General features: G+C 47.8%; 2 protein-coding genes across 4 annotated transcripts; one reads left to right on the plus strand and one right to left on the minus strand.

Annotated features, from left to right (window-relative positions):
* The first annotated feature begins 29,260 nt into the window (after window positions 1-29,260).
* On the plus strand, window positions 29,261-72,384 carry BMAL1 (basic helix-loop-helix ARNT like 1). The gene is made up of 19 exons (XM_069965083.1): window positions 29,261-29,349; window positions 49,648-49,766; window positions 49,991-50,138; window positions 53,213-53,233; window positions 54,747-54,791; window positions 56,224-56,259; window positions 58,062-58,219; window positions 58,335-58,414; window positions 59,686-59,778; window positions 65,241-65,358; window positions 66,823-66,972; window positions 67,164-67,410; window positions 67,837-67,943; window positions 68,433-68,583; window positions 68,887-68,975; window positions 69,883-69,991; window positions 71,098-71,191; window positions 71,328-71,430; window positions 72,176-72,384. The coding sequence occupies exons 3-19, from the start codon at window positions 49,999-50,001 to the stop codon at window positions 72,334-72,336; spliced, it is 1,902 nt and encodes a 633-aa protein (XP_069821184.1). The 5' UTR covers window positions 29,261-29,349; window positions 49,648-49,766; window positions 49,991-49,998; the 3' UTR covers window positions 72,337-72,384.
* Window positions 72,385-77,313: 4,929 nt separating this feature from the next.
* Window positions 77,314-113,324, minus strand: BTBD10 (BTB domain containing 10). Of its 3 annotated transcripts, XM_069965085.1 has the most exons (9): window positions 113,195-113,324; window positions 102,954-103,100; window positions 91,432-91,628; window positions 86,371-86,656; window positions 85,015-85,117; window positions 81,097-81,217; window positions 80,692-80,889; window positions 79,509-79,619; window positions 77,314-78,399 (listed from the first exon to the last, which is right to left on the minus strand). In XM_069965085.1, exons 2-9 carry the CDS (start codon window positions 103,052-103,054, stop codon window positions 78,089-78,091), a joined length of 1,428 nt encoding a protein of 475 aa, XP_069821186.1. In that variant the 5' UTR covers window positions 103,055-103,100; window positions 113,195-113,324; the 3' UTR covers window positions 77,314-78,088. The 3 variants fall into 3 exon arrangements, with proteins under 3 accessions (XP_069821186.1, XP_069821188.1, XP_069821185.1); XM_069965087.1 differs by lacking the exons at window positions 102,954-103,100; window positions 113,195-113,324 and adding an exon at window positions 97,495-97,594; XM_069965084.1 differs by lacking the exons at window positions 102,954-103,100; window positions 113,195-113,324 and adding an exon at window positions 93,149-93,418.
* Window positions 113,325-121,896: the final 8,572 nt, after the last annotated feature.

The following is a 121,896-nucleotide window of genomic DNA, read 5'->3' on the forward strand; positions in this document are numbered from 1 at the left end:
GTTCTCTGAGGATCACCTTGTCCATGTCAGGGATATCTTCTACACGACACAGGGCAGTATACCTGAGTTAGTTACTGACCCCAGTAGGACAAAGCTGCAGATTACGCCTATGTATCCTACTGTAACGCACGGCTATTGTGAGAAATCCTGGGAAGTCTGCTCAACCCACCTGGGACCTCGTACTACCCTAGCAGGATGGGTACCCTGACACTATAGGGCAGAAGGCTGTCAGATCCAAGATATATGTGAGTATGAGTATCTTCTTCTCTTCACTATGCTATCCTGGCAGAGTACGTGGGTACATTGGACAGGGCCCTCAGGCCGCTCCCCTTCTCCACTTTCCTCTTGTCTACAAACTACTACTACTACTTCTCCTACCTCTTGCTTGCACCAAAGTATTATTGTTCTGCACTGAAGATTTTAAGTAAATGGACATTATTCTGGGTAAGTTATTGGACTCTGGTCTGTTCTTCCTGCACCTATACACCAGGTTTACACTTGGGTTATCCAAAATCGCGGGAGCAATGCCAGTTTGTCCGGGGGGAGGGGTACTGTGACAAGTACCCAAGTGACCATACACCCACAGAGCTGCCACAGCACAGCACAAGCTACTCCGGCATACAGCTTTCCAGTCTGACACAGTGCTCTCTGCTGCCACCTCTGTCCATGTCAGGAAATGTCCAGAGCAGGAGAGGTTTTCTATGGGGATTTGCTGCTGCTCTGGACAGTTCCTGACATGGACAGAGGGGGCAGCAGACTGGAGAGAATACACCACTTCCTGCAGGACATACAGCAGCTGATAAGTACTTGAAGACTTTAGATTTTTATAACTTTGATTTGTATAACTTTCTGAAACCAGTTGATTTGAAATAAAAAGGTTTTTCCAAGTCCCATACTTAGACTTAGAGATAAAGGATATAATTCTTTCTGCCTGCAGCTGCCACTAGAGGGCGCTCACTGCATACAGATCTTAGCTTCCCATTGAACTGTATAATAAATAGGTCTGCAGTGAGCTATGCTGCCCCCTAGTGGGATGCAGGAGGTTTAGCATTGGAGGATTAGAGCTGTAGATGCACATTGAATTGTTTTATTAATAAAAGCCACAAATATGTCGTCTTTGAAGTGTAAAGCAGATATGTGTCTCTCCTTGGGGGAGGAATAACACTGCACGCAGCGCTGACTTCTCCTCAGTCCCCTTCATTGCCCAAGATCTGAGCGGTTGTGACACCCCATTCAGGTACTCACATGCAGGGGCCGCGCTCAAATAGCTGCGTCCTGGCCAAGTCAATCCGGAAACCTAAGACGCTTCTCCAGACAAAGGCTGAACAGCAGGAAGGTGCAGAGAGTTCAGTCAATGGGGCCATTGTCACCGACGCCTTGGGAAACGCAGGCGGAGAGCTGCCTTATATCCAGGCTCCTCTCCATACAAGGTCTCCACTTATGGGGGATATAATGGCAGCTGCCAGCACATAGTCCGCATTATGCCCGGATTACATGGCGTGGGTTACCGTCACTCTGCAGGGAGACTTGTGACTGTGTTACAATATAGCTCAGAGCTGCAATCACAATTCTGCCGGATTCTACAGCTTTACTGACAGACAGATCCCCTGCAGGCGTCCGTACACTTCACTTAGCTGACGGCCAAATACTTGTTCCCTTTCTATTCCCCCATACAGGAGCCAAGTGTGTGTATGTTCTGAAAGGGGAAAAGGGGCGAGCCATGGGCAGACTCCTCTGTCCCAATCTATTATTTCTCTGCCCCCTCCAGACTCCTCTGTCCCAATCTATTATTTCTCTGCCCCCTCCAGACTCCTCTGTCCCAATCTATTATTTCTCTGCCCCCTCCAGACTCCTCTGTCCCAATCTATTATTTCTCTACCCCATCCAGACTCCTCTGTCCCAATCTATTATTTCTCTGCCCCCTCCAGACTCCTCTGTCCCAATCTATTATTTCTCTGCCCCCCCAGACTCCTCTGTCCCAATCTATTATTTCTCTGCCCCCTCCAGACTCCTCTGTCCCAATCTATTATTTCTCTGCCCCCCCAGACTCCTCTGTCCCAATCTATTATTTCTCTGCCCCTCCAGACTCCTCTGTCCCAATCTATTATTTCTCTGCCCCTCCAGACTCCTCTGTCCCAATCTATTATTTCTCTGCCCCTCCAGACTCCTCTGTCCCAATCTATTATTTCTCTGCCCCCTCCAGACTCCTCTGTCCCAATCTATTATTTCTCTGCCCCTCCAGACTCCTCTGTCCCAATCTATTATTTCTCTGCCCCTCCAGACTCCTCTGTCCCAATCTATTATTTCTCTGCCCCCTCCAGACTCCTCTGTCCCAATCTATTATTTCTCTGCCCCCTCCAGACTCCTCTGTCCTCTTCCAAACCCCTCCAGACTCCTCTGTCCCAATCTATTATTTCTCTGCCCCCTCCAGACTCCTCTGTCCCAATCTATTATTTCTCTGCCCCCTCCAGACTCCTCTGTCCCAATCTATTATTTCTCTGCCCCTCCAGACTCCTCTGTCCTCTTCCAGACCCCTCCAGACTCCTCTGTCCTCCTCCAAACCCCTGTAGACTCCTTTTTCCAATAAAAACTCCTCTAACCACCTTCAATCCTCTCTGTACCCCTCCAGATCCTCATATCCCCTTCAGACACAATTGCCTCCTCCAGGCTCTTCTGTCCCTCCTTCTGACTCTTCTGTCCCCTCCTCCAGACTCTTCTCTCCCTCCTTCTGACTCCTCTGTCCCCTCCTCCAGACTCTTCTATCGCTCCTCTAGAATCCTCTGTCCCCTCCTCTGGACTCTTCTATTGCTCCTCCAGACTCCTCTATACCTCTAAAAGACGCTGGTTGACCTCAGGGAGATACTGCAGAGACACCATCACTTGTCGTGATGTCAGTGAACCAGCCAGAGCTCCCTGCGGGAAGGAACAACCAAGCCGAGGAAACCAATCAAAGAAACCACCCAAGTAAGGTATCTATTAGTGATGAGCGAATACTGTTCGATGGCATAGTGAGGTATTTGATCTATCGAATATCATTGAATAATTTGCTGAATATTCGAAAAATATTCGATAAGCGTTCAAATCCCCCAGCTTCCGGTTTTTACCTCCAAGTGGTCGAATAGATGTTTTTCAATAATCGAATACTTGTTCCCATAGACTTTAATGGGATCGAATATTCGATCGAACATTTGAATATTCGGGAGATATTCGTACGAATATTCGAATATTTCACTATTCTCTCATCACTAGTATCCATCCACAGACAGCTGTTTCGGGGAATTTGCCCCTCATCAGTGTTGAGTGTGCATGCTCTTACTAGTCATTGCTCCCACTAGCCAGAATCCTACTCCACACTGATGAGGGGCAAATACCCCGAAACAGCTGTGTGTGGATGGATACCTTGCTTGGGTGGTTTCCTTGATTGGAGACATTCCTTGGCTTGGTTGTTCCTTCCCGGAGGAAGGTCTGGCTAGTTCACTGACGTCGAGACAAGTGATGGTGTCTCTGCAGTGTTCTTTTGCATATCCTCTATACCTCTAGACTCCTCTGTCCTGAAAGACGCTTGGTGGTGGTAATGCACTGCAGTGCCCACATTTTCACCTGCCCCACAATAGCCGGATTAGGCTGCGATCACACTGCGGTTTTGCTCTCCGTTTTATGCAACAGCAAAAAATAGATGAAAAAACATTGTTTTTCTATTGATTTTTAATATATATATATTTAAAAAAAATTGGATTAAAATGATTTAAAAAAATAAATAATCTCGGTTTTACTTGGGAGGTACTCAAGTTATACAGTTTTTCCTTGCCTGGGTACAATACACTTGATTGATAAAGCACTTGATGATACAACGACCAGATCTGTGATAGGGATACAGTGAAGAGTACAGTCGTGCTGACTGAGTAGCGTGTTAAGAGATACAAGGGATAAGAGTAGCAGAGAGGAGGATGTCGTGAGAGTCTCAACCCAAGATAGTACTGTGCTCTGCCGGGATGTTGGAGGATGAGGTAGAAGAATACTTAGAAGAAGAAGAGAATACTTGTGCCCTTGTATTGATCTTTAAGTCTTTGCACCACCTTAAACCCACCAGTGTCGGGTGACCCGTCCTATGAGGGTGACACAAGCCCCAGACCTTGTTACCTGGGATAAGCGGAATGCTGAGGGTTCCCCGCTTCGAGATAGAGTTCTTAGGCTTATCGCAACTTTGCTCTACCTGGATCAGTTCCTAGCTTACTGCTGTCTGTGGATACTGTGACTCTTCGAGTCAACGGCAGGGGTTGAGGTTTTCTCTTACTTGTCCTCTATTGTGAAGGGTTTAACACTGCATAGTGTTGGGTAGCGTTACTGAGAAGAAACTATTAGCTGTGTCTTGCCTTGCTTGCTACCCATGAGGGGTTCTGACTAAGACTGAACTACTTGAGAGTAGGGGGACCTGTCAGAGGGCCAGGGCCCAGAGAGGACCACTGTATGGACCTTTCTAGCTTGCGTCCTTCCTCTACAATGTCCAACACAAAAAACTCATGCACTTCCTCTACCCATGTGACTTCCTTCTTCAGCATATCTAAAGTGCGCTGTGAGTGGGTGAAGAGTGCAATAGAAAAAGTAAGGAGAGAGGTGATTGGAGAGAAGAAGAACAGATTCCCATAGGTCCACAGATTCATGTGACACACAAACAAATAATAACTTTACACCATTCAGCTGTGCAGCATTAAAGTACATACATCTAATATAGCAACATCTAGTGGCGAAACTTTATCACTACCTTCATCACCACTTAAGTACAGACTTTTACGAAGGGTGTAACCAATTGCAACACCTATGGTGGGACACCACAACCCCTTTAAAGGGAAGGCTCAGGTTCAGAAAAACATGGCTAATTTCTTCCAGAAGCGGCACCCCACCCACCCACAGGTTGTGTCTGGTATTGCAGCTCAGGTCTATTGATATAAATGGTCCTGAGCTGTAATATTACATACAATCTGGGACGAGGTGGAAGAAAGAAGACGTGTTTTTCTAATGCATGGGACCCTGTACAAATGATTTCTATTATATTAGTGTTCCCAAACCTGTGGCCCTCCTCCAGCTGGAGCAAAACTACAACTGCCATCATGCCCGGGCAGTCGTTAGCCACCATGGTATGATGGGAGTTGTAGTTCTGTAACAGCTGGGGGCAGATATAATTTCCAATCATCGATGCACCTGGCCGTTTGGACGCCGCTATCCCGCCATATCAGATGTTTCATACTTCTCTCCGCGTTCCACCGGATTCTGCTGGGAGCGACGGATAAGATTTCAGTATTCGTGTAAATTCTTCAATCTCCGTGGCGACCTGCTCTCAGATTCATAGACGCATTTTTATTCGCCGAGAGAAATTAATCACTTTATGATTGGCGTCCGGGGAGGTTTTCAGGGTATCGGTTTCCTTAGTCGGCCTGTAAGAGGAAGGCGTTTCGCCGGATTCTGAAGAGCGTGGTAACGCTCAGCACCGGACGTCTTTATGAAACTCGGGATTTTTTTTTGTGTTTCTGAAACGACTGAAAAGGTTTCCAGGTTATGCATTTACTAAGTACTACAGATCCCAGAATGCATTGCTTTCCCTTTATCTGTTCATCACAGCCCTCCCACCCTGTATACTCTCCTCCCACAGCACTCCTACCAGCTCCAGAGCTGCTGCAGAACATTGCTTTACACATCACAAAGCTGCTGTATTCGTTTCCCAGCAGATCCTCTGCTTGTGGCATTGTTCAGCATACTGCTAACACACCTCACTCCTCCCGAAATGCCCCGAAGGGGTTCACACTGCGTTTTTGCAATCCGTTCAACGGATCCGTTTTTTTTTTTTTTAACGGCCAAAAAAAGTAGTGTCAGCGACGTTTTTGTGTCCGTCAAAAAAAACGGATCCGTTTTGATCCTTTTTTTTTTTTTATAATGGAAGTCAATGGAAAAACGGATCAAAACAGATGCACACAGCTGCATCCGTTTTTGCCATCCGTGTTTCATCCGTTTTTTTCAAAAAAACGGATTCCAAAAACGCAGTGTGAACCCAGCAAAACTTATACAAGGAGAATCAATGGTCATAGAAACATAGTCACATGACACCTTTTATGTCAGAAACAAAAGAAAAAGTTACATATATTAATAGTGATGTCACGAAACCGGAATTTTAGCGGAATGTTGAGCTTAATACCAATACCAACTTTTTTTATTTAAATACTCAATACCAATTCAATACTTAACAAATTATTCAAAAGAAAAAAAAAACACTTATCAGCTGCTGCACGTCCTGCAGGAAGTGATGTATTCTCTCCAGTCTTCCAGTACTTATCAGCTGCTGTATGTCCTGCAGGAAGTGGTATATTCTCTCCAGTCTGACACAGTGCTCTCTGCTGCCACCTCTGTCCATGTCAGGAACTGTCCAGAGCAGCAGCAAATCCCCCTAGAAAACCTCTCCTGCTCTGGACAGTTCCTGACATGGACAGAGGTGGCAGCAGAGAGCACTGTGTCAGACTGGAGAGACTACACCACTTCCTGCAGGACATACAGCAGCTGATAAGTACTTGAGATTTTTTGAATAGAAATAAATAACAACTTCTCACGGTGATGTTCTGTGAAGCTTGCAGAGCTCTATGTTAGTTCATGGTATGGTACGGTGGGTATGCTTCACTGGATTTCCGCGTGTTTGCTCGGTCGGGTAGGTACTTGTCACTTTGCGCTCGTTTCCTTTGTAGTCTGTTTGGATGATAAATCTTCTGTCATTGAGCCGATATAAAGAAGGTGTGACTCCTAAAGATAACACAGGACCTCCAGCGATACCGCGTGTATAGACTTATTACATATACATGCCAAGGGCAGGGCTACATGTTTATATTGGATCGCTATAATGGCACAGACCTTCTCGGTTACATTGTACATTTCAGATAGGAAATATTGTTCATATATCTGAGGATAAGATGACAATCACCATTATACTATCATAACCTTAGAAGACATCCTTCATCACTTTGGTTCTTGAAAAATGTATAGTATGGTACCGTGTTAGCCAGAAAAATCCATATCGTGGTAAATACTTCAAATCAAAGTATTTTAGGAGTGATACCTTTATTGGCCAACAAAAAAACTGTTAGAGCTGTGAGCTTTCGGGATTCACAAGATCCCTTCGTCAGACAAGTTCACAAATGACTTACAGAAACAGCACAACATTTTAGGGATGTTACAAGCCAGAAGGGAGAGACATCTGTGAATTGGGGAGGGGGGGTGAGGGGGTATATACCTCACATAGATAAGCCAGGGCAATAAAAAGGACTTGTTGTAAATTAAAGGTTATTTGGAAGTCCAAGATTGTTGGTCAGTTCAGTCTTATCTGTGGAGTGTGTCCATGTAGTGGGTCATAAATCCTGGTGTATTAGTCCATGTAGTGGGCCATAAATCCAGGTGCCAGGTTTAATCCATGTGTTAATGATTGGAATGTTTTTATCAATTTGAATTCCCGCACTTTCCTCTCTCTGTCACTCTGGAAGTGACCTTTGAGGACCATAACCCTTAAATCTGTTATTCTATGGTCCAGTCCTGAGAAATGTTGGCCTACAGGGGTGTTGAGACTTCTTTTTATTGTATGTCTATGTAAGTTCATTCTAGTTTGTAGTTTCTGTTTTGTTTCCCCAATGTAAATCCCTGTGGGGCATCGTGTACACTTTATCATGTAGACCACATTGGAGGATGTACATGCAGGGGCGTTGCTAGGGTCCTAAAACATCCGGGGCCCGGGCCCTCTGAGTGCCGTCATAAGCGCTTAGCGAAGGAGCCCGATGCAGAAGCTAGTAACCCCAATGACTGCTCAATTAGTCCTGCTCTATTGCCTCCACTCTTAATAACTGTGGCTAAGCAGGCACAGACAGCTCCTTCACAGCTCCCCCTGTACACACAGCCTCTGGGAGGTCTGCCCTAGCTCCTATCCTCTAGGCCAGTGTTTCCCAACCTTTTCTACCTCGGGGAACTCCTACCAGATAACGTTCTACAAAATGCAAAAACCTCATTCAGTGACTCACAGGTGATGTCTTCTTTGATCTGAGTTGTTCTCTTTCCCTTTTCCTCTCCATCCGGCCCAAACCACCATGATGATTTCTTTCAGTTGCAATTCATCTCTTCAGAACCTGCCAGACAAACATCTCAGGCTCTGCACTTTTCCTTCAATTTCCTTCCCTTTTCCCCTCCTATAGGCTCCCATACAGTAGTTATTCCACTACCTGGTGTCAGTGAGTAGGTAGGTAAGTATGTTGCCCCCTGTAGGTAGGATACTCTGCTGTGCCCCCAAATAGTAATAATGTCCAGTGTTGTGCCCTATAGTAACAATGCCTCCTGCTGTATTACCGCACATTGTAAAATGTCCCCCTGCTGTGTACCCTTATATAGTAATAATGCCCTCTGCTGTGCCCTATATAGTTATTATGCCCCCTGCTGTACCCTCCATATAGTAATAATGCACCCTCTGCTGTGCCTCCTATGTAGTAATAATGCCTCCTGCTGTACCCTCCATATAGTAATACCCCCTCTGCTGTGCCTCCTATATAGTAATAATGCGCCTGCTGTACATACCATAGTAATAAAGTTCCCATCCTGCCTGCAATTAACCCGACTGCCATCCCCAAACACACTACCCCACCTGACCCCTTCCACCCACACACACTACCCCACCTCACCTTCTCCACCCACACACACTACCCCACCCGGCCCCCTCTTTTCCCCATGCTTCTCCCCCCCCCCCCCCCCGCTTCTCTCCCCTATGCTTCTCTCCCCAATACTTCTCCCCCCTGCTTTTCTCCCCCATACTTCTTCCCCTTGCTTCTCTCCCCATACTTCTCACCCCTGCTTCTCTCCCCCATACATCTCTTCCCCGTGCTTCTCTTCCCTGCTTCTATCCCCCATACTTCTCCCCTGTGCTTCTCTCCCCTGCTTTTCCCCCCATAATTCTCCCCCCTGCTTCTCTCCTCTGCTTCTCTCCCCCATACTTCTCCCCCCACTTCTCTCTCCCATGCTTCTCCCCCCATATTTCTCCCCCATACTTCTTCCCTGCTTCTCTCCCCCCTGCTTTTCCTCCCATGCTTCTCTACCCTGCTTCTCTCCCCCCATGCTTCTCTCCCCCATGCTTTTCTCCCCCATATGCTTCTCTCCCCCATGCTTCTCTCCCCCCATGCTTCTCTCCCCCATATGCTTCTCTCCACCATGCTTTTCTTCCCCCATGCTTTTCTCCCCCATATGCTTCTCTCCACCATGCTTTTCTTCCCCCATATGCTTCTTTCCCCCCATGCTTCTCTCCCCCATGCTTTTCTCCCCCCATGCTTCTCTCCCCCATATTTTTCTCCCCCCTTGCTTCTCTTCCCCCATATGCTTCTCTCCCCCATGCTTTTCTCCCCCCATGCTTTTCTCCCCCATGCTTTTCTCCCACATATGCTTCTCTCCCCCATATGCTTCTCTCCTCCATGCTTTTCTCCCACATATGCTTCTCTCCACCATGCTTTTCTTCCCCCTTGCTTCTCTCCCCCATATGCTTTTCTCCCCCATATGCTTCTCTACACCATGCTTTTCTTCCCCCTTGCTTCTCTTCCCCCATGCTTTTCTCCCCCATATGCTTCTCTCCCCCATGCTTTTCTCCCACATATGCTTCTCTCCCCCATGCTTTTCTCCCCCATATGCTTCTCTCCCCCATGCTTTTCTCCCACATATGCTTCTCTCCACCATGCTTCTCTCCCCCATATGCTTTTCTCCCCCATATGCTTCTCTACACCATGCTTTTCTTCCCCCTTGCTTCTCTTCCCCCATGCTTTTCTCCCCCCATGCTTCTCTCCCCCATGCTTTTCTCCCCCCATGCTTCTCCCCCCATGCTTTTCTTCCCCCTTGCTTCTCTCCCCCATATGCTTCTCTACACCACGCTTTTCTCCCCCCTTGCTCCTCTCCCCCAGATACTTCTCTCCCCCGTGGTCCTCTCCCCCATACCTCTCTTCCCCCATGCTTCTCTCCCCCATGCCTCCTCACCTCCACAGTCACCTCCACCTCACCTCACCTCCACCGAGTTTCACCTACTGGCCGCTCGTAGCGGCCGCCGGATGTGCTGCGCTGCGGCGGGCCGTGGTGTACGCATCCAATCAGCGCGTGCGCCACGGCCCGCCGCAGCGGCCCCGCACTTCCGGTCTCCGCTGGATTGGAGCAGCATGCACGGCGGGCGCTACGGGTGGGCAGTAGATAAGATGAGCAGCTGGCGAGGCGGGCAGCAGCCGCGATCTGTGAGCCAGATGCGGCCATCAAAAGAGCCGCATCTGGCTCGCAAGAGCGGGGCTGAAGAAATCCGGGGCAGCAGGCATTTTATTCGGGGCATGAGCCCCGAATAAAACTGCCTAGCGACGCCACTGTGTACATGAGAAAGCATTGGTGATTGTGTAGTCTCGCTGTGTGTTGGGGATGCGGATTGTGTTTGTTTGTAATATGTGGGGACATGTGCTGCATTTTCTGTTGTTGCAGGGGAAGGTGCCAGTCTCTGGTGTTGATGTCAGAGCGCTTTTTACAAGGAGGTTTCTTAAATTCGGGGGTTGTTTGAATGAAAGAAGAGGTAATTCTGGGAAAATCTCTTTCAGTCTGTTGTCCCTCTGGAATATTGGATGTAGTTCAGCAGCAATCTTTTTTAGGATCTTCATATTAGGGTTATAGTTGACCACCAATGGCACCCGGCTGTTCTCCTCCTTCTGCTTATATTCCAGGAGGCTTTGTCTTGGAATTCTTTTGGCTCTGTGGATCTGTTCATCAATGGTTATTGGATGGTAGCCTTGTTTTAGGAATGTCTCTCTTAAAGATGATAGGTGGTGTTCTCTATCTTTATCATCCCTAAAATGTTGTGCTGTTTCTGTAAGTCATTCATTTGTGAACTTGTCTGACGAAGGGATCTTGTGAATCCCGAAAGCTCACAGCTCTAACAGTTTTTTTGTTGGCCAATAAAGGTATCACTCCTAAAATACTTTGATTTGAAGTATTTACCACGATATTCATCACTTTGGGATATTCACAGCTCTCTGACGCCACCTTGTGGTGGTAGCTGTCTCTACAATTCAGCGTCCACCTCCTTCAATAAGCTTTAGAACAGGGATGGGGAACCTTCGGCCCTCCAGCTGTTGCAAAACTACAATTCCCATCATGCCTGGGCAGCCGAAGCTTTAGCTTCGGCTGCCCAGGCATGATGGGAATTGTAGTTTTGCAACAGCTGGAGGGCCGAAGGTTCCCCATCCCTGCCTTAGAACATGACTTAGATTTAAAGAGCGGTGAAAATCTTTTCCTTCATATCAACTGGTAGCAGAAAGTTACACAGATTTACTTCCATTTTAAAAAATCCCTTACTTATCAGCTGCTGTATGCCCTGCCGGAAGTGGGGTATTCTTTCCAATATGACACAGTGCTCTCTGCTGCCACCTCTGTCCATGTCAGTAGTAAATCCCCATAAAAAACCTCTCCTGCTCTGGACAGTTCCTGACATGGACAGAGGTGGCAGCGGTGAGCACTGAGACTAGAAAGAGTGCACCACTTCCTGCAGGGCATACAGCAGCTGATAAGTACTGGAAGACTGGAGATTTTTTTTATTAGAAGTAACTTACAAGTCTGATTTGAAAGGGGGAAACAAATGGTATACAATCCCTTTAAGCAGAGGCTGATGATGGTGACCCTGGCTCCCCAGACAGGTTTCATTAGATCATTATTTGTTCTCCACTTTCGCCTGTAATTTTGTCTCGTCTCCTTTTGACACGGAGCCCATGGCCGGAATCAGTGCGCTCGCTGGCAGCGGTTAACGCGGTTACAGAACGGCCACCCAGGATCCCAATGTCTGAGGTCACTCGAGCGTCTCATCTGCACCGAGCCGGGATGTCATTGTGCTGTGATGAGGACAATGCCGGGTGAAGCTTCCCCAGGATCCTCCGCCGCCGCACGAGGCCCAATCCTTCTATCCCAAAAAAATAAATAAATAACTTTTGTCTTAACCCTTTCATCTCAAGGACATGTGTGCATTGTCTGGTTCCCAGGTTGGACAGTTGCCCCTGTAATTGTGGAGTCTCTATTCCTGCGCTGATGGGTGTACATACCAGGGGGTATTCTGGTATACTGACCCCCTGAACCAGCAGAATGACCAGGCTGCAGCACCTATACGTCAGATACTGGTACCTGCTGGATAAATATAGATGGGACCCCTTTGCTCTGGATGGGTCTTGGATACCAGACTGCCCCACCTATAATGCATAAAAGGGGTACTTTAGTGGAGAAAAAAATTGCTGTACAAGTGTGCTGTGGTGAGCTCCCCCTGGTGGCTGGAAGCCGCCATACCGTATTCTGTCCCTGCAGTGCTATAAGAGTTTGCTGTGGTGAGCTCCCCCTGGTGGCCAGAAGCTGCTACACCATACGCTGTCCCTGCTGTGCTGTACAAGTGTGCTGTGGTGAGCTCCCCCTGGTGGCCGGAAGCCAACATACTGTATTCTGTCCCTGCTGTGCTGTACGAGTGTGCTGTGGTGAGCTCCCCCTGGTGGCCAGAAGCTGCTATACCATAAGCTGGCCCTGCAGTGCTGTACAAGTGTTCTGTGATGAGCTCCCCCTGGTGGCTGGAAACCGCCATACCGTACGCTGTCCCTGCTGTGCTGTACAAGTGTTCTGTGATGAGCTCACCTCGTGGCTGTAAACCGCCATACCGTACGCTCTATCCCTGCTGTGCTGTACGAGTGTGCTGTGATGAGCTCCCACTGGTGGCTGGAAGCCGCCATACCGTACGCTGTCTCTGCTGTGCTGTACAAGTGTTATGTGATGAGCTCCCCCTGGTGGCAAGAAACCGCCATACCGTACGCTGTCCCTGCTGGGCTGTACAAGTGTGCTGTGATGAGCTCCCCCTGGTGGCTGTAAGCGCCATATTGTACGCTGTCCCTGCTGTGCTGTATGAGTGTGCTGTGGTGAGCTCCCCCTGGTGGCTGGAAGGCACCATACTGTACGCTGTCCCTGCTGTGCTGTACAAGTGTTCTGTGATGAGCTCCCCCTGGTGGCTCTCCCTGCGGTGCATGTGACATGTGAATTCTTCTTCATGGAAAAAAATTGCTGTACAAGTGTGCTGTGGTGAGCTCCCCCTGGTGGCTGGAAACCGCCATACCGTACGCTGTCCCTGCTGTGCTGTACAAGTGTTCTGTGATGAGCTCACCTCGTGGCTGTAAACCGCCATACCGTACGCTCTATCCCTGCTGTGCTGTACGAGTGTGCTGTGATGAGCTCCCACTGGTGGCTGGAAGCCGCCATACCGTACGCTGTCTCTGCTGTGCTGTACAAGTGTTATGTGATGAGCTCCCCCTGGTGGCAAGAAACCGCCATACCGTACGCTGTCCCTGCTGGGCTGTACAAGTGTGCTGTGATGAGCTCCCCCTGGTGGCTGTAAGCGCCATATTGTACGCTGTCCCTGCTGTGCTGTATGAGTGTGCTGTGGTGAGCTTCCCCTGGTGGCTGGAAGGCACCATACTGTACGCTGTCCCTGCTGTGCTGTACAAGTGTTCTGTGATGAGCTCCCCCTGGTGGCTCTCCCTGCGGTGCATGTGACATGTGAATTCTTCTTCATGGAAAAAAATTGCTGTACAAGTGTGCTGTGGTGAGCTCCCCCTGGTGGCTGGAAGCCGCAATACCGTATTCTGTCCCTGCAGTGCTATAAGAGTTTGCTGTGGTGAGCTCCCCCTGGTGGCTGGAAGCCGCCATACCGTATTCTGTCCCTGCAGTGCTATAAGAGTTTGCTGTGGTGAGCTCCCCCTGGTGGCCAGAAGCTGCTACACCATACGCTGTCCCTGCTGTGCTGTACAAGTGTGCTGTGGTGAGCTCCCCCTGGTGGCCGGAAGCCAACATACTGTATTCTGTCCCTGCTGTGCTGTACGAGTGTGCTGTGGTGAGCTCCCCCTGGTGGCCAGAAGCTGCTATACCATAAGCTGGCCCTGCAGTGCTGTACAAGTGTTCTGTGATGAGCTCCCCCTGGTGGCTGGAAACCGCCATACCGTACGCTGTCCCTGCTGTGCTGTACAAGTGTTCTGTGATGAGCTCACCTGGTGGCTGGAAACCGCCATACCGTACGCTCTCTTCCTGCTGTGCTATACGAGTGTGCTGTGATGAGCTCCCCCTGGTGGCTGGAAGGCACCATACCGTACGCTGTCCCTGCTGTGCTGTACAAGTGTTATGTGATGAGCTCCCCCTGGTGGCAAGAAACCGCCATACCGTACGCTGTCCCTGCTGGGCTGTACAAGTGTGCTGTGATGAGCTCCCCCTGGTGGCTGTAAGCGCCATATTGTACGCTGTCCCTGCTGTGCTGTATGAGTGTGCTGTGGTGAGCTCCCCCTGGTGGCTGGAAGGCACCATACCGTACGCTGTCCCTGCTGTGCTGTACAAGTGTTCTGTGATGAGCTCCCCCTGGTGGCTCTCCCTGCGGTGCATGTGACATGTGAATTCTTCTTCATGGAAAAGTAAGACGTCCCCTGAAGATAAGACCCAGCGCATCTGTGGGAACAAAATATAAAACACTGCCTTATGTTCAGGAGCACATACAGGCGGCATCACAGGGAAGACATCACATCATAGAGACATAGTTACAATCCGGTAGATAGTTGGCTGCTGTATTGTTTATAGATGAGAAGACTGTTACATGTCGGTTACATTGTGCTCCTCTGCCCCCTGCTGGACGCTTTCAGAAATCTCGTCGTAGAATTTAATGTTTCAGTATTTTACACTTTTATTACTTTAAGAAAAGAAAAAAAATGTCGTCTGCATGTTGTAAGGCGGGCTGCTCGTAGCGTTAGAGCTCATATACTTCTCCCGGCCATGAATCCTCTCTCCAGAATCTGCAAGGCAAATATTTTAGGTTCCTTGCTGGAGTCCGTCTGTGCCTCTATACAGTTTTAAGCCCCCCGGGCCCTCACATAATAGGTCTCAGCCCTTATATAGTAGTAAGGTCCCCATATAGTATAGGCCCCTCTGTGTTGTTCCCATATAGTGTCAAGCCCCACTGTGCAGCTCTATGAAGTCCCTATTTAGTATTAGGTCCCTCTGTGTGGCCCCCATATAGCATATGCCCAATCTGACTCTAATCAGTAAAAGAAAATTTAGGTGACACTTTCCCTTTAAGCCGCAGCTGTATGGGTAGTAAAGACAGACAGCCGGAGTTAACCCCCGGTGCTATTACCTTGTTCTTGTGCAGCCACAGACTAAGCAGGTGACACATTTGGAGAACGATCTGATGAAGGTGTCAGTCATGGCTAAACCTATAACAAGCTGTGGTGTTCAGTCCAGACAGGACCCTTCAAGGTGCGCCGGATTATCTCCTGCCGCCGCCATTACCCTTTAAGCGCTTATTTGTAATTTGTCGACTTCAAGGGGTTTTGTCGGGGAAATCCTGCAACTCTTGGCGACGTTACTGACAAACTACAAAGGGGGAGGAGGGGGGGGGGATCCTTCAGTCACAAGGAGCTCGGGGAAGGATTGCGGCAGGTGAAGAGGATTACACAGTCTCATCTGATGGAAGCTCAGAGGACACTGACCTAAGCCGCAGTTTACATGGTGCAGTTGTGGTGTTTGGGGGTTTTCCCTTCTTCCTCTTATCCCGGTAAATCAGAGCAGGACATGGGCCTGGTTTGTGGATTGTGGCTTGTCACTAGTGTTTTGTTTTGTTTTTTCTCCCCAGAATTCTCCAGTCAGAAAAACACAAAAAGAGCAGTATCAGGTATCAGGTCCTCAGTATATTACCCCCCCCCCCCTATGAGGTCCCAGTATAATACCCACTCCAGTATCAGGTCCCCCAGCATGTTATACACCCCACTATCGGGTCCCCAGCATATTATACACCCCACTATCAGGTCCCCGGTATATTATACCCCCCACTATCAGGTCCCCGGTATATTATACCCCCCACTATCAGGTCCCCGGTATATTATACCCCCCACTATCAGGTCCCCAGTATATTATAGACCCCACTATCAGGTCCTCAGTATATTATACACTCCACTATCAGGTCCCCAGTATATTATACACCCCACTATCAGGTCCCCGGTATATTATACACCCCACTATCAGGTCCCGGGTATATTATACACCCCACTATCAGGTCCCCAGTATATTATACACTCCACTTTCAGGTCCCCGGTATATTATACACCCCACTATCTGGTCCTCAGTATATTATATAACTCCAGTATCTGGTCTCCAGGATACTACAGACCCCTTCCTAAGGAGGAATCTCCTCTGTGAGCCCCCTCCGGGTCACTCTCCAGGCCGGGGGCCACATCACTATATCACACAGGGAGAGGGGGAGGAGAGGATTATTGTCTTATATTCCATGTGATTCCTATGTCCGAGGCTTCAGTCTCAGGATGCTGTAAGAATATTTACTATACACAGGCCTGATGTACAGCTATCAGCAGGGGAGATAATAATCAGGATCAGTAATGTATGTACACAGTGACCCCACCAGCAGAATAGTGAGTGCAGCTCTGGGGTATAATACAGGATGTAAATCCGGATCAGTAATGTAATGTATGTACACAGTGACCCCACCAGCAGAATAGTGAGGGCAGCTCTGGAGTATAATACAGGATGTAACTCAGGATCAGTAATGTAATGTATGTACACAGTGACCCCACCAGCAGAATAGTGAGTGCAGCTCTGGAGTATAATACAGGATGTAACTCCGGATCAGTAATGTAATGTATGTACACAGTGACCCCACCAGCAGAATAGTGAGGGCAGCTCTGGAGTATAATACAGGATGTAACTCAGGATCAGTAATGTAATGTATGTACACAGTGACCTCACCAGCAGAATAGTGAGGGCAGCTCTGGAGTATAATACAGGATGTAACTCAGGATCAGTAATGTAATGTATGTACACAGTGACCTCACCAGCAGAATAGTGAGTGCAGCTCTGGGGTATAATACAGGATGTAACTCAGGATCAGTAATGTATGTACACAGTGACCCCACCAGCAGAATAGTGAGTGCAGCTCTGGAGTATAATACAGGATCAGTAATGTAATGTATGTACACAGTGACCCTACCAGCAGAATAGTGAGTGCAGCTCTGGGGTATATTACAGGATGTAACTCAGGATCAGTAATGTATGTACACAGTGACCCCACCAGCAGAATAGTGAGTGCAGCTCTGGAGTATAATACAGGATCAGTAATGTAATGTATGTACATAGTGACCTCACCAGCAGAATAGTGAGTGCAGCTCTGGAGTATAATACAGGATGTAACTCAGGATCAGTAATGTAATGTATGTACACAGTGACGTCACCAGCAGAATAGTGAGTGCAGCTCTGGAGTATAATACAGGTGTCATGATCGTGCCTGAAAAGACATCAGTGCCACCCTCTGCGGTGAAGATCCGACCTCTGCGCCAAAGACTGCGCTTTTGGCATTAATCCGTTCCTGGTTTTACCATGTTCTTTGCTTATGTCATCTGTGATCCGGTCCATGTTTTCTTAGTTCTCCCTGCACTTTCCTTGCTGTGGTCTGTTCTCTGATTGTTGTCTGCTGTGTTGTGATGGACAGGTCTCCTCACCTCTGGCCTTCTGTGATTTCCTGTGTGTTTCTCCTGCTCCACCTATCAGCTTGGAGTCCGGGACTTCTGATCCCTTATACCTGTGCCTCTCCCTTTACTCAGGGCTCTTGATAGCGTTGTTCAGCTTGTCTGTCTGCTAGATCCTGCCTGTCCTCAGATTTTCTGTATTCCTGGTGTCCTGATCCCCTTGCTTGTTTATTACCTTCTTTGTCTTTTGGTTCAGTGTTCTCCTTTAGTCCTCAGTGTTCCTTGCCTTGTCCTCAGTGTTCCTTGCCTTGTCCTCAGTGTTCCTTGCCTTGTCCTCAGTGTTCCTTGCCTTGTCCTCAGTGTTCCTTGCCTTGTCCTCAGTGTTCCTTGCCTTGTCCTCTAGTTACCTGGTTATTGTCTCTGGTTTCTGTTTCACCATGTACCTCGTTTACTGTCTGTTATTGCGTATCTCCGTTCTGTGTTTATTAGTGTTTCTGACCTGGATTTCGTGACCTCGACTTTGCTTGTGGATTCTGACTCTGTACTTCTGCTGCCCGTTTGTTGCCAACCTTGCCCACCGACTATTCTTTATTATGTTAGTTTGTTTTGTCTTGTTTTGTGTTTGCACTTACTGCAGCGTAGGGAACGCCGCCCAGTTGCGGATGGTCATTTAGGACCTGCACTGCAAGTAGGTAGGGACAGTGTGGGGGGCTGTTAGCCATAGGGCCCACTTGTTCTGTGTCTTTATTCCCTGGGGCCCTGACAATAGGATGTAACTCAGGATCAGTAATGTATGTACACAGTGACCCCACCAGCAGAACAGTGAGTGCAGCTCTGGGGTATAATACAGGATGTAACTCAGGATCAGTAATGTATGTACACAGTGACCTCACCAGCAGAATAGTGAGTACAGCTCTGGGGTATAATACAGGATGTAACTCAGGATCAGTAATGTAATGTATGTACACAGTGACCCCACCAGCAGAATAGTGAGTGCAGCTCTGGAGTATAATACAGGATGTAACTCCGGATCAGTAATGTAATGTATGTACACAGTGACCTCACCAGCAGAATAGTGAGTGCAGCTGTGAGGTATAATACAGGATGTAACTCAGGATCAGTAATGTATGTACACAGTGACCCCACCAGCAGAATAGCGAGCGCAGCTCTGGAGTATAATACAGGATGTAACTCAGGATCAGTAATGTATGTACACAGTGACCCCACCAGCAGAATAGTGAGTGCAGCTCTGAGGTATAATACAGGATGTAACTCAGGATCAGTAATGTAATGTATGTACACAGTGACCCCACCAGCAGAATAGTGAGTGCAGCTCTGGAGTATAATACAGGATGTAACTCAGGATCAGTAATGTAATGTATGTACACAGTGACCCCACCAGCAGAATAGTGAGTGCAGCTCCTGTAACTGACTTTCTTGCCAATTCACCATAAATTGTTGGACAGAATGAAACCATCTTGTGTAGTCACCTTGCAGACCTGACATGACGGTGAGCACCATGTTAGTTCCCACAGAGGAGTCTCCTGCAGTCTCTATAAATGACCCCATTGTATTTCTGTGTAATATTCAGGGTTTACATCTCGGCTTTGGCTAATTTGCTGCTCAGTCTGGAGACGTCTGTGACCCGGAGGATGGAGTTATCCCTGTGATCTCAGGAGACACCAATAATACAATAACCTGTCAGGATGTAAAGACCTCGAATGCCGTATAATTGTAATATTACTATGGATAATCCGTGTGCTGTCCCGGGGCTGCCAGCCTGCCGTCCTCTAAGCCACAAGACACAGAGAGCTAGGTATTAATATGGAGATGGGGACCTTTACTGGCCCAGCCCAGATTATGGGGGGAACTCCCTAAAGCTACATCCATGACTTTGTTTCATCTTCGATTTAAAAAATCTCCAGTCTTCCAGTACTTATCAGCTGCTGTATGCCCTGCAGGAAGTGGTGTATTCTCTCCAGTTTGACACAGTGCTCCCTGCTGCCACCTCTGTCCATGTCAGGAAATGTCCAGAGCAGGAGGGGTTTTCTATGGGGATTTGCTGCTGCTCTGGACAGTTCCTGGCATGGACAGAGGTGGCAGCAGAGAGCACTGTGTCAGACTGGAGAGAATACACCACTTCCTGCAGGATATACAGCAGCTGATAAGTACTAGAAGACTGCAGAAAAAAAAAATACACAGTGCTTAAAGAGCGCCCCTTTAAGATAAACTTTAACCCTGCTCTTTAAGAGCAAATTCCATACAGGCCCTTTAAGAGTGAATTCAGTACTGGTCCTTTATGAGTGAACGTGGTACTTTCCCTTTAAGAGCGAATTCGGTACCAGCCCATTAGGGTTGTACCTGGTACCAGCCTTTTAGGAGCGACTTTGGTGCCAGCCCATTTAACAGCGAATTTGGTTCTGGTCCTTTAAGAGCAAATTCAGTAATTGCCCTTTTAATAACTAATGCAGTACCGGCCCTTTAAGAGCAAATTCAGTAACAGCTCTTCAGGAAGGATTGCATTAATGACGTGCGGCTGTACTCCAGCTGTGATGTGTCCGAGAGTTTATTACAAATCGGCCATATTCAGGAACTCTGCACCTAACAGGAGATTATACCAGGATAACGTCCAGGTAACGGACCATAACAATACTGGCACACAGATAGTGGAGCACCAGCGCCATCTACAGGCTAAGCTTGGTATAGCCTATAAACCTTGTGCTGTAAATAGTAAACGTGCCTGGCTGCATTCTAGATGTTGTATACACTATATTCACACTACAGTATGGTTGTCATCCTGAGTGCCATATATATATATAACCTTAGCCTGACTGATGGATATTGCTGGTTGTTAGCTGCCCCTAATGGTCGCTAACTTCCGGCGGAGTTTAACGTTGCTTGGGCCCTTGTCACGGTAGCCCGGAGTGGTAGTAGAACCACCCGGGATGTTGGTACCGCCACTCACAGAACGGGAGGATAACCTAAGTGTAAGTGTGTAGGTGCAGGTACTAACAGAGCAAACTAGCGCACCATGTGTTTTAGTAAAAAAATATAGTACTTTACTGTAGAGTAGGGTGGACAGTACATGTGATGATAATAGTGCAAATCCTGACATAGAATGTAGGTGCTGATAGTGAGGTACGAACAGTACTTGAAGTAGAAGGTTATAAGGTAGAAGGTCACTGACTCAGCTCTGCTGTATCATGCGGGTATCAGCTCTGCTACGTCACTGACTCAGCTCTGCTTTATCATGCGAGTATCAGCTCTGCTACATTACTGACTCAGCTCTGCTGTATCATGCGAGTATCAGCTCTGCTACGTCACTGACTCAGCTCTGCTGTATCATGCGGGTATCAGCTCTGCTATGTCACTGACTCAGCTCTGCTGTATCATGTGGATATCTGCTCTGCTACATTAGTGACTGACCTCTGCTACTTCACTGACCTACCGCTTTATAACGGTAAAGAACATTGCTCGGTTACCATGACAATCTTACTCATGTCAGTGAGACAAAATTATTAAAGAAGATATACCATCAGGTACATCCTCTTTAATCTGACCCACGGATAGAACGGTGCCATCACAAGGAAGCCGGTGCCGTGGTCCGTTTTTTGACCCGTGGCTCGGTTCCAGTGTACGCGCCATTCTATGCACTGGTACTGGGCCGGGACTGAAGCACAGAAGGCGGGTTAGCAGAATCCCCCGCCCCTCTATGACAATTCTCCATTGATTCTAATGGAGCCGTGTCATAGAGGGGAAGGAATTGCCTCCCACTGGGGCGGCCGGCCCACCTCCTGTGCATAGAACGGCGCGTACACGGGAACCGAGCCACGGATCAAAAAACGGTCCACGGCGCCGTTCTATCCGTGGGTGAGATGAAAGAGGATGTACCTGATGGTATATCCTCTTTAAGTACCTTCCATCTTCTATATCTTCTATTGGCAAATAGTGGACATGTGACTGCATGGATGTTGTCAGGCAGTGACTGACAAGACCTTAGAATTTCTATAGGCTGCTACATTTCAGCTATTTGCATATGTGCTGTGATCGGCTGTTAAAGGAGAAGTCCGGCCAAAATACATTTTTGATATGTTATTACTTATGGAAAGTTATACAATTTTCTAATGTACATTAATTATGGGAAATGCTCCTATACTGCTATTTCCCTTAATTTAGTGTATCAGGAAGTGTTAGAATTCTCTCAGAAGCAGTGACGTCACGAGGAATGGTGTAATTCCTATGGAGTGTCCAGCAGGGGGCGCTCTATATATAGAAGTCAATGAGTACCATTGACTTCTATATATAGTGCGCCCCTGCTGGACACTTCATAGGAATTACAATGGATGTGTGTATGTAATGTAATGTTATGTACTGTACTTTGCAAATGAATAAATTTATGGAATACTTTGGGGAGCAAGTGTCCTTTCTCCCCAAAGTATCCCGTAAATGTATTCAATGAATACATTTGCAGGACACCGAGCAGGGAGGGAGAGAAGTGCCATCTACCTCCCTACCTACCTTCAAACACTATAGAACAGTATTCCCCGCTGCCGGCTGACTCCCACTATCCAGCCGACCACCGCTGACTCCCTGCTGCCCGCCCTCGCCGCTGACTCCCACTATCCGGCCAGCCACCGCTGACTCCCACTATCCGGCCAGCCACCGCTGACTCCCTGCTGCCTGCCCTCGCCGCTGACTCCCACTATCCGGCCGGCCACCGCTGACTCCCACTATCCGGCCGGCCACCGCTGACTCCCTGCTGCCTGCCGGGGTGGGTGAGGGCTGACGCGGCTGGCCGGATAGTGGGAGTCAGCGGGCAGCGGGGAATACTGTTCTATAGTGTTTGAAGCCGGGAGGAGGAGGTCGGAGCGGCGGAGGGGGCATGAAGAGCGGCACTTGTGTGATCGGCGGTGGCGCGGGCGGTGATAGATAGCACAAGTACTACTCCCCCATTATCTGCAGATCATGGGGGAGTAGTACTTTGTATATGTGCCCAGCACCGAGCAGGGAGGGAGGGGGGAGGTAGATGGCACTTCTCTCCCTCCCTGCTTGGTGTCCTGCATTGAATACATTTACGGGATACTTTGGGGAGAAAGGACACTTGCTCCCCAAAGTATTCCATAAATTTATTCATTTGCAAAGTACTGTACATAACATTGCATTACATACACACATCCATTGTAATTCCTATGAAGTGTCCAGCAGGGGCGCACTATATATAGAAGTCAATGGTACTCATTGACTTCTATATATAGAGCGCCCCCTGCTGGACACTCCATAGGAATTACACCATTCGTCGTGACGTCACTGCTTCTGAGAGAATTCTAACACTTCCTGGTACACTAAATTGAGGGAAATAGCAGTATATGAGCATTTCCCATAATTAATGTACATTAGAAAATTGTATAACTTTCCATAAGTAATAACATATCAAAAATGTATTTTGGCCGGACTTCTCCTTTAATGCTTTACAGTGTGGCCATTATTTCCTATGGGCCATTATTTCCTATGGGCCATTAGGGGTCTTTAAACTTCATTTTTTTAAAAACCACAAATCCAATCGAAAGCAAAAATACTCAGCACACCTCTCACCACAGAGGGTTTTGAAATGCAGTTTGAATGGAGTCTGTGCGTAAAGCGGTTTGGGCTGTTTTAATCACAGAAGAATGGCTGGAAGAAGAAGAAGAAGAATTCGGATTAAAAATAATGCTTTTACTTTCAGAAAAATGCAGAAGGCAATGGTTAGATCGTCCATAGCGCAATAAACAACCGGATGCATCAGTCTATATACACCCTTGGTGGTGCTATGATGCGTCAGTCTATATACACCCTTGGTGGTGCTATGATGCGTCAGTCTATATACACCCTTGGTGGTGCTATGATGCGTCAGTCTATATACACCCTTGGTGGTGCTATGATGCGTCAGTCTATATACACCCTTGGTGATGCTATGATGCGTCAGTCTATATACACCCTTGGTGGTGCTATGATGCGTCAGTCTATATACACCCTTGGTGGTGCTATAATGCAGAGGTGGCTTGTTCCGCACAAAAAAGGGGAACAAGGGGAAAGGGAAAAGTTCATGGCTAGGGCGGGCGCCTGGGCGGAGAAACTTGTAGACTCCTGATGGAAGTGAGAGGCAGCAGGCAACAAAGCGGTAACCACAGGGCGAGGAGAATGGGCAGCCCCGGCCGCCAACCGATACACCCCTGGACTCTCACCTGCAACTGGGACTAACTCCTGGAGGCCGCCTAACACGTCAGGCTCGTCTCAGAAAAGCCACTGCGGCAAGGACTGCGCTCCTGGAGGACGGACGGTTCCAAACAGGCGCGACGTCATCACCGGAAGCTGCTGTACAGAAGCCGGGACAGGATCATCATCTTCCTCCGAGCTGGTCTCTGCCTCCAGCCAGGACTGGGTTCTTGGGCCGCGGGGGTGGAGGAGGGGCGTCCACTCGCACTCTTCTTCTTCCCTCCGGAAGAGATAGTGGGACGGCCAGGTCCTCTTCAGGGGTCCCGGGTGTCTCCAGGGCCCATTGGGAAAGAATCTAGGCATCTCCTGTAGAATTTGAGCCGCAGCCGTAACCACGCACTGCTCGTCATTCGCCATCTAACCAGCATCTCCTGTATATAATTATATATGTACAGCTGGTATAACCTGGGTATCTCCTGTATATAATTATATATGTACAGCTGGTATAACCTGGGTATCTCCTGTATATAATTATATATGTACAGCTGGTATAACCTGGGTATCTCCTGTATATAATTATATATGTACAGCTGGTATAACCTGGGTATCTCCTGTATATAATTATATATGTACAGCTGGTATAACCTGGGTATCTCCTGTATATAATTATATATGTACAGCTGGTATAACCTGGGTATCTCCTGTATATAATTATATATGTACAGCTGGTATAACCTGGGTATCTCCTGTATATAATTATATATGTACAGCTGGTATAACCTGGGTATCTCCTGTATATAATTATATATGTACAGCTGGTATAACCTGGGTATATACTGTATATAATTATATAGGTACAGCTGGTGTAACCTTGGGATCTCCTGTATATAATTATATATGTACAGCTGGTATAACCTGGGTATCTCCGGTATATAATTATATATGTACAGCTGGTATAACCTGGGGATCTCCTGTATATAATTATATATGTACAGCTGGTATAACCTGGGTATATACTGTATATAATTATATATGTACAGCTGGTATAACCTGGGTATATACTGTATATAATTATATATGTACAGCTGGTATAACCTGGGTATCTCCTGTATATAATTATATATGTACAGCTGGTATAACCTGGGTATATACTGTATATAATTATATATGTACAGCTGGTATAACCTGGGTATATACTGTATATAATTATGTATGTACGGCTGGTATAACCTGGGGATCTCCTGTATATAATTATATATGTACAGCTGGTATAACCTGGGTATATACTGTATATAATTATATAGGTACAGCTGGTATAACCTGCGTATCCCCTGTATATAATTATATATGTACAGCTGGTATAACCTGGTGATCTCCTGTATATAATTATATATGTACAGCTGGTATAACCTGGGGATCTCCTGTATATAATTATATATGTACAGCTGGTATAACCTGGGTATATACTGTATATAATTATATATGTACAGCTGGTGTAACCTTGGGATCTCCTGTATATAATTATATATGTACAGCTGGTATAACCTGGGTATATACTGTATATAATTATATATGTACAGCTGGTGTAACCTGGGTATATACTGTATATAATTATATATGTACAGCTGGTATAACCTGGGTATATACTGTATATAATTATGTATGTACAGCTGGTATAACCTGGGTATCTCCTGTATATAATTATGTATGTACAGCCGGTATAACCTGGGTATCTCCTGTATATAATTATATATGTACAACCGGTATAACCTGGGTATCTCCTGTATATAATATATCTATAGCTATTATAAGTTATACATATGAGTGTATATAGTGCTATGGAGCATGCTGGTATAACCTGGGCATCTGTCTGGTATATCTAGCTGCAGACATCCATCTCTTGCCATCCCAGTGCATTTCTGGAATAATGAACATTTACATAGGGATGATTGGTATAATATGAGCTTGTACATTGTGTAGCCAGACGGGTTATTATCCCTATAATCAGCCATGATGTCTCCGTCTCCCGCTGTAACTTTATGTGCCAGGACGGAGGTGACATCAGGAGATTTCCCCAGGTGGCAGCACATGAGAACATAGGGAGGTGGCTGCACTGCAGATGGGGACATGGAAACCTGAAGCTCTGGGTGGGGGGTCGCAGCAGGTCTGGGGGCACTGGAGGTGACAGATGATCCTAGCCTCACACTCTCTGGGGGGGACAGACCCCATTGACAAGGGAAATACCAATTTATTACTACATTTCCAGGAGTAATGACAGAGGAACAATGAAAAAAACTGGATCCTTTATCCTATGGAGGATTACTATAGTATCTCAGAAGAGGCGACTGGCGCAATATCTCCTGGAGGTCTGCGTCTTCCATGACATAGGTGGGGTATGAGACAGGATGAATATATCCAGAATATCTGGAAATATTATTATATAAGAATCTGCAAGGAAGGCAATGACCTAACGCTAATGACCTCTGACCCCTAGGATATTCTACACTGCCAATACAAGTAAAGTGGGAGCTCAGTGTTTGGGTTGAATGTAGTTGTCTAAATCCACCACACGGTGGCGCGTGTGAGTCATATTCAAAATGAATGAGTGATCATCCTAAGGAAAGCCATGTATAGGGGAAGAGATGGTGGATGTGACAGCAGCGAGTGATCAGTCAGATCCTGAAGGGGATCTAGGAAGCAGGAAAAGAGTAAGGATCTGATGACTGTGACAAGAGTCCAATAGTGATGTGTAGACAACGGGGTCAGATCATCTCCAGAACGGCCGGTTATTGTAGGGGTGTGCCCCAAGGAAGGACAGCCAGGGAGGGGGTCACTAATGTGTTAGGCTAAGCCTGTCCGGTCTGATCCCGCAGAAGAGCAGCTGTAGATCTTCCTGCTATCACAGAAAGGATGAAGAAAAAGAGATGTTATCATGTAACTCTGTGCAGGTGATTTAACAACAATGACTCTTTACCAGACAAATATAGCTTTGGCCACCAGGTGTCTCCCTTCCCTGAAAACTGCTGTCCACTGCCTGTTGACAGGTGAAACCTGTCTCTAGCAACAATGATCCCAAGACAGAATACAGGAAGTAGGGACATGGCCTAGATAGTCTTATACACAGGAGAGGCTTCACCCTGCAGTCTGCTTCCTGCTAAGGGTTACCACTGAGCCGGAAAGGTAAGAGAAGCTATCCATCTTATCTCTTACCACCCATAAAGTTCACAGCAGCTGTCCCTCATGTAAGCACTTACTGCTTCTATCCACACAGAGCTGCCTCCTGAATGTAATCCCCATGCCTTTAGGTATTACCATCAGCACCAACAATTCACTGCTTATACCAGGGCTGCTTTTGTGATGTAACCCCTTCCTTGCTTTATGTAATCCTCTCTCCCTTTAGCTTTCATCTTCATCAGTAGTTCACTGCTTATACCAGGGCTGCTTTTGTGATGTAACCCTTTCCTTGCTTTATGTAATCCGCTCTCTTTAGCTTGTCGTCATCATCTTCATCAGTAGTTCACTGCTTATACCAGGGCTGCTTTTGTGATGTAACCCTTTCCTTGCTTTATGTAATCCGCTCTCTTTAGCTTGTCGTCATCATCTTCATCAGTAGTTCACTGCTTATACCAGGGCTGCTTTTGTGATGTAACCCTTTCCTTGCTTTATGTAATCCGCTCTCTTTAGCTTGTCGTCATCATCTTCATCAGTAGTTCACTGCTTTTACCAGGGTTGCTTTTGTGATGTAACTCTTTCTTTGCTTTATGTAATCCTCTCTCTCTTTAGCTTGTCGTCATCATCATCAGTAGTTCACTGCTTATACCAGGGGCTGCTTTCGTGATGTAACCCTTTCTTTGCTTTATGTAATCTGCTCTCTTTAGCTTTCATCATCATCAGTAGTTCACTGCTTATACCAGGGCTGCTTTTGTGATGTAACCCTTTCCTTGCTTTATGTAATCATCTCTCCCTTTAGCTTGTCGTCATCATCAGTAGTTCACTGCTTATACCAGGGCTGCTTTGTGATGTAACCCTTTCCTTGCTTTATGTAATCATCTCTCCCTTTAGCTTGTCGTCATCATCAGTAGTTCACTGCTTATACCAGGGCTGCTTTGTGATGTAACCCTTTCCTTGCTTTATGTAATCCGCTCTCTTTTTAGCTTGTCGTCATCATCTTCATTAGTAGTTCACTGCTTATACCAGGGCTGCTTTTGTGATGTAACCCTTTCCTTGCTTTATGTAATCCGCTCTCTTTTTAGCTTGTCGTCATCATCTTCATCAGTAGTTCACTGCTTATATCAGGGCTGCTTTTGTGATGTAACCCTTTCTTTGCTTTATGTAATCCGCTCTCTCTTTCTCTAGCTTGCATCATCATCAGTAGCAGCAGCAGTTCGCTGCTTATACCAGGGCTGCTTTTTTTATGTAACCCTTTCCTTGCTGACATCTTGCTGTTATTGTGTGTCTGCTCACATGGCACCTTGAAAATGCAGTGCATCAGTAACCCTCTTCTCTCCCCATGGCATCTATAGCAGTGTGCTGTAAATCATTCCCCTAGCATGGTGCAGCCTGTTCAGCCCATTCTCCAGCACTAGACCATGGCATAGTAGAGAGGTGTAATGTAATGTAATGTGGATGTGTTTCTGCAATACAGAGTGTGCTGTGCGCTCTGAATGCATCCTAATGTACCACACCCTTTACCTTGTGTCCGTGCCACAGGCTGGGGGGGCGCCAAGGAGCCACTCAGCCTTAGGGCCTTATTACACAGGACGATTATCGTGCGAAAAATCGTTATATCGTTTGAATTTACACAATAATCGTGTAATTGCAGGCAACGATCGAAAAATCGTTCGTATGTCGTTGATCTAGATCTGAACCTAAAATTATCGTTAATCGTTTGCTGTAATTCCACGTTTGTTCGCTCAAGTTCCGCGTTTGTTCACTAATCGTTCAGTGTAATTGTACATTGTTCATTGGTTTGCTGGGATCAGAAGGAATAAACGATCATAGTAACGATCGTAACTAACGACTATCGTTCTGTGTAATATGGTGAACGATTTCAGGTTAACGATAAACAATCTTGTTTACGATCGTTTATCGTTGAAAATCGATCCGTGTAATAGGACCCCTGGTCAAGCGGGATACAGGCCTGGATGACAGAAAATAGACAGCTATCACATATGTCTAGAGTGAACACAGATCTGTCTCCCTGCAGACATTCCACCACCCAGTCCATATAACATAGACCCACCCCACCCCAAAAAAAAAAAAATCATAAAACGGTGCCACGACCAACATGGCGAGATCATCCGCCACAACCAACATGGCCGCCTTGGCCCTGCTTATCTTCCCCCCACCTCTTCTGAAAGACGGCTTCCAATTGGAGGATGCCGCCAGTGGCGCAGGAGGGAGGGACGTCTCTCAAGCGAGGGCGGCTATTGGTTGGCTGGTGACAGGGAGCGGCCTGATTGGTTGGCATGGACACCCGTGGAGCCGGCGAACGTCATTGGCTGAAAAGTAGGTTAGTGGTGCGACATTTAGTGAGGGCAGAAAGTAGGTCACGGCAGCGGCTGTTTGTGTGAGGAGCTCGGTGCGCGGCGGACGGGTGAGTGACGGCCCCGGACCGGAGACTGCTGGCCCTACTGACCACGGGTGGGGGGAGGCAGCGGCCGATAGAGTGCGAGCTCTTGGGGACAGGGGGGGCTGCTGCGGTTTACTGCTGCGTTTTTCTTCCGCTTATTGCTGCGTTTTCCTGTCACTGACCTGTATTGTGCTGATTGGTGGTGTGTGGGTTATTATTAGCCTGTGCTCAGTGTCTCTGGGCCCCTGGGGCCCCTGCTGCCTGACAGCTGCTTCTCTATGGCTTCATGTCACTGTCCTGGCTGGGTACATGGAGTGTCAGCTCTGTGGGCGAGGAGTTACATGACATCTATCCTGAATGCATCCACCTAGATCTCCGGCTGTTACAGGACTACAACCCCCAGCATGCCCTGCCAGTCAGTGCACAACAACCCCCAGCATGCCCTGCCAGTCAGTGCAGAACAACAACAACTCCCAGCATGCCCTGCCAGTCAGTGCAGAACAACAACAACTCCCAGCATGCCCTGCCAGTCAGTGCAGAACAACAACAACTCCCAGCATGCCCTGCACGTCACTGCACAACAACCCCCAGCATGCCCTGTCAGTCAGTGCAGAACAACAACAACCCCCAGCATGCCCTGCCAGTCAGTGCAGAACAACAACAACCCCCAGCATGCCCTGCCAGTCAGTGCAGAACAACAACAACCCCCAGCATGCCCTGCCAGTCAGTGCAGAACAACAACAACTCCCAGCATGCCCTGCCAGTCAGTGCAGAACAACAACAACTCCCAGCATGCCCTGCCAGTCAGTGCAGAACAACAACAACTCCCAGCATGCCCTGCCAGTCAGTGCAGAACAACAACAACTCCCAGCATGCCCTGCCAGTCAGTGCAGAACAACAACAACTCCCAGCATGCCCTGCCAGTCAGTGCAGAACAACAACAACTCCCAGCATGCCCTGCCAGTCAGTGCAGAACAACAACAACTCCCAGCATGCCCTGCCAGTCAGTGCAGAACAACAACAACTCCCAGCATGCCCTGCCAGTCAGTGCAGAACAACAACAACTCCCAGCATGCCCTGCCAGTCAGTGCAGAACAACAACAACTCCCAGCATGCCCTGCCAGTCAGTGCAGAACAACAACAACCCCCAGCATGCCCTGCCAGTCAGTGCAGAACAACAACAACCCCCAGCATGCCCTGCCAGTCAGTGCAGAACAACAACAACCCCCAGCATGCCCTGCCAGTCAGTGCAGAACAACAACTCCCATCATGCTGTTATAGCAGTGAGTCCCCCATTGTGTACTGACAGCTGAAGCCGCTGCCATTACAGAACAACAACTCCCATCATGCTGTTACAGCCACATGCTGTGTCCTCTATAGCAGTGAGCCCATATTATATCATGACATCTGAAGCCTCAGTTATTGCAAGACTACAACTCCCAGCATGGCTAAAAGCTCTCCAGATGTTGCCGGGCAACAACTCCCATCATTCTGTTACAACCGCACGCAGCATCCTGTATAGTAGCGCTCCCCTCATCATACCACCCTATGAATGCTCTCTAGCTGTGACTACAACTCCCATTATGTTACAGTCCAATCCTGTATACTACTGCTCCCCAACCTGTAGCTCTCTAGCTATTAAACTACAACTCCCATCATGTTACAGCCACACAGTCTTCACCAGCTGTTACCCATCATGGCTTAAAGCTCTCCAGCCATTGAAAACAACAACTCCCATCATGTTGCTACGCTGCATCCTCTATAGCAGTGCCCCCCCCCCCCCCACACACACACACACCATTATGTCCTGGCAGCTGAAGCCTTAACCATTGCTAGACTACAACTCCCAGCATGCACTAACAAGGTAGAACTATACCTCACATCGTACCCCCTATAGCCACATGCTCCCCAGCTATTACCAAACTATAACTCCCATCATGTTACAGCCGCATCCTGCCTTGTAGTGTTCCCAAACCTGTTGCTCATCGGCTGTTAAACTACAACTCCCATCATGCCCTGACAGCTGAAGCCTCAGACATTGTGAGACTACAACTCCCCATCATACCCTTAGAACCTCCAGCCTTGGTAAGACTACATCTCCCATCAGGGCCCGGTTGTTCAGTTGTACTAAACTCCCAACCATAGGCTCTCTGGCCGTTGCAGAACTACTACTCCCATCTTGCCCCGTCAGCCAGAGACTATAGCTGTTGCAAAACTATATCCTGTGGATGTATGCTGGGAGTTGTAGTTGTGCCACTTTGGGGAACACTGCTCACGTGTCACATGATGTCCATCTAGGATCCGTAAACAGCATGCGATACGACGTGAGTGCGGTGATGCCACTGATTCTCTGTTGTTCTATAGAAAGCTGTATGGTGACTCTATGGCGGCCGTTGTCTCCATGATGCTCCGCCCTTGGAGGGTAAATAATATAGGGGAGTCGCCATTTCTCCGTTTTTGTTTTTCTTTCCGCCTATGGGGAATCCTCAGCAGTGATTTGGTTAAACCTTTGGCCTTTGGCTCTGATTGTTGTGGCTTATCTTGGCGCTGGGCAGTGCCCCTGTGCCAGTCTGGGGCTGTAAAGCGTCAGGGTTATTATCGGCTGCAGATATACTTGTATTTATTGCCGTGTTTGTCGCAGCGTTGCTGGCGGGTTTCGCTCCTTATCTTTCCTGGTTTCGTGCAATCGCTTTTTGGCAAAGTGATATCATTATAACCGTATACAGAGCGCCCGCTTTACTGTCGCCGATATCACGTGAAATGCAGATTCTGTAACGTGATCTGATTATTGGGGAGCCGGAAACAAAACAAAGGAGTTATAATTAAAGGAGAACTCCGGGCTGGGGTGATCGCTAGTCGGACCCAGAAGCGTCTGGGAGCTGCGGTATACTGGCACCAGTGCTGGAGCGGGGGAGGTGAGCGCATGGTACTACTTCCATCATCTCTGCCAAAAATCACCCCAGCCCGGAGTTCTCCTTTAAGGTTCAATGTGTAATGATAAATCCTGCAACTCTCTCTTTTACAATAATCCATATCACTGACAGCTAGCAGAGATTGTGACTCAGCATCGTGACCCCCAAATGTCAGCAAAGTGAGATCGTGAGCAGCTGAATCGGTATGACAAAGTTACAGAATGTTTCCGTTCACTGACAGCAAGTAGAGGATTGCTCTGAGACTTCATGAGCGACTGATACAGTATAGTACAGAGATGCCATAGGTTTCCTCTGGCTGCAAGCTACGGAAACACAATGTAACAATGCTGCAGAATGTTTCCGTTCATTGACAGCAAGTAGAGGATTGCTCTGAGACCGGGTGAGCGACTGATACAGTATAGTACAGAGATGCCATTGGTTTCCTCTGGCTGCAAGCTACGGAAACACACTGTAACAATGCTGCAGAATGTTTCCATTCACTGACAGCAAGAAGAGGATTGTTCTGAGACTTCATGAGCGACTGATACAGTATAGTACAGAGATGCCATAGGTTTCCTCTGGCTTCAAGCAGTGTGAGCTATGGAAACGCAATGTATCAATGTTGCAGAATGTTTCCGTTCACTGACAGCAAGTAGAGATTGTGAACACTGAGCAACTCGCGCACATAGTATATTAGTCGCAGGATCTTTCCACAGCAAAGTGAGGCACGGTATAACAATGTTACAGAGTGTTTCCAGTCACTGACAGTTAGCAGAGCTTGCTTCTATTGCTTAGATTTGAGTCATACTTCTTATTCAATGCAAACAATTTGTGAACGAGCAACGATAAAAATAGGTCCAGGTCTTATAAAGCGAGCAACGATTTCTCGTTCGGTCGCTAATCGTTAACTGCATTTCAACCGAACGATTATCGTTTAGATTTGAACGATTTAACGATAATCGTCAGGTGGAATAGGCCCCTAAGTGTGGGCTAAGTGTGGCTGATCACATGACCTATAGCCAGGAGTGAAGCTCACTTCGCTCTTCTCCTAATCGGTGCGGGTGTGAACACTGAGACCCAGATCAGTCAACACTTCTGACCAGTCTTTTACATGCTGCCCGTTTTTTGCATCTTATGTCTCTGACACGTCCAAAGTTTTTACAAACAGCGATCCAGATCTGCAATTATGGACGTCGATTTCTATTGGGCTATTCTTACGGGATGTAATTGCGGCACAGATTCACCCATAGAAGTCTATGGGAGAGTCTGTAATTTTTACGGACAAAACATCTGTCCAGAGCAGGAGAGGTTTTCTATGGGGATTTGCTGCTGCTCTGGACAGTTCCTGACATGGACAGAGGTGGCAGCAGAGAGCACTGTGTCACACTGGAGAGAATACACCACATCCTGCAGGACATACAGCAGCTGATAAGTACTGGGATTTTTAAATAGCAGTAAATTACAAATCTATGCAACTCTGATGCCGGTTGATTTTAAAAGAATTTTTAAAGGTTATAGGTCTTAGTAAATGATCCCTCAGCTGTGGCAAAACTACAACTCCCATGAGAGTGCCCAGGAAGCTGAGCTTTGGGGAGCTGTATGTGGAGTCTGTGCTTCTCCAGCTGTTACAAAACTACAACTCCTAGAAGGCTGAGATTCGGGAAGCTATATGTAAGGCGCTCACACTGTATATAACTGTGGCTCTCCAGCTGTTGCAAAACTACAACTCCCAGCATGCTTTGCAACCAAGGTTGTGTATCTTCACTATAGAGCAGTGTTCTCCAACCTGTAGCTCTCCAACTGTTGCAAAACTACAACTCCCAGCATGCTTTGCAACCAAGGTTGTGTATCTTCACTATAGAGCAGTGTTCTCCAACCTGTAGCTCTCCAACTGTTGCAAAACTACAACTCCCAGCATGCCCTGACCGCCTTCGGCGGTCAGGGCATGCTGGGAGTTGTAGTTTTGCGACAGCTAAAGAACAGCACTGTAGAGCTTGATGGTTGTGTAGTCCACAGAGCTGACACTCTATCCCCAGGTCAGATGATCCATCCTGGAGTCTTCCTCTCCCTTGGATCGCGGCTGCCTCTCCTCCTCCTCCTCTCTCTCTCCCTGTGAAACATTTAGGTCAGTAGGTTAATGTCAGACCGTGGGCGAGGCCGTCATCCCTCTTACATAAAGTCTCCGTCTTCTTCTTTACGTTCCGCGCTCACAGGCCGTCCGTAGAGAGGAACGATATTTCTCACCACACAAACCCAATGGCTCTTTAATGCCGTCCGTGAGCCCGCAGCATTATTAGCGGCGCGGTGACTCACCGCAGCCCCCCCAGGCTTATAAAGGCAGCGCGGTGAGTAGGAGACGTTTGTGCTGCTGATGTCACATAAAACAATCTCACAATGAAGGGGAAGCCGATGATCTGCTGCATGATCAGCCCACCTCGTGTTTGTGTCGCTGAAAACAATGCCTCTCCATTGTTCGTGGCTCGTGGGTTTATTCTTAAATCTTTCGCAGATCGGCGCTGAATGGCGAAGGCGTATCTACGTCTCATACGCAAGAAGCATAGGTACGATATACAACCGCGATAAACCTGGTGTCGGAGATTTGTCACTTACTTCTATTACTAAATCTCCAATCTTCCACTACTTACCAGCTGCTGTATGTTCTGCAGGAAGTGATGTATTCTCTCCAGTCTGACACAGTGCTCTCTGCTGCCACCTCTGTCCATGTCAGGAACTGTCCAGAGCAAGAGAGGTTTTCTATGGGGATTGGCTACTGTTATGCACAGAGGTGGCAGCAGAGAGCACTGTCACACTGGAGAGAATACACCACTTCCTGCAGGACATACGGCAGATGATAAGTATCCAGTCTGGACTCCATAGTGATACATTATCCCTTTGCTGATATAGTGTAGTGTGTAACAGCTGAGGGTCTGGTACAGTTGCGTTTAGCTCTAGGTTGGATCGGTCAGACCAGATCTCTCCCTTTATCCTGAGGTTTTGCTACAATGTATCAGCGTGGAGTCACAGAGCGTTGCCTGGACTGGATACAATGTATCTGTGGAGTCACAGAGCGTTGCCTGGACTGGATACAATGTAACTATGGAAGGAGAAATTCCCAGCAGATTCCTTGGTGGAATCCTCATAAACTCCAGATATAGGAGGCAAAGGTCATACGGGAGGTGACAAAGCGAAAGGAAAAGTATATTCGTCTCTGTTCCCATATAGACTGAAGGCATCCATAGTGCCTCCTTCTATCCATCCATAGAGGACCTAGTAAAGGGGGTCTCTAACCTCAGTTGCTTTTGGCTTTATAATCTGTAATTATTAATCAGCATCTTTATATGGTAACTTTATTATTAACCTATTGTAGGATATTCATGTATTGTCTGTGCTGCTCTGTCTTTGGCTAAGATCCGTCAACAGCAGCTAACCTGCCAGGCAGCAGCCGCTTCCTAGTTGCTTTGGCTTCCAGCCCTTCCTGGTTACATTTTCCTTATCCTGCTCCTGTATAATCTATAGGAAGCCGAGGTTGTACTGAGCAGATACCAGGTTGCCTTCTGTGTTTTACTGGAATCGGCGCATAAAGCAGAAGCCGTAGTCCTTAAAGGGGCACTCCAGTGAAAATGTTTCTCTTTCAAATCAACTGGTGTCAGAAAGTTATATAGAATTGGGGATTAACTTCTATTTAAAAAGTACTTACCAGCTGCTGCATGTCCTGTATTCTCTCCAGTCTGACACAGTGCTCTCTGCTGCCACCTCTGTCCAGAGCAGGAGAGGTTTTCTATGGGCTTGGGCAGTGGAAATCCAACATGCCTATCCTTTTTCTTCTCAGAGGTATCTGCAAGGTGACCTCAGCCATGCCAGTGGTTGCTGTGTCGCTCCCCCTGACTCCTGCTACATGGCAGATAATGTCAGTAAATGGAGTTGTGTTGCATCCCACACTTGCCCAAGACCACAACTCAACAATGACCAGAAGTGAAACCAGCTTGGGTTCCTGGTCATGGCCACTTGTGGGTCGCCACATGACCTCCTGTTCACTCACATGAATTCAGAAGTCTTCGGTCAGCAGTCCTGTGTCACAGCCAGAACTGCTCTGTGGCCCTTGTCTTATTCACTGAAAAAAGGAAACCCCCTTTTAAAATTGACTATAAAGTGCAAATTTGTAATATATATCCAATAGAATAGAAAAAGGGGGGGCCCTAAAAGATCAGTGTACAAAGGGTCTCGGTTACACACGCTCTCAATATTCTTCACATGTGGTCCCTTTAAAAAGTTATAGCTAACAAGCGTGTCGGTGCTGACTTCATGTAGCACCTCTGGTCTGTGTGTAATATATATATGTATATATCTGACATGGCCTGAAGGGGTTGTATACTGGTGCCCAGTATTGGCCGGGGCGGCTGGTGATCACGTATCTTGTGAACCCCCAGTGGCCGGGGAGGCTGGTGATCAGGTATCTTGTGGACCCCCGGCAGCAGGGGAGGCTGGTGATCAGGTATCTTGTGGACCCACGGCGGCTGGTGATCAGGTATGTTGTGGACCCCCGGTGGTTGGTGATCAGGTGTCTTGTGGACCCACGGCGGCCGGGGAGGCTGGTGATCAGGTATCTTGTGGACCCCTGGTGGCTGGAGAGGCTGGTGATCAGGTATCTTGTGGACCCCCGGCAGCTAGTGATCAGGTATCTTGTGGACCCCCGGCAGCTAGTGATCAGGTATCTTGTGGACCCCCGGCGGCTGGGGAGGCTGGTGATCAGGTATCTTGTGGACCCCCGGCGGCTGGGGAGGCTGGTGATCAGGTATCTTGTGGACCCCCGGCGGCTGGTGATCAGGTATCTTGTGGACCCCCGGCGGCAGGGGAGGCTGGTGATCAGGTATCTTGTGGACCCCTGTCGGCTGGTGATCAGGTATCTTGTGGACCCCCGGAGGCAGGGGAGGCTGGTGATCAGGTATCTTGTGGACCCCTGTCGGCTAGTGATCAGGTATCTTGTGGACCCGGGGAGGCTGGTGATCAGGTATCTTGTGGCCACCGCTGGCTGATGTAATATACATGAGCCTCACCCTCCTCGCTGTCAGTGAAGCAGAGCCGGGGTTTGCTTCTCTAGGATCCCAGAGGCATCGGCAAGTGATGGGAATTTATTCTCAATGTTGGGCTATGTTCACACACAGTATTGTTGCTCAGTATTTTGGTCAGTAGTTTTTTTACCAAAACTATAAATGGATTGAAAACACGGAAAGGCTATGTTCACACACTGTTGAACTTTAATGGATGGCCGTCATTTAAAGTAGACGTCCGGCCACTTTTTAAATCTGGCGAGGGGGGGGGGGGGGGGGGGGGGGGGGGGGAGGGAGTTGATAACAAGAACAAACTTACTCTCCCCAATAAGCGGCAGGACCGCCCTCTGGACCCCCGCTGCACTCCGGGATCTCTGGCTCTTACAACCCGGCTGATGGACCGGCCGCTCAGCTCGTCAGTGACTGGGACTGGGTCACCGCAGGCACGAGGACAGGTAAGTTCCTACTTGTAATCAATTTTCCTCCTGCCGGCAGCCGAATTTTAAAAATGTCCGTCCATCCACTAAATTTCAACAGTGCGTGAACATAGCCTTTCTGTGTCTTCAATCCACCCCTGGTTTTGGTTGAAAAGGACTGTGTGGAAACATAGCCTTAAAGGGGATCTCCAGAGTGCGAGAGTAGATGGCTCCTCTAGAATAGGTCAGTATTATCAGGTGGAGGAGGAGTGGCATCTCGCTGGACTTCCTGTGCACAGCAGTGGGTGCCTGTCTCTGGAGTAGGTGTGCATGGCGTTGGTGTGTGCCTGTCTCTGGGGTAGGTGTGTGGCTGTCTCTGGAGTAGGTGTGCATGGCGTTGGTGTGTGCCTGTCTCTGGGGTAGGTGTGCATGGCGTTGGTGTGTGCCTGTCTCTGGAGTAGGTGTGCATGGCGTTGGTGTGTGCCTGTCTCTGGGGTAGGTGTGCATGGCGTTGGTGGGTGCCTGTCTCTGGAGAAGGTGTGCATGGCGTTGGTGTGTGCCTGTCTCTGGGGTAGGTGTGCATGGCGTTGGTGGGTGCCTGTCTCTGGAGTAGGTGTGCATGGCGTTGGTGTGTGCCTGTCTCTGGGGTAGGTGTGCATGGCGTTGGTGGGTGCCTGTCTCTGGGGTAGGTGTGCATGGCGTTGGTGGGTGCCTGTCTCTGGAGAAGGTGTGCATGGCGTTGGTGGGTTCCTGTCTCTGGGGTAGGTGTGCATGGCGTTGGTGGGTGCCTGTCTCTGGAGAAAGTGTGCATGGCGTTGGTGGGTGCCTGTCTCTGGGGTAGGTGTGCATGGCGTTGGTGTGTGCCTGTCTCTGGGGTAGGTGTGCATGGCGTTGGTGGGTGCCTGTCTCTGGAGAAGGTGTGCATGGCGTTGGTGTGTGCCTGTCTCTGGGGTAGGTGTGCATGGCGTTGGTGTGTGCCTGTCTCTGGAGTAGGTGTGCATGGCGTTGGTGTGTGCCTGTCTCTGGGGTAGGTGTGCATGGCGTTGGTGGGTGCCTGTCTCTGGAGAAGGTGTGCATGGCGTTGGTGTGTGCCTGTCTCTGGGGTAGGTGTGCATGGCGTTGGTGTGTGCCTGTCTCTGGGGTAGGTGTGCATGGCGTTGGTGGGTGCCTGTCTCTGGAGAAAGTGTGCATGGCGTTGGTGTGTGCCTGTCTCTGGGGTAGGTGTGCATGGCGTTGGTGTGTGCCTGTCTCTGGGGTAGGTGTGCATGGCGTTGGTGGGTGCCTGTCTCTGGAGAAGGTGTGCATGGCGTTGGTGTGTGCCTGTCTCTGGGGTAGGTGTGCATGGCGTTGGTGGGTGCCTGTCTCTGGGGTAGGTGTGCATGGCGTTGGTGGGTGCCTGTCTCTGGAGAAGGTGTGCATGGCGTTGGTGTGTGCCTGTCTCTGGGGTAGGTGTGCATGGCGTTGGTGTTTGCCTGTTTCTGGGGTAGGTGTGCATGGCGGGTGCCCGTTGCCGGGCTGGGTGTGCAGAGCGGTGGGTGCCCATCACAGGACACACATGATTTTACTAAGTTGCAATACCAGGCACGGCCACTGCTAAGTGCGGGGAGCTGTGTCTGCTCAACTGTGAAGGGGGTGCAGCAGGCTGCCCCTTTGATCAGGATGGGGGCTGAATATTGACACGTTATATGGGGCCCAGTGAATTGCATAGGCTTCTCCTTTTATTCTCACTACGTTGGCTGTGGTCTTGGTGGAAGGTTTGCTCTGGGGTCCCATATCACTCAATATTGAAAGTGCACCATTTTACTACAGCAGTATACATCAACTAATACCAAGCTGTAACAAAACTACAACTCCCAGCATGCCCAGACAGCCTTCATCTTCCGGGCATGCTGGGAGTTGTAGTTTTGCAGCAGTAGTAGAACACTGCCATAAATGAATTCAATGAAAAAGACAAATCCTTTATCTATTTCCATTGTTTCCCCTCCAGCAGAGAAGCGATACAGATCCATTACAATGAGTTACAGTCCTTTGTTCTCTGAGTCTTATCTACATCTCTGTCTCCTCCTGGATAAGCCCGGGGCTTAGGCTTCCTCCCGTGGCCCCCGGTGATTCTCTGGAAAAACACTTGTGTAGCAAAATTAATATTACTGTATTAGTAGTTACCTGGCAACCGGCGGCAATTGCGTATCATGAATAGTGATTAAATGTTCCATCTCCTGACAGTCTGGAATTGATTACCCAGACGTAGACCTGGAGCTGAGGGCGGAGGAGACGGCCGACCGGGAACAATGGGTCTGGGTAGGGAGTGCGTGTGGTGAGACCGGTCCCTGTGCCAGCCGCATTATAGTCCTAGCAGGTGTATAGAGGGTGCTTGTGAGACCGGTCCCTGTGCCAGCCCCATTGTAGTAATAGTGTATGGGGAGCACTACTGGTGAGACCGGTCCCTGTGCCAGCCCCATTATAGTCCTAGCAGGTGTATAGAGGGTGCTTGTGAGACCGGTCCCTGTGCCAGCCCCATTGTAGTAATAGTGTATGGGGAGCACTACTGGTGAGACCAGTCCCTGTGCCAGCCCCATTGTAGTAATAGTGTATGGGGAGCGCTACTGGTGAGACCGGTCCCTGTGCCAGCCCCATTGTAGTAATACTGTATGAGGAGCACTACTGGTGAGACTGGTCTCTGTGCCAGCCCCATTGTAGTAATAGTGTATGAGGAGCACTACTGGTGAGACCAGTCCCTGTGCCAGCCCCATTGTAGTAATAGTGTATGGGGAGCACTACTGGGGAGACCGGTCCCTGTGCCAGCCCCATTATAGTCCTAGCAGGTGTATAGAAAGTGCTTGTGAGACCGGTCCCTGTGCCAGCCCCCTTGTAGTAATACTGTATGGGGAGCACTACTGGTGAGACCGGTCCCTGTGCCAGCCCCCTTGTAGTAATACTATATGGGGAGCACTACTGGGGAGACCGGTCCCTGTGCCAGCCCCCTTGTAGTAATACTATATGGGGAGCACTACTGGGGAGACCGGTCCCTGTGCCAGCCCCATTATAGTCCTAGCAGGTGTATAGAAAGTGCTTGTGAGACCGGTCCCTGTGCCAGCCCCCTTGTAGTAATACTGTATGGGGAGCACTACTGGTGAGACCGGTCCCTGTCCCAGCCCCCTTGTAGTAATACTATATGGGGAGCACTACTGGTGAGACTGGTCCCTGTGCCAGCCCCATTGTAGTAGTGTATGGGGAGCACTACTGGTGAAGCTGGTCCCTGTGCCAGCCCCATTGTAATAGTGTATGGGGAGCACTACTGGGGAGACCGGTCCCTGTGCCAGCCCCATTGTAGTAATACTGTATGGGGAGCACTACTGGTGAAGCTGGTCCCTGTGCCAGCCCCATTGTAGTAATACTATATGGGGAGCACTACTGGTGAGACTGGTCCCTGTGCAGCCCCATTGTAGTAATACTATATGGGGAGCACTACTGGTGAGAATGGTCCCTGTGCCAGCCCCATTGTAGTAATACTATATGGGGAGCACTACTGGTGAGACTGGTCCCTGTGCCAGCCCCATTGTAATAGATGGTCAGATGTATCCAGATTTCTATGGAGAAACCATATGATGAATCCAGATCTTTGTGGAGGAAACACGGACAGTCAGATGAATGGGGCCTTGGTCAGGTGTAATGGTTCGGGGGAATGTTTTCTTGGTGCACCCTGGCTGCTCTGATAGATGTGGATGGACGTTTGCACAGTAGGGATTATCCAAGCATGGTGGCCACCAAGTTCCTCTCGGTTTCTCCTATGGCAGGAGGAGACAGTCAGCAGGACAATGCACCATCACAAGGGTGGGATAGTCATGGATTGGTTCCAGGGACCTGACTGAGCTTTTGTTGCCTTCTCAGCCTTCACAGTCCACAGATCTTAATCCTATTGAGTTCTCTGGGATGAGGCAGAACAGTCTGTTCAGGGCACATCGGGATCTCCATCTAATGTGCAGTAAGAAGGGATCCTGTCCACGTGGGCCAATGTCGTCATCTACTGACATGGATGCCAGTATGAATTTCTGCTGATCTGAAAACCAATGGAGATCCAGTGCCACTCGATGGGGGTCTAATAACTGTGATATTCAGTGTATACTTACCATTCTGTCTCTATAGAAAGCTGAATGATGCCCCATGTGGACTCTATAGACTTTATATCAGCTATATTGGTGTTGCTAGGTGCCAGCCTCTTCAGCCGTACAGTGCTGCATACTCCCGCCACTGTCCTGGAGTTGCCCTTTAAATCTGCTGTTGTGCTCTCATGTTGCATCTTGCAGACCCGGGCCCTGCTGTCTTGGTCTTGCAGCTCAGCGTTCAGACTGCAGATGATGACTCACAAGGAAGATGTGCAATGAACGCCAGGCTGATTATTATAATCGGTGTTTGGCTCTGCTACACTCCAGCTCCGGCTCTCCCTATTAGATACTGCGATTGTTAGCCGGCAAAAACTAGATGGGCTAAACACGGCACGGAGACTGACCGGCAAGCCCAACCTCACTGACCTACATACTCTGTAACACAAGTCAAGGAAAATCCTGTCTAATCGCTAAGAAGTCTGAGATATGGTGGGAGCAGTGACCAAAATATAGTACCTGTAACTGGTGCAGAACTGCAGGCTACTGCTGTAAGGAGTTTTGGAGTATTTAGCTCCTATGCAGAATTATGGGTTTCCATGGTTACAGACTACAAGCAATCAATGTGTTGTCAGCTGCATTAGAGGAATTTAAATAAAACTTACACAAGTTCACATGCCCTAAACATAGGTGATGATGGCCCCTATAGGACTCACTAGGCTTTGTACAAGCTTAGAATGAAATCTTTTGTCCGTGATTATCACATATCTGATGGTTGTGCAACATCTGAGGTCTGAGCCAAACATCCACACAAAGAACTTTTAATTGTTTAGGTCGGTGTAATCTGGAATATCACTATCACCCCAGGGTTGATCTCTGTTTGTGTTGCCATTTAGGTGAATTGACTTTCACTATTTCTAATAAGAAATGAATAAACCCTAAAATGTGAATACCCTCCCCATCCATAGCTCCCAGTCACCAGCACTGGGAATCCTCTGTTCTGGACACATGAGTGAGGGCCCTGATCACAAGAGCTTACACTCTTAAGAGAAGGAATTGAAGACAAGAGGCAGGTGCTGCTCCTATATACAATAATGTAACTACAATAATACTGCTCCTATATACAGGAATAGAACTACAATAATACTGCTCCTATATACAGGAATATAACTACTATAATACTGCCCCCTATATACAGGAACATAACTCCTATAATACTGCTCCTATATACAGGAATATAACTATTATAATACTGCCCCTATATACAGGAATATACTACTATAATACTGCTCCTATATACAATAATGTAACTACAATAATACTGCTCCTATATACAGGAATAGAACTACAATAATACTGCTCCTATATACAGGAATAGAACTACTATAATACTGCTCCTATATACAGGAATAGAACTACTATAATACTGCTCCTATATACAGGAATATACTACTATAATACTGCTCCTATATACAGGAATATACTACTATAATACTGCTCCCTATATACAGGAGTATAACTACTATAATACTGCTCCTATATACAGGAATAGAACTACAATAATACTGCTCCTATATACAGGAATAGAACTACTATAATACTGCTCCTATATACAGGAATAGAACTACTATAATACTGCTCCCTATATACAAGAATATAACTACTATAATACTGCCCCCTATATACAGGAACATAACTACTATAATACTGCTCCTATATACAGGAATATAACTACTATAATACTGCCTCCTATATGCAGGAATATAACTACTATAATACTGCTCCTATATACAAGAATATAACTACTATACCTTACTGCTTATACGGAGCACCCTGAGTTCAGTGGCCATAGTGGGGACACCTCGCAGGTCTCTTTCCTGGGAATCCGGCTGCCGGAGATTGCGAGGGCGGTGCGATCCACCCCTCCTTCCTTGTCATAACTACTATAATACTGCTCCTATATACATAAATATACAAAATAAATGACCGGTATAGATATGTGAGATTGTTCTGGAGCCGTGTGTATGACCTAGATAGAATGTGCAGAACAATCAATAGACGGAGGGATTGTCATCTTGTACTGTAGTTAATATTAATCTTGTAACTCTATAAAAAGTGGCAGTGACGCAGGTGACAAACTCTGACCCTCCAGCTGCTGCAGAACTACAATTCCCATCATGCCTAGACAGCCACAACATGATGGGTATTGTAGGTTTGCACCATCTGGAGGGCGGCATGTATGACATCACTGCCTTACGGGAATCTTCCATATCACAGTATCCTCCAACCTGTAGCCCTTCAGCTGTTGCAAAACTACAACTCCCAGCATGCCCAGCCAGATGCTGAGGGCTATCCAGGCAGGCTGGGTCACATTGAGGACACTCACAATGGTGCCTTTGGCTTCAGCCTAGTCTCCTGGAGCATGGTGCAGCAGGTCTGTCCGGTTCCCGACCATTTTTAGCAGCTCATAACTTTGTTGATTGTTGGATGGCGCTTATGTGACCGTATTACAGCGACCTAAAAAAAACGGAGCACCATGAAATACCGTATGTCAAATTACTTCGTTTCTGATCAATTTTCTCGGTTAAAGGGGTAGTTCACAAAAAAAAACCTTTTAAATCAGAAAGTGCCAGACATTTGTAATTTACGTAAAAAAAAAAATCTCCAGTTGTACTTATCAGCTGCTGAATGTCCTGCCTGAAGCTGTAGGGGATTTGCTCCTGCTTTGGACAGAGGTGGCAGCAGGGAGCACTGTGTCAGACTGTTAAGAATACAGCACTTTCTGTAGGACATACAGAAGCTGATAAGTACTGGAAGACTGGAAATTGTCTTTAAAGAAGTAAATCACAAATCTCTAGAACTTGCTGAGACCAGTTGATTTGAAAGAGAATTTTTTTGGGTGAACTACCCCTTTAAAAAAAAAATATATATATAGCATCCGTCTGAATGTATGGCTGTGGCCTGCAGCCGTCCCTCCGTAGTTATCAGTGTGTGGCAGCGCATCCTCAGCCATAATAGAAAGTGTGAGTTGTGGTGAGCATAGTGTGAGAGAGAGAGCAGCGTCTTCCGCCTCCGCCACTTCTTCTCCATATTAGTCACCATTCAGTTTATAAAGGTTAATGTTCCCGATCCCCGGAGCTGCATTGATTGTGGATTTTCGGCTGGAGGGGGCTGTGTTGTATAACGTGAGGATGGCAGCTGCTTCCTGTGTATATCTAGGTCCTGCTTGTGCCGGGTGTCTTAGCTGAGTCAGTGACCTACTTTTTCGCTGTGACCTTGATTCGCTCGGAGAGGTGTTAGTCTGCACATGATTGCCTTAATCACGCAGTCAGGACAGTCATGTGACCGGCGGCGGCAGCAAAAGGCAGAAGAGCTTGTCTGTCCGTCCAGCCCGCAGCCTTCTGCCCTTTACCCTCCTGAGATTTTACATCTGACGTCTGTTCCTACACTCTGAATACAGTTCATTGCCCTCTGTTATCAGCCGCCATCACTGCTGTGTTATAGTTCTCCATATCTGTATATATGTAGGCTCCTCCGTCTCCATGTGAAGTATCATTCATACCATATACCTAGTTGTGGGCGTGCTGCTGGAAGTTGTCACTTTCAAACTGTTGCAAAATTAAAAAGTTGTATGTAAAAGATGGCTCCTTACACCTGTGAATGGATCCCGGACGAGCCCCCAATATCCCTGCCTCCCCATTTATAGGGGGCTGGTGTGAACCGCTTTGTTTATCGTGTGTCACCCCTAAATATACTGCTGCCATATAAAGCGGAATAAACAATCCGCTACGTACTAGCAAAGAATTTCATTTTAGTACTTTTGCTTTTTCTCCTGCCATTTTTGGTTTGGCAGCACATCCACTTGTCCCTCGGATGACATTGAAGATTTCTGTAACAATAACTACATTCCTTTCCATTGTATATTTGGAGCTTTCAGCTTATGAACCAAACTAAATAAAATAACACGTGAAAGAATATATAATTTTCCTGTATTGAAAAAAAAAAATTCTTCTTTTTCACTAAATAGTGATGCTCTGAGCTGTGCCAATGGGCCCTGTTACATGTAGCAATTACCTGACAGATCAGGCCGATTCGGCAGATTGACGATTAGTTGGTAAAACGATTATCGGCTGATAGTCGTTGTTTGAACCTGCTGAAAAATCATCAGCCGCTTATTTTCCAAAGTCGTCCTGCAGCCTTTGCCCGTGTTCCTCGCTCACTGCTGACGCTTCTGGCCCGGTCTCTTTAAGGACAGGCCGCTCAGCCAATTACTGGCCATGGAGCTGTCCCATCTTTGTCAGTGATTGGCTGAGCAGTCGTTCATCGAAGATACGGGGCCAGAAGCGTAAGCAATGAGCGGGGAAAGGCTGCCGGACAACAGGCTGCATTGTTTTTCATGTACAAAGCAAGGACTCAGGGATGTGGCCAACAATATATATACAGCAAGATAATTGAGCCGTGTGTAGAATCTGTTGCGGCACGACCCCCTCATACGCTGGACCCTATAGTCCTGTGGTATCAGCAGCAGATCCGGTAAGGTGATGGGTGCAGCCTTTGTTGATGGGACCTGTTCCTCCAGCACATCCCACAGATGATGGATCGGGTTGGGATCTGGAGTCACCACCTTGATGTCACTTTCCTCACTCCTGTACAATGTATGCAGTGTGGTCCCCAGGGGCATTATCCGCTGTCATGGAGGGGGGGACTTAATGTGGATAGTAGAACATTGCCCATCACACTGCCCCGCCATCTTGTCATCTTCCTATAGTGCATCCTGGGGACGCAAACACCTGGCTTCCAGTATGATGGAGGACGTGACCCATCACACCAGGTGCTTTCTACCTTTGCTTCAGTTCTGATCCCCGTTGTAGACGCTATTGGTAGTGGACAGGGGTCACATGGGCTCTGACCGGTCCACGACAAGCTGCCAGACGGGCTAGCCTTCACCCGCACACATCAATGGCCCTGGCCCCCAATCATCATTCCCTGGACACTTTTGGTTGGTACTGACCACTACATACTAGAGACCCGGGCCCGGGCAGCCTCTCTGACCCCGGCCCGGGCAGCCTCTCTGACCCGGGCCCGGGCAGCCTCTCTGACCCGGGCCCGGGCAGCCTCTCTGACCCGGGCCCGGGCAGCCTCTCTGACCCGGGCCCGGGCAGCCTCTCTGACCCGGGCCCGGGCAGCCTCTCTGACCCGGGCCCGGGCAGCCTCTCTGACCCGGGCCCGGGCAGCCTCTCTGACCCGGGCCCGGGCAGCCTCTCTGACCCGGGCCCGGGCAGCCTCTCTGACCCGGGCCCGGGCAGCCTCTCTGACCCGGGCCCGGGCAGCCTCTCTGACCCGGGCCCGGGCAGCCTCTCTGACCCCGGCCTCTACACATCACTATTTGGCCCTTCTTGCTCAGATCCTTACACTTTTGCCTTAAAAACACCAATCTGAAGAACTGCCTGGTCACCTGGTGCACCGCGCCATTGTCTCCGTGCCATCCATGTTATCGCTCCACCTGTCACAGCTGATCTGTGTATTGTGCAGCTGAGTAGATCCTCTACCCACAATCTCCTGACGTGATGGCGCTATGACTAAGGAGGCATCACCGCTCACATCTCCAGATTTTTTTTATTTTTTTTTTAGCATTTTACAGAAACTCTTTCTTTGTGCAGTTTTTCCGAGGAATGAGAAGACTAATGTAAAACAGACATCATCCACATTCCTGTGCCAACGCTGTAACCGGGCCAACACAAGGGGGGACCAGCGGCCTAGTGTTTACAGAGCGACGGAGGATAAAAGCCGGGCCTGCCAGATCTACCTGCCGGGCAGCTCAGGGCTGTGGATAGTGCAGCAGGTGGATCTCCGCACCATAGACCTCAAGTTAGAGCAGACTCCTGGTGGCTGCAGAAGTTGGATGCCGCCCCAGGGGAGTCTAGGAAAATCTGGGTATAGCCATAGGCTGCATCCATGTTTTCCTGGCGGCCCTAGGGCTGCATTCAACTTCTCCAGCAGTGAGGAGTCAAATGCCGAGCGTTCAGATTTACATGAACGCTGCTGAACTCGCACATTTGGCAAGTTTACTTAAAGTGTCACTGTCATTTAAATTTTTTTTTTTTTTTTTGCAGAAATCGGTAGTCCAGGCAATTTTTAAGAAACTTTGTAATTGGGTTTATTAGCCGAAAAATGCATTTTTTTATCATGAAAAGGCAGTTTGAAACTGTCGCCCCTGTCTTGTTTTCCATGAAGAGTGGAGGGGTGGAGGGAGATGAGGCACCAAAACAGGACAACAAAGAGTTAATTTACAGCTACATCCTTTGTTCTCTGCTGGTGACTACACATTAATTTAAAAAGGTACTCCAGTGGGTTTTTTTTTTCCATATAATCAACTGGTTTCAGAAAGTTTTATAGATTTGTACATTACACTGGTGCCTTGGATTAGGAGCATAATTCGTTCCGGGGCCACGCTTGTAATCCAAATCCACTCTTAAACCAAAGCAAATTTTACCATAAAAAATCACTGCTCTGCAGACAATTTGTTCCACGCCCCAAAAATAATGATTTATTATTCTGAATAAGATGTAAAACAGATGAAACAAACATTCAGAAACAGCAGAATCTGTGATATATGTTACTGTACAGTAATGGAGAGGATGGGAAACACAAGGGCGGACAGAGACTGCAGGGGGCATGAAGGAATGAGCAGGGCAGATGTGGGCACATACATGTAGCGTCCGGGGAGAGAGGGGTTACAGCTATGGAGAGATTACCTCCACAGTCCTGTCCCCTGATGTAAGCCCCAGCCTGAAGTGGATCTGCTATGATTTGGAAGGTGAGGGACACTTCCTGGGTCAGAGTACAGGACTGTAGACCCCGATATGCAGACCATGCCCCTCCTCCACTCCCCCTCCCACCCAGTACAGGGAGCTCTTACACCAAAGCAATGCTCTTACACCAAGTTACTCTTAAACCAAGATACCACTGTACTTCTATTTAAAAACCTCTCCTGCTCTGGACAGTTCCTGACATGGCCAGAGGTGGCAGCACTGAGCACTGTGTCAGACTGGAAAATTACACCACTTCTTGCAGGACATACAGCAGCTAATAAGTACTAGAAGACTGGAGGTTTCTTATTAGAAGTAAATCACAAGTCCTATAAAACTTTGTTTTCAGTTGAGTTGAAAGAAATAAGATTTTTGCCGGAGTTTCCCTTTAACACTACTCTTTGCCACATAAGACAGCAGTCCTATGGGGCCCCTGGTATGACTTACAATGGGTTAGGGTCCCCGTGTCCTGTATCCTTGTGCACGTAGCGCCTTATGTGTATAGGAAATGGCCAAAGCGGCTGCTCGGTGACTTTGAGTAATAATAAGTTTGGCTCAGTGTGTTTTCAAATATCTTTATTAGTAAGCTTCATCCTGGTTAGGAGTCAACACACTGGGGCACGATCGTGGGTGCTAGTTATCATGATGGTGGGAACCTTTCCAGCATTCCTGCTTGTTCAGTGTCTGCATGGCGCTTGCTCTAGTGATTGGCAGCTGCTGCAGGACAGGCTAAGCTTTCAGTTGTTGCACATGCGCCCGAGTTAAATTGTGAATGCACTTTTTATTGCGTGCATGCAGTAGCGGTTAGGGTTATAGTTTGCATATGATGTTGTGCACTAAGACCCATTGCAAAACTACAATTCCCATCATGCCTGGACAGCCTTTGGCTGTCCAGGCATGATGGGAGTTGTAGTTTTGCCACTATGGGGAGGGGCATTAATTTAATATCTGATGACGCTAAGACCATCTAGGGATATTATCAGGCAACTTTGTAGAAACCAAATCTAACTTTCTTCTTCTTTTTTCCTTCCTTTCAGTGTTTGACAGACGACAGGACCATGATCAGCAGGTGACCAGCTTTACAAGCCTGCAAAAACCCCACATAACAAAGGGTTCTCATCCGTCGCTTCTCGCCCACCAAGACGCAATCTTATAGGTGAGTGTTCCCAATAGCCGCCCTGCGCGTTACGTCCCCTCATTATATAACCCGCCGTTGTGTATCGAGTAACATGGAAGATGCTCTGAGATGAGGAGGATAAGATGTAAAGCCATACCCCGGCTTATGGCTGTTGTATAAGGGGAGCTCCGTTCTCGCCCACCTCTCAGCCCTTCTTCTTTTTCTTCTTTCTTCACATTTTCCCTCCGGTGTTTCTCTTACAGATGTTCCAATGGCTGACCAAAGAATGGATATCACTTCTACTATTAATGACTTCATCTCCTCGGGTCCCACCGACCTCATATCCAGCTCGCTCAGCACAAGCAGCATGGAGTGCAACCGCAAGAGGAAGGGGAGTCTGACCGACTATCAGTAAGTGGAGTCTTGGGCGGAGGGGGAGAAGTTCTGGTTGGCCGCTGTATAGACTTATATTGTAGGGAGGGGGTGTCCAGCATGGTGGGCTGTCCAGGCTTAGGCATGACATGATGGAACTGTTCTGCCAGGCACAATTTGGGATAGTTGAGTGACAACTTGTATGGGTTGTTATTCACCTTCTCCAGATAAAGCTTTGCTATACATATAGATTTATCTATCTATCTATCTATCTATCTAATTTTTCATTTGCATGTTCTTAAAGGGAAATTTATTTTCTTTCAAATCAACCACAGCCAAAAAGTTATACAAATTTGAAATGTATTTCTATTTAAAAAAAAATCTTTAGTCTTCTGGTATTTATCAGCTGCTGTATGTCCTGCAGGAAGTGGTGTATTCTCTCTAGTCTGACATGGTGCTCTCTGCTTCCACCTCTGTCCATGTCAGGAACTGTGCAGAGCAGCAGCAAAACCCCATAGAAAACTTCTCCTGCTCTGGACAGTTCCTGACATGGACAGAGGTGGCAGCAGAGAGCACTGTGTCAGACTGGAAAGAATACACCACTTCCTGCAGGACATCCAGCAGCTGATAAGTACTAGAAGAATAGAAGTAAAATACAAATCTATATAACTTTGATACCAGTTGATTTGAAAGAAAATCTTTTTGTCGGAGTTCCCCTAATATTAATCAAGTATTCAATAGAGAATACAAGTTTTATCTCCATTTTAAGTATACAGACGTAGCCATAGATCAGTGCTCTCCAGCTCCTATCATAAGTGCGTGCTGGGAGTTGTAGTTATGCAACAGCTGTAGGTTGCAGACTGGTATAGGGGGGTGCGGAGGTCGCTGGACGAGCTGGGAGTAGTAGTTTTACAGCAGCTAGAGAGTCTGTAGGCTGGGTAGTACAGGGTTAAGAATTACAGGGCATGCTGGGAGTTGTAGTCTTGCAATAGCTAGAGAGTTACAGGCTATGGAACACTGTTCTAGGGGTCTCGGGGGAAGTGGGGCTTACCTTATACAGGCTGACCTTGCTGCAACAACTAGAGAGTCACAGGTTGGTAAACACTAGATGGATATTATACTACTACCTTATAAAATGGTGGAGGGCCCCTTTAGTCTATAGGGCCCCCCTGCACCTTTATGTGATGTTGTTGCCCATATATAATATATATATCTATCAGTTCTTTATCTCCCGTTGGTGGTCAGGAGGTTCCATAAGAGCCCTGTTTATATAACTGCAGCACATGTAGAGATTAAAGGCGGCCTGTCAGTGAAGGTCACTATGGAGTTATATAATCCTTCTCCGGCTTCTCCAGGAAGAACCAATCACTAGACTCTCTGATCTCCAGGGTCAGGGGTGGTGTATACTGTATAATACATGTTATATACAACCTACATACATTGTAGATGTGTATGAAACCAGTTGTAACTATGGGATGTTCTTGTGGTGGCTTTCAGGTCCTGGGGGATGGGTCACGCAGCTTGGTGCAGTGGTTCTTTAGTGGGGGGTTGTGCAGTGGGCCAATAGGAGAGTAAGTAATGGCTCTTGTTGTGGATCTACACCAGGGAGGGGGAACCTTTCGGCCCTCCAGCTGTTGCAAAACTACTATTTCCATCATGCCTGGACAGCCAAAGCTTTAGCTTTGGCTGTCCAGGCATGATGGGAATTGTAGTTTTGCAGCAGCTGGAGTCCTGAAGGTTCTCCATCCCTGATCAGCACCCTCCTCGCCCCGCCCCCCCCATCCATATCGATTTTGGAGAGTTGCCCCCCCATCCCGGTACTAGCCTACACATCACTATTCTTATATATAGGCAGCAGCTTCATGACTTTTTCGATTAAAAAACAAACCTTAAACACGACTTGGCTAAAACCATCCCAGCTGACAGGAGACGTGACGACTTTCCGATCCTTAAAGGGAAAAAAAAAAAATCATTGTTATATATATTTTTTCCTGGAACGCTGAGGCTGATTGACAATTATGTCACATCTTACAGACCGTGGCTTATGCATTTTTTTTTTTTTTTTGTTGTTTTTTTTTTCCTTCTCCTGTTTCCATAGAAACCACAGCGTTATTTCTTTCTATCATTTTTTTTTTTTGTATAGTTCTTCCATATACATAAGTGATGGGAGCCGCAGGAGGCGCTTCCCATTGACATCCAATGACGGAGATTGGCGTTTTTAGTCCTGATGGCTGGTTGTTTTTGTTGCCGTAAGCCTTGAATGCGCTCTTGCTTCTGCCAGCCGTATCAACACAAGCGTGCACGAACAGGCCGACCATTTACCCAGGGTGCATTATTATTATTTGTCCCCATTACAATAGAATCGGACATTTTATAGCCTAAACCCGTATTTATAAGATTAGATTGACGGTAACGGTCAGTGACACTGGTGATGCAGAACGCGCAAGAAACCGCCCGCCATGCCCCTCTGAAATACACACATTAGGAAAAAACAAAGTTGCATACAATGCCTATGTAATAGTACAAAGCGCCAAAGCAAGGGTGGGGACCTGCCGCCCTCCAGCTGTTGCTAAACTGCAATTCCCACCATACCTGGACAGCCAAAGCTTTAGCATGATGGGAATTGTAGTTTAGCAACAGCTGGAGGGTCCGAAAGTCCCCCCCCCATCCACAATGCACCCACAGATGCATGTCCCTGAGATTATAGGGCGGCTGCTGCATCTAGACCAGGGATGGGGAACCTTCGGCCCTCCAGCTGTTACAAAACTACAATTCCTATCATGCTTTAGCTTTGGCTGTCCAGGCATGATGGGAATTGTAGTTTTGCAAAAGCTGGGGAGCCAAAGGTTCCCATCCCCGGTCTAGATGAAGAGTAGACCATGTTGGGTGATGTCGGCAGGGTATAAGGCGTATAATGTATGTGACCCATCACAAGGTCCTGAAGCTATCTCCATTGTTCTGGCACGTCGGTCAGCCTTGTACCAGGATTGATGGCGCACGGGGCCGCTCCTGTTATCGGGAACATTTCCAATCCAAGCTTTAGATTAGTGAATAGTTATTTGACGTGTACGACTGCTCTCAAGTGCCTAACGCATTGTCATCTTGTCTTCTAGGCTTGACAGCTTCTCTTTTGAGTAAGTATATTTTTCAATTTTTCATATATAGATATATATATATATATATATATATATATATATATATATATATATATATATATATATATATATATATATATATATAATATATATATATAATATTACATATACAAAGTATCGGGCAGGTGACGTGTAACTGGATGTTAAAAAAATTATAATAAAATATAATCTAATAAAAATAAAATATTATAAATTCATGATTTATGATTTTATTATACAATTTATTTATTTTTACCCTAATTGGAACTATTATCCAGTTACACGTCACCTGCCCGATACTTTGCTTTCCTTCTGATGATGGCGTCTCCGCTGTCCGTCTCATTTCAGTCACATGGGTCTGAATCGGTGCAGATTTTCGGTCATGATTGCTGCAACAAGGTTTTCTACAAGGTGGGGGTGGGGGGGGGGGCACAAACTTGCATGTCACAAATCAATGCATGGGATGGGAATAGTAGTTTTAACTGTAGGGCTTTGGTGAATTTTCCAAATTGTCAGCCCCCACCAATCAGATACCAGTGTTCTTAGTCCCTGAGCTACAACTCCCATCATGCACTGACTGAATGGCGAGTGCATGCAATAAATTAGTATTTTGCAACCTGCGGCTCTCCAGCTGATGCAGAACTACAACTCCCATCATGCCAAAGGCTGTCAGGGAATAATGGGAGTTGTAGTTTTGCAACAGCCGCAGGTTGCAAAACCCTGATATGTTTTCTTGCTGTGGTTCTACAGATCACTGGCAGCAATTTTTTTTTTTCTCATTCCCATTGAACTCTATAGGGACAATCTGCAACCAGTCTGTACACTGTGTGCCAAAGAACTACATATTGCAAGAAAAACTGCAGCATGATCCTTTTTATAGCATGCAGAATTTGCAGCCTAGTTCACCTGCTGCTGTACGCTTCCCATTTGCTCCACCCTTAGCCCCTGCAATCTTTCAGGATTTCACTTTCTTAGTTGCCAAATAGGTAAAACTTTTATAGGAAGTTGGTCCAAAAGTTTGTGAAAACCCTGGAAAACTCTTCATTTCCAGCTAAAGAAGCTTGATAAACAGGCGCAGTCTTTGTAGCTGAGTCACGAGAGGGTTCCGGTGACTGTCCCTTTAATAACCAGTCTCTATGTGAATTCCTTTTTGATGAACACCGGTCATCTCCACCCAAAACAACTGGCTGGTGAGCGATCCAATAAATATGACGCATCGCTCTGTTATTGCACGCCTCTGTCCTCAGGGGTCCCCAGCAAAGGGAGCTCTGACAGTCACAAAACATGGAGGATTCCTTACAGAAACAGCGCCACAACTGGCTGTGGGTCAGGTCTGGTATTGCAGTTTGGTCCTATAGAAATAAATAGCGGTTAAGGTGGTAAAGCGCACAACCTGGGGAGTTGCACCCCAGACCATGCATAGAACATATAAAACATGTAATGTCCTCTACATGGTGCAATGTACAGAGGTGGTGTAGCTGACAGTCACTTTGCTTTTCTTTTCCCATCCTAGCCATGGAGAAGGCATGGATACCGACAAAGACGACCCACACGGCATGTGAGTATAAGACTTTGTACCATGACTACAATGTGCTCTACACTACTCACAGCTTACGCTATATAGATATATATATATATATATAAATATATATATATATATATATATATATATATATATATATATATATATATATATATATATATCTAGCTATTTTTTTTTTTTTTTTTTTTTTTTTTTATAAAGTTTAATAGACATAAAGGAAGTTAGGGTAGGCTGCTGCTTTGCACACTTTGGTTCTATAGGTACATATTTATGTATGTGCTCCCTCAGTGATGAATGTATGTATGTATGTGCTTCATCAGTCATGTATGTATGTATGTATGTGCTTCATTATGTATGTATGTTTTCAATCAGTTATGTATGTATGTATGTATTCCATCAGTTATGTATGTATGTGCTTCATCAGGTATGTATGTATGTATGTATGTATGTGCTCCATCAGTTAGGTATGTATGTATGTGCTTCATCAGGTATGTATGTATGTATGTGCTCCATCAGTTAGGTATGTATGTATGTGCTTCATCAGGTATGTATGTATGTATGTATGTATGTGCTTCATCAGGTATGTATGTATGTATGTATGTATGTGCTCCATCAGTTAGGTATGTATGTATGTGCTCCATCAGTTAGGTATGTATGTATGTGCTTCATCAGGTATGTATGTATGTATGTGCTCCATCAGTTAGGTATGTATGTATGTGCTTCATCAGGTATGTATGTATGTATGTATGTGCTCCATCAGTTAGGTATGTATGTATGTGCTCCATCAGTTAGGTATGTATGTATGTGCTTCATCAGGTATGTATGTATGTATGTATGTATGTATGTGCTCCATCAGTTAGGTATGTATGTATGTGCTCCATCAGTTAGGTATGTATGTATGTGCTCCATCAGTTAGGTATGTATGTATGTGCTTCATCAGTTAGGTATGTATGTATGTGCTCCATCAGTTATGTATGTATGTATGTATGTCTGTCATCAGCAATGTACATGTACATCCTCTAGTCACGTTACAGCAGTGTTCCCCAACCTGTGGCTCTCCGGCTTTTGCAAAACACAGGGAAGTTATGGAGAGCTGCATGTAGGATGTTCTGCCTCTTCAGCAGCGCTAATTGCCAAACTACAACTCCCATCATGCCCTGACAGAGGAGCTGTGAAGGAGTGATCCCTAACCTGCAGCCCTCCAGCTGTTGCACGACTACAACTCCCAGCATGCCCTGCCATCCACAGGCCACATCCTTTACAGCTGTGTTCCATACATGTGTCTCCAGTATTCTGGGAGTTGTAGTTCTGCAACCAGTTGATCTTCTCAGTAAGAAGCAGCCCCCTCCAGATATATAGTCACAGGATCGCCCACTATAGCTCATGTCCTCACCTCTTACATTTACACACAACTTATTTTATTTTTTTTATATATATATATTTTCAGGTTAGAATATGCAGAAGGTCGGATAAAGAACGCACGGTAAGTTTTATCACGTGTGTGTGTGTGTGGCGACGAACCCCTGGTCTGTTACCGGCGTGTGGTGAGGGCTGGGCCCCCGGGCTGTTACTGGTGGATGGTGAGGGGTGGGCCCCCGGGCTGTTACTGGCGTGTGGTGAGGGCTGGGCCCCCGGGCTGTTACTGGTGGATGGTGAGGGGTGGGCCCCCGGGCTGTTACTGGCGTGTGGTGAGGGCTGGGCCCCCGGGCTGTTACTGGTGGATGGTGAGGGGTGGGCCCCCGGGCTGTTACTGGCGTGTGGTGAGGGGTGGGCTCCTGGTCTGTTACTGGCGTGTGGTGAGGGCTGGGCCCCCAGGCTGTTACTGGCGTGTGGTGAGGGCTGGGCCCCCGGGCTGTTACTGGCGTGTGGTGAGGGCTGGGCCCCCGGGCTGTTACTGGCGTGTGGTGAGGGCTGGGCCCCCGGGCTGTTACTGGTGGATGGTGAGGGGTGGGCCCCCGGGCTGTTACTGGTGGATGGTGAGGGCTGGGCCCCTGGTCTGTTACTGGCGGATGGTGAGGGCTGGGCTCCTGGTCTGTTACTGGCGTGTGGTGAGGGGTGGGCTCCTGGTGTGTTACTGGTGGATGGTGAGGGGTGGGCTCCTGGTGTGTTACTGGTGGATGGTGAGGGGTGGGCTCCTGGTCTGTTACTGGCAGGTGGTGAGGGGTGGGCTCCTGGTCTGTTACTGGCGTGTGGTGAGGGCTGGGCCCCTGGGCTGTTACTGGTGGATGGTGAGGGGTGGGCTCCCTGGTCTGTTACTGGCGGATGGTGAGGGGTGGGCTCCTGGTCTGTTACTGGCGGATGGTGAGGGGTGGGCCCCTGGTCTGTTACTGGCGGATGGTGAGGGGTGGGCTCCTGGTCTGTTACTGGCGGATGGTGAGGGGTGGGCTCCTGGTCTGTTACTGGTGGATGGTGAGGGCTGGGCTCCTGGTCTGTTACTGGCGTGTGGTGAGGGCTGGGCCCCCGGGCTGTTACTGGCGTGTGGTGAGGGGTGGGCTCCTGGTCTGTTACTGGTGGATGGTGAGGGGTGGGCTCCCTGGTCCCTGGTCTGTTACTGGCGGATGGTGAGGGGTGGGCTCCTGGTCTGTTACTGGCGGATGGTGAGGGGTGGGCTCCTGGTCTGTTACTGGTGGATGGTGAGGGGTGGGCTCCCTGGTCCCTGGTCTGTTACTGGCGGATGGTGAGGGGTGGGCTCCTGGTCTGTTACTGGCGGATGGTGAGGGGTGGGCTCCTGGTCTGTTACTGGTGGATGGTGAGGGGTGGGCTCCTGGTCTGTTACTGGTGGATGGTGAGGGGTGGGCTCCTGGTCTGTTACTGGTGGATGGTGAGGGGTGGGCTCCCTGGTCCCTGGTCTGTTACTGGCGGATGGTGAGGGGTGGGCTCCTGGTCTGTTACTGGTGGATGGTGAGGGGTGGGCTCCTGGTCTGTTACTGGTGGATGGTGAGGGGTGGGCTCCCCGTTCTGTTACTGGTGGATGGTGAGGGCTGGGCTCCTGGTCTGTTACTGGCGTGTGGTGAGCGGTGGGCTCGCTGGTCTGTTACTGGCGGATGGTGAGGGGTGGGCTCCTGGTCTGTTACTGGCGGATGGTGAGGGGTGGGCTCCTGGTCTGTTACTGGCGTGTGGTGAGCGGTGGGCTCCTGGTCTGTTACTGGCGTGTGGTGAGCGGTGGGCTCCTGGTCTGTTACTGGCGTGTGGTGAGGGGTGGGCTCCCCGGTCTGTTATTGGCGGGTGGTGAGGGGTGATCCGATACACTGGACGTGTACGCTGACCTTTGCTTTCTGATCACAGGGAGGCTCACAGTCAGATTGAGAAGAGGCGCAGGGACAAAATGAACAGTTTTATTGACGAGTTGGCGTCTCTGGTTCCCACGTGTAACGCCATGTCCCGGAAGCTGGACAAGCTGACCGTGCTGAGAATGGCCGTACAGCATATGAAGACTCTGCGAGGTGAGGAGGGGGCTGCATGTAAGGGGGGTCATATCCATAGCCTCTTCTATCCTCCAGGTCATTGTGCTGCTCCCTGTTATCAGCCGCTTCAAGTGTAACATCTTCTCTTTTACAGGTGCTACAAATCCTTATACAGAAGCAAACTACAAACCCTCATTCCTGTCAGATGATGAACTGAAGCATTTGATTCTCAGGGTAGGTGATGGGAGGGATCAGATCAGCAGAATAGTGAGTGCAGCTCTGGAGTATAATACAGCATGTAACTCAGGATCAGTAATGTAATGTATGTACACAGTGACCTCACCAGCAGAATAGTGAGTGCAGCTCTGGGGTATAATACAGGATGTAACGCAGGATCAGCAATGTAATGTATGTACACAGTGACCCCACCAGCAGAATAGTGAGTGCAGCTCTGGAGTATAATACAGGATAAAACTCCTCCTCCTCTATACAGCTCAGGCAGACTATATAGTAGTATATATACTATATACAGTGGGATGTCTGCACTGCTGTAGAGGTATAAGACGTCAGTCAGGGTTGTCTCTTTGTTCGGGGGACAGAATGTTCTGGATGAGCCTGAACTTGTATCTTGCCTCGGAGGACTGACGTGTAACACTGTAAAACATGTCAGCACTGATGTTGTGTCGGCCTTCATGGCGGCTGTCACTCCATCCCTGATGTGTCTTATAACAGAGTGAGGGGCTGCGGGCTCCACCTGGGTGGTCCCCGGACTATGGACGTTACTTGGTTCTCTGTGCGTGGTGTTCCCATCATAGAAGGGAAATGATATAACCGTGAGCAGCAGGCGACAGTGAGTCACTGGGTGTAACTACCAGACATGCCCAGCACTGACACCTGCATCAGGGCGCCCCCTGTCTGCCTCCTGGGTGTAGACATCATATGGCAGATATAAGCGCTCCATCTTATAAGGAGTGGATTCTCGCTGATATGTCCCGGACTAATGTGCTGCAATACACAAATTCAGAAGGAGACAGCACTGTTCACAGCAAACGTGATTACTTTATTCACATCCTACTCCCGAAACGTTTCTCACGCTTGAGAAAGGCTGAGAATCAGCCGAAACGTTGCGGGAGTAGGATGTGAATAAAGTAATCACGTTTGCTGTGAACAGTGCTGTCTCCTTCTGAATTTGTGGATCTATGTCTGGACGGAGGGGTCCTGTCTGGTGAGGCGAGCACTTGAACTCTATATTCTATAGACTCCAACCGGTGCTGTTCCTTTTGGATTGGATAATGTGCTGCAATGTCTTAGCTGTACAAAGGGGTAACCTCTGCAGCCCTATGCACGGAAGTAATTACAATTGGGCAACCTGCGAGTCCATCCACATTCAGCTCATGAGTAATGTAGTAGAATATAAAGTGCAGTGTATGTATACCTATATACTATGTCTGTGTACCTATATACTATGTCTGTATGTGTAGCTAATACCTTTCCCCCCCTCTCAGGCAGCAGACGGCTTCCTCTTTGTGGTGGGCTGTGACCGCGGAAAGATCCTCTTTGTATCGGAATCCGTATTTAAGATCCTAAATTACAGTCAGGTAGGAGACGTTCACACAGTGCAGACCTCTTGCTCTCCATTACCAGTAACCAGGACTGGACTGGGTGGGGACAATTGAACTATGGCTACACGGTGTCTGGCTGCATCACAACTTATGAGAATGAGTGGCGATAAGATGCAACCAGCAGGTGCTGCCACCATGACCAGACCGAAATCTTGGATGGACTTTTAGGTTGCAACATAAAAGCGGTGCACAGTAATTATGTGACCATGCAGCTTGCGGTGTTGTGTAGTGATGTCACGATACCAGAATTTTGAGTTCGATACCAATACTTGATTTTTTAGTTCGATACTCAATACCAGTTCGATACCTCGAAAAAAAATACAACCCCCCCCCCCCCCTTATAAGATCAGCACCCTCCTCTCCTGACATCCTCTGTGCTGCTGTGACCTCCCCATAGATCAGCACACTCCTCTCCTGACATCCTCTGTGCTGTTGTGACGTCCCCTATAGATCAGCACACTCCTCTCCTGACATCCTCTGTGCTGCTGTGACCTCCCCATAGATCAGCACACTCCTCTCCTGACATCCTCTGTGCTGCTGTGACCTCCTCTATAGATCAGCACACTCCTTTCCTGACATCCTCTGTGCTGCTGTGACCTCCCCTATAGATCACCACCCTCCTCTCCTGACATCCTCTGTGCTGCTGGGACGCTGTGACCTCCCCTATAAGATCAGACCCCTCCTCTCCTGACATCCTCTGTGCTGCTGTGACCTCCTCTATCGATCAGCACACTCCTCTCCTGACATCCTCTGTGCTGCTGTGACCTCCCCTATCGATCAGCACACTCCTCTCCTGACATCCTCTGTGCTGCTGTGACCTCCCCTATAAGATCAGCACCCTCATCTCCTGACATCCTCTGTGCTGCTGTGACCTCCCCTATAAGATCAGCACCCTCATCTCCTGACATCCTCTGTGCTGCTGTGACCTCCCCTATAAGATCAGCACCCTCATCTCCTGACATCCTTTGTGCTGCTGTGACCTCTCCTATAAGATCAGCCCCCTCCTTTCCTGACATCCTCTGAGCTGCTGGGACCCTGCGACCTCTCCTATAAGATCAGCCCCCTCCTCTCTTGACATCCTCTGTGCTGCTGTGACCTCCCCTATAGGATCAGCCCCCTCCTCTCCTGACATCCTCTGTGCTGCTGTGACCTCCTCTATAGATCAGCACACTCCTTTCCTGACATCCTCTGTGCTGCTGTGACCTCTCATAAGATCAGCACACTCCTTCCTCTCCTGACATCCTCTGTGCTGCTGTGACCTCCCCTATAGATCACCCCCCTCCTCTCCTGACATCCTCTGTGCTGCTGGGACGCTGTGACCTCCCCTATAAGATCAGACCCCTCCTCTCCTGACATCCTCTGTGCTGCTGTGACCTCCTCTATCGATCAGCACACTCCTCTCCTGACATCCTCTGTGCTGCTGTGACCTCCCCTATCGATCAGCACACTCCTCTCCTGACATCCTCTGTGCTGCTGTGACCTCTCCTATAAGATCAGCCCCCTCCTTTCCTGACATCCTCTGAGCTGCTGGGACCCTGCGACCTCTCCTATAAGATCAGCCCCCTCCTCTCTTGACATCCTCTGTGCTGCTGTGACCTCCCTATAAGATCAGCACCCTCCTCTCCTGACATCCTCTGTGCTGCTGTGACCTCCCTATAAGATCAGCACCCTCCTCTCCTGACATTCTCTGTGCTGCTGTGACCTCCCCTATAAGATCAGCCCCCTCCTCTCCTGACATCCTCTGTGCTGCTGTGACCTCCCCTATAAGATCAGCCCCCTCCTCTCCTGACATCCTCTGTGCTGCTGTGACCTCTCATAAGATCAGCACACTCCTTCCTCTCCTGACATCCTCTGTGCTGCTGTGACCTCCCCTATAGATCACCCCCCTCCTCTCCTGACATCCTCTGTGCTGCTGTGACCTCCCCTATAAGATCAGCCCCCTCCTCTCCTGACATCCTCTGTGCTGCTGTGACCTCTCATAAGATCAGCACACTCCTTCCTCTCCTGACATCCTCTGTGCTGCTGTGACCTCCCCTATAGATCACCCCCCTCCTCTCCTGACATCCTCTGTGCTGCTGTGACCTCCCCTATAAGATCAGCCCCCTCCTCTCCTGACATCCTCTGTGCAGCAAGGGACCAAACATTGTGTTTATTGGGGACAGCATGGGGGGGGGGCAGTAGTGGGCGGATTGACGGGGGGGATCCAGGTTGGGTGAACAGTCCAGGGTACATTTAATCAGCCACTGGGTACAGACTACAACCCCCACACTGCAGGGAGCTGGTGAAGGCTGCCAGGTCTGGACAGACAAGAGAGGGTTACTCTGCCTGGCAGGTCAGTTCCTGTCAGAGGGCAGGGGTTTAAGGGCAGGAATGTTAGGGGCACACTAGAGGGCAGGGATGTGGGGGGGGGGGCACACCAGAGGGCAGGGATGGGGGGGGGGGGCACACCAGAGGGCAGGGGTTTAAGGGCAGGAATGTTAGGGGCACACTAGAGGGCAGGGATGTGGTGGGGGGGGGGCACACCAGAGGGCAGGGGTTTAAGGGCAGGAATGTTAGGGGCACACTAGAGGGCAGGGATGTGGTGGGGGGGGGGCACACCAGAGGGCAGGGGTTTAAGGGCAGGAATGTTAGGGGCACACTAGAGGGCTGGGATGTGGTGGGGGGGGGGCACACCAGAGGGCAGGGATGTGGGGGGGGCACACCAGAGGGCAGGGATGTGGGGGGGGGGGCACACTAGAGGGCAGGGATGTGGGGGGGGGGGCACACCAGAGGGCAGGGGTTTAAGGGCAGGAATGTTAGGGGCACACTAGAGGGCAGGGATGTGGGGGGGGGCACACCAGAGGGCAGGGATGTGGGGGGGGGGGCACACCAGAGGGCAGGGGTTTAAGGGCAGGAATGTTAGGGGCACACTAGAGGGCAGGGATGTGGGGGGGGGCACACCAGAGGGCAGGGATGTGGGGGGGGGGGCACACCAGAGGGCAGGGATGTGGGGGGGGGCACACGAGAGGGCAGGGATGTGGGGGGGGGGCACACCAGAGGGCCGGGATGTGGGGGGGGGGCACACTAGAGGGCAGGGATGTGGGGGGCACACCAGAGGGCAGGGATGTGGGGGGCACACCAGAGGGCAGGGATGTGGGGGGCACACCAGAGGGCAGGGATGTGGCTGGGGGGGGGGGGCACACCAGAGGGCAGGGATGTGTGGGGGGGGGGGGGCACACCAGAGGGCAGGGATGTGGGGGGGGGCACACTAGAGGGCAGGGATGTGGGGGGCACACCAGAGGGCAGGGATGTGGGGGGCACACCAGAGGGCAGGGATGTGGGGGGCACACCAGAGGGCAGGGATGTGGCTGGGGGGGGGGGGCACACCAGAGGGCAGGGATGTGGGGGGGGACACACCAGAGGGCAGGGATGTGGGGGGGGGACACACCAGAGGGCAGGGATGTGGGGGGGGACACACCAGAGGGCAGGGATGTTTGCAATGTCTGCACACATCCCCTGCTCTCACTGCGGTACCACTCAAAGCATGAGGCTTGTCAAAGCAGAGGGGAGGGGGGATTTGTAAAGGGAGTTTAAGGTGGAACAGACAGCCTGAACCTCGGCCAGCAGGAAGATTAACCTTTGATGCTGGCCAAGATTCAGGCTGTCTGTTCCACCTTAAATTAGCTCCCTTTACAAATCCCCCTCCCCTCAGCTCCAGGAAGCTCCCAGCTGTCAGGTCTCCGTTCCTCCGTGCATATTCATGTGTGCACACTCAGGCCGGTCAGGAAGAGCAGCCACCGAGAGTGTGCACACAGGAATATGCATAGGAACAGCGCCGCAGATGGACGGCTGCATGACAGGGGGACAGGAGGCTGAGATGTGACGGGCTGCGGGTCATTAGCAGCGGGGGTCTGTTACACATAGTAGCCGACCCCCACTGCTTCTGGAGAGGCTCAGGATGGGTCAGAGGCCGCTGTCTGTTGTGACAGCGGCATCTGCACACTGCACAGTTATATAGCCGGCACTAGCGATCGCTGTGTGCCGGCTATAACTTCTCCCTGCAGTGAGCGGAGGAAGAGGAAGTGACGCCAGGGGGCAGAGGGCAGCACACAGAGAACATGGCCGGCGCTTAGCTAGCCGCCGGCCGTGTTCTCTGCTCTATACTTTATATTAAGCTGCGTTATTAGGCAGCTTAATATAAAGTATCGATACCAGGAAATCCTGGTACCGAATCGTTTTTTGGCCCGAAATATCGATAGTAGTATCGATATTTCGGTGCATCGTGCATCCCTAGTGTTGTGTAAACCTACATTAAAGGGGCGATACAAAAATATGGGCGCTTTCTTCCAGAGACAGCCCCGCTCTTGCCTCCAGATCAGGTGGGGTTTCCAATTAGGCTCCATTCACTTCAGTGGAACAGCGTTGCTAAACCTGCACCCAAACTGGAGATGAAACGAGTGGTGCTGTCTCTGGAAGAAAGTGGCCATGTGTTTGTAGCGCTGGAGAACCCCTTTAACCTGACAAGCATTGATGCAGGCCTTTTACACAGGACGATTATCGGCCGGGTGTGTTGCTAGAAACGCTCCTGCGGGTGATAATCAGGTCGTGTAAAATTGACAGTGATCAGTGGAGGACGGGCAAAACGACCGACTGACCGATCAGGTGTTTTTGAACCGGCTTTAAAATTTATGGTTGTCGGCAGCGCATCTTCCTCTATAAACAGGGTTACGTGTGGTCGATAATGATGGAGAACTGACAGCACAGATATGTGTATTTATAGGAGTCTGGAATATGTGTGTGTGTGTACAAGTATATATAATATGTATATGTGTGTCTAGGATATGTATCTGTTGGGCCCTGGGATGTGTATATATTGGCTGGATTACAAGAAGCGCATAAGGTAGTATACGCTGCTGCTTGTGATCTGGAATCTGTACTGTCTTGTGGTCTTGTGATCCGGCACGTCTCTCCGGTCCTCTGGCCACCGCCTCCTCCAGAATGATTGACAGCCGGAGGGGGTGGGACCCGGATGCCGAATCACGAGCAGCAGGTAAGTGTACTCTGCTGCTCGTGATCTGAAAACTGACAGCACAGATATATATCCTAGACCCCAATATATACATATCCCAGATATATATATAATACACACACACACACATCCTAGACTCCAGTATATACATATCCCAGACCCCAGTATATATACAGTGGTGCCTTGGATTACGAGCATAATTCGTTCCGGGACGGCGCTTGTAATACAAATCCACTCTTAAACCAAAGCAAATTTTCCCATAAGAAATCACTGATCTGCAGACAATTGGTTCCACACCCCAAAAATAATGATTTATTATTCTAAATAACATGTCGAGGCCGACAAATCGTTAGGTGGTAAACACGCACGATACCAGAAAGGGGGCGGGGTTTGTAACTTAACCAATCATGTGAAATCTCTTGCCTTACAGAATGATCTGATTGGGCAAAGCTTATTCGATTACCTACACCCAAAGGACATCGCCAAAGTGAAGGAGCAGTTGTCGTCCTCGGACACGGCCCCACGGGAAAGGCTTATCGATGCAAAAAGTAAGTTGTATTATTCTGGATTATATGTGCATGTCATGCGGAGACCATATTCTGCTTTAGGACCTGAGCGTGGTCACATCCAGGACCCCCACATGTCCTGTGTAGTATCTGACCACTATGGAGGTCCTTACAGACAATGGTGCAGAAGAGAGATGATGGGAATAGTGAACTGTGGTTCATGTCATTCTGTAATTCAATAACCGTGTTATAAAAAAGCTGAGGATTTGGAGCTGTGTATCAGGGAGACGCCGGTCCAGCCACAACGAGAACGGAGCTTTATCTGCAGCCGGCTGTTCTATCTGCGCCTATGTGAGATTACTTAGATGGTCTATAGGTTATATAAGAGCTGGGGCCTCGGTACCTGCAGCCTGTCCTATGTTATCTGGTGTCCAGGATAATTAGGTATCTGATCTGCTCTGTGTTATATAAATGTACTATATATACTGTACTGTATACTATCCATAGCCTGGATCATGCTGGGGAGCACTGCTATATACTATCCATATACCATAAGTACATGGGACCACTGATATATATACTATCCATATAGCATAAGTACATAGGACCACTGATATATATACTATCCATACACCATAAGTACATGGGGCCACTGCTATATACTGTCCATACACCATAAGTACATAGGACCACTGCTATATATACTATCCATACACCATAAGTACATGGGACCACTGCTATATACTGTCCATACACCATAAGTACATGGGACCACTGATATGCTATATGGATAGTATATATATATATATCAGTGGTCCCATGTACTTATGCTGTATGGACAGTATATAGCAGTGGTCCCATGTACTTATGCTATATGGATAGTATATATATATATAAGTACATGGGACCACTGCTATATACTGTCCATACAGCATAAGTACATGGGACCACTGCTATATACTATCTATACACCATAAGTACATGGGACCACTGCTCTATACTATCCATACACCATAAGTACATGGGACCACTGCTATATACTGTCCATACACCATAAGTACATGGGACCACTGCTCTATACTATCCATACACCATAAGTACATGGGACCACTGCTCTATACTATCCATACACCATAAGTACATGGGACCACTGCTATATACTGTCCATACACCATAAGTACATGGGACCACTGCTATATACTGTCCATACACCATAAGTACATGGGACCACTGCTATATACTATCTATACACCATAAGTACATGGGACCACTGCTCTATACTATCCATACACCATAAGTACATAGGACCACTGCTATATACTGTCCATACACCATAAGTACATGGGACCACTGCTATATACTGTCCATACACCATAAGTACATGGGACCACTGCTATATACTGTCCATACACCGGCTGTAGTATATAGTGTTGTGCTGTGCAGGCATGCGTTAGATAATGACGAAGAAAAATCCCTTGCTAAGACTGTTATGTCTTTGTCTTGTAGCCGGTCTCCCTGTCAAGACGGACATCACCCCCGGTCCGTCGCGGCTGTGCTCCGGAGCCAGGCGTTCATTCTTCTGCAGGATGAAGTGTAACAGACCCTCGGTGAAAGTAGAAGATAAAGATTTCCCCTCTAATTGCTCGAAGAAGAAAGGTGAGACGTCTGAACATAAATGTGGCCCGAACTGCTGCTGTCCCCCTTCCCCCATAATGCAGGCGTGCAATAAAAACCATCAGTCTCGACCTCTCCGTAAGGCGTCTGGCTGGAGCAGGAGCCCCCCCCCCCCCCCCTTCCTGATTCTGTTCCTCCCATGTGACCAGCGTCTTCTCTCCTTTGCTTTGCAGGAGACCGGAAAAGTTTTTGCACTATTCATAGCACTGGATATTTAAAGAGCTGGCCACCCACAAAAATGGGCCTCGACGAGGACAACGAACCCGACAGCGAGGGCTGTAATCTTAGCTGCCTTGTCGCCATCGGACGCTTACACCCGCACATAGTACCGCAGCCTGCAAACGGGGAGATCCGGGTAAAGTCTACAGAGTACGTCTCGCGGCACGCCATCGACGGCAAATTCGTGTTTGTAGATCAGAGGTAAGAACGGTGTTTGGTTATCTTATAGCAAAGTAAATGACAGGGTTTCTACCCATAGGTGGCACTAGAGAGGCAATGGCTAATGGCTATCAAACAGGACAGTGGTCAGCTAGATAAGAAGATTTTTGGTGCAGCACTCAATTCTCATTAAGGAGAACCATCTGGTGTATAGAGACTTACATGGCGGGGAGAGGAGGGGGGAAATTAGGAGGATGAAAACTGTCCCTCTAGTGCCACCTATAGGTAGTTACCCTGTATGTAATGTAAGATCCATAACACTGGGATTTCCATGCTGGAGTCTTTGGTCATAGCTGCTCTGTAATAGAGCAGATCTGCAGTGTAAAGTATAGGGGGGAGCCTGGATTTCACTCCACCTCAGACATTGCTGCTGTTCAGAATTGTAACTACCGTTCTTTTACGTTACAGGGCGACCGCCATCTTAGGGTACTTACCGCAAGAACTTTTAGGAACGTCGTGTTACGAGTATTTTCATCAAGACGATATCGGGAATCTCGCAGAGTGCCATAGACAAGGTAACAACTCCAGGGTCAAAAGGGGTTGGGCGACCATGGCTACTGAACAGCGCCACATCCATCCATAGGTTGGGTCTGGTATTACTGCACGGGTCCTCTGCAATTCTGCACACAACCTGAAGATGGAGTGGCGCTGTTTTTGTTTTTTGTTTTTTTGTGCCCTGCAAACTATTCTTCCCCAACTAATGCAAAACTACTACTCCCATCATGACCTCATGGATAAAGCCTGTCTGGCTCTCCAGCTGTTACAAAACTACTACTCCCAGAATACCTTGACAACCGATGCATGGTGGGAGTTGTAGTTGTGCAATAGCTAGAGAGTCAGAGACTAACTTAAAGCAGCTATGGAGTCTGAGCATGCTGGGAGTTGTAGTTTTACAGCTCCTGGAGAGTCCTGGGTTGCTGATCACTATACTACAGGATGTGATCTGCTGTTACCAGTATCGGTCACTGCCATTCACCCCGTGTGACGTCCGCCTTTCCTTCCAGTGTTACAGACCAGAGAAAAAATCACCACAAATTGCTACAAGTTTAAAATCAAAGATGGCTCCTTCATCACCCTGAAGAGTCGCTGGTTCAGTTTCATGAACCCTTGGACCAAAGAAGTAGAATACATCGTCTCCACCAACACCGTTGTATCGTAAGTTCTGCTGCACTTAGTATGACATCTATTCCGGTGAGGGGCGGCTTCTCCCGGGGAGGTGGTGTGTGAGCGGCTCCTAATTTGTCCCTTGGTATAATGTAACTTTATAGGCAGAGGGACAGATGGGACGGGGGTAACGCCAGGAGTGTGTGTGTGTGTGTGTGTGTCTCTGTGTGTGTCTCTGTGTGTGTCTCTGTGTGTGTCTCTGTGTGTGTCTCTGTGTGTGTCTCTGCGTGTGTGTGTGTGTCTCTGTCTGTGTCTCTGTGTGCCAGTCTATTAACATTGTCTGTTTTATTGCAGAGCAAACATTCTAGAGAGCGGAGATTCAGCCTTTTCACATTTGGCAGCCTCCCCGCCCAGCATGGACAGCGTCCTGCAATCCGGAGAGGGTGAGTCTGGTCTCTGCCATCTTATATCAAGGTTGGGGAACCTCCAGTTCTTGTAGAAATACAACTCCTATCAGGCCTGGACAGCTAAAACTTGATGAAAATTGCAGTTTGTACAGCTGGAGGGCCTCAGGTTCCCGATCCCCATCTTAGGCCTCATTCACACGTCTGCAGAATTTATTTGTAATTGCGGATTTGTAATTTTGATCGCATGTATCGGTTTCTGTGCGCCTATTCACACAGGCACCACTTTTGCAGATCACCAATTGCTGCACGGGTCACTATCAGGAATGTAGTGGGTTGTGAATTATGGGCCGTGACTGAGCCACAAAGTGCTGTCCGTGATTGTGGGCAGCGCTTACAGACGTGTGCAAATTTATGGCCGGTTTGCTGCCAGTGATTAGCATTGCCATGCAGCAGTTTCCTTGCTCGCCCAAGAAACATCCAGATATATTAAAGGGGGATTCCACTCTAACATAACTTTTGATATGTTGCTGCCCATGGTGAGACTAATAATTCCTTCCATACTTGTTGTTATCTATTCAGTCTCCTTCCCCCAGTTCTCAGCTGCTGCTTTCTGCTGAAGACACAAAAATCTGTGTGTGAGCTTTTCTCTGTCCACCCCACCCCACCCCACCCCACAACTGATGTTTAAAAAAAAAAAAAGTCTCACCATGGGCAGAAACATATCAAAAGTTATGTTTAAATTAGGATTTTAGATTTTGAGCTTTGAGGGAGCCAGGGCCACAAGCTCTTACAGCGCTAAATATGTAGGCACTATATTAATGCAGGGAAAGAAAGCAAGCCTGGTGCTGTTTTAGTATGTTGCCTCCCTTTTATATGAAAAAAAAAAAATACAAATAGTAGCGTCCATTTTTTTTTTAAGGTCACGATTTTCCTTAATTTTCAGGTGGCACAAAGAGAACCCATCCGACAGTGCCTGGCATTCCTGGGGGAACCAGAGCCGGAGCTGGGAAGATCGGCAGAATGATCGCAGAAGAGATCATGGAAATTCACAGGTGACTAATAATATAAATCCTGGGTGTATTGTACTAGAAACAATCCCTATGTCAAAGAAACACGGCCCACAGGGTGACCACTAGGGGGGCAGAATAAACCTTCTACAATATTTCTCAATGGCACAAGATACGAGTGATAACTGCGCCACCTTGTGGCTGTTCGTATGACATAATATGCATTTTTTTTAATGTTTTTTTTTTTTTTTTTTTTCCCCCTCCGTATTGTAATATTTTACATTGCATTTATCGAGATCTAGTCTTACGGAGAGATATTCAACTCTTCTAGCACTTTCAATAAATTCAGCATAAACTCCACTTCTGTCTGCTCCTTCTAGGACAAGGATCTTCGACCCGAGGCTCCAGCTGTCGCAAAACTACAATTCCTAGAATGTCTGGACAGCCAGAGCTAAAGCTTTTCCTGTCCGGGCATGCTGGGAATTTTAGTTTTCCAACAGCTGGAGGGCGACAGATTGAAGATTCTTGCCTAAGGGGGGCAGGTTTATGTTTGATTCCAGAACTCCAGCTTAGCATCTATTGAATTGAATAGGATCCGAGCTGCAGTAACCTGTGCCCCTACTACACAGAAGACCAGGGCCTCTCACTCCATTTGTTGGAAAACTACAATTCCCATTATGTCTGGACTACCAGCCATTGCTGCCCAGCTACTATAGGAATTGTAGCTTTTGCATCAGCTAATAGGTGGGGTGCCAAGTTTCAGCAACTGGCCTATCGACGTGTAAACCTGGAAAACCCCTTTATGGTGCGTTCACACCTACAGGATCTGCAGCTGATTTTCTGCAGCAGATTTCAGTTAAATAACTGAACACAGCATCAAATCTGATGCTGTGTTCAGTTATTTAACTGAAATCTGCTGCAGAAAATCAGCTGCAGATCCTGTAGGTGTGAACGCACCCTTAGGGTGCGTTCACACCTACAGGATCTGCAGCAGATTTGTAGTTTTAGATGCAAAGCAAATCTGCTGCAGATCCTGTACGTGTGAACGCACCCTTAAAGTTGAGCCACAGATGTCGCCTTCTATAGCCCCGATGGTGTATGACATTCACTGTAGTTGTCTCACTTAGTGACGCTTTTGTTCTTTTGTGCAGAATAAGAGGGTCTTCACCATCCAGCTGTGGGTCAAGTCCACTCAACATCACCAGCACCCCCCCTCCTGACGCCTCCTCTCCTGGGGGTAAAAAGGTAACTTCCATGACTTTCAGATGATGACTATTGCCCTAATCTTTCTCCTCTCACTGCAGCCTTGTCCATACGCAGGTCTGACTGTACAGCGGGATCGAAGCTGAAGTATATAACCTTTTCTCTTTATCCCCCCTAGATAATGAATGGGGGCACCATGGACCTCCCGATCTCAGGATTAGGTTCAGGACAGCTGCAAGATAACTCCGGCTTCCCGTACTCTGACAACTCCTCAATGCTCGGTAAGGACGTCATACAGTACGGCATCCCTGATAAATGTGATGGCTGCACAACTGTCTGTGGGAGTCTGGGAGATCACGGATACAACCATAGGCTGTATCAGTGTTTGCCAAGACTCCTTATCCGAATAAGTGATGCACCGAAATCTCAATACTACTATCGATACTCTGGGCAAAAAACAAACGGTTTACCTGGATTTGCTGATATTCAATACTTTTATGCTAAGATGTGTAATAGGGCAACTCAATTGATGACTTATCCCCAGGATAGACCATTAATATTGACTCCCAGCACCCCCACTTATCTATGATTTTGCAAGTGCTGCAGCTTTTTTAATGTAGCATCCATATTAAAAATGCACAGAATGTGGACCACGTATGTACAGGACCCAAGGGCCTCAGGCCGATTATGTGCAGACTACGGAATCTGCCTGAGCATAGAGTGGTAATGTATACAGCTTAAGGGCACGGACTTCAGGGACATCACTAATGATATCCGTGCAGCCCTTAAACCATTATCACAGCGTCTAATAGGCTTTAAGAGAACAGTGCTCGCTTACAGAAGGCATTGGGCCTTTAGTCGTTCAGTCAGGCATCCGCTACAGATCTATATAACTATGGCCCCAAAGTTATCCTGCACGTGTAGCCTCTGCTTGCGGGGTGCATTACTATTATGAACAAACGTCTGTCTGGAATCTACCAAAAAGGAGATAAAATGGACTTTTTAATTTTCTCTTGTTCTTCACAGGTGAAAACTCCCAAATGGGGATGGATATGATAGAAACAGACCACGGCTCCAGCAGTCCCTCCAATGACGAAGCTGCCATGGCGGTCATCATGAGTCTCCTGGAGGCAGACGCAGGACTCGGGGGTCCCGTAGACTTCAGTGACTTGCCATGGCCATTGTGAATAGGACTAGATAGATTTTATTTTTTATTTCCCCCCCCCCCTCCCCCCTCCCCCCCTCCCCCCTCCCCCTCCACAGCATCAAAGTGCATTATGGGAGCTCCATCTACTTCAGTGCCACATCAGCCTGGCTGTAAGAGATACAGGACCCAAAATCACATGTATGTCAAAGCCATATCAGCCCACCACTCACTGTCCACTGTGTTAGACCCCGCTCCAGTGATCCGTGGTGTATAGCTTCGCATTAATTGTATATTTTGAAATTTGACGCTTTTATTTTTTCAATCCTTGTAAAGAAAAGAAAAAAAAAAAAAGGCAATGGTGTCATGGATCATCATGTCATTTCAGACGTCTGGTGTACACCGCAGAGCTCCCTCCATGGGTATTTCTTATATTACTTGTATAAAAGATGTTTTATTGTAAGAATCCTTTATGCTATACATGGTACAGTGTAATAGTTAAATATTTTTTAAATAAATTGTTTAATTGTTCTATAGATGATGGCTGAACTCCTTTTGTGGCACCAATGACTTTAATGAGAACCAATCGCCTCCATTAGGGAGTTTGACTTGGCCCCAATAACTTACAGCTGCCGGGCACAGCTCTGACGCAGTCTGGTAACTAGTCACCAGGGCCGTAGGTTCCATGGGAACCCATGGAACCCTGTTGAAATGAAGCAAGTGTCACCTAGGCGGGGCATCACGGCATCTGCCCGCCTAGATGACACTGTCCTCTGATTAAAGTCCTTTTATAGCAGAAAGAAGATGCAGACGAGTGTTACTTATTGAATGTGTACAACTGAGAAGACTTTTCCCTTTTACTTAAATATAACAACCAGAAATAACCTTTTCATATGAAAACAAACTATAATAGATTTTTTTTTTCAATGTTTTGGACTCTCCTTGTTGCGGCTAAAATGCTGTTCAACATACATGCGGACCTGAGCCTAAAACCTTTATAAATCATATCTGCAGTATGGGTGTATTTCATGTACTATAAAGTAATATTGTATAGTGACTAGAGATGATCGAACAGCGGAAAATCTTAGATTCTATCGAACTCGAAGCTTCTGCATTTGATTGCCGATGCCTTCCTGGTCCGTGAGGAAGGAGGAGAGTGCCCGGGTACCGCCTGGAATTCTGGGATTCAGCCTAGGTAATAGTCTGTATCCCGGAATTCCAGGCGGGACCCGGGCTGTCTCCTCCTTCCCCACGGACCAGGAATCCATTGCAAGGTTAGAGTCCCATTGAACAGCGGAAAATCTTAGGTTCTATCATCTCTAATAGTGACAATAGTGCTGCTGTTTAAAAACAAAACTATAAATACTACCACTATAGTGATCATAGAGCGGTCAGATACAACACAGTCTGTTGGGAATGAATGAAAGGAGAATGAGAAAAAAAAAAAACTTACCTGTCCCTGTGTACTTTAGCACTGCCCCCCCCTCCCTGCAACATCAAGTACACAGCCGATTGATTGCCCGCTTAGCCAATCAGTGACTGGGGTGGGACACAGACTGGCTGAGCAAGCATATAAAAATCAAACTGGGACAGCACTGGAAAAAATGGGAAAAAATGATAAGAATATTTAGATGGAGTGTACGTCTCACCGCACAAGACCCTTCCGTTCGGCTTCAATCCAATAGTAAACGTAGGAGACAGCACTTCTTGTGAAAAAACTTGATTTTTTTTATTCACATCAGACGCGACGTTTCGGCTGGTACTTCAGCCTTTCTCAAGCGTGACTACATGGTGGCCATTCAGTGTCTTATATGTGCTACACCGCAAAATCACAGCAAATTACACAGCAAGCATATCCAATCAGTAATTCATAGCATAATTAGGTGATAAACATCATATCAAGTATCAAAAACAGTATTGTATGCGTCATTAAATATAGCAAGTGTATCATACATTATATATATATATATATATATATATATATATATATATATATATATATATATATATATATCTGTGAAAAACTAGTAATATCTCCTCCAGATTATCAAATAATCACATTATATGCATAAAAGGTCCCCTCAATCAGTTAATTTGGTGCATAGTGATAAATAAAACAAACATAAACATATCATACAAAACCAGCATGCTCCTGAAACATGGCGTACAAACAGGCTACAACCACCAGTGTGTGGGCGTCACTGCACAGCTCTGTGTGTGACTGGCACATGTGCAGCAGCGTCCATGAGCTTCTGGGTGCCATCTTGGATATGGGCAGAGACAGTGCAGTGACGCTGTGCAGTGACGCCCACACACTGGTGGTTGTAGCCTGTTTGTACACCATGTTTCAGGAGCATGCTGGTTTGGTATGATATGTTTGTTTGTTTTATTTATCACTATGCACCAAACTAACTGATTGAGGGGACCTTTTATGCACATAATGTGATTTGATAATCTGGAGGAGATATTACTAGTTTTTCACAGATATATAATGTATGATACACTGGATACACTTGCTATATTTGACGCATACAATACTGTTTTTGATACTTGATATGATGTTTATCACCTAATTATGCTATGAATTACTGATTGGATATGCTTGCTGTGATTTTGCTGTGTAGCACATATGACACTGAATGGCCACCATGTAGTCACGCTTGAGAAAGGCTGAAGTACCAGCCGAAACGTCGTGTCTGATGTGAATAAAAAAATCACGTTTTTTTCACAAGAAGTGCTGTCTCCTACGTTTACTATTGGCTTAGCAGGCAGTCCATCGGCCAGGTACGTGACATCCAGAAATAACATCCAGCAGCTGTCAGAGACCTGGGAAGGGAACAGGGATAGGTAAGTTTTCTTTCTTGGGACTTCTCTTTTAAATATTGAGGTCAAAGGCAGAAGAAACAAATCCATAAGATGTCTATGGTCAGTCACTGACTTCCCCCTGGTCCAGGCCATCATTAGTTTCTTTCAGCTAGGACGTCTCTGAACATTTTGATGTTCTAACATCTTTGGATCCATGTTTTCCCAGCACATCATTAAAGCGGAGCAGGGGTTAGGGGTGTGCTCTATGCAGGCTCTAGGCAGTGCGTCATGTTTGCCATGCTGTATACAGAATATGGTCATGGACAAGTTCAGGAAGATGCCAGGTTAAATGGGAATACATAGAGAGGCAAAGTAAAAGAACCTACATTTTTATAGGAAACACATGATTCTTTGTCCCCTTTATATTATCCTTTCACCCAGCGATAGATTAGTTTAAAGATATATTGGGTGTATGTTTCTTTAAGACTCCCTGATGCGTGGCCAGTGTGTAAAGCACTATGTGACAGTCAGAATGTTTGCAGACATTGGCTGTTATCATGATCAGCCTGTTACCAGGCCCTAGTGGCTTCAGCACAGTAAGCTAGGCTTTAAGGACCTAAGTGAAAACAAACCTGCCCCTGTACAGAGAAACTTTTCAGTGACTGACTTAGATCATCCTGTGGACTCCTCTACCGTCTGAGCAGCAGTCTCTTCAGCTTCATTGGTAAGAACAGACGTCCGGCTGCTCCAGCTCACCTTGTGGAGCGCAGAAGCTGGGATTGTCTCCTTCCCCCTTTGTTTGTTGTTCTGTGCAAGTTCTCACCCCATCTCCACCATGGAAAAGATAACTTAGGGCCCTATTCCACCAATTATCGTTCAGATTATCGTTAAATCGTTCGAATCTAACGATAATCGTTCGGTTGAAATGCAATTAACGACCGAACGAGAAATTGTTGATCGCTTTATAAGACCTGGACCTATTTTTATCGTTGCTCGTTCGCATTGAATAAGACATCGTTCGGTCGTTTGCAATAGATAAGAACGCAATAGCGAATAAATCGAAAAAACTATCGCAATTACGATCATAAGTAAAGATTATCGTTCCATGGAAATGAGTGAAGGTTCTCAGGTCTTTCGCAATAGCGGTCGTTTGAGATAGTTAATGATTATGTGAACAATAATCGTCCGGTGGAATAGGGCCCTTAGGCTGCATTCACATGTTCAGTGTTTGACACCCCTACTTTAGAGATGGTCACTGTTGTTCTAACTTATGCTCATATAATCAATGTGATTAAAGCTCCAGCCACTAGAGGTCTCACCTAATTTGCTGTGAAGTCTGGAGGAGCAGACAGTGGATATCAGACCCTTGGATGGGGCCCTGCACTAACAGGTGCACTCCAGGCCTCCTATATAGCACCCAGCTAGCTGGATTGTACTCCAAATATCCAAGCGCTGCCTCACATGTGGACAAAAAGCAACTATCTTCGCATTATCCACAGCATTTCATTGTTACTTACTGACAACTACATTAGGAAATTGCACTAAAATCACCACAAAGCAGTAGCCTTATGGTGGGTTCACATGGACAGATTGTTGGTTTCAATTGGTGAAGGAATGGATTTTGAAATAGAAGAAATCTCAGTCTTTGCTTTAAGACTTGTTCTGTTTTATTGTCTGTTCCTGGCTTTGGCTTCAATAACTGCAATGGAAAATCTGAATATTGCAGCTGTAGCTAAAAATGTTAAAATTAGTAAAAATCTCTCTAATATTTTAGATATATCACAACCTTCCATGGACATTATGGTCCAGATGCAGCTGCATAATAAAGGTTCCTTGTGACATCTAATGTCCAGAGCTGTCATGCAGCAGTTTACTCAGCAGGGGGCAGTGCATCTACACAACATTGACTGATGGGAAGAATGTAAACAGCCAAGTGCTTGGTGTCAGCAGAACTAAAGAAAGAGGTTAAAGGTGTTAGGATTAGAGAAAATACTCTTGTAAAAACTGTGCCACCCCAGTCCTCAGGTTGTGTGTGGTATTACAATTTAGCTCCATTCACTTCAAAAGGAACTGAGCTGCAAATGCCCCACACCCAAACAGAGGACAATTGTGGTGCTGTTTTTGGAAGAAAGCAGCCATGGTTTTACAACCCCTATAGGTTTCAGTAACGTGCACGTTCAGCCCCCCCTGCATCCCCTTCACCATCCCAGACAACTTTAAAATAATGACATTTTATTTCAATGCAAAACATACAATCATTTATTCATAAACAATTCTATTGGTAAACCCGGTCCAGGAAAGATTGTGAGGTGTAAGGCATCGCTTGCTCCAAGCCCACTGACTGAGGCTCCGGCCGCTGCACTTCTCATGACATCATAAGTCTGATCGGAGGGGAGGGTCGTCCCTGGTAAGTGAGAACACCCCGCTTGTGCTCAGTGAATACATGGAAGGGGATTAATAAGATCACTATATAGCCAAACTTAAACTTTTGCTTTATAGATGCACTTTTTTTTTTTAAGTTAGTACTAATATACTATAAAATCACTTTACAAACACCACCTGAAACCATCCATAAAGTGCCACTACGAAAGAAGGGGTGTACCCTGGTAAGGGAGGATACCCTCCAGCTGCCAATGGATGGCAGAGCGGGGGGATTCTTACAATGTGAGGGGATGAAGTGAATAGACAGCCAACATCACAACCCACCAGTAACACGACACAGCTGGAACCTCTGCTCGGTCCTTTGGTCAGTAAAAGAAAAAGTCCACACTGCACAACCATAAGAGTTCATTGGTAGATTACATGTCCTGCGGGTGGCGGTCCCACCGCGTAGCACTGTTTGCACCTCTTATCTTGTAATGATTGTAGGGAGAAAAAAAACCTCATCACCAGTGACTGGTGGGGCTCCGCTTCTGCAACGGCCGGCTAGACATTGCCTTTGGATGTCAAAGACTTTGCAAATGTTCCCAGCAGCTGTAGTGAAGCCGGTATTATAAGGTGGAGTTCTGCCCGTCTGGCTCTGTCTCATTGTTACCCGGGGTGGGGTGATTGGGTAAGATGTCGAGCTCATCTACTTGAGGTGTTGGGTGCATAACCACCAGTTGGTCCTGTGGGATGTCGGCAGCGGCTGCAGCCAGGTTTGTGATGGATTTGCTTTTCACGCACTGGAAGTCCACATGTCGGCTTTTCCCTTCTTCCTTCTCCCAGGACATCCTGATGAAGGGCCGCTGCACGTAGTTGTAGATGACCTCGGGCCTCCCACCTGGCCTCTTCTTCACTTTTTCTTTGTATGTTGGGTAACCTGAAAATGAGAAACAGAGGTAAGTTGATGCCTGTGTCTGGAATAACTGCACGCCATAGAGGTCTCTACCCAGGTATAAAGCGGCATCAGCGACCTGAGTGTACGCTGTTGGATTGTCTGAGTGTTCTTAGGACCAGACATGGCAGTGAGTCAGCTACACATTATGTAAGGAATCCTCAATACAAGCCTGGTTGTCGGGAGGGGGGCTGCTAATAACACGCTCTGGTGTAAAGTGTATCATTAGAGATGAGGGAACCTGGAGCAGCTGGAGTCCATCCAAACCCGAACGTTCGGCATTTGATTAGCGGTGGCTGCTGAAGTTGGATAAAGCCCTAAGGCTATGTGGAAAACCTTAGAGCTTTCTCCAAGTTCAGCAGCCCCAGCTAATCAAATGCCAATCGTTCGGGTTCGGATCGACTCAAACTCTGTTCGCTCATCTCTATGTATCAGCTATCACCTCTCCCAGAGTTCTTTGTAGCACTTAAAGGGGTTGTTCGGGATAAGAAAATAGGTATGCACATAGGAATGGAGATGAGCTGTGGGACCGGACACAGACAGATGCCTCCTGTGCACATGTACTGTCATGGCTTCATGCAGCCTAGCCGGCACATTACACACATGCATATACCACAATGGCGCTCTAAGAATGTGACAGAACACCTGTACATTTAATATGTCTGAGACAAAAGGTTAAGTTGTGAGTCAGGACACTGTAAATTGCTGTGATAATCTAGTGGATGACATATTGGGAAAGACGTCTATAGTAACCGGAGGGCAGCTCTGGAATGACTGGTTACTATAGATCAGGGAACCTTGGCCCTCCAGCTGCCTGGACAGCCAAAGCTTTAGCTGGAGAGCCAAGGTTCCCTACCCCTGCTATAGGTAAAACCAGGCTCACATAGGCCTGGTGATCCAGCATAATTGTCCTGGACTTTATATCACCACAGTGAAGGATAACTCTGCCATCCTGTCCACACAGCGCCCTGCCCTATATCAGCCTATCGGATGGGGCGGCTGCAGATCATGGAACACGTGTGATCCCGGCCTAACACAATCACTTTACATTACAGAACAATACAACACAGATGTGGTGCGGGGGAGGTGCTCACCTTCGATGCCTAGCCGGATCTTTTTAAGGCCTCTCTCCTTCAGAACAGACTTTGCTACATCTCGGTTTTCAATATACTTAAAGAACCTGTACAACTTGGTGCTGTAAATAACTGCAGAGGAAACAGAAATGGGATAGTTATCCAAAGCCGCCAGCATAGTCAGGAGCAGAAATATCAGAAATCATCTAAAGAGCCAAGCTCCCATAATGCATTGGGATAGATAACCCGGCCATACACCAAGTGCTGGCTGGGAGTCACTACGTCCATTGCTCAGATCCCAGGTTGTCTGTGGTATTGCAGTTCACCTCTATTCACCTAAATCACAGGTGTCAGACTGGTCTCCAGCTGGTACAAAGCGACAATTCCCATCAGGTTTGACATCCGTGACTAAGTGCGACTGTCATTTAGAAAAACTTTGCAGAAATCAATAGTACAAGGGATTTTAAGAATCTCTGTAATAGGTTTTATGAGGCAAAGTCCTCTACATTACAGAGAAGCAAAGTGAAGATGGGTTTGCTGTGTCCACTATAACCTATGGAGGAGGGAGGGGCTGAGGGGGTGAGTAGGCAGGAAGAGGAGAGAACCAGTCTTGTAGTTCGGAGACATAAAACGCTGGATGCACAGGTCAGACTGGTCTGGGAACTTGGTGAGATACGACTGCAGGATGTTGCGCTGTGCTGGCTCCTATACTGAAAACTGCACGGGCTGCTTCTCACCTCTCTCTGCTCACTCATCCCCCTTAGCCCCTCCCCCTCCATAGGTTATAATGGATACAGCAAACCTGTCTTCATTCTACTTCTCTGCAATAGATAAGTGAGGGGGGAGGTGAGAAAACAGTTATGCAAGAACAGAAGGAAGCTCTTTTGCCTAATAAAACCTATGACAGAGTTTCCTATAATTGCTTGTACTATTGATTTCTGCAAAGTTGCTTGAAATTACACACTTTAAATGGGGTAGAGCCATACCAGACACAACCTATGGTCAGATATGATGCTGTTACTGGAGGAAACAGTATCCTGTTAACTTCCATAGTAGTTATAGTTGCCCCAAGTACCACCCATCATGGCTACATAAGTCTCTACCCAGTCTCTCATTCAGAGCAATGGATGTAGTTATTCCCATTACAGTGCTCGATGCAGAGACTACGGATACTACGAGTGGTGACTATATGCAATGTACATACTCTGAGAATACTCTTCTCCCATCTGCGGCGGGTACTCCTCATCCCAGTCCACCACATCGTCGTCGGTCAGCACCACTATGTGACACTCCCGCTCCCCGCTCTGAGCGCTGGCCACCATCAGAGGTAGGATCATCTCCTCCAGGTAGAACTCGAACTGTCTGCGGGCTCCATCATTGGACAATTCATGCATCAGGGCACCTGGGATAGGCAAGAGAGCAAATGCATAAAAGACGTGAAAGAGAGAGACAAGACGCAGGAGATCAGACAGATGTGAGAGGCACAAGGTGCAGAATGTGAGGGGGGAGAGAGATGGTGACTGCATCATTTATCTGTGCTGCCACACGAGAGAAGAAGATGAGAGATGGAGGAGCAGGACAGACACGGACGCTTCCGCCCCATACTTACTGAGGTCTCTACATTTGATAGTGCTATACTCAAAGGAGATACACAGATAGTCACACGCCTCCCTGAGCTCCGGGATAGAGATTCCGTCTGGGCAGCGAATTATCCCGGTCTTGTAATAATCCTTATAAAAGATTACAAAAAAATAAAATTACACAAAAAATAAAAAAAAATTGTTGAAAGGAGAAAGTGTGAGAAATGCATCAACTTAGTATTACGGGTGCAGACAACGTCATAGGACGGCTAATGGGACCACAGACAGAACCCTTTCTCCTCCCCTATTATATAAGCTCCGCCCTCTCCTCCCCTATTATAGAGCTCCGCCCCTCCTATCCTCCCCTATTATACAAGCTCCGCCCTCTCCTCCCCTATTATACAGCCTCCTGTATATTCCCACCTCTCCTCCCCTATTATACAGCTCTGCTTCTCCTCCCTTCCCCTATTATACAGCTCTGCTTCTCCTCCCCTCCCCTATTATACAGCCTCCTGTATATTCCCTCCTCTCCTTTCCTATTACACAGCCTATTTGGGCCATATGGATGTATAGGTCAGGACCCATGATGAGGACCTGTCCTAAGCAATAGTCAGGAGGGGGGTAACATGGCATGGTCTGGTGTTTTTTCCGGTAGCAGCGACCATATACTTGTCTTTCCTGCCTCAGCAGATGTGTAATAAGCCTCCATCATGTATAGATCTATAGGACCATCCGGCAGCGCAGGAGACGCCAGGCAGACAATACTGCTGCTCGCTACCCACCAGGATGCATCATGTGACTGATTACTCATAACCAAACACCGATTACATGATCAGCGATGGCTTGGGGAATAGCTGCGGCAATAACAGCCGTCTGCAAAATAACTAAACGGTGGAACGTGCCAGACAGCGAGCGCACCTAAAGGGCCAGAGCCATCTGTCTGCACAATAATAGAGATGAGCTACACTACAACTCCCAGCATGCCAGACAGCGAGCGCACCTAAAGGGCCGGAGCCATTTGTCGGCACAATACTATAAAGGAGCTACACTACAACTCCCAGCATGCCAGACAGCGAGCGCACCTAAAGGGCCAGAGCCATCTGTCTGCACAATACTAGAGATGAGCTACACTACAACTCCCAGCATGCCAGACAGCGAGCGCACCTAAAGGGCCGGATCCATTTGTCGGCACAATACTATAGAGGAGCTACACTACAACTCCCAGCATGCCAGACAGCGAGTGCACCTAAAGGGCCAGAGCCATCTGTCTGCACAATACTAGAGATGAGCTACACTACAACTCCCAGCATGCCAGACAGCGAGCGCACCTAAAGGGCCAGAGCCATCTGTCTGCGCAATACTATAGAGGAGCTACACTACAACTCCCAGCATGCCAGACAGCGAGCGCACCTAAAGGGCCAGAGCCATCTGTCTGCACAATACTAGAGATGAGCTACACTACAACTCCCAGCATGCCAGACAGCGAGCGCACCTAAAGGGCCAGAGCCATCTGTCGGCACAATACTATAGAGGAGCTACACTACAACTCCCAGCATGCCAGACAGCGAGCGCACCTAAAGGGCCAGAGCCATCTGTCTGCACAATACTAGAGATGAGCTACACTACAACTCCCAGCATGCCAGACAGCGAGCGCACCGAAAGGGCCAGAGCCATTTGTCGGCACAATACTATAGAGGAGCTACACTACAACTCCCAGCATGCCAGACAGCGAGGAGCCATTTGTCGGCACAATACTATAGAGGAGCTACACTACAACTCCCAGCATGCCAGACAGCGAGCGCACCTAAAGGGCCAGAGCCATCTGTCTGCGCAATACTATAGAGGAGCTACACTACAACTCCCAGCATGCCAGACAGCGAGCACACCTAAAGGGCCAGAGCCATCTGTCGGCACAATACTATAGAGGAGCTACACTACAACTCCCAGCATGCCAGACAGCGAGCGCACCTAAAGGGCCAGAGCCATCTGTCTGCACAATACTAGAGATGAGCTACACTACAACTCCCAGCATGCCAGACAGCGAGGAGCCATTTGTCGGCACAATACTATAGAGGAGCTACACTACAACTCCCAGCATGCCAGACAGCAAGCGCACCTAAAGGGCCAGAGCCATCTGTCTGCACAATACTATAGAGGAGCTACACTACAACTCCCAGCATGCCCTGACAGCAAAGCCTCCTTAAGCGGGGGTAAGGGACCTTGGCTCTCTGTTGCAAAACTACAACTCCCATTATGCCTGGACAGCCAAGGCTAAAGCAGGCATGCAGGGAGTTGTAGTTGCAGCTGGAGAGCCAAAGTCATCTACTCCTGATTTTCGTCTGTTGCAAAACTACAACTCCCATCATGCCCTGACATTTAATGACTCTCCAGCTACTAGCTACCTATGATTCCCATCATGTCTTGATACTCTATGGTTGTCCAGGAATGGAGAGAGTTGTAGTTTGGCAACACGCTGCAGAAAAACAATACAAGCCGAGCAGACATCGCACGGATCCCGCCGGCTGTATACTGCAGGGATGAAGCAGCAGCCGCCCGACATCGATTCTCATCTACACCGCAGCGGAGATGGCGGCTTCACAGATGAGGAACCAACGTCTCGCTCTGGACGTGAAGTCTCCTGACTACGGGGTAAGTGCCAGCAAGATATAAACAGCTGCTCCGCCAAACATCACAATCCACTCTCCAAAAAGCTCATATTGTTAAGTGCACCGCAACATAGGAGGGTATGACGCAGCCTAATAGTAACAATGGTAACACTGCCCATTGTGATAGGAGAGACAGGAATAGCTGCAGGTTACCAGAGAACAATCAGCAGGGATACGTAGGAGCCATTATAAGGGCCGGAGCCAAGAGGGGGTGACATGACCCTTCAGAGACGCCATACACTGCATCTGTTCCCAACCTGAAAGCAAAACTACAACACCCAGCATGCCCCGACGGTCAAACCTCACCAGTGCTTGCTAGGAGTTGAAGCGTTGCAACACCGGAGAAGCCTGCAGCTGTCAGGGCATGCTGGGAGTTGTAGTTTTGCAACAGCCATAAAGCCTTCTGTGGCCAGGAGTAATGGACTGGCACCAACTAGAAAGGCTACAGCTGTCAGGGCATGCTGGGAGTTGTAGTTATACAATAACTGGAGAGGATGCAGCTCTTGCAGCATGCTTTGGTTTGCAACAACCAAATCATCGCACACAGATTTAAGAATTTAGAAAAATGTAGATATTTTTCCCCCCATAAACAGCGCCAATCTTGTCTACAGGCCACATCTAGTACTGCAGCTTCACTACATGCACTATATGATGGACCTATAGGTCAGGGAAGCATCAGCCTTAACTATAGGGGGTGCACAGGATGTGGTTGGACCTGAGGGGCCCACAGGAATAAACAGAACTGGGACCAGTTACAGACTTTGCATTGGGGCAGACAGTCTTCAAGGATTCCTCTGCTAGATACATTCCCTAATTACATAGTTCTACTAACCCTCGTGTGTGTTCTAAGATGAGCCACTCACCCCCTTAGTGTACGTCATTCACCTCCTGTCACACCCCACCCCTAAGTGCAACAATAGGTATATAACCTGTCACTTCTCTTCTAATAACCCCAATGGCTGGAAGCATCTTAAGTGCATTGTATTGTTCCTCTATTATGACTCCTGGCAATGCACTAGTCTATAGGATGTGGCCCTACACAGTCTGACACTATGGACAATGATCAATCAGGATCAGATACACCATATAAAAAAAAAAAACACCACAATAAAAAGATAAAAAAGTTATAAAGAGGAAAATAAGATGTATAATAAAAAAAGGAGGACACCACATAAAGCAAGAAACCGACTGGAGAAAACTGTTCAGGACAGAAGGACGGACACAGAGCAAAGTCAGAGAGAGTAAGAAAGCAACAAAGATGTGGGGGGCACAGATCCTCACCAGAATGGCCCGGAACACCGTGGAGCTGATCCCCTCGGCCACTTCATACTCTCCCTTGTCATTGGGACGCGTGAAATTATGTTCTCTGCCAGATCCAAACATCCTGCACAACGAGATCGCAACGTTTCAGCAAAAGAGACGAGACACAGCATAAAGACGCAACCCTGCAAATAGTCATGTAAAACCTGTGTGTATACGGCTCCTGTGAAGACCTGTGTGTCTCCATGGTAACAGACTACAAACAAACCCTGTGTATTCTGATGCAGTCACTATTGGGAAGATGAGAAAAAAAGCAGAAGACAAGAGTAAACAGATATGAACAGTCTGGTCTTGAGTACATTCCCGACATATGCTGCTATATAGCTATACACTGGAATGTACGCCACATGGTAGGTTGTTTTTTTTATATAGTGGACAGTCTGCTGCATCATCTTATAGACAATACCAGCTAGGGCTATGTTCTACCTATGCAAGAGCTGTCCCAGGAACGTCAAGTCCCTGCAATCATCATGTGTACAGAACCTAACACATAGCTGCAGGATCAGACTACAGAAGGTTGGTTTGTAGTCTGTAACCATGGAAACTCAGGCTCAGATGGCAGCTGTGGACATAAAAACATTGATGGCCAAACCTGGTGGAGATCAGGCTCCCTGCATCGCTGCCAATCAGCTGATTAGAGGCAAGCTCCGCAGCCTCTACAATGTGACCAGAAGCAGCGGCAGTGACCGCTCATCCCTGTACATGCCAGCCATATTGTCTCAGAGATACACATGGAAGAGGCTGCGGTGCTCAACTAATTGTTTGGGGTGCTGGAGGTCAGACCCCACCAATCTAATAGGGGGGCTTATACTGAGCACAGACCATTAAAAGGGGTACTCTGGCATTATTATGGCAATATTATTTTTCTTTCAAATGAGAAAGTTATACAGTTTTGTAAATTACTTCTACTTAAAAATCCCCAGTCTTCCAGTACCCATCAGCTGCTATATGTCCTGCAGGAAGTGATGTATTCTCTCCAGTCTGAGAGCTCTCTGCTGCCACCTCTGTCCATGTCAGGAACTGTCCAGAGCAGGAGAGGTTTTCTGTGGGGATTTGCTGCTTCTCCTATACTTTAAGCATTTGGCAGACCCTTTAACCAGCATAATATTCAGTTATTAGAATCAATCCCATTAAACATTGATATACTCAGGTGTGACTGGGACAGAGACTTCAGACAGTCATGAGGTGTCCTCACATCCCTCGAACAGTAAACACCCCAGGCCGGAGCTCCAGAGAGGTTAGGTTTCCATTATGTGCATAGAAAACCATAGACTTAGCAGAGACCTCGTAGAACCATAAGATGTATAAGATACCAACCTGCCCAACATTGTGTTTGGCTGTGCTGTGAAAATGGCCGGGTCTACAACAAATCTGGTGTTGTCCACTATGAGGGTGACTCTCTCGGAGGTGCGGATGCTCCGCGCTCCTTCCTTTACATTCTCGTACACAAACACCATCTCCCCGGGGATCTTACAATTCCCTTCCGAACTGGACTGGCTACTGTTGCGGCTACTCAGGCCCATGCTACTACTGGAGCCGTTGGGGGAGGTTTTCTGAGGGCGGGGGCTGCTCGGCCGGGATGAACAGTATTCCTTCTCTCGATCTATAAAAGAAAATCAAGTCTTTCTGTAAGTACTCGGACTGGAGGCGAGACAACGTCAGGTATAGGCTTACAGAGAGGCACACTTAGGTGTACAGTAATTGAGTTTCCAAGCACTTAAAGGCTTTCCTTCCAGCAAGGAGAGCCGCCTGTTACAGTAAGGTAGCAACACAATACAAGCAGTGTCATCAGGATACCAAAATGCATTGTATATATGGAAAATCATTGGGAAGAAAAAAATAAAATAAAATAAAGCCAACCACGTTGTCAACAAAGTCAGCAGAGATAGTACACATCCAATAATGTCTCTAAGATCAGGGTCCACCTCAAGGTCCTCCAGCTGTTACAAAACTACAATTCCCATTATGCCTGGACAGCCGAAGGCCGTCCAGGCATGATAGGAATAGTAGTTTTGCAATAACTGGAGGGCTGTGAGTTGGACACCTGTGCTATAGGGACCTGCAAGGTTTGCATCGGACAATAGGTGGCATCCACATATACAAAGGTCTCGCATTATTTTCCTTAAAGGGGTTATCCGGGTGACAAAACAATATTCTACATGATCCCTCTTCCCAATACCACCCTATGTCTAATATACATGTATAACCTATTTTGCACCCTTTCCCTGTTTTTTTCTCATACTTACCCACTCTGGATGTCTAAAACCATCTTCTTTGGGTCCACTCTGACAACATACTGCTTCCTTTTCCCCCTTTACTTTGTAGATACAGGACATGTGATCTCCTCTCTGGGGGCCGGGTTAGCTGTCTATTGACTTGGTAACCCGACCCCCAGGAGACATCACCTGCACCTGATCACTGCTAGTGAAAGTGCTGCTTCCATAGACTTACATGTGTCCCTAATCCTAGGTTTCTGTAATATGAAAAGTTATAGTTCTATCTCTGCTTGCTGACAGTGAATGCAGGCATATGTACCTGTCTGTGTCACAGCTCTGTATATTGTATGTTGTATTGTATATTGTTATAGATGTTCTTAAAAGTCTGAATGGAACTAGAATGTTTTTTTTTTTCACAGTCAGCAAGCAGAGATCTAAACCTACACTGTGTTTATTGTGCAATAGTAACGACAGCAGTGGGCTAGGGGGTGAGTACACAAACAGACCAATCAGGGAGATGCATGATGGGAAGTGTAGCTTCCTGGCCGGCGCCATCTTGGATATTAATCGGCTTTTAGAAAAACTCAGGAATGGCAGCTAGAAAGTCAGGAGACGGCTCAGAATACTCAGGGGGACTTGGTGAGTAAGAGCAGCTAGCTCACTTTTTAGCTCTTAGGGGGAATACCCCTATATGTATTACTCTCTACCCCCCCCCCCCCCCAATCTGCAAATCCTGGCCTGACCTCAGGTCTAGTCCTGTATGAGGCTTTCCTACGGGTTTGCAGGCCTGCGGCGGGGTCAGAACTCGCACCTGTATTACGTCAGTATGCAACGTCTGGCCCAACAACAGGTCTGGAAGCGTCACCCAAAAGGCCAGAGGTCACAAGAGGATTTTCAGCTGTATTAGGCCCCTATGATTGGGGTCTATATGTAGGCTCATCATCTCCCTCCTCACTGTATTACGGCCTTCCTCACCCTGGTGCAGTCTGATTCAATAGTCATCGATCTTGGACATGATGATATCTGGTATCTGACTCCGGAGGGGGTCACCTCAGGCCTCGGTGCTGAGATTTACTTACAGATGATCCATAATGATCTCATTTAACAGACTCTGCTCTGACGACTACGGAATAATAAGACATAATGAGTGAATTGCATGAGATTAAATCTAAGACCTGTCTGGAAGAGCTGCCTCCTCCTAATAGTCAGGCACGTCAGGGATCGTGGAGATTTAGTGTTACCTCAGGACAGAAGATTAGAGGCCCGGAGGCTATAGGGCTTTATAGTTGTGATACAAAATAAATGGTTGTATGGTTATATGATAACATACAATGATCAGGTACGCAGCGATCCATAGATGCAAATATCAATGTGTCTTCATATAAGACCAATGGTGAGGTCAGGTGGTAATATGGGGCGTCTGGTGGGCATGAGGCATTACCCCACAGGCAGGAAAATTCTCTAAACTATTACTACAAAGTAACCTGAGAATTCTGCACCAGCCCTTATACTTAGAACCATCCATCTCCTGGTGTCCGCTAATCCCAGCTCCATCCATCACAGTGTCAGAGGGTGACGGGTGATTCTTCAATCCAGAGAACGGCTCTGATAGGGACGCTCTGTACACCGCTCCTGAGTACATTCAGCTGGCGATAACAGACACATCCGTCTTGTGTACTGATCCGACCAGTTCTTCTTATATCACTTCTGGAAGAACTTGCCTCCATAACTTATGCCTATAGACCACAGATGTCAACTTCACCGCCCTTAAGTGGTTGCTAAACCACAACTCCCATCATAGCCAACTCCTATCATAGCCAAAGGCTGTCCAGGCATTATGGGAATTGTAGTTTTGCAACAGGTAAAGGGAGGCGGGGTTGACACCTGTGGTCTATAGGCATAACAGTCCTGTGTGATAAAACCAGTGATCATTCAATGAGCCAGCAAACACCAATGGCTTTACCCTGACCTGTCAAAAACCCGTCGGCCATATAAAAGAGAACGTGCAGTCGAGGAATGATGTCAGTAAGGAGCTAAGCAAATTGATTCAGGGTTTGTAATAGGCTCAGTAAAGGAGCTTTGCTCTATGTGATCGGTGCTCGTTTACTGCGCTTTAAAGGGGTATCTCTTTCTTTCAAATTGACTGGTTTCAGAAAGTTGTATAGATTTGTAATTTACTTCGGTTTAATAGCTTCCAGTCTTTCAGTACTTATCAGCTGCTGTATGTCCTGCAGGAAGTGGTGTATTCTTTCCAGTCTGACAGTGCCTCAGTCCATGTCAGGAACCATCCAAAGCGGTAGCAAATCCCCATAGACTTCTTGCTCTGTACAGTTCCTAACATGGACAGAGGGGAGAATACACCACTTCCTGCAGGACATACAGCAGCTAATGAGAACTGGAAGACTATTAAACAGAAGTAAATTTAAAAAAAAATCTATAAAACTTTCTGACACCAGTTGATTTGAAAGAACATAATTTTGTTGGAGTACCCCTTTAAGGGTACGTTCACACTTACCGGATCCGCAGCAAATTTCATTTAAATAACTGAACACAGCATCAAATCTGCACCATCAAATCTGCTTCGGATCTGCTGCAGATCCTGTAGGTGTGAACGCACCCTAATACAGTATTCTGGCCACAGTCCTTGGCCCAATTGCGGTTCTAATATTACAAACTGACAGCGGTCTGTTCAAGTCATCGTACTAGAGGTCGGGTAGAGATTCTCCTCTGTGATACAGATGCAAATACAGGTCTGTATTAGACTAATGTGAGCCCAGACTAACGGCAAAACTGACTGAACTCCTCTCTATGAGCCATTCTAGTTTTTCCATAGTGTCTGCATGGATATTTGCTGGACTTTATGGACCTGTTAGCAAAGAATGTGACTCAAGCGTCAAACCCCCAGATATCTACTTGTAAGGTGTATATAAGATGTACAGTATACAATATACCTGACACAGTACAACCTGCTGCTAGGATGTAATCACAGACACTGGACACTAAGAAGAGTGAATTGTAGTAGTAAAAAGTAGGCTCCTTGGCCCGGGCGGACAGCACTGCCATCCTCTACAATACAAGTCCCAGATAAGAGTATCACATTGATCTGTCTATTGTATAGTCTAGTAGAGACTGAAGGAAATAATGGGTCACAATGGAACAGAATGAGCGTTTGTTGTTCCAGGATGAGGTGCGATCTATGTAAACTTTCTTCTATGACAGCTCTCTGCCAATTGTGTGTGATTCAGCCACGTAATGATGCAGTTACCATGGAGGAGGAGGAGTATTAGAGCCATATATATATGCGGCAGATCAGGGGGGAGGGGGGGCATTACAGGGTAACATCAAGCTGACAGCACCTTCCCTCAATATATCCCGGCACAAGAGTTCTCAAACGTTCCTAAGAAAATGCATCAGAAGCATCGCTATAGAAAGACTTGGGTATGACATGTTAGGATACGCTGCTGTGCATCAGTGCATCAATGCGCACTTTGACCCACTTCCCCAGTGGAAGGATATCCCCTCCCTTCAGAGACACAGACAGACTTGACACTAGTGGAAACACGTCACCGATGGGAGGGGTTATCGTTACACTGGGGCCACCTCCAGTGCAAAGGAAGAAACCAGCTTTAAAGGTGTTCTGCAGCAGCTTAGGGGTGCATATTCTGATGTTTCGCAGCAGCTGAGGGAGTGCATGTTAAGGTGTTCTATAGCATCCTAGGCACAGTACTGTATTACAAACAAACTGCCGCTGCTGAAGAACATCTTTTTTAAAAGAGGGAGCACTACACGTCAATCAGGACAGAAGGAAAATTATCCATGATAGAGTGCGCTGTGCAACACAATGCGATGAGAGAGACATCACCTATAGACGAGTCTATAGAAAACCACCATAGATCTTGTGTATTATTGGGTTCAGCTATAGTATCAGCAGCTGCACCGGCAACTCCATCCAATGTGCATCCCAACTCCTCACTTTACATCTGATCACAGAATATTCACTACATATACATACATATATATATATATATATATATATATATATATTAATATTACACACACTCTCCATTTCGGAGAGACTTCTACACTCCTGAGCCCGAATCCAGGAGGAGCGAAGAGTGCAGGCAGTGATACAACAGTACACTGTATCACCATGTAGACTTACCGCCTTGGTGCTGCCGTGTAGGTGAGGTAACGTTTCGGATGCAGGGAGTCAGCTGGCTCTCTCCTCTTTCGTGGGACGAGTCTCGGGATCTGTCACTGGAACGACGTCTATCGCGTGAACGTTCGTGACCGCCGCTGGCACCATGGAGACTCATCTTTGTGTGGCCAGCGCCTGCTCTAGCTCCTCGAGACGGAGTGCTGAAAAATGAAGAAAACATCCATCTATATCAGCAAACTCTAAACCACCAGTAATACAGATAGAAAGTGCACATGCAAAAGGATAGGAGCAAAGGAAGCACAGATGTCCTCTGTTCGGGTGTGGGGTTTTGCAGCTCAGTTCCATTCAAGTGAATGGAGCAGAGTTGCAATGCCACACACAACCAGAGGTGGCGCTGTTTATGCAAGAAAGTAGCTGTGCTTTTACTAATCTTGCATAAACCAAAAAATTAAACAAATAAATCCAGAATGTCCTAAACACCCATAGAGCGGTGCCCAAACAAGGCTACTGGGGCAAAGAACGTCCAATAGACGTAGCAGGAATACATTAATATTTATGTGAGAGGTGTAGATTACAAAAAAACAAGAGGATCCCAAAAATTCTTAGAGGGGCTGTACTGATGCCCAACTGTACGTAGGGGTATATAAACAGAATTGTGCCCATATTATGCAGATCTCATCCAGGTGACCATTTATGTTAAAGGGGTAGTTCGCAAAAAAAAAAAATTATTTCAAATCAACTGTTCTCAGCAAGTGCAAGAGATTAGTAATTTACTTCTATAAAAAAATAAATAAATCTCCATTCTTTAAGTACTTATCAGCTGCTGTATGTCCTGCAGGAAGTGGTGTATTCTCTCCAGTCTGACACAGTGCTCTCTGCTGCCACCTCTGTCCAGAGCAGCAGTAACTATACATAGAAAACCTCTCCTGTTCTCCAAACTGGAAAGAGTATGCTAATCCCTGCAGGACATACAGCAGCTGATAAGTACTGGAAGACTGGAGATTTTTAATAGACGTAAATTACAAAATCTTTGGCACCAGATCATTTGAAGGAAAAAAAAATTTCCGTGAACTACCACTTTAAACTTGTGCCCCTCCAGCTGTTGCAAAGCTACAATTCCCATCATGCCTGGAAAGCTTTGGCTGCCCAGGCATGATGGGAACTGTAGTTTTGCAACAGCTTGAGGGGCACAAGTTTAACCTCCCTTCAGCCCCATAGCGTACCTGTGACTTGTAAGGGTCCAAAAAGCAGGCCTCCTCATATCAAATACTCAGCCCCATCTATCCTGTGCATGGGCTGTAATATTGGGAAAGCGCCCCCTGATCTATACATAGATGATAAACAATGAGAGGCGGCCAGAAAGATGTAAAATAGATTAAAAAGCACACAATGGATCTGAAAGCAGACACAAAGAGGAAGCAGGTGGCTTCTATACTCTCCGGGGGCATCTCAGGACTATACAGAAGTCATATATAAAATCCTATAGACGAGCCAAGTAATCCTCTATCTATATTAACACTTCATCCCGGTGATAATTCACAGAGCGTGGGCGGACGAAGCGTCATAACAATACCCGGACTATAGTAACTGAGCATCCACCTACACATCCGAGAGACTGATCGCTAAAAAGTGACAACAAAGAAGCCAGCGCCGCATCACACAAAGAAAAGTCTCCGCTGCAACTCTTCTCCATAGAGGCCAATGGTGGAGACATACGCACCTCGCACTCCGGCTACTCATGCACGGCAAAATCTTGGCTACCAGAGCACAAAGGAATTGAGTGGCGTCCAACAATGACTGTCCAAAAGCCGGCTCAGCATCTGTGGGCATTCCTTGTAAAGTTCAGCATATTGCAGCATGGGTGCGGGTGTCCTCTGTCGCCTTCCTTACCCCTCGTGCTATTCAGGAGCCGCCGCTATCGCCGCCACCACCACCTTCCAGATATTAATACAAATCATTATCACACAATGTGTGGTGATTCAGCCTGGCGTAGTGATGGGGGCTGACGTCTCCAGCCACACCACCCCATTACTGCCTGCTTTTACCAGCTGGCTGCTATTGGATGTCCCACGGTGACAGGCAGAATACAGACAGGAAGGAGGGAGGAGGGGGATGGATCTGAGCTATTCCCAGCCTAACAAGATTTTCTAGTAGAACTCGTCGGATCGGCTGCAAATTACTCGAAAGAATGACTTAAACCCTCTGTCATCTGCGGAACGTCTGGTTCATTGACAGAGGCAGGAGAGGGACTCGGGCGGGCGACTCCTGTGACGGATTCCCGGATGAATGAGCCGCTCACTGGGAAACCAGAGATAGTGGAAGAGGAAGGAGTATGGGGGAAGAAAGAGCAGAGGAAAGGGGTACAGGGAGGAAGAGGAAGGAGTATGGGGGAAGAAAGAGCAGAAGAAAGGGGTATGCAGGAAGAAAGAGCAGAGGAAGGGGGTACAGGGAGGAAGAGGAAGGAGAATAGGGGAAGAAAGGGGTACAGGGAGGAAGAGAAAGGAGTATGGGGGAAGAAAGAGCAGAGGAAAGGGGTACAGGGAGGAAGAGGAAGGAGTATGGGGGAAGAAAGAGCAGAGGAAAGGGGTACAGGGAGGAAGAGGAAGGAGTATGGGGGAAGAAAGAGCAGAGGAAAGGGGTACAGGGAGGAAGAGGAAGGAGTATGGGGAAAGAAAGGGGTACAGGGAGGAAGAGGAAGGAGTATGGGGGAAGAAAGGGGTACAGGGAGGAAGAGGAAGGAGTATGGGGGAAGAAAGAGCAGAGGAAAGGAGTACAGGGAGGAAGAGGAAGGAGTATGGGGAAAGAAAGGGGTACAGGGAGGAAGAGGAAGGAGTATGGGGGAAGAAAGAGCAGAAGAAAGGGGTATGGGGGAAGAAAGAGCAGAAGAAAGGGGTACAGGGAGGAAGAGGAAGGAGTATGGGGGAAGAAAGAGCAGAGGAAAGGGGTACAGGGAGGAAGAGGAAGGAGTATGGGGGAAGAAAGAGCAGAGGAAAGGGGTACAGGGAGGAAGAGGAAGGAGTATGGGGGAAGAAAGAGCAGAGGAAAGGGGTACAGGGAGGAAGAGGAAGGAGTATGGGGGAAGAAAGAGCAGAGGAAAGGGGTACAGGGAGGAAGAGGAAGGAGTATGGGGGAAGAAAGGGGTACAGGGAGGAAGAGGAAGGAGTATGGGGGAAGAAAGAGCAGAGGAAAGGGGTACAGGGAGGAAGAGGAAGGAGTATGGGGGAAGAAAGAGCAGAGGAAAGGGGTATGGGGGAAGAAAGAGCAGAGGAAAGGGGTACAGGGAGGAAGACGAAGGAGTATGGGGGAAGAAAGGGGTACAGGGAGGAAGAGGAAGGAGTATGGGGGAAGAAAGAGCAGAGGAAAGGGGTACAGGGAGGAAGAGGAAGGAGTATGGGGGAAGAAAGAGCAGAGGAAAGGGGTACAGGGAGGAAGAGGAAGGCGTATGGGGGAAGAAAGAGCAGAGGAAAGGGGTACAGGGAGGAAGAGGAAGGAGTATGGGGGAAGAAAGAGCAGAGGAAAGGGGTACAGGGAGGAAGAGGAAGGAGTATGGGGGAAGAAAGAGCAGAGGAAAGGGGTACAGGGAGGAAGAGGAAGGAGTATGGGGGAAGAAAGAGCAGAGGAAAGGGGTACAGGGAGGAAGAGGAAGGGCTACAGAGGAAAGAAGCAGAAGAAGGGGATACAGGGAGGAAGAGGAAGGAGTATGCAGGAAGAAAGCAGAGGAAGGAGTATGCAGGAAGAAAGATGAAGTATGGGGGAAAAAAGCAGAGGAAGGGGGTACGGGGAAGAAACCAGCAAAGGAAGGGGGCACGGGGGAAGAAAGGAGCGGAGGAAGGGTGTACAGAGAAAGAGCGGAGAAAGGGGGTACGGAGGAAGAAAGGAGCGGAGGAAGGGGGCATGGGGAGGAAGGGGGTACAGGGAAGAAAGAAGCAGAGGAAGGGGGCATGGGGAGGAAGGGGGTACGGAGGAAGAAAGAAGCAGAGGAAGGGGGCACCGAAGAAAGAGCGGGAAGCAGTGGAAGGAAGAACAGGGGAGTGATCCCAACCTGTGGCTCTCCTGCTGCAAAACTACAATATCCAGCATGCCAGGCGATGGTGAGAGTTGTGTATTTGCAGAACCTGAAGAGACACAGGTCTCAATTTTGCAGGGAATGTTTTACAATTACTAGAAAGCACAGTTAACATAAGGCTCTGTTCACATGGCGGAAAACTGGCGGAATTCTCAGCCTCCGTGACATACTGGTAGTCTATGGGAGGCTCGCGCGCCTCCTCTCTCCGCACTGAAGAATGGACATCCATTTTCAGCGCGGAGAGAGGAGGCGCACGAGCCATGGTTGTCAGTACATTCTGGGAGTTGTAGTTTTGCAATGGCTGGGAGGAAGGGGGGGTCTGTAGCTGTATGTAAATATTGGGAGTTGTAGTTTAGTAGCAGCTGGGCAGTCACAGGATGGGGTCAGTGGCCTAGGGTTTTGCAGGAAATCCCATCTTGTGTGTAACACTGCAGGGATCAGGATGCCACAGAAGACACTGTGGTCGCCAACTACGACATAAGTTTTGTTCTCTCTGTTATCAGGCGGTGTACGCGGTGGAGAAGCAGATTGTATTTGTGAAGGGAATAAATGACAGGACTATAAATCTCTCTGCTCTTGGAGCTTCTCTATCCATATGTGTGACTGATAGCAGCTGCTCACTTATACACAGGGACGCGCTCGGTTTGTCAGTCAAACCATACAAAATAAAATGTATAAATCTGACACAGAGGAATCCATCTGCAACATACTAGAGCGATGCTGCAACGTATCCGCAAGTGCACAGACCACAAACTATTAACGCTAATGCAAAGTGCGACCACAGGACTGTTAACTAAAAGCTCCCCGACATAATGGAAGGGGCCGGCATGCTGGTATTATTGCTGCTCATCTCTCTGCACGGCTCATCACACACCAGTAGCAGCCAGAGGGAAGCCAGAGCGCAATTCATAACAAAATAAATGCACACGCATCAGGCAGATTAATACCGATGTCTATTCGGGTCTAATAGATCATCATGGAGGAGCCGGGAGGAGCTCTAGTAAAGTGACTCTTCTGATCGGCAGAATAGAGCGAGTGTGGATAAGTGACAGGAAGGAAGAGAAATCTGCATCCATGGTGAAATACGAGATTCCTCCTTATAAATAACGCTGCATTACTGCACAAGTGGACACTTCCGCTACTTTCTAACACTTCGCGTGTTGAGTCTTAAAGGGGTACTCCAGCAAAAATCTTCTTTTAAATCAACTGATTTCAGACAGTTACATAGATTTGTAATTTACTTCTATTTAAAAATCTCCAGTCTTCCAGTACTTATCAGCTGCTGTGTGTCCTGCAGGAAGTGGTGTATTCTCTCCAGTCTGACACAGTGCACTCTGCTGCCATCTCTGTCCATGTCAGGAACTGTCCAGAGCAGGAGAGGTTTTCTATGGGGATTTGCTGCTGCTCTGGACAGTTCCTGATATGGACAGAGGTGGCAGCAGAGAGCGCTGTGTCAGACTGGAGAGAATACACCACTTCCTGCAGGACATCCAGCAACTGATAAGTACTGGAAGACTGTAGAATTTTTTAATATATTTAGTTTACATACCTATGTAACTTTCTGACACCAGTTGATTTAAAAACTTTTTTCCTCTGGCATACCCACCTAAGTGTAGGTCCTATTTTCCGCTGGTGTACCCCTTTACTATAGTTAATCTATGTGAAGATATTTTCCTCCAGTGTACCCCTTTACTATAGTGCATCTAAGTGCGGTCCTATTTTTATGCAGTCCATGCCTCAAGCAGAGAATAGGTCTGATAATGTATATACCATCAGACAGTATATGGGCCCTGAATTACAAATGTATACAAGGGGCCTTATACTGTTATAAAGTAATTGTCAGCTAAACAGCCTGGATATAAGACTGACACATTGCACCAAATAACCAGAACACCAAGGTCTACTTATTAAGGCTGTTTCCTCTATATATTCCATATAAGCACACCCATATGTATAACAGCTGACACTATACGGCACTGCTGGTAACAGGATCTACTTACCTCATATGCCGGGAGGGATACAGCTGCGTACGGTTATTGCGGGGCCCGGTTAGATGATGTCCCAGGCTGGATACAACAATAAGAAACCTGCAGCATTACATCCGCACAGGTATGTGGCCTCTGGGTGTCACCAGGAATGTCTTCCCTCACTGACAGTACGATGCATCACTGCATTATACAATGACTAAGCTGAATTTACATAAATCTAGGAACACCCTATCTGGTATACAGGACCCAGATCAATCCCCCCAGTCATCCACATAAAGGCCAGGATGAAACCCTAGTAACAATTTCTATCCCATTGCTAAAAAATGCAAAAGGGTAATAGAGAAACCCCCTAGGAACCGCATTGCTGACAGCGACAAGAGCCTGACAGACGATCCCGACCCAGGAGCCAAGTGACAGCGATACGGGGCTTCACCTGGAGTCAGCTGCCAGTCACGCAGTTCTGACCCTGATCACAGATTTCAGTAACTACGACCCTATCCCTGGGGTCAGCGGGGAACCAAATACTGATCACAGCCACAGTATGCGGGGGCTCAAATAAAGCCCCCCCCATATTTAAGGTGAATATTTCAGACCCCACATCACCCCCGGAGTGCCAGTGTTCTCTGTGGTTGGGCACAGTGAACCTTTCTGATCATACCCTGTGTGTTACTATCACCTGTGGGACATCGCTGCCTTGTATAATTATATGGGGGGAGGGGGCTTACCAACTGCTGCAAAACTGTAGGCGAAGCATGATAAGAAGTTAGTTCTGCAACAGCTGGAGAGTTAGTGGTCAATGCAGGATGGAAATTGTTGATCTGTAACAGTTAATCTTCAGTTATTAAAGGGGTACTCTGAGGGGGAAAAAAATCTTTTCACATCAACTTCTATTTTATTTCTATGTAAAAATCTCCAGTCTTCCAGGACATATCAGCTACTGTATGTCCTGCAGGGAGTGGTGTATTCTCTCCAGTCTGACACAGTGCTCTCTGCTGCCACCTCTGTCCATGTCAGGAACTGTCCAGAGCAGTAGCAAATCCCCATAGAAAACCTCTCCTGCTCTGGACAGTTCCTGACATGGACAGAGGTGGCAGCAGAGAGCACTGTGTCAGACTGGAGAGAATACACCACTTCACGCAGGACATACAGCAACTAATAAGTACTGGAAAACTGGAGATTTTTAAATAGAAGAAAATTACAAACCTGTATTTTCTGACACCAGTTTATTTGAAAGAAAAGATTCTCACTGGAGTACCCCTTTAAGACATGATGGGAGTTGTAGGTTTGCAACAGCTGGAAAGCAAGATAGGAGATAAAGCAAGACGGGTAGTGTAGTTTTGTAACAACTAGAGAATCATTACCAAGTTATAATGGGAATTATAGTTCTGCATAAGCTGTCACAGTATGATGGGTAGAGTAGTAGGAACATCCTATAGGGCAGGGATAGGGAGCCTTTGGCTGTCCAGGCATGATAGGAATTGTAGTTTTGCCGCAGCTGGAGGGCAGAAGGTTCCCCATGCCTGGTATAGGGGATCATTTATGAGGTTTAGTGCAGACTACACTACCAGCACTAGCTTATATGGAGTCTCCTATGTATGGTTATTGCCATATTGCATAGTTAGGAGATGTAATTACTATGTACACCTGTGTGTCACCTCAGAGGTGTCTGCACAGCTAAAAGCAATGTGTATAAATTATAGGTCATTCTCCCCACAATCCGTCAGTAATCACAGTATGAGCTCCATACAGCAGTGCTAATAATATAATGGTATAATACTACACCGGGACGTGTCCCCAAACCATAGGACAGGGGTGCAGGAAAAGGTCTGCAGTGCTCCCGGGCCTGATACACCAAACACCATCACGTGACGTGATACATGTGAGTATACAGACATTACGGGATTATACCGGTTTACACTCATTTCCGTCACACAATGGGCAGATCCTGAGTACTTTGACCTGGATTCTGCATGGCTGGACTATTACCAGTCCTGAGCTCTGGCTTATGTGCGCCTCGCATCACATTTATTATAAGTATTTTTAACGTTGAAAGGGATCTCTCTACAGACTATCCTGAACTTGTAGTTAAAGGGGTACTCCACTCAAACTAAACTTTTGATATGTTGCTGCCCAATGTGAGACTTACAATTCCTTCCATACTTGTTATTATCTATTCAGTCTCCTCCCCCCAGTTCTGGGCTGCTGCTTTCTGCTGAAGACACAAAATCTGTTTGTGGGCCTCTTTTCATCTCCTCCAGCTGATGTAAACAAGCCCCTGGACGGCTGTATCTGCAACATTGTGGCTTCTTTGTAATGCTGGGAGGGTTAATCACAATGAGTTCATTAGCAACTTGTCCTCAGAATAACCCTCCCAGCATTACAAAGAAGCTACAATGTTGCAGATACAGCCGGCCAGGGACTTAACATAAGCCGCCTCAGAAAGGAAGGGGAGAGAGAGAGAAGTTCACACAGAGATGGTGGTGTTTTCAGCAGAGAACTGGGGGAAGGAGATTGTATAGATAAAAAGTATGAAAGGAATTGTTAGTCTCACCATGGGCAGCCACATATAGAGTTATATTAGAGTGGAATACCCCTTTAACACAGACTTACTAAATCCAGCACAGATACAGCAACACATATTACACAAGCTCCTGCTGGGTATGGGCATTATAGTATGTGACTACAGTAAACCCCTATACAGAGTGATGTACACCAGGGCTGGAGCAGTACACCCTCTAGGAAGTCCGACATCTAGCACAGGTGTCAAACTGGCCACACTCCCGCTAATGCAAAACTACAACTCCCATCATGCCTGGACAGCCAAAGGCTGTCCAGGCATGATGGGAATTGTAGTTCTGCAGCAGCTGTAGGAGTGACACAAGTTTGACCCCCCCGGGCTATTGCAATCAGGTCACTTCTGAGGCGTATAATTTAGCGGACACATCAACACGTCCAGCGTCTTACGTTACCATTCTCTACATGGTAAAAACTTTATGCTAAGTGTAATCATAGATGCCGGTGATATTCGGCCTCAGTGAGTCATGTTTCCGGCTGCATTCTCTCAATGGTTCTGTGTTATAGGCGAAGGCAGCGAGTAATCACGTATGACGGCCACATACTGTGAGGAGCCATTAGTGACAACCTGATATAACGTCAGCGCAATGCTATGTATATACCGCTAGACGAAGGCTTCTGAATGTGCCTATTTTCTCTCAAAGAGTCTGGTCAACATAACACATCATGGGGCCTCGGGTAAGGGCACCGACGTCATCCTAACTTATACAGATTTGCAAATGACTTCTAGGTAAAAAAAAATCTCCTGTCTTCCAGTACTTATCAGCTACTGTGTGCCCTGCAGGAAGTGGTGTATTCTCTCCAGTCTGACACAGTGTCTATGCTGCGACCTCTGTCCAGAGCAGGAGAGGTTTTCTATGGAGATTTGCTGCTGCTCTGGACAGTTCCTGACATGGACAGAGGTGGCAGCAGAGAGCACTGAGTCAGCCTGGAAAGAATACAGCACTTCCTGCAGGACATATAGCAGCTGATAAGTACTGGAAGACTAGAGATTTTTTTTTAACTAGAAGTAAATTACAAATTTATATAACTGACACCAGTTGATTTCACTGGAGCACCCCTTTAAAGGAATTATCCAGGATTAGATAAACCACACAAGTCTCGTCCTCAGATTATGTATGGTATTGCAGCTCAGCTCCACTGCAGTGAATGGAGCCAAGTTGTAAATCCACACACAATGTGGTGCAAGAAAGCCACTATGTTTTTTCCCCCCCAAATTCCAGTCAACCCCTTTAAGGCTGTCAGGGCATAATAGGAGTTTGTTTTGGACATAGATTGGGAAACACTAGTCTTGACTAAATCAATGACTAGTTAGTATATAGCATATTGTTTAGCAGTATATCATTTGGTGTTCTTGTTGCCTGATATTGCAGCTCATCCCTATTGGCGTAAATACGGCAGAGATGCAAAGCTGTGGATGAGAGGAGCACTGAGCAATAACCAAGAAGTTATATTCACATCATGTTTTAGACATAGGTTACTTAGCGGGGTTAGACTTAAGCCACCTAAAATGAAAAGCAATGCATATACTAAAGGCAGTAGATACCTAAAGGGGAATGGAAAATCATGACTGCTTTCCAGCATTGGACCAGTCGGGGTCTTATGTATGGTATTGCAGCTTAGCACCATTTACATCCAATCCTGAATCCATGTCTGTGTGTATAGGGGCAGGGATGGGGAACATTCGCGACTCAAGCTAAAGCTTTGGCTGTCCAGGCATGATGGGAATTGTAATTTTACAACAGATGAGTGCCAAAGGTTCCCCCATCCCTGGTATAGGTGCAGCCTTTTTCTGGAAGAGAGCAGTCATGTTTCTCCAATACTGAAAACCCCTTTGACTATAAAGGGGTACTACGGCAAAAATCTTTTCTTTCAAATCAATTGGTTTCAGAAAGTTATATTATCAGCTGCTGCATGTCCTGCAGGAAATCTTGTTTTCTTTTCAGTGCTATACAGTGCTCTCTGCTGCCACCTCTGTCCATGTCAGGAACTGTCCAGAGCAGTAACTAATTCCCACAGTAAACCTCTCCTGCTCTGGACAATTCCTGAGATGGACGTCAGCAGAGAGCACTGTGTCAGACTGGAAATAATACACCACTTTCTGCAGGACATAAAGCAGCTGATAAGTACTGGAAGGCTTGAGATGTGTAAATTAAAGTAAATCACAAATATATGTAACTTTCTGAAACCAGTTGATCTGAAAGAAAAAGTTTTTCGCTGGACTTCCCCTTTAAAGTGCTACTGGCCCCCCCTTTCCATATAAGCAGTTCTCAGCACCATTATTAAGCTTATATTTTAGACACTTTATATCTAACCATATAAAGGATTTCTTGGTGGTCTCTCCCCTCAAATATGCATGGTATTGCTGGTGGACAGCGCCGTATGGGCAAGTCTTCACAGCCGTGAGGCCCCGTATCCCCGTCTGTGACGTCATTGGTGCTCTGGTTCCACTTCTCAGCGTCATGATCCGAATGGGCCAACCAAGAGCCAAAGGCCCCGCCCCCTCTGTGGCTTCCGAATCAGAGGGGGAGGGGTCTATTTCAGCCCATTCCAAAGATGCCAAGGAAGGGGCGGGGATTAGGCACCAATGGCTTCACAGAGAGGGTGGCACCTACTGCGCCGATGTAGGTGGGGATAAAGGGCCCGACGGCTGTGAAGCCCCGTCCGTAAAGACCACCAAGAAATCCTTTATACGGTAAGATGTAAAAAGGGACGAAAATATAACTTAAAAACTTTTAAAGCATGAGAAACAGGTTATCACACTGTATATAGTGAATGAAATAAAGCAGGAGGAGAAAGCAGAGTAATAGATGCAGCAGTGAATGATCAGCATGCACCCACACACCACAGGTCTAATGGAGAGCACCATGTACATGATGGTTGCAGCAGGTACCTACCTTGAGTGTTTGTACAGTTTACGAGGTCTATTACACAATTTCCGATCCCAGTTCTCTGGATCACTGGAGTTACTGTCATAAGGATGGGGACGTCCTGCCATGCCACTCCCAGCTTCCTCACACTACTCTTCTGCAAGCACACATGACCTATATAACACAGCAGTATTGATCATAATACAAGAGGCCATGCAGAGTGAAAGCAAGCGCACGGTTAGTAATAAAACCAATCAGCTATGATCTACTATGGGGGATCTGTACATGTATGAAGGGAATGGGGGGAGGAGGGGGATGGAGATGCACTGGGAACACAAGCAGCAGGACAATGATGAGTGCTTGTTTATTGTAGAAGCTGGAGGCCATATACTGGAGGGGTGATACAATAATATACGGATTCAGGGTTATCCTGGCTGAGATGGTCAGATGTAACATTAAGGCTTTGGCTACACAGGGGGCCCCAGCAGTCAGGCCCCCAAGATGTTATCCTCTATCCTGTGGATAGGGGATATCACTGTCAGGTGGGAATACTCCTTTGAAGGGGTACTCCGGTGAAAATCTCTTTCAAATCAACTGGTGTCAAAGTTCTATTTAAAAATCTCCATTCTTCCAGTACTTATCAGCTGCTGTATGTCCTGCAGGAAGTGGTGTATTCTTTACAGTCTCACACAGTGCTCTCTGCTGCCACCTCTGTCCATGTCAGGAACTGTCCAGAGCAGGAGAGGTTTTCTATGGGGATTTGCTGCTGCTCTGGACAGTTCCTGACATGGACAGAGGTGGCAGCAGAGAGCACTGTGTTAGACTGGAGAGAATACACCACTTCCTGCAGGACATACAGCAGCTGATAAGTACTGAAAGACTGGAGATTTTTTAATCGAAGTAAATTACAAATCTCTGGCACCAGTTAAAATGAAAGAAAAATATTTTGGGGTGAACAGCCCCTTTAAGGCAGTGACCACCAATCTGTGCAGAACTATAACTCCCATCATGCACTGACAGCCTCTTTTTCCTCGAATGTTTCTTGAAAGCGGAATGGGTTCCGCCATTGGCTCCCAGTGTAATAGTAGTGACTCATCCCCTAATCACTGCTATTTATGGCACAATGTAATACTGATAGATAACATGCGCTGTAAACACCTTTGATGGCATGTTTCCCATTCACAGATAACCTGGCAATCACTAGCCCAACCTTTATATGGAGATAACAGGCCGTACTGGCTACGACACCCGCCATTCATAACACAGGCAGCAGATGCTAGGATGTGGCCGCCGGGAGTTCCCGGTACTGTTCCCATGTGAGAAGATGTTTACAATGTCTCACTTAGTACAGTACTTGGTATTGGGGTTATTTTTGGAAGTTCCCATGTGCAGATGTTCTGCTAAGACTCTCCCCCCCCCCCCCCCCTCCCATCTGAACCTCCTGGCCAAGAAAGTGTCTGCAAAGCAATAGCTGAAGCATACCTAGTATCAAGAACTACAACTCCCAGCAAGTCCTAACAGCTGAAGGGTCAATGGTTTCTCTTCCCTCATTTATATCAATAATCTACAGCCTGTGGCTTTCGAGCTGTTGCTAAACTACAACTCCCATCATGCACTGATTTAATGATCAGTGTATGCCCTAAAACTATGATCTGCAACCTGTTGCAAAACTACAACTCCCAGCATTCCCCCACAGCCATGCTGGTAGCTCTTGAGCAGGGATGGGGAACGTTTGGTACTCAACCTGTTGCAAAACCACAATTCCCATCATGCGTTTGGCTGTCCTGGAATGAAAGGTAATTGTAGCTTTGCAACAGGTGGGGGACCAAGAGTTTAAAGGGGAACTCTGGTGAAAATCTTTTTTTCTTTCAAATCAACTGGTGTCAGAAAGTTATATAGATTTGTAATTTACTTCTATTTAAAAATTTTCCGGTCTTCCAGCCCTTATCAGCTGCTGTATGTCCTGCAGGAAGTGGTGTATTCTCTCCAGTCTGACACCGTGCTCTCTGCTGCCTTCTCTGTCCATGTCAGGAACTGTCCAGAGCAGCAGCAAATCCCCATAGAAAACCTCTGCTGCTCTGGACAGTTCCTGACATGGACAGAGGTGGCAGCAGAGAGCACTGTGTCAGACTGGAGAGAACACAACACTTCCTGCAGGACATACAGCAGCTGATAAGTGCTGGAAGAATGGAGATTTTTTAAATAGAAGTAAATTACAAATCTATAGAAATTTCTGAAACCAGTTGATTTAAAGGAAAAATATTTTTCACCAGAGTGCCCCCTTAATACCGGTGATAGATTGCAAGGTTTTCTCTATAAATACAGCATACATACACCCGATCACAAATCACAAGCTGAATAGGTCACTGCACTCCATCTACAATACTACTATGTAGGTCACACAGCTTTACCAGCTTACACTATGCACTGTGCACCAGTCCGGCCCTGTCTCAGACGGCTCCTGACCAGATTAAGGACCCAAATCCCCCTGAGCTCACCTGTTCTATATATGGCCGCCCAGCAAATAATCCTCATGTGCCCCAAAGTAGATGACCTTAAAGGGGTCCTGTCTCCAGCAGACATTATACTGAAAACCAAGTCATAGGATGTGTCCATGTACATCAGTGTATTATAGATGCTGGCATAGTGCTGTCTACACAGAGAATCCTGGACAAGTCTCCTGGATTACAGAGACAACCAGTGATGGGGGCTGCAAACCAACCTATAGGCACTGTGCAATGCTAAACTACCCCTGTGGGGCAGGATACCATGCTATCTCATGGGGGGGGGGGGACGTGCATCAAAGGGGGAGGCATACGTAGTCATGAAGGAATCTCTATTCTCTCTGGTTACTAGGAATGGAGCAAGTGCTGGAAAGATTTGTGTAAGGCAGTGATCCCCAGCAGTGTTCTGTTCTCTTCAGCAGTTGGGAAACCAAAACTCCCAGCATGCCCTTAAAGCCACAGGCTCCCCTAGCTGTTGCAATACTACAACTCCCAGCATGCCCTTACAGCCACTGGCTCTCCAGCTGTTGCTATACTACAACTCCCACCATCTCCTTACAGCCACTGGCTCTCCAGCTGTTGCTATACTACAACTCCCACCATCTCCTTACAGCCACTGGCTCTCCAGCTGTTGCTATACTACAACTCCCACCATCTCCTTACAGCCACTGGCTCTCCAGCTGTTGCTATACTACAACTCCCACCATCTCCTTACAGCCACTGGCTCTCCAGCTGTTGCTATACTACAACTCCCAGCATGCCCTTACAGCCACTGGCTCTCCAGCTGTTGAAAAACTACAACTAAACGATGGAAGTTGCAGTTCTGTAATAGGCTGGGGTAACACTGGTGTAAGGACTAGAGATGAGCAAACCGGGTTCAGGTTCGAGTCGATCCGAACCCGAACGTTCGGTATTTGATTAGCTGGGGCTGCTGAACTTGGATAAAGCTCTAAGGTTGTCTGGAAAACATGGATACAGCCAATGACTAATTCCATGTTTTCCAGACAGCCTTAGAGCTAGGGCTGGGCGGTATACCGTGAAAATACAGATACCGTCTCTGGCGTCGGTTAACCGACCTCAACTTTGCCAGGACGGTATGTGCGGTATTTTCACTATTTCGCCGTCTGAGCCGTGAGCTGCACAGGTTGGAGGATGTCATTAGCGATGAGCGGACCGCTAGTATATGTGCTGTGTGTGCAGGGAAGCACAGACAGCGCATAGGAGACTGGCACTGTGTCTAAGCGCCCCTGCCACCCCCAACCCCCGCCCGGCGTGTCAGAGCGGCCCGGTCGTCTCAGTCCGCCCCAGCGCCCACCGACCCAACACGGCACAGCACAACCCCACCGGCGTGTCAGAGCGCTCCGCATCACCCGCCCGGCACGCCGCCCCTGCCTTGTCTTAGCCAGTTACAGAGGCCCGGCACAGCGGAGCCGCCACCCGTCCGTCCCAGCGCCCCCCAACCTGCCCGGCGTGTCAGAGCATGAGCAGTTACTACTGTGCCGCTCTGACATGCCGGGCAGGTTGGGGGACGCTGGGACGGGCGGGTGGCGGCTCCGCTGTGCCGTGCCGGGTTGGTTGTCGCTGTGCCGGGCCGCTGAAACTGTCTGAGACAAGCAGGGGCCGTGTGCCGTGACAGGCAGGTGATGCGGGGCGCTCGGGGACGGTGGGACAGATGGGTTGGTTGGCGCTGTGCCGGGCCGCTGAAACTGTCTGAGACAAGCAGGGGCCGTGTGCCGTGACAGGCAGGTGATGCGGGGCGCTCGGGGACGGTGGGACAGATGGGTTGGTTGGCGCTGTGTCGGGGCCCCTGAGTCACTAAAAATCAATCACTAAATAAAAAATCATTAACCGTCATTCAATCTTCCTAAAATCTCCACCGTAGCCTGATCACTATGCACGCAGCTATCAGGGCGGCCAGTAAAGTTCTCATTAGCACCAGGGAACAGTCAGCAATAGATTTATTCACAATCCATGTGAAAAACAGGTGACGTTTCAGAAACGTCACCTGTTTTTCACATGGATTGTGAATAAATCTACACGTTTTTTCATTCAATTGGAGTGCTGCTACCTTTTGGACACAGACAGACAGAATTGATAAGAATAGAAAGATAGATATCTTCACAGCGTGTCAGCACAGTGCCATCTACAGCCCCCCTATAATGTGCCACTCAGTGTCTCCATAACAGAGCCTTTGTACTGTCACCTATACATAACGTACTGTATACCCATCATATATACTGTATGTCCCTGTACTCTGGGTCCCTATAGTACATAGCTATATACCTGTATATACACATCCTGTAGTGTGTACATAGCCGTATACCTGTATACACATGTCCTGTAGTGTGCACATAGCTGTATGCTGTATACCTGTATATACACGTCCTCTAGTGTGTCCATAGCTGTATGCTGTATACCTGTATATACACGTCCTGTAGTGTGCACATAGCTGTATACCTGTATATACACGTCCTGTGGTTTGTACATAGCTGTATTCTGTATACCTGTATATACACGTCTTGTAATGTGTACCTAGCTTGGGTTGCTGTTCATTGAGTTACTGTACTTTTTTTTAACTTTATTGAAACAAAATATCCCTAGTTTGGCATGGCCAAATGGGTGTGGCTTGTAAAAAGGGGCGTGTCATATTTATCGTCCAATTATCGTTACCGCAGCTACATATGCGATAAACCGCGATATTGATTTAGGCCAATATCGCCCAGCCCTACTTAGAGCTTTATCCAACTTCAGCAGCCACCGCTGATCAAATGCCGAAAGTTCAGGTTCGGATGGACTCGAGCATGCTCCAGGTTCCCTCATCTCTAGTAAGGACTCTTGCACATGGCTCTGTTTTGGTATTGTAATATTATGACCATGGACACACATGGGGCCCATGCTGCATCTCTATGCACCTCTGACTTCACTTACATTACCTTCTATAGCACAGTAACACTCCAGCTGTTGCAAAACTACAACTCCTATCATGATTGGACAGCCAAAGCTTTAGCCGTTCAGCAATGATGGAAATTGGAGTTTAGCAATAGCTGAAGGGCTGCGAGTCTGACCCCCATTTCGATAGGATTTCTTATTAAATAAAACCTGCACTATTTCCCCGACATATAGTAAGTGGCGAGCTATTATATGGAGCCAGGGAGGATCATATGCACAGCCAAACGGACTCATAGCCTCAGAGTATATAGGATTTGCTGAAGTCCCTTATAAACCAGGTAGCTATATACAGTAGGGCCCTAGCTATGAGCCATAATAGAGAAGCTCACTGTATGATTGGCTCCTGCTCTATAGGACTACAGCTGCCCTTGTACTACAATGACAGCCATTCATGTCAACGGCCTCTATGTAATATTCCAGATTCCTTGCAGCGGGACGTTCTTGGACAATACCCTGCTGCATCTAGGCCCCAGGGTGGGGAAACCTTCTGCCTTTCCATCTGTCTGGTGTTATTCTACAACCATGTCCCACTGACACAATGATAACTAGGCCAGAGCCTATGTGAATCACAGACCCTAACTTCAACTTTCCCCTTAAAAAAAGGTTGACAGTGACCTTTTCGCTAATGCACAAAAATGTTGGGTGAGGCCAGGTCACTGTATACTAAACCTCACTGCATTATCTGCATTATACTCCGCCAATAATCTCTATTTCAAAACTGGTTTCAGAAAGTTATATAGATTTGTCATTTACTTCTATTTAAAAATCTCCAGTCTTTTTGTATGTATCAGCTGCTGTATGTCCTGCAGGAAGTGGTGTATTCTCTCCAGTCTAACACAGTGTTCTCTGCTGCCACCTCTGTCCATGTCAGGAACTGTCCAGAGCAGGAGAGGTTTTCTATGGGGATTTGCTGCTCCTCTGGACAGTTCCTGACATGGACAGAGGTGGCAGCAGAGAGCACTGTGTCAGACTGGAAAGAATACACCACTTCCTGTAGGACATACAGCAGCTGATAAGTACTGGAGATTTGTAAATAGAAGTAAATTACAAATCTCTGGCACTAGTTGATTTTAAAGATTTTCTTTCTAATTAAGTACCCCTTTAAATCTATTATCTACAACCTCTGGCCTCTAGAGCTGTTGCAATACTACAACTCCCAGCATGCATTGATTTAATAATGAGTATATGCATTAAAACAATGATCTACAACCTGTTTGCTAAACTACAACTCCCAGCATTCATTGACAGCCATGCTTGATGCTCTAGATCAGCCTTTCAGTTGATGCAAAACTACAATCCCCATCATGCCTGGAGAGCTGAAGGCTGTGCAGGCATGATGGGAATTGTGGTTTTGCAACAGCTGGAGGGCTGCAGGTTCCTCATCCCTGCTCTAATGTACTGCATTATATTAGGTGTGGAATAAACTAGCTATATATATATATCTAGCATCATTGCTATTACCACATCCCAAAACGTCATAAAACCTCAGGCTTTGTGTTAAGATAAAACAACGCTGCACAATAAAGCGACCGAAGAGGAAGATCAAACAGGACGGAGACAATCCTCCCTGTAATATCCTCCGGCTTACACTTCCCGCTTTCCATTGTGCCTGTGATATCTCATTTCCTTATAAAGTCAAAACAATAGAAAAGCAACACAATGCGCACACACAGGCTGACGCTGACAGGGCACAAACACCATTATACTGAGGTCTATACTCAGGCTGGGGTCATGGGGCGCAAGGGTCGTCTCCAACCAGAAACAGGAAGTCAGACAATGCGACAACTATATACCATCAGTATATACTCAGCCTGACAGTGCTACAGGGACACCCTGAATCTCCCCACCTTACATGTGGTCATAGGAGGATAATGTGAGGAGATGGATGGTGCACAGTATATGCTATAATGGACATCACCCTTGTGTTGTATCGTCTCAATTCCAAGAGAGCAATAACCATTCACTTCCCCAAAAGCCCAGATTCCAAGTATTTTCCTATGAAAATGTGAGACCCCCCCTGTATACAGTCTGTCTGTCCGCGCACTACCCCCCCCCCCCCCCCCCCAATATGAAGAATGAAACAAGTGACATGCGCTACAATATAACTGCTGTATACTGTACATAAAGCTTCAGGGGAGGGAGGGGAGCTGCTCCACTCTATACAGGTACACACAGGATTACACAGGAGCGAGCTACAGCATCTGCTCCACTAACGTCTATAGAAGCTGCAGCAAGAAACACCACACATACTGTCACACCCCACACACACTGTCTCCCCCAAATCCTATCATCCCCCATACCCCACACACTGTATCTCCCAAATCCTATCACAACCCCACACACTGTATCCCCCAAATCCTATCAATCCACCCATACCCCACACAAACCCCAATCCACCCATCCCATACTCCAGACACTGTATCCCCCAAATCCTATTACACCCCCCATACCCCACATACTGTATGCCCCCAAATCCTATCACACCCCCATACCGTATCCCCTAAATCCTATCACGCACCCCACACACTGTATCCCCCCAAATCCTATTACACCCCCCCATACCCCACATACCGTATCCCCTAAATCCTATCACGCACCCCACACACTGTATCCCCCCAAATCCTATTACACCCCCCATACCCCACATACCGTATCCCCTAAATCCTATCACACCCCCCATACCCCACACCCCTGCTCCCCTGACCCCACACGGCCCCTGCTCCCCTGACCCTCAGACCCCTGTTCCCCTGACCCTCAGACCCCCCACAGCCCCTGACCCTCAAACCCCACACGGCCCCTGCTCCCGTGACCCGCAGACCCCACACGGCCCCTGCTCCCCTGACCCGCAGACCCCACACGGCCCCTGCTCCCCTGACCCGCAGACCCCACACGGCCCCTGCTCCCCTGACCCGCAGACCCCACACGGCCCCTGCTCCCCTGACCCTCAGACCCCACACGGCCCCTGCCCCCCTGCCCCTGAGGCCCCACACGGCCCCTGCTCCTGACCCTGAGGCCCCACACGGCCCCTGCTTCCCTGACCCGCAGACCCCACGCGGCCCCTGCTCCCCTGACCCCACACGGCCCCTGCTCCCCTGACCCCACACGGCCCCTGCTCCCCTGACCCTCAGACCCCACACGGCCCCTGCTCCCCTGACCCTCAGACCCCACACGGCCCCTGCTCCCCTGACCCTCAGACCCCACACGGCCCCTGCTCCCCTGACCCTCAGACCCCACACGGCCCCTGCTCCCCTGACCCCACACGGCCCCTGCTCCCCTGACCCTCAGACCCCACACGGCCCCTGCTCCCCTGACCCCACACGGCCCCTGCTCCCCTGACCCCACACGGCCCCTGCCCCCGCAGACCCCTGCTCCCCTGACCCCCCACGGCCCCTGCCCCCGCAGACCCCTGCTCCCCTGACCCTCAGACCCCACACGGCCCCTGCTCCCCTGACCCCACACGGCCCCTGCTCCCCTGACCCCACACGGCCCCTGCTCCCCTGACCCCACACGGCCCCTGCTCCCCTGACCCCACACGGCCCCTGCCCCCGCAGACCCCTGCTCTCCTGACCCTCAGACCCCACACGGCCCCTGCTCCCCTGACCCCACACGGCCCCTGCTCCCCTGACCCTCAGACCCCCACACAGCCCCTGCTCCCCTGACCCGCAGACCCCACACAGCCCCTGCCCCCCTGCCCCTGAGGCCCCACACGGCCCCTGCTCCCCTGACCCTGAGGCCCCACACGGCCCCTGCTCCCCTGACCCTGAGGCCCCACACGGCCCCTGCTTCCCTGACCCGCAGACCCCACACGGCCCCTGCTCCCCTGACCCCACACGGCCCCTGCTCCCCTGACCCTCAGACCCCACACGGCCCCTGCTCCCCTGACCCTCAGACCCCACACGGCCCCTGCTCCCCTGACCCTCAGACCCCACACGGCCCCTGCTCCCCTGACCCCACACGGCCCCTGCTCCCCTGACCCTCAGACCCCACACGGCCCCTGCTCCCCTGACCCTCAGACCCCACACGGCCCCTGCTCCCCTGACCCTCAGACCCCACACGGCCCCTGCTCCCCTGACCCTCAGACCCCACACGGCCCCTGCTCCCCTGACCCTCAGACCCCACACGGCCCCTGCTCCCCTGACCCTCAGACCCCACACGGCCCCTGCTCCCCTGACCCTCAGACCCCACACGGCCCCTGCTCCCCTGACCCTCAGACCCCACACGGCCCCTGCTCCCCTGGCCCTCAGACCCCACACGGCCCCTGCTCCCCTGACCCCACACGGCCCCTGCTCCCCTGACCCCACACGGCCCCTGCCCCCGCAGACCCCTGCTTCCCTGACCCCACACGGCCCCTGCCCCCGCAGGCCCCTGCTCCCCTGACCCCACACGGCCCCTGCTCCCCTGACCCCACACGGCCCCTGCTCCCCTGACCCCACACGGCCCCTGCTCCCCTGACCCCACACGGCCCCTGCTCCCCTGACCCCACACGGCCCCTGCTCCCCTGACCCCACACGGCCCCTGCTCCCCTGACCCCACACGGCCCCTGCTCCCCTGACCCCACACGGCCCCTGCTCCCCTGACCCTCAGACCCCACACAGCCCCTGCTCCCCTGACCCTCAGACCCCACACGGCCCCTGACCCCACATGACCTCTGACCCCGCAGCCTCCTTCCTGTCAGCACACACACCATCTCTGTACACTTACAGCACCCGCACATCCCCCGCATCCTGTCACCCCTCACACAGCTCCACCCAGGCCGGCAGCCGCAGTATCTACCTCACTACAGGCCTGTCCACCCCGAGCCCCGGCCATCCTCACCTTCCGTCCTCACTATGCCTCCATCCGGGCCGCTCCCTCCACACACCGTGATACCAGCACCGCGGAGCAGCCTCCGTGCGTCACCGCAAACACTGAAGGCGAATACTCGCGAGATCCGGCTAATTGGTCTGGGGGAAGGGGAAATCTCGCGAGAATTGCGCAGTGTCCGTGTCAGGCGGAAGGTAAAATCTCACGACAACAGAGAGGAAGTCTCGCGGGATCAGAGTGACATCTCAGGTGTGAGTGACAGTAATGAGGGGCGGGGATTACAGTGACTGGTCACGTGTGCCCCGCAGTGGTTAAACTGTATGTGTTATAATCTACAGAGGTGACGTCAGCTTCCTTATAGCTAATGTACAGTTGTGTTATATATTGGAGGAATCCTTGAGGGATAATGGGAGGAAAATGTAATGTGCCCGACCTGTACTTATCTATATACTAGTGCGGTACACAGCCAGTGTATCTAAGCCCATCAGGTATTACCCCTCTTATCTATATACTAGTGCAGTGCTCAACCAGTGTATCTAAGCCCAGTGCAGTGCTCAGCCAGTGTATCTAAGCCCATCAGGTATTACCCCTCTTATCTATGTACTAGTGCGGTACACAGCCAGTGTATCTAAGCCCATCAGGTATTACCCCTCTTATCTATATACTAGTGCGGTACACAGCCAGTGTATCTAAGCCCATCAGGTATTACCCCTCTTATGTATATACTAGTGCAGTGCTCAGCCAGTGTATCTAAGCCCAGTGCAGTACTCAGCCAGTGTATCTAAGCCCAGTGCAGTGCTCAGCCAGTGTATCTAAGCCCAGTGCAGTGCTCAGCCAGTGTATCTAAGCCCAGTGCAGTGCTCAGCCAGTGTATCTAAGCCCAGTGCAGTGCTCAGCCAGTGTATCTAAGCCCAGTGCAGTGCTCAGCCAGTGTATCTAAGCCCAGTGCAGTGCTCAGCCAGTGTATCTAAGCCCAGTGCAGTGCTCAGCCAGTGTATCTAAGCCCAGTGCAGTGCTCAGCCAGTGTATCTAAGCCCAGTGCAGTGCTCAGCCAGTGTATCTAAGCCCAGTGCAGTACTCAGCCAGTGTATCTAAGCCCAGTGCAGTGCTCAGCCAGTGTATCTAAGCCCAGTGCAGTACCCAGCCAGTGTATCTAAGCCCAGTGCAGTGCTCAGCCAGTGTATCTAAGCCCAGTGCAGTGCTCAGACAGTGTATCTAAGCCCAGTGCAGTGCTCAGACAGTGTATCTAAGCCCAGTGCAGTGCTCAGACAGTGTATCTAAGCCCATCAGGTAGAAGCCCCCTTATCTATATACTAGTGCAGTGCTCAGCCATTGTATCCAAGCCCATTAGGTAGAAGCCCCCTTATCTATATACTAGTGCAGGGCTCAGCCAGTGTATCTAAGCCACTTATCTATGATACCATCCTCTCAGCTAGTGTATCTAAGCCATGAGCTGTGCCAGGTGTATCTAAGCCGCTAATGAGTGATTTTATCTTCTGGGCCACTGTATCTAAGCCCATCCCGGGTGATACTCAGCTCCTCCCAGCAGGCATGGATGAGGCTGATGCCATTGATCTGTATATTAGGTATATAGTAAGTAGTGACGTCACGGCTTCCAATTCTGTCTGTAATCTTCCAGCATGATGAACCCCACTGCCTGTAATCTGTGACTGTAGCTGCAAATCTGCATAACTGCTGCCCCCTAGTGGTGGACACTGGTAATTAGCCATAACTCTATGTGCTGCAGAAGGGTCAGATCCCTGCAGTAACTAAACCATAGAATAGTATAGAATTGGTAACATAATGTCTCCAGCTGTTGCAAAACTACAACACCCATCATGCCCTGACAATCGCATATCATTTCAATGTGTGCAGCCTGCAGGTGATGGGGCACAGATTGGAGGAGGAAGACGCAGGAAGTACCGGTGATCTGCTCACAGAGAAGGCGGTCATGTGATTGATGGACACATTGAGTCGTGATTCTCTGTGCTGGCCGGGACTTCATGTGTTTAGTTTATTTCTTTCAACCAGCACGAGACTAAAAAGCTTCAGGAGACTGGACCTGGATACAGTAAGTATAGCTGTTATATAGCTGCCTTCAGGAGACTGGACCTGGATACAGTACGTATAGCTGTTATATAGCATCCTTCAGGAGACTGGACCTGGATACAGTAAGTATAGCTGTTATATAGCTGCCTTCAGGAGACTGGACCTGGATACAGTAAGTATAGCTGTTATATAGCAGCCTTCAGGAGACTGGACCTGGATACAGTAAGTATAGCTGTTATATAGCATCCTTCAGGAGACTGGACCTGGATACAGTAAGTATAGCTGTTATATAGCTGCCTTCAGGAAACTGGACCTGGATACAGTAAGTATAGCTGTTATATAGCTGCCTTCAGGAGACTGGACCTGGATACAGTAAGTATAGCTGTTATATAGCTGCCTTCAGGAGACTGGACCTGGATACAGTAAGTATAGCTGTTATATAGCAGCCTTCAAGAGACTGGACCTGGATACAGTAAGTATAGCTGTTATATAGCTGCCTTCAGGAGACTGGACCTGGATACAGTAAGTATAGCTGTTATATAGCTGCCTTCAGGAGACTGGACCTGGATACAGTAAGTATAGCTGTTATATAGCTGCCATCAGGAGACTGGACCTGGATACAGTAAGTATAGCTGTTATATAGCAGCCTTCAGGAGACTGGACCTGGATACAGTAAGTATAGCTGTTATATAGCTGCCTTCATGAGACTGGATCTGGATACAGTAAGTATAGCTGTTATATAGCTGCCTTCAGGAGACTGGACCTGGATACAGTAAGTATAGCTGTTATCAGGAGACTGGACCTGGATACAGTAAGTATAGCTGTTATATAGCTGCCTTCATGAGACTGGACCTGGATACAGTAAGTATAGCTGTTATATATCAACTGGGTGTCTCTGTCTAATGTGGGGATTACCTACTGGTGACATCTACTTAATTGGGCATTTACATACTGGGGACATCTACCTAATGGGGAGATTACCTACTTACAGGGGGATATGGCCATTACCTACCTACAAGGGTGATTATCTCCCTCCTGGGGGTACCTACCTAATGGGTGGGGGGGGGGGATTACCTGGGGCATCTACCTAACAAGGGGGTATCTTTCCACTGGGCGCTTATCTCTTACGTGGGTATTACCTACTGACGACATCTGCTTAAAGGGGTTATCCAGTGCTACAAAAACATGGCCACTTTCTTTCAGAGACAACACGACTCTTGTCTTCAGTTCAGGTGCGGTTTGCAATTAAACTCCATTCACTTCAATGGAACTGAGCAGCAAAACCCCGCCCAAGCTGGAGACAAGAGTGGGGCTGTGTCTGGAAGAAAGTGGCCATGTATTTGTAGCGCTGGAGAACCCCTTTAATGGGGGATTACCTACTGTGCTTATGTGCCTAATGGGGTGCAGTGCCTCCTATAACCATTCATGCTAACCTAACACAGACACATTTTGCATCTGTATTATGGCCGCATGTCTAGGCCAGACATCACTGTAGAGATCGGTGGGGTCCCAGTGTCCGGACCCCGATCTAACCTGTCAAAATGATGTTGAAATACAGATATCATATTCTGATCCCATACAAATATCATATTCTGTTCCCATACAAATATCATATTCTGTTCCCATACAAATATCATATTCTGTTCCCATACAAATATCGCTTTTATTTATTCCAGAATAGAAAAATATAAAACAATAAGTTATGCTCAGAACTTTACATTACAAAAAATAAATACAATTAAAGTGCTTTTACATGAACAGATACGACCACCAAATAATAATAATAATAATAGACTTTGACTTGTTTCAGTGGAAATGAAGATGACTCGAACACCAAAAATGTGATGACACAGACTGGAGGAGTCCGAGACGCCGCTGCAAACACTAAAAGCCCACTACGTCTATAGGAATGTAATACTTATACAAATAACACTTACAGGAGGTTATAAACAATAGGAAAACTGCAAAAGAAATCATCATAGTAAGTAAATGTTACACAAAGCCGAAAGCTTATAGTCAGTGTGAGATGGAAGATCTGGAAGGGCCTAAAGCTTCTATTCACATAATGGGGCGGATTTACTAACGTGTTCCGGGCAGCTGTTGTTTTGTCCATTTTCCCACTCGGTTTAGTGTTCTGACATATTCACTAATGATGTTGCGCTACAATTTTTCCAAAAAAACATCATTTTTAGCAAAAAACCCGCCAAGTGGGCATGTCATGGGTGTGTCCTTTAAAACCCGCCACAATCATCAGATTTATTAAGCAGTCCATCTTTTTATACGGGTTCTCTACTGTAAAAACCAGTCACTTCTAGGGTGGTGGGAGGATCGAGTTTTAGTTTTCTCCTGTGAAAAACCTTCCAGATTTATTATAGGCGTGCAGCACATTATCGCATTTGATGCAGAAAAAAAACCCAGACACACAAACCGACAGCACAACGGCCCATGATGTCTTCTCTGAAGACCGAACACCTGGTTACTGTTTGATATATAGATACAGTCATGTTACATCCTGTATTATACCCCAGAGCTGCACTCACTATTCTGCTGGTGAGATCAATGTGTACATACATTACTGGTCCTGAGTTACATCCTGTATTATACTCCAGAGCTGCACTCACTATTCTGCTGGTAGGGTCACTGTGTACATATATTACTGATCCTATGTTACATCCTGTATTATACCCCAGAGCTGCACTCACTATTCTGCTGGTGGGGTCACTGTGTACATACATTACATTACTGATCCTGAGTTACATCCTGTATTATACCCCAGAGCTGCACTCACTATTCTGCTGGTGGGGTCACTGTGTACATACATTACATTACTGATCCTGAGTTACATCCTGTATTATACTCCAGAGCTGCATTCTGACTATAGAATGTATCTATATGTAAACAGTAAAATAGTGTTAAAGCATATAGAAAAATAATAGTTGTTCTACTTAGTGACTATATACAGTATTGAGGGACCTATGATTTTTCCCTCCTCTGATATAAGAGTTGGGAGCCCCCTTACACATCACACAGTCGACCAGTCCCATCATAGTTGGTGGGTTCAGGCAACTTTCCTGTAATGTAGTAATATATATGGGGATAGCTCTATAGGGATGTGACTTCCGATAAATGAGGCCGGATGTTTTTGTCACAGTTCATGTTATAAGGAATGCAGGAAAGAAAATATTATAAACATATAGAGGTAACATTATATATCTAAGTGTCAGATTTGGGGGGGGGGGGGGGGGAGCTGTAGATTGTTGTACTCCACTTCATTTGTCAGCGGCCATGACTGGACCGGTAAGTCTTGCATTCAGAATAAAAACCCAGTGGTCGGACCCCACTGTGATCTGACACTTATCCCCCTATTCTGTGGATACGATATAATACACCTTGCCAATAGTCTCATATAAAGGGGTAGTTTACCCAAGAAAATATTCTTTCTGATCAACTGGTGCCAGAAAGTTATATAGATTTGTAATTTACTTCTATTTCAAAATCTCCAGTCTTCCAGTACTCATCAGCTGCTGTATGTCCTACAGGAAGTGGTGTATTCTTTCCAGTCTGACACAGTGCTCTCTGCTGCCACCTCTGTCCATGTCAGGAACTGTCCAGAGCAGGAAAAAATCCCCATAGAAAACCTCTCCTGCTCTGGGCAGTTCCTGACATAGACAGAGGTGGCAGCAGAGAGCACTGTGTCAGACTGGAAAGAATACACCACTTCCTGTAGGACATACAGCAGCTGATGAGTACTGGAAGACTGGAGATTTTGAAATAGAAGTAAATTTCAAATCTATATAACTTTCTGACACCAGTTGATTGGAAAGAACATGTTTTTTTTATGAACTACCCCTTTAATTTGAACTATGCTGTGAACTGAACCACAAAAAGGAACAAATCAATATATACAATAGAAAGCATTTTGGGCCATGAGCCATGGTTTGGGCAGGATATGAGAATCAGTATGTGCCATGGTTTGGGCAGGATATAAGAATCAGTATGTGCCATGGTTTGGGCAGGATATGAGAATCAGTATGTGCCATGGTTTGTGCAGGATATGAGAATCAGTATGTGCCATGGTTTGGGCAGGATATGAGAATCAGTATGTGCCATGGTTTGGGCAGGATATGAGAATCAGTATGTGCCATGGTTTGGGCAGGATATGAGAATCAGCATGAGCCATGGTTTGGGCAGGATATGAGAATCAGTATGTGCCATGGTTTGGGCGGGATATGAGAATCAGTATGTGCTATGGTTTGGGCGGGATATGAGAATCAGTATGTGCCATGGTTTGGGCGGGATATGAGAACCAGTATGTGCCATGGTTTGGGCGGGATATGAGAATCAGTATGTGCCATGGTTTGGGCAGGATATGAGAATCAGTATGTGCCATGGTTTGGGCAGGATATGAGAATCAGTATGTGCCATGGTTTGGGCAGGATATAAGAATCAGTATGTGCCATGGTTTGGGCGGAATATAAGAATCAGTATGTGCCATGGTTTGGGCGGGATATAAGAATCAGTATGTGCCATGGTTTGGGCAGGATATGAGAATCAGCATGAGCCATGGTTTGGGCGGGATATAAGAATCAGTATGTGCCATGGTTTGGGTGGGATATGAGAATCAGTATGTGCCATGGTTTGGGCAGGATATAAGAATCAGTATGTGCCATGGTTTGGGTGGGATATGAGAACCAGTATGTGCCATGGTTTGGGCAGGATATAAGAATCAGTATGTGTCATGGTTTGGGCGGGATATGAGAATCAGTATGTGCCATGGTTTGGGCAGGATATGAGAATCAGCATGAGCCATGGTTTGGGCAGGATATAAGAATCAGTATGTGCCATGGTTTGGGCAGGATATGAGAATCAGCATGAGCCATGGTTTGGGCAGGATATAAGAATCAGTATGTGCCATGGTTTGGGCAGGATATAAGAATCAGTATGTGCCATGGTTTGGGCGGGATATAAGAATCAGTATGTGCCATGGTTTGGGTGGGATATGAGAATCAGTATGTGCCATGGTTTGGGCAGGATATGAGAATCAGTATGTGCCATGGTTTGGGCAGGATATAAGAATCAGTATGTGCCATGGTTTGGGCGGGATATAAGAATCAGTATGTGCCATGGTTTGGGCGGGATATGAGAATCAGTATGTGCCATGGTTTGGGCGGGATATAAGAATCAGTATGTGCCATGGTTTGGGCGAGATATGAGAACCAGTATGAGCCATGGTTTGGGCGGGATATGAGAATCAGTATGTGCCATGGTTTGGGCAGGATATGAGAATCAGTATGTGCCATGGTTTGGGCAGGATATGAGAACCAGTATGAGCCATGGTTTGTGCAGGATATGTTGGTAAGTGTATAAAGAATATGAGTAAAGTGTGAGGTTTGGTCTCTACCATTGTTTCTACCAGTTACAAGTACTTTAACCTATTGGGCGAGGAGGTGATATCACTGAATGTCAGGCTTTAGGTAGTTGTCCATGTTGGGTTTTGCGCTGTGCCGCTGAGACTTCTTCCCGATGGTTCTCTGGTTCTGGTGGGCAGGGTGCTTGGTCCGGTTGTCCACTGATTTGTCCTTCTTGTGAGGTTTCTGGGGTTTGTTCTCGGCCACCTTGGATGTAGCCTCCTGGGGGGTGCTGACAGACGCTGGGTGCAGGTTCTGTAGCTTCAGCTGCAGCCATTCCTGTCTCTGCAGCGTGTGCCTGAAGTCTCCATAGTTGTGCATGAGCTGCATCTCGCTGACCGCCCGTCTCCTGGAAGAAATGCAGCAATGATATAAAATGTACAAGACGCTACAGCTAGTATTGATGCTTGTTATGTCCAGTGTAAAACAGATGCACTGCAGAGGAGCACAGATCTAGAGGATAACACGGAGCACAGATCTAGAAAGAACAAGGAACACAGATCTAGAGAGAACACAGCACAGATCTAGAGAGAAGCACATAACACAGATCTAGAAAGAACACAGAGCACAGATCTAGAGAGAACACGGAGCACAGATCTAGAGAGAACAAGGAACACAGATCTAGAGAGAACACAGATCTAGAGAGAACACAGAGCACAGATCTAGAGAGAAGCACATAGCACAGATCTAGAGAGAACACAGATCTAGAGAGAACACAGAGCACAGATCTAGAGAGAACACAGAGCACAGATCTAGAGAGAACACAGCACAGATCTAGAGAGAACACAGAACACAGATCTAGAGAAAACACAGAGAACAGATCTAGAAAGAACACAGAGAACAGATCTAGAGAGCACAGATCTAGATAGAACACGGGGCACAGATCTAGGGAGAACAAGGAACACAGATCTAGAGAGAACACAGATCTAGAGAGAACACAGAGCACAGATCTAGAGAGAAGCACATAGCACAGATCTAGAGAGAACACAGCACAGATCTAGAGAGAAGCACATAGCACAGATCTAGAAAGAACACAGAGCACAGATCTAGAGAGAACACGGAACACAGATCTAGAGAGAACACAGATCTAGAGAGAACACAGAGCACAGATCTAGAGAGAAGCACATAGCACAGATCTAGAGAGAACACAGATCTAGAGAGAACACAGAGCACAGATCTAGAGAGAAGCACATAGCACAGATCTAGAGAGAACACAGATCTAGAAAGAACACAGAGCACAGATCTAGAGAGAAGCAC

The sequence above is a fragment of the Dendropsophus ebraccatus genome, chromosome 4, assembly GCF_027789765.1.
Source record: "Dendropsophus ebraccatus isolate aDenEbr1 chromosome 4, aDenEbr1.pat, whole genome shotgun sequence".
Lineage (NCBI taxonomy): Eukaryota > Metazoa > Chordata > Amphibia > Anura > Hylidae > Dendropsophus > Dendropsophus ebraccatus.

Bases quoted from the DNA above. Each gene is read 5' to 3' on its own strand.
- BMAL1 (XM_069965083.1), top strand. From the start codon at position 49,999: ATGGCTGACCAAAGAATGGATATCACTTCTACTATTAATGACTTCATC. The intron at 56,260-58,061 runs GTAAGTTTTATC...TTCTGATCACAG, and splicing joins GGTCGGATAAAGAACGCACG to GGAGGCTCACAGTCAGATTG. The intron at 58,415-59,685 runs GTAGGTGATGGG...CCCCCCTCTCAG, and splicing joins TGAAGCATTTGATTCTCAGG to GCAGCAGACGGCTTCCTCTT.
- BTBD10 (XM_069965084.1), bottom strand. From the start codon at position 93,258: ATGCCCACAGATGCTGAGCCGGCTTTTGGACAGTCATTGTTGGACGCC. The intron at 85,118-86,370 runs GTTGGTATCTTA...CTCGTTGTGCAG, and splicing joins CCAAACACAATGTTGGGCAG to GATGTTTGGATCTGGCAGAG. The intron at 81,218-85,014 runs GTGAGGATCTGT...ATCTTTTATAAG, and splicing joins CGGTGTTCCGGGCCATTCTG to GATTATTACAAGACCGGGAT.